Source organism: Lissotriton helveticus, chromosome 1_1, assembly GCF_964261635.1.
Source record: "Lissotriton helveticus chromosome 1_1, aLisHel1.1, whole genome shotgun sequence".
In the NCBI taxonomy this organism is placed as follows: Eukaryota; Metazoa; Chordata; class Amphibia; order Caudata; family Salamandridae; genus Lissotriton; species Lissotriton helveticus.
In genome coordinates this window covers 2,089,297,934-2,089,442,112 of record NC_136057.1, presented here as the reverse complement: position 1 = coordinate 2,089,442,112, position 144,179 = coordinate 2,089,297,934, and the positions used below count along the sequence as shown (strand labels likewise).

The 144,179-nt window shown below is 42.9% G+C and overlaps 1 protein-coding gene across 1 annotated transcript; it reads left to right on the top strand.

The window, feature by feature from the left end:
• Positions 1-54,132: 54,132 nt before the first annotated feature.
• LOC144756133 (vitellogenin-A2-like) lies at positions 54,133-119,592 on the top strand. Its single transcript, XM_078645698.1, has 34 exons — positions 54,133-54,257; positions 54,533-54,553; positions 54,681-54,832; positions 56,390-56,641; positions 59,259-59,420; positions 59,509-59,657; positions 62,078-62,228; positions 69,191-69,348; positions 69,436-69,601; positions 70,069-70,194; positions 71,974-72,192; positions 73,871-74,094; positions 74,200-74,297; positions 82,919-83,043; positions 83,344-83,445; positions 85,033-85,152; positions 85,244-85,433; positions 85,566-85,659; positions 90,033-90,218; positions 92,252-92,399; positions 93,208-93,427; positions 93,565-93,737; positions 96,899-97,408; positions 97,788-97,838; positions 98,551-98,658; positions 105,317-105,529; positions 105,649-105,791; positions 106,911-107,049; positions 107,138-107,273; positions 112,815-113,001; positions 116,572-116,660; positions 118,400-118,497; positions 118,591-118,772; positions 119,316-119,592. The coding sequence occupies exons 1-33, from the start codon at positions 54,218-54,220 to the stop codon at positions 118,753-118,755; spliced, it is 5,115 nt and encodes a 1,704-aa protein (XP_078501824.1). The 5' UTR covers positions 54,133-54,217; the 3' UTR covers positions 118,756-118,772; positions 119,316-119,592.
• Positions 119,593-144,179: the final 24,587 nt, after the last annotated feature.

The window sequence follows — 144,179 nt, the reverse complement described above, 5'->3', positions numbered from 1 at the left end:
AGCATTTATTGATTTCTCCACACCGTTCGACCGGGTAGATCGGGGGACGCTGTGGAGGAAATTGATTAGTATGGGGATCCCAGGAAATCTGCTAAAGCTGATAATTGCTCTTCACTCCTCTACATGGACCCAAGTTTTGTTAGGGGGGACTCAAGGCCTTTCAAAGAAAATTTCCACTAATAATGGGTTAAAGCAGGGGTGCCTATTGGCCCCTTTACTCTTCTCAATCTACATAAATGACCTGCCGAGTCGGATAGGGGAGAGTAAAGGGGACCCTCCACAAGTGGGTAACCTAAAAATAAGTTGTTTGCTGTACGCCGATGACGCTATAATAATGGACCTAACCCCAATTGGGCTACAGAGACGACTGTCGGAATTGGTTAGGTACACTAAGGAATACTTTTTGAAAATAAATGTCTCAAAGAGTAAAGTGATGACTTTTAGTTTTAAGGGCTGTAATGTTAGATCAAACTTAAAATGGTTTTTAGGAGATGAAATGATGGAAATAGTAAAATTGTACCCTTATCTAGGAAAAATTTTCACAAATAGGTGTTCTGTTAAAAAACATATGGACCATTGCAAAAGTAAAGCTATTTCACAAGCCTCAGCAATTAATCGCTTGTACTTGCAATGTGGGAAAATACATTTTTCTCACACCATTGCCGTATATAAAATAAAGATTCCCCCAACTTTGAATTACGGCAATGAAACGATAGATGAATGTGAATGGGCAAAGTACGAGAAAGTGGAAGGTAAAATCTGGCGACAATAATGCAATTTGAGTCATGCTGCGTCAATTGCGGCCATTAGGCTCGAATTTGGCCTTCTTTCAACATATGTCTTAACAATGGCAGCTTGTTTAAGATGGGGTAACGCATTGATAAATTCTCAGGAGAACCTATTAAGGTTGGCATTACATTAGGACATTTTTGTTAATATGCTATCAAAAAGTGTAATCTTTAGGAATTATTTAAAGGCTTTAAGCAGTTTTGGTTTAGATTTTGAAGGAGCAGCAGGTTTGGATAAAATGACATTAAAACATATAATTAAAAGAACTATATATGTGATTTCACGGGAAAGAGATTTGAAAATATGCGGCGTGAATGGAAGGTTGGACTGTATTGCTGAGAGCTCTATAGTTAGAAAAAGCCTCAGCCGTACATTCTCTGGAACTTGAATCATGGAGTTCGAAGAGTGATCTTATTATTAAGAATGAACCTGCTGCCTTTGAGGATTGTAACAGGTGCCTGGGAGGGTATCCCCAAAAACGAAAGACACTGTGATTTATGCAATGGCGGCATACAAGACCTTAACCATGTTTTGATTGTGTGCCCAGCACTTCTTTCAATACGCCGCAAATATTTAAGGCATGTTTTTTTACAGTATAAAATCTCAACAGCAGAACAGGCCCATAATTTTCTTCTGCTCTCACCATCTGAACTGATTTGTTTTAAAATGTTTTGCTTTTTTAAAGAATTTTTGAATGTATATTAAAATTTTGCAGACGTAGGTAATCCTTATGCCTTTATAGTACTGTGTGATGCGTTCTCATGCATTAGCACTTTGTTATGCACTTTAGGCACTTTAATTAGTCATTAAATATGAAAATCAATGCTTATTTCTACTGTGTTCATGCACTCCTGTAAGATAGTTAATCAACAAAGTGCATTCCCTTAGAAGCATAGCTCCTGGGTAATTATTTGTGAGAAATGTCCTAGGATAAGGTATTAATGCACTAGCCCTTTTGTATTGCATTAGCACTTTATTTAGCACTTTATAAATATACTTGCTGCTATTCCCATTTCATGATCACCTCCCTAAAAAAAAAAGGAAGTTTTTAATTATTTATGAAAACTGTTATGTGTATATAGGATGGTAATGGTATTTTTATCTTAAATGTTGTAGCCTACCGTAGTGATGAACTTATTGAAGAAAAGAGAATTCGACTACTTGAGAATTATGCAATTAAGGAAAATTTAATATGTAACTCTTTGTGGTTTAGAGGCTGTCCTCTTTCGTCTTCCAGAATGCAGAGTCTATTGAAGATAAGTGATGATGTACTCTTGGGTGTAACCTAGAAAAATTCATGTTGTATTTTTTCCTGTTTTTAACTATTGTGATTTGAAAGAAACTTTGTTTTATTTGTATTTTATGTGGAATTCCTCGGAATTCCAAATCATAATAAAATAATTTGGTACACTGAAATTTGGATATCGCTTTACGCTGACGATGCCCTGTTTTTTATGCCGGATCCATGGGTATCTGGGCCCCGGGTGCTGCAGATTCTGAGGGTTTTCAGGGAGACCTCCGGCCTCTGCGCTAACCCATCTAAATCCAGTTTGTTTCCGATTTGCGGGGTCCAGCGGTCCCAAACTTGGGCCTCGCAGTTGGTGGTTGCTGAGCCAGGCTTCCGGTACCTTGAGGTAGTTATTACACGGTGCTAAACCGAAGCTTGGTCACAGAATATTGAACTGTTACTGCCTACAGTTCGGGATGAGACGACGGTGTGGTCCCAACTCCCTCGCTCGGTATATGGTAGATTGGACACTTTTAAAATTGTGTCTTTGCCTCGGCTGCTCTATAGGCTGCAAAATTACCCCTTTCCAAGTCCCCCGTCCTGGTTTCGTCAAATCAATGCATTACTCAATAGGTTTCTCTGGTGAGGTGGAGCGGTTCAGGTGGCGCTTTTGACCTGTATGCAATCTACCTATTGCGGGGGGATAGCGGCAACATATGTACAGGTGTATTACCAGGCATCGCATCTCCTGGTGATAAATGATGGTGGTACTGCTCACAATCGGACCCAGCTTATGCTGTGGAACAGCTCTTCATGGCCGAAACCGCGTTACTCAACTTTTTGTATAGCTCTTCGTCTCTGACGGAACTCCCCCTGGCATGTAGGATGGCCATTCGGATCTGTAGGCAAGCGGTCCGACAGATGGGATGGTGGGGCAAACTCACGGGTGCGACGCCTCTTTGGCACGGCACACACCTCAGGCCAGTCACGGTTCTGGCGGGTTTCTGCAGGAGGGATGACATTGGGATTTCTGTGTTGGGAGACGTAATGCTGGTGTCCACATTCAAATACTTTCAGCAGCTACAGGCTGATTTTGGCCTCCATAAAACGCCATTTCACAGTTATTTGCAACTCAGACACTCTATGTCCCCTTTGATAAGGGGCCTCACAAGTCTCCTGGAGTTCCACCCGTTGGAGGGCCGGCTGCTCATGGGGGTTCTAGGTGCCCACAAGATCCATCAAATCTATCAAACACTGACCACACACTCCACAACCAGTTTACACCAGACTCGGGCTGCGTTGGAAGCAGATGTGCCCGCATTGACGGATGATGACTGGGCCGAGGCACTGGCTAGCCCCCGGTACTCTGCGGTCTCCACCCACTATCGATTGATCCAGTTGAAATATCTTCACAGGATTTACTTTACACATTTATGCCTTTACAAGATGGGGGCTATTCAGTCCCCTATGCGCCTCCGATGTGATTTAGAGGAGGGATTGTTTCTCCACAGAGTGTTGATCTGTGCGGCACTGCAACATTTTTGGTCGAGCATATAGTCCTGCTTGGGGCTGGTGCTGGCATGGTGCATTCCTGCAGACCCCCGATTGATACTCCTACACAGTACCGAGGACATTGGGGGGAACAGATATAAAAGGCATTTATTGTTTCTATGGCGTGCACCAGCTAAACGCGACATTGCACAACACTGGAAGGCAACACTCCCACCCAATGGATAGGTGCCTGTCCACTGAAGTTGCAGTATTTCAGGCTAGGGGATGTCCACAAAAACATAAAAAGATCTGGGCCAAATGGGCCACTTACCGTGGCATAGACCTGTCACTTCTGGAGTCAGTGGCTACTCGTGACCCAATAGACAGGTTGTTGTGAGCAATTCACCGATAGAGGATAATGGTGTCGTGCAGAGGTAAAGGAGCAAGACTACACTACGTTTGTATAATGTTGTATAAATGATTTATGGTGCATGGGTGGGGCTGTGGGAGGGGGTTTAGGGTCTGCTGTTCTGCAGACTTCATTGGGGATGTTATACTGTGCCTTGCTAGGGTATATTGTATCTTTGCATGCTTCGAGGCTCGCTGGGCTTGCCCATATGGTACCTTGAAAATCAATAACATTTGTTTTTCTTTAAAAAAAATGGAAGAGGGGTGGCAAAATGCTTGGGGGAAGACCTTCCTATGGCTGATAGGTCTAACAAGGATTGTGGGGTATAATAATCTTAAGGGGGTTGCCTAAGAAGGGGTAACAAGATTGCATAAAATAACCAACAGGGTAACCTATACCATGATGAAAAATTCCACTGTATCTTGTATATTATGGATTATTCTCTCATAAGAATCTGGACAGTATAGTTTAGTCATCCATTCATTGAGTGCAGGCACAGTCATGGATTTCCACTGCCGCACCAGGCAGATTTGGCCACTGAGTTTAGGGTGCCGATCAATCGCCTCCAGTTTAGGGGAACATTTAGAAGATCAGAGATGTCATGTAAGAGAGATAATTTCTTGGAGGGTTGGAAGGATATAAGGCTGTTGGTGAACAGCATTTCCAGCTGGAGCTCAATAGGCAGAGATTGGCCATAGGAGTTAAAACAGCAAACCCTTGTAACAGTTGTATCTCCAGCCATTAGAATTAGGATTTAGTCCTGTTGTAACTAAGCATGCTAGAGTCCAATAGCAGTGATGTTGTAGTTTGAAAATTTCAATTGTGACTTCCCCAGCACCTTATCATGTAGCAAGTCTGACCACTCTGTTAATAGTGCTCAGTTAATAGTGCTGTAGCAATTTTTATTCTGTATTCCCTTAAATTAAATTCAAATATTAATCCATATTAAAAAATAACACTTTTTGACACATTTTTTTTTAAAGTTTAATACACGTATTTGCTTAATACTTTATGATAGGAAGACCTCCAACTATTTTGAAGAGTTGATAGTAATAACTTTACACTTGCAAATTCGGCTCCCTATTTCAGGGGTGGAGACTTGCAGTAGAACATTGACACTGGTGAATATTAAAACATAAAAGCCGAAGTATGAGAGTACATTTGTGAATAGGCCCCTTAGGGTCCAACCATTGGCACATGGGTTGCGAGGGATTTTACACGAAAGCAGAAACTATAAAAGTAATAAGTGTTAAAGATTTATAAGTGATATATAGCCCCTCCTCATTAGGTCATGCAGAAGTAGGATTCTTAGACTGTCCTCATATGTAATTCCTACACAATTCTCACATACATTGACAAGGAAGAGTTTCAGTAATGTATTATGACTTGAGGTCTGATTGTGTTCCGATTAATATGATTCCATTGTTAATGTGGAGTTGGAGCTGACCCACTACCAATTTAATGTGAAGGTTGGAGATAGGTCTATAATTGCCTTCCAAAAGACGGAAAAGACAGAGAAGATGGAGATTGATTGTTTTACAATGGTCATTTACAAGTACTAGTTCAAGTAAATGTAAATGTAAATGTGTTGTATTTGTAAAGCGCACAGCTGCCCATGCCACAGGGCGTTCCGGCGCTGCACTCATACCGCTGTGGAACCCTTCCTGGCTTTTCCATGTGAAATGTCCACTCCTGGGCACCCCCAAGGTGAAGCCAGGCATTCAAACGCTGCTGGGGCCGTTGTGGAGATTATCTAACAAAACGAGAATACCAATACCGATATAAATAATTCAAATAAAACAATATCCATCCGACTCCAGAAAAGAAATTCAAGAATGGGAATTGCTACTTAAAAGCGTTTTATTCAGATTTTTCAAAGAATGTATTTCAAAATGTAATACATAGTACAAAAAGGATTTTTTTGATAAATACGTGGGACATTAGAGCATTAACCATACACTCAATTTTTCATACAAAATTTCAAGCATATCACAAACAACCATATCACATTCATACACTCAGGGGGGGAAAAAGAATGATATTGCACAGTTTGTGAACAATTGGGGAAAACCCCAAAACAGGGGGAAAAAACATGAGAAGCAAAAAGCAGAAAGCAACCAAGGTCTACGGGTGGTTTCCAAGAACTATATATTAAATTTTGAAATAAATTCTTTGAAAAATCTGAATAAAACGCTATTAAGTAGCAATTCCCATTCTTGAATTTCTTTTCTGGAGTCGGATGGATATTGTTTTATTTGAATTATTTATATCGGTATTGGTATTCTCGTTTTTTTAGATATTTTCCAGGCTCAGCCTTACCGATTAGAGCCACCCCCTATTTGTTGTGGAGATTAAGCAAGCTATTGCCCAGAGTCACAGAGTGGGACCCATGATTAGACTAGGCACCGAGGCAAGAATTATCAGGTCCAGGGAGATTGAGTCCAAGAGCTGCCAAGGCGGGAATTGAACCCTGGACCCGGGCCAGACTTCTGCATCAGGGTCTGCCGCTCTAACCATTGAGCCACGCTTCTCCAAGTGATGGTTCGGTCATAAATATGGAGGTCACTATTGGCGAACAATACATTGAAGATAAGCATCATTTGAAAATACATACAATTTGAAAATAAGTGCTCACCTCTTTTCTTTTCCCTCTGTCTATCTCTTTAACACATAATTTTCACTCTCTTGAACATGCTTGCTCTCTCAACATTTCATTGGAAAAGGATTTCCTCGAAAGGGTTTTGGTAATTGTTATCTATGAATATGAAACATTTCAACCATAACACAACCAGTGAAGTAAACTTCACCAGTAGTTGCTATGCCAACTTTAGTGACTCCATTGAAGTCCATACTCCCTCCTTGAGCAAGAAATTGGATTGTTAATAGAGAAGGATGAGACCCTCAATCAAGTAATAAACACAATCCTTGTCAGTGTTAACCATAAACATCACTACATAAACCTATGCTGAACGCTCAACCTTAATCCCATCTTTGTGTTCCAATCAAGGCAATGTCTAATTCTTACAATCCCAAAGTTGTGTGTGTGATATATCCTACTAAGTACGCTGCTTAGTCTGGCCTCAGGGGCAATAAAAGCACATACACCACATGATCAGATAGGTTGAATGGTACTTGTGTGAGCCCTGTAGTCAGGTATAATAATGGTTCCTAAATAACCAAGCCTTCATCGATGAACAAATAATGGCCATAAATGATTAACCATACCAACAACAAGAATACCATAATTACATAGACTGTGTGGCACACATTGCCTTGTTTTGCCTCCTATAGTCAGAAATATTAGTAATTCCCAAACCATCAGGCCCAAGTGGGCAATGAAATACTGGTCATAAATTACTAAACAGTTCAAAACTAACTTTATGACCATAGTGGTTATGTCAAAAAGTCGGTTACTTGTAAAATATATACGAAAATCTTATCTGCATAGAGGAAAATGGTAGGGGGATCCACCCACAAGGGTTCCCCTGCATCTCAGCTGAGATTTCCTCCTAGATATAAAAAAAAATAATGTAGGTTAAAAAAACTCTATGTCCTGACATAGAGGTTACATCTATTTGAAACATGCATTTAAGATAAAAATGACTCATCCCTACAATGTACCCTGGGGGTGTGTCCAAGATGGCGGCGAGGTAGGATGCTTCTCGCTACCTCTCCCACCGACCGCGATACACAGCACTGCTTCTCGGCGCTTCAAATCCCCAGAATAGCTGGGAAAAGTAGATCTGCATGGTGAGATCCCTAGAGAGCCAGGGGATTCCGGAGACGGTGTTCTTAGGTGCGATAGACACCAGCAACGGACTGAGGTCTGCGAGGCTGCGCCGCCAGCCCTGGTGACAGCTCTGTGCGGGAGACCCCGATGGACCCTAGAGCAGATCCGTGCACATGCGATTGGGCCGAGGGATGATTGGGCCCGCTAATTAATTGGGAATTTCTTCAACGAAGGCCCCAGCGGTGAGTGCAGCCGGGGGTGGACAGACGCAGCCCTGAAGCCGCCTTGCCCTTGTTGAAGACATAGGCCTGAAAGACCTCCTCGCTGTTTGGATCGTAGGAGTCCCAAACATCCCGGCACAAAGGTGAGCGAATGCGTGCACAGCACCGGGTAGCCACAGGGTCCGGAGGCTGGTGATAAAGGGTCCAAGGGGCGAGTAAGCACTACACTACGGCCCAACTCCAATGCGTGCTACCAGCATGCCATGTACCTGGAAGAAACAAAGCAATGCATCACCCTACATTCATGTACTGTGCAAGGAAGAAATAATGCACGTACCACATTAGAATCAGATACTGTGAGATGAAGAAATAATGCAATGCGCCACGTTACAATCATGTACTCTGCAAGGGAAAAATAACGCAGTGCATAGCACACCAAGCATGTAGTTTGTCAGGCACAAATGAGGTCAGGCGTCATACGACAGTTCGATAGTTCAATTGCAGCAATAATGCAAAGTGTAATACGACAGTTTAGGTGCTCCATAACAGTGCCCCCAATCTAGATCAATGATGACACAAAAGTACTGCTTCCTACTCTGGCCCCAGTACTGCCCCTCCCTGGGCCAGCACGGGTGGAGACCAGGGCTGTAGCAACAGGCTTGTGCAGCTGACTGAAGCGAGAGGCTGAGAGAGTGTCCCTCTGGGCCCACACCCCACCCCACCCCAAGTAGTGATCCGTGTTACCTGGGGGGGGCGTGATCCCACTCTCATCTCCGCCTTCACGACTAGGGCCATGATCCAGAACTCCGTCAATGGGTACGGCGAGCTAGGGCCACAGCTTAGCTCCTCCAGTGCTGCCAATCCGGTCAGCTGCTCTTTTATTCCGAGGGCCCAATGACCTGGCTCCCCTTCCGGCCGTCTCAGTAAACACCGAGACCCCCCCTCAGCACTGTCGAGATTTTAATTCGGTGCACACACTATCCAGGCACTCCTCACCAGCGCCTCAGGTTGCACCTCCACACACACTCTGCGCGTCCGAGACTTGCCTCTTCTCTGGTGCTCATGATGACCCGGCGCTCTTCACCAACGCCTCTGCCTGCACGTTGACGGGCACCCTGGGCGACTAAGTCTCTAATCTTCTCCCAGTGCACACAATGTTCAGGCGCTCTTCACTAATGCCCTGGCTGCACCACAACACGCACTCTGTGTGTACGAGTCTCATTTCTTCACTCGGTGCACACGATGACCAGGCGCACTCTGCACATCCGAGACTCACTTCTTCTTTCGGTGCACACAATGACCAGGCGCTGCTCGCCAATGCCCTGGTCTGCACCTCGACACGCACCCTGCGCGTCTGAGACTCAGCTTACTCCGGCGTGCCCATGATCAAAAGTTACAACTTCTGAGTGTCTCAAGCTGCAAAAGCACACACACACACCGAGTTGCTTGGGACTTCTCCAGAAACTTCTATGTTCCTGTGTTTCCAAACAGGGAGCCAGCTCACTTCGGGCCCTTGGGGTAACAAGATACAGCACAAAACACAGTCTTTTTCAAAGCAGGGAGACCCAGCACCTCCAAGCACAGTACCAACAGCCTTTCCCTTGGTTAGAACAGCAATCTGCAGACCAGCCCCAGGTCACGAAGCAAGAGTTGGTCTTTCCACAGAAGTCTCTTCAGTTGCTCCTTCTGTAGCAGAGGTTCCTCTTGACCACAGAACGGGTCCAAGCCTTTTCAGTCTCAATCCATTTGTGTTTCATTCCCACGTTCAGAGGTTTCAGCTCTCATAGTTATACCCCTTAATGTCTTCGAAGTTTGTTTGTGCTCAGGGGCTCCTGACCCCTCCCTCAATCAGTTCTGGGTGTCTCTCTCCCAGTGTCACCACTCTCCCTTTGATACTGGAGGTCTGGATCCCTAATGACTCAGTAGGATATGGGTCAATTGGTTTATAGCACCAGCCCAGGCCTTTTCACCTTCCGGGCTTCTCCTCCCCCTACTCTCCAGATGTAGAGTAGCCTGGTGCCATCTCAACCCCTCCCTAGGTTAAGACCTCTCCCAGCTCCTCTCACTTTTCGGAACCAGACAGACAATCCACATTTCAACAGAGACACACAGAAATGCTTAAAGCACAAAACTCAGCCACTTTCTAAAAAGAGTGGTTTCTGAACACACAAAGACAAAGCCACCTTCACAGAAAGATTTGTTATGACACTGTGAGTTCATACATACTAAACTTCACCTCTCCATTTTAAACTTACAGGAAACTAGGCTAAAGAACACAACACCCAGCCTCCCCATTCCGACCTATGGGCAGGATGGCCTTTCAGCAGTGAAAAACTAAATGAAGTGTTTTTTACTGTCAGGACATAACACACATCTTAGTAATGGCCTGCCGTTTACCTACACTGCACCCTGCCCAGGTATTACCTGGGGTGCCAATGTGTATGTAAAAGGGAAAGTCAGGCCTGACAAGTGGTTGCACTTGTCAGGACAACATACTAAATTAGCAAACTGTGCCCTGGCCCTACACTGCAGGCATGAGTTCCCTTCTCCGCACGCCCTTGCATTACTAGCCCTGGCACACACAGTACACATCAATAGGGACTTTACTAGTAAGGTAAACATACCAGTCATGGCCAACCAATTACCATTACATTTTACATAGGGAACACTTGTACTTTGACACTGATCAGCAGTGGCAAAGTACCCAAAGCATCTAAATTGGCAACTCTATGTCAGGAAAACGGTCTGGGGGAAAGCAAAAAGTTTAGGGAACTTTAGCCAAAAATGACAAGTCCAACAAGCTTCTACAAATATGCCCCCACCACGGTGGGGGGACACGCTGTGGAGAGACTTGCCCACCCCGTCTCCCCTGATATCCATAACTCAGGCGTCTGTCTGCAGTTGAGCCGAGCAGCCACCAACACGCAAATGGAGCACACGCAGGAGGAGGGCACGGGAGCCATCCTCTAGCCCCCACCTGCAGAATCCCAGGAAAAGCCACTACCTGTGACCATGCGGTGCAGTCGCAGAACTAGGATAGCCATTCTTGGAGTGCCTCCTGGCTCGTGTCCTTAGCAATGTGATGGGACTTCCTCCTCCTGCATGTGGATGTTGCGCTGTCGTTGTAGGCTGCTGGGGAGTGGCTAGACAAATGCCGGGAGTTCTGGTTGCCCAGCAGCACTGTAGCCTCATTATTCTCGAGAGCCCCACGCACAGCAATTCAGAAAAGGGGGTGGTGATGGACAGAGCATCTGAATTAAACAGAACACTCATACCCAGTCAAAAGATCAGGGCTTGATCCATCACCGTTTTTTAGCTCACTACACCATCCCAGTTCAGAACCTGGCTACATGCAAATTAGTCTGTCCCTGGCTCAGTTTGCTTGAATCCTGATGGTGCAGTGAGCAAGAGACTCACATCTGAATCGTTTTGGCCACTATAGGAGTGGCAGGGTATGCTCAGACATGAGTCCCTTGCTCACTGCACCATCAGGATTCAAGCAAGCCGGGCCGAAGATGGCTGCAATGCCAGAAACCGGTCCCCGGAACTTGTTTCCTTTCCAGTAAAGAATTGGCTTGGTAGTTTGGTCTGCCCTGTTCCCATGATGCACTGGGCCAGGGACAGACTAATTTGCATATAGCCAGGTTCTGAATTGGGATGGTGTAGTGAGCTAAAAAACGGTGATGGATCAAGCCCTGATCTTTTGACTGGGTATGAGTGTTCTGTTTAATTCAGATGCTCTGTCCATCACCACCCCCTTTTCTGAACCACGCACAGCAAGGCTCCGCCCCAGGCCAGGCACTCCTAGCATGGCTTCCTATTTTAATGGAGTGTAGTCTCTGCAACGTTTTGGCCCCAGCAAGGCAGCTCCTCACTTAATGCCCGGCCACACTCTGCTTCTGGCCAGAGTCTGCCCCGCACGGTGACAGAGTCTCCTCAAGTTCAGCAAGCACCCAGGGCTTCGTGACCATGGGAGCCTTACCCACAACCAGGCTGCACCTCCTCCTGACTTCTGGCCTCAGCCACAGAGCAAAGTCTCCCCAACTACTCCCTTGAGGGCCTTGCCTCCCTACTGGCTTTGCTACAAGCAGCCATCTGCCCTCAAGGAGATCTTCACACCCCGGGGTGGGGACACAGCCCAGCCTTTCCCGGCAAGTTTAACGATCTCTTTGTGGACTCAAGAGGCCACAATCCATAAAGCGTTCAGCCTGCCTCTCACCTGAGGTCATAACCAGGGAGCAGGCAGTGCTCTTCTCCTGAAACCCACAAGGGCAGAGTTAGGTACAGGCAGGCCAGAGCGCAGGGCCTCCCAGGCAGAAGACAGCAGCTGGGCCCCATGGCAGTGTCTCCTGGCAGTTCAAGTGAGCATCAACAGCCTCAATATTTATACTAGCCACGTCTTTGTTCTCCCCTGGCACAGGGCTTGGGGATCCTTTCAAAACCAGTTCTGGGGGCACTCAATATTTTATGTAAAGTGCACAATAGTCCCCTTTGACATTGCAGGTCCTGCCCCAGACACACAACAGGAGGGCAGAACCAGCACTGTACAAGGCAGGCAAAGACGTATACAGGGTCAGTGGCTACTCCTCCCACTACTCCAAAATGCACATCTGCCTGTTCAGCCTAGCCCTGACTCACCTAGCCCCTCTGGAGCCACCGCACCTCCCAAGTCCCTGTCACTCCAGAAGCAGACATGCAATATACATCAGGCAGGCACAAAGACCCATAGCACACAGAAATGCCAACTTCTAAAAGTGGCATTTCTAAAATAGTGATAATAAATCTGTGACCACCATTATGTAGCATTTATTATTACTATTCCAAACATACCAAACTTGACCACGCTGCTCCTCTCATATCAGGAATTACCACTGAAACACTAATCAGGGAATCCAAAATGCATTCCTATGGTGGAGTGGTGTGGCTCACTGGTTAGAGGCGGCAGACCCGGAAGCAGAGGACGGCCCGGGACCAGGGTTCAATTCCCGACGCGGCAGGGTCGTGGATCAGGGTCAGCGGACTCGATAATTCTCACCTCGGTGCCTACTCTAACCGGGGATCACACTTGGCAACTCTGGGAATTAGCTTGCCTCATCTCCACAACGGCCCCCCACATACGCCGGGGATGCCTGGTTTCACCTTGGAGATACCCAGTAGGGACCATCTCACAGGGAAAGCCAGGACGGGTTCCCCAGCGGTCTATAGCGCAGAGATACTCCTTCGGGAGTCGATTCTAGCGCGTTAGAAACCCACAATTAATTAATTATGAGAGGGCAGTCTCACAGTAGTGAGAAACCGAAATGGCTGTTTGTCACTACCAGGACATGCCACACAGTTAAGGCACATGTCCTACCTTTTACCTACAATGCACCCTGCCCTTAGGGCTTACTAGGGCCTACCTTAGGGGTGACTGATATGTAGTGAAAGAGGAGTCACAGACGTGGCAGTAAACTGCGAGCGCAGGCCGTACAATGGCAGAGGCTGGAGACAGGTTTAAAAGACTACTTTGGTGGGTGGCGCAAGCAGTGCTGCAAGCCCACCAGTAGCCTTTAATTTACTGGCCCTGGGTATATGAGATACCACTTTACTGGGGACTGATAGGTAAATTAAATATGCCAAACAGGTGTAGACCAATCTTACCATGTTTACCAAAGAGAGCACATGAACTTTACACTGGACAGCAGTAATAAAGTGGCCAGAGTCCTAAAACCACCAACACCAGGTCAGAAAAAATACTAGGAGGAAGACAAAAAGTTCAGGGATGACCCTGCAAAAAGGACCAAGTCCAACAGCCCGATTCTGATCTCGCTCTGAAAAGCCCTCCATTTGACTGAGATCCGGAGGGCTTTTTGAGTGAAACGTTCTCCGTGAGTCTGAACGAGCAAGTACTATGCAGCCGTATGCTGACGGACTTGGTTCGCTCTGACTCCCATTGAACTCTAAGGGAGCCTGTGTACAGGCGCGTACACAGGCTCCCATAGCAAAAACTGGTGGGTTGGGAAAATTATACACCCTGTGGCGGGCACCCCATGGTACCCGCCACACTATGCATGCCTGGATCAGGGGACCCATTGGCACACCCCGGTGACAGATTCGGAGGGCCCTGAGTGAAGGGAGGCCTACTATGGCCCCCCTGAAGTATGATTCTGACAGCCGTTTTGTCTCATTGAGACCAAGGTGAAGTGGCTGTCCGAATCGGGCATCGTACTCGCTCCATCAGATTTCCGCTCCATTGCGCGGCACGATTTGGCTATGAACGAACCGTATGGACAGTTTCAGATCTCGTAAACGATTCGGTCAACCCGTATGCGATCTTTGCATGGTACTTGGTCATTAGGACCTGTGTACGATTGGATTGGAACAAAAGGGGGTGGTGATGGACGGAGCATCTGAATCAATCAAACACTCACACCCAGTCAAAAGATCTGGGTTTAATCCATCACCGTTCTTCAGCCCACTCTGCCACCCCAGTTCAGACATGGCTATATGCAAATCAGTCTGACCCTGTGCCTCATGGGAACAGTCCAGCCCGAACTGCCAAGCCATGTCTTCCCTGGACCGGAAACAAGCTTCCGAAGACCGGTTTCTCGCATTCCAGCCGTCTTCAGCCCGGCTTGCTTGAATCAAGTGGCAAAGTGAGCAAGGGACTCACGTCTGAGCATACCCTGCCACACTTATGGTGGCCAAAAGTGGTACAAAAGGGGGTGGTGATGGACGGAGCATCTGAATCAATCAAACACTCACACCCAGTCAAAAGATCTGGGTTAAATCCATCACCGTTCTTTAGCCCACTCTGCCACCCGAGTTCAGACATGGCTATATGCAAATCAGTCTGACCCTGTGCCTCATGGGAACAGTCCAGCCCGAACTGCCAAGCCATTTCTTCCCTGTAGCGGAAACAAGCTTCCGAGGACCGGTTTCTGGCATTCCAGCCGTCTTCAGCCCGGCTTGCTTGAATCAAGTGGCAAAGTGAGCAAGGGACTCACGTCTGAGCATACCCTGCCACACTTATGGTGGCCAAAAGCGAGACAAAAGGAGGTGGTGATGGACGGAGCATCTGAATCAATCAAACACTCACACCCAGTCAAAAGATCTGGGTTTAATCCATCACCGTTCTTTAGCCCACTCTGCCACCCCAGTTCAGACATGGCTATATGCAAATCAGTCTGACCCTCTGCCTCATGGGAACAGTCCAGCCCGAACTGCCAAGCCATGTCTTCCCTGGACCGGAAACAAGCTTCCGAGGACCTGTTTCTGGCATTCCAGCCATCTTCAGCCCGGCTTGCTTGAATCAAGTGGCAAAGTGAGCAAGGGATTCACGTCTGAGCATACCCTGCCACACTTATGGTGGCCAAAAGCTGTACAAAAGGGGGTGGTGATGGACGGAGCATCTGAATCAATCAAACACTCACACCCAGTCAAAAGATCTGGGTTTAATCCATCACCGTTCTTTAGCCCACTCTGCCACCCCAGTTCAGACATGGCTATATGCAAATCAGTCTGACCCTGTGCCTCAAGGGAACAGTCCAGCCCGAACTGCCAAGCCATGTCTTCCCTGGACCGGAAACAAGCTTCGGAGGACCGGTTTCTGGCATTCCAGCCATCTTCAGCCCGGCTTGCTTGAATCAAGTGGTAAAGTGAGCAAGGGATTCACGTCTGAGCATACCCTGCCACCCTTATGGTGGTCAAAAGCAGCACAAAAGGGGGTGGTGATGGACGGAGAATCTGAATCAATCAAACACTCACACCCAGTCAAAAGAACTGGGTTTAATCCATCACCGTTCTTTAGCCCACTCTGCCACCCCAGTCCAGACATGGCTATATGCAAATCAGTCTGACCCTGTGCCTCATGGGAACAGCCCAGCCCGAACTGCCAACCCATGTCTTCCCTGGACCGGAAACAAGCTTCCGAGGACCGGTTTCTGGCATTCCAGCCGTCTTCAGCCCGGCTTGCTTGAATCAAGTGGCAAAGTGAGCAAGGGACTCACGTCTGAGCATACCCTGCCACACTTATGGTGGCCAAAAGCGGTGCAAAAAGGGGTGGTGATGGACGGAGCATCTGAATCAATCAAACACTCACACCCAGTCAAAAGATCTGGGTTTAATCCATCACCGTTCTTTAGCCCACTCTGCCACCCCAGTTCAGACATGGCTATATGCAAATCAGTCTGACCCTGTGCCCCATGGGAACAGTCCAGCCAGAACTGCCAAGCCATGTCTTCCCTGGACCGGAAACAAGCTTCCGAGGACCAGTTTCTGGAATTCCAGCCGTCTTCAGCCCGGCTTGCTTGAATCAAGTGGCAAAGTGAGTAAGGGACTCACGTCTGAGCATACCCTGCCACACTTATGGTGGCCAAAAGTGGTACAAAAGGGGGTGGTGATGGACGGAGCATCTGAATCAATCAAACACTCACACCCAGTCAATAGATCTGGGTTTAATCCATCACTGTTCTTTAGCTCACTCTGCCACCCCAGTTCAGACATGGCTATATGCAAATCAGTCTGACCCTGTGCCTCATGGGAACAGTCCAGCCCGAACTGCCAAGCCATGTCTTCCCTGGACCGGAAAAGCCCACTCTGCCACCCCAGTTCAGACATGGCTATATGCTAATAAGTCTGACCCTGTGCCTCATGGGAACAGTCCAGCCCGAAGTGCCGAGCCATGTCTTCCCTGGACCGGAAACAAGCTTCGAGGACCGGTTTCTGGCATTCCAGCCGTCTTCAGCCCGGCTTGCTTGAATCAAGTGGCAAAGTGAGCAAGGAACTCACGTCTGAGCATACCCTGCCACACTTATGGTGGCCAAAAGTGGTACAAAAGGGGGTGGTGATGGACGATTGGATTGGAAACAAGGGCTACAAACCGGATCTGGGAAAGCCAAATCTGATTCGGTGGTCTTGAGAACGACATAGGAATCGGGCCCTTAGACGGTAACCCAGTGTTAGTCTCCATAGTGAAAAATGACTGTAGGAGATCTTCACTGCGGGGGCATGTAAAACTTAACCGCATGCGTGCGGGCGGAATTCCGCCCGTACGCTGAGATTTACTCATTCCCATGTTTCATGACGAGCTGGGCTCGTCATGAGCGTGCGAGGAGGCTACCTCATGACGAGCCCAGCTCGTCATGAGCGTCGAAGGGGTTAAACACACACGCTCTACTTTCTAACTACACTCCCTGCCCAATGAGCCTTTAGGACCTACCCTAGGTGTGACTTATAAGTATTAAAAAGGAAAGTTCAAAAGATCCGTTATCAAAAATTTCCCGTTTTAGTGAAGCTCTTAAGGAGCCTTGTTCAGCATGTAAAATGTTATACGCCCATGGAATGATACTAGTGATTCCTCTAGCGAATGTACTAGTTACAAAAAACTCAATCTGCAGGGCTTGCACTGGTACAGCTTGAGACATTGTGGTTAATTTTCGAAGAATCTTGCTTTCTTTGAGTTGTATTGGATGCCATTGACTTATAGGAATATGCTCAAGAGCGTATGAAAGAACTGGAGGGATCATAATGTTAAAAACCTGTAAAAGGGTTGAAAAGGGCCTATGCCCGGTAGAAGAGTATAATCTTTGAAGCGCCCCAGCATGAACATCAGCTTTGTAAGCCAGGTGCTCGTGATGGGAATGATTTTTTAGGGTTTGAGTAAAAATACAACCTAACTAAGGGCCAGATGTAGGTCGATCGGTAACGGCCGAAAATCTGTATTTTCGGCCGTTACCGAACGGTATTACAGATTTGGCATGTAGGAGCACAATTTTACAGAATCTGTAAATTTACCGATTCGGTAAATTTACCGATTCTGTAAAATACCGAATCGGTATTTTTACAGATTCGGTAAATCTCATATGTAGGTGGGACTCTTCAGAGTCCCAAAGGCCCTACAAATTCGGTATTTTAACACCCAATCCAATTGGGTGTTAAAATACCGAATTCAGGTGTGCATGCACATGTGTGCATGCACACCTAGCCATGTGACAGACAGACATGCCCTTAGGGCATGTCTGTGTGCCACAGGCGCACATGCCTATTTTTGGGGTGCCAGAGGGTGTCAAAGTGACACCCCCTGCACCCTTGCTAAAATCGGTATTTACCGTATTGCCCATTGATTCCTATGGGCTTCACAGCCCATAGGAATCAATAGGAAATACCGATTTGGTATTTCCAGATTCGGTAAATACCGAATCTTAAAGATTCGGTATTTACACATCTGGAAATACCTACATCTCCCCCCTTCATATTTACCACTTCTTAAATACCGAATTGGTAAAATTCAGTATTTAAGAAGTGGTAAATAAGAATTACCTACATCGGGCCCTAGATGTATTATTTCACTATTTCTAACGATCGTACTCCTAAGGTCCAGTTATAGTTTACGTATCTCTTACTTCCTTAAAAAGGAACTATTTTTGTTTTTGTAGTGTTAGGAACCAAAAAAAATTGTTCTGCATATGACTCGAGTGCGTGCAAGTTCCTTTGGAGGCCAGTGGAGTAAGGTCGAGAATAATCACGTCATCGGCATACATCAGAGTATGAATTTTATGTAGTGATATTTTCGGAGGGATATTAGTTATCTGCATAAAACAATCTGGGAGGTCACTAAGGTAGAGGGAAAATAATAGAGGAGCTAAAAGACACCCTTGTCTTAGGCCATTCGATGTTTTAATTGGGGATGTGAGGCCCTTCTCTTTCCCCAATAATACTTGGCACCAAGTTTCAGAGTGGAGTGACACAATTATATGTAATAAGTTATCTGGGATTCCCAATTTTATTTTAACCCCTCAAAGATCTTGTATGGAGATTCAAGTGAAATTCACCTTGAGACAGCTAAGATATTTGTGGTGTACATGAGATAGGTATAGACCTTAAAAAGCTGGCTGTTTAGCAAAAGTGAGCCTTGCTGGTAACTCAGTTCATGTCAGTCTCCAATCTATCAATATCCAGTATAATTAAATGAGGACAAAAACGAAATCCTAGTTGTTGGCCTGCAAACCCAGTTCCCACTAACCTGAAGCCCTCACAGGACCTCCAACTCACTGAAAAAACATTCAAAATCTTAGTATATTCTTTTACAAAATAAACATTTGTACATCACTATGAAGCGCTACGCATCATTCATAACAACTATCATGCCTGCTACTGCTCTGCCTGCAATCCATGCTTTCAGCAGAGGTTATAAAAATAGGGTCAAATTGACTATGATTGGCTCTCAGTCTCATTCCCAACATGATACATGATTATGGGAAGGTTGTGCTAAAATATGGCATTATGCCTAGCCAGCACTTGTGGACGCCCATTGTCTCCCAGTTTAAAATTATAGTCACTCTCAGATGGTCTACACCCAACATAAATCAGTTAGGAGCAAGGCTCCAACTAACCAAAGTGCACACACTCAACTATCCCTATTGTGTAATGTTTCTAGGACAACCTTCTTTACTTTTTTCTCGAAGTAGTTCTCGCTCTTACAGCAAAACAGTGCACTAGAAATTAGGTTGCAGTCTTTAATGGCTGGACTACTGCATTTTTCATTTGGCTTGCCTGCAGCTTGTTTGACCTCACAGTTGCCCCTCTTCCCATCCCCATTCTAAAATCATCGCCAGTCTAGGGTGAAGAATAGAGCTATTTCGTTCGTGCTTTATTGGAAATGCGCTCACCCTTATTTGTTATCCTGGTTAGAAACATTTCGATGTTTCTGCTGCTTCTAATGCCTACTTACTTTTTGTTAACCTAATTTTAGACTAGGGTTGGAAAATTACCAACCAAATAAGTGGCAAGATGACAAAGAGCGATTGCCTACCACTGGCCCTACACTAACTCCACTCTGAGTTATAATATTCTTGTTTATCGGATTATTCACTCTGCGGAAGAGCCATGCAAAGTCACGAAAGAGAGGTTTATCTGGGCATAAATCACACAAATGCGGCAACACTGCATGATACAAACTTTCAAGTGAAAATATGTTTAGCATTCTATGGTTGGCTAACTCACTACAATCGAGACTCTATCTGAATGTTCACGTCTTTATTCTTGTTCACAACACTGATAAACATTTAAACAGGAGTAATGTTACTTTTTTCTCATTGACAATGTTAAAATGGATATCGTAGAATGACATCAGAATCAAGACCACGAGATACAGTCTATTCATATGACAGAATCATATAAAACAGTACGGCCACAGGGAGCAGATGAGAAAAACTGTCTCAAAATTAACAAATAACGCGGCGTGGCCAACAACATGGCCGGCTAAGACGTGCTCCTTGGTAGCTCCTGGCGAGCTGCTCATGATCCGACGTCCAACGACTGCCCTGAAGCCCCGTTTTGGTGACTAAGGGACCGTGAGAGACCCGACACACACTGGGGTCCGAAACTGAAGCCCATCACAGCCGGAAACTGAAGAAATACGGCGGTGACCCCAGATGCTCGATTCAAGATGGCGGCGAGGCCCTGAGCTGCGGAGGTAGGCCCAGAGTGAGGAGGGCAGCCGCACAGGGAAACCAGGAGGTGGTCAGAGTCACCAACCGGAGCCCGGAGCCCAGCAGAACGTAATCTGGGGCGGAGGTGCGGACGGAGTAATGCATCGGCACAGGAACAGGCACATCCGCCGCTACAGGGAGCGTCGGAGACACAGAGGCCTGCAGCACGTCCCGGAGCCCGGCCTCGAGAAGGAACAGAGGGCGCTCCAGGGCCCCAGAGACTGGTAAGAGGGGCGCGCCGCAGCAGGGCCCGCCCGCACTACCAAAGGCCCACATCACCCGGCACCAACTGACCCGAGACCGGGGCAGACAGTCGGGGCCTCTCGCAAAGCCCTGGGGGCACGGCACGGGGACACTAGGCCAGAGGCGGGAAGGCCCAGACTCGGAGCCCATGAAAGGGAGATAGTGTGGCGGAGCACAGCGGCCTGTCCCCCAGCCGATGACAGATTGAGCCGAATCGCCGTAGGCCTGGGGGGAGCCCCATTGCTGGCGGCGGAAGTTGGCGCCAACTCGGACGCTCGATTCAGGATGGAGGCGAGGCCCTGAGCAGCAGAGGTGGGCCCGGAGCGAGCAGGGCGGCCGCGCAAGGGAAACAGGAGGCGGTCGGAATCGCCGACCGGAATCCAGCGCCCAGCAGTATATAACCCGGGGCAGAGGTGCTGACGAGGTAGGGCCTCGGCGCAAGAACATCTGCATACGCCACCATAAAGGGCAACGAAGACACAGAGACCCGGCCCCTGTCACATAGATATGCTTTGCCTATAGGCTGTGTTAAGTTAGCATGAGCTTATTAGGAGTTTAAACGCCATTTGACCTTTCTTCTGCTTCTGCACACAACACATAACTGTTATTGTAGCTTTGAGCCTAGTAGGGTGTTTTGATTCACACATGAATAATATGTTGTTACTCTGATATCAGCTTTGCTTAGTGAGCCGTGTCTGTACAGTGAGTGCTGAAGCCTTCAAGGATATCTCGACACAGTTGTTGTGAGGTCGGATCTTTGCACCTTCCTAGACATAACATACATGCAGCTGCGGCCAAATTCAGGCTTTAGGCGCGTTTTATATTGCTTTGAACAGAGAATACACACACACTTGATGGTGCTTCGCATGCAGAGAGCTGGTGGAAGATGATGTGATCCCTTACCACTAAGATCTGAGGTATGGGCCCCTCCCTTCTAAAACCCAAAGAGACCTTCTTAGATATAATATAATATGCTAGCCAGGGAAGGTGAGAATTAGGTGTTGTTTAACCCTATTCATTTTAGCATTTTAATATGCTTTCCCCTTTTGTATTCTATGGACTAGTAACTATGCTGATTACTTTGTTTCTTATAATATGTTTGCTTGTATTAGCTAAGATACTGCGTTTGAGAACACTGCATTAGTAAATAAACATTTCAAATGTGCACGCGTCCTCTTTTACTCATTGTTCTGGATTGAACTGATTGTATAACGAAAGAGTGTTCATGTGTTCCACGCGACCTGAGGTATTCTAAGTCTATGTTCTGGTTTGTCTAAGCATTGGGAGTTTGTAATGACCAATGAGACACTGTAGCGAGTCTGGTAGGGGATTTTGGGTAATAAGGTGAGTAACACCCTAACTCACTGAGGTTCCAAGTCTCTATGCACAGTTCTGTAGGAGAATGGAATCCCTGCGACATGGCGCCCAACGTTTTGGTGGTCTTATTACATGATACTTGAGTAGTACATCATTCAGTCCTTAACCCCTTCACTATTGTTTCCGGATAACGGTGGTGTCGGACAAACCTACCTATTTTTTAAATATGTCTTTTCAAGCTTGAATCTTTCTAAACGGTTTCCTTGAATTACAACCGAGTTTTGCTACAAAGTTTACTTTGTACCTCTTTCTTTCTGTGTCGTTATGGCCGCGGTGAACATTCCGCAACATAGTCGTATTGCGGTGCACAATCATTTGCAGCATTATAATGTTCCTTTGGATGGCATGGCCGCGATTATGGTGGTGAGTGCAGAGGTAGCTTACCCTTACGAAATCTTTTACTCGTGGGTGACCTTCCCAGTTGCGAACACAAATACTACTGTGTTCGACACATACACTGCCACAGCTGTGCCACAGGAATATACTCCGTATAGGGCACTGGAAGTTCCTATTGATGCTTGGCACTATCGCATTCAGTTTGATGGCCCCCTTCCCCACTCTTTGACAGCTCAGAGGGTAGGTCCTTTGTACATTCCAGGCGCAAATTGGCCTGTTTTGGCTGGATTTACACCTCATCCACAGCACATGGCATGTACCATGGTTGTGTTACGACGACTACATGGAGTCGCAATTAGCGTGATTAGGTTGTTAGTGCAATACATAACCCGTAATCTCCCGGGCGGGGCCCCAGGAGGTGCGGCGCTTCCTGCTGGACAGGGCAGTATGAAGCTCAGTCCCGTGATGGTCAACGCTGTAATGGGCAAGCGCCCCCAGGATAGGGATGATTTTCCTTTCTGGCTTGCCGAAAAGTTTGACCAGCTGGAAGCCGTATTTCCTAACAAAACTCCTGGTGAGAAACACAGGATTCAGACAATTAGCATGCCGAAGGACCTGACCCCTGAAATCGGTGACTGTGAGACCAGGGGTAGAACATTTGCGGCAGTCTATGCGAGGTGTTACGGCACACCGTCTATTACTGTTGTGTTAACGGTCCTTAAGTGTGTTCAGGATGAGCACGGACCTCAGGCTGCTGTTGAATTGGGTATGCACCTTTGTGGCTCCTTTGATGTAGTTTACGATCTCATACTTGCTAATGTCAAGGGGGATGCAGTGAACTTTCAGGTAGCCAATACGTTGCAGGCGATACCCGAGGTCGAGAAACCCCGACAGTTAGCACGGATTATTGTGGCGGCTTATAAAACCATGGGCTGCAATAGTAGGGGTCTCAAGCCTTTTTCTACAAAAGAGAAAAAACAACCCCAAGGGCAAAAGTCAGAAACTGAAGAACAGCCCAAGACCAAAAAACTAAATTGGCCGAAAAAACAAAAACAGGGTAAGCAACAACAACAGAGACAGGAGTCTCGTCCTGCGTACCATTGCCTGCGCCCACAGAACGTGTTTATGACTTGCGAGATCGCACGACGATAAAATCACCTGATTGTTTTCAGGTTTCTGATCAACGCTCTCCTCGTTCTTTTCAGGAGTCATCGGCCTCAACGACCGCTGGTGGAGGAGGCGGCAGAGGTCGGGGTGGCCAGCAAGGACGAGACCAGCCCCGCCCGAAAGACAGTAAAGGCAAGCAGGACGATTCTACACCGAAAAGACCCCAGTTTCAGAAAAACAAAGTTGCAGCTTTAACAGCGAGATATGCCACAGATAGTGAGAACGCAGCTTCGGAATCAGACATGGGCTCTGACCTTGCTGGACAGTGCGGCGGAGATCACCATAGTACGAGAGGCGCTCCGTCCACTACTGAAGGTGAAAGCGACTGACCGTTATGTTGTTGTGGAAACAGCTGACACTGGAGTTGCTCCCCCTGACAGACTTTATGAAATAGTCCTGTTCATTGAAGGTGACATACAGCGTACCATAAAAGGCGTATTTTGGGAAAATCTTACAACTACCTATGACATTTTGTTAGCGGAGGCTGACTGGCCCCCGCCTTTTTTTTCTCGCAGCTCCGAGAGGGGAGGAGGTAATCCTCCCTAGTTTCGCGCACACGGTCTCAAAGGAGCATGCGCTGAATTCTGCAGAAGAGTGGGCTAGAGCCCTTGCGCCGGCTCTGTACCGTACACACTGTGGTTGGGATAAATTTTCCCCACACCACGAAATTCCTTTGCGGTCACCGCCACAGCCTCCAAAGTCAAAGTCAAAAAGTTTATTATGTTTTGGCTCTCAATGAGGGCCACATAAAAATAAACACATAATTATACATTAATTACGAATAAATCACAAAACAAAACATGAAGAAAACATTACTTATCTACTGGTCAAGCGATCATCAAACATCTCCCTGTACATCATTAATAAATATCTAAAAACCCTTTAAAAAAGTTAAAAATTCTGGAACAGAACATTTCATTTGGAGGACAGTAAAGTGCACGGGAAAACATTTTTACATTTAAAATTCCTAGTTGTAGACAAATTGGTTTTAACCATTTATAGCGCAGTAGGCGCAATGCGGGACAAATAAACAAAACATGATTACGATCCTGTACAGCATTATTACAGAGATGACATATTGGCGATACCCCATACCATTTTGCTAAAAGGAGATTTAACGGAAGCAAGTCATGTCTTAAAAGGTACCATAACCTACGGACTTTATGAGGAATATTCCAAATAAGGTATTGTTGGGCCAGCTTTGGGATATATGTTTTTACCAGTGATTCCCTTTCTTTTTGTCTAGGTTGGGCAAGTATATCCAATTTATAACAGAGTTCCCAAGATGCACATTTTAATTTAGACTTTAGCTCAGAAGGTGAGAGTAGGAATAGAGTACTTTCATCTAGTTCTAACAAAAATACTGCTTTTCTAAAGTTTTTTACTAACAAAGAGAACTCGTTAAGATTGCCCAAGAGTTCCTTTTTAATGGCTTCACGTAAGGAACCCGGTTTACCTCTGGCCAGACAGGCTACCCATCTTACGAGGGCTACCAACCCCTGTACCCAACAACTTCGGAGTCCGAATTCCAGCCTGCATGAAGATGCAGAGCATGCTGTATTAAGGGAAGAGATTTTTCTTAATACCCTTCCTTCCGTCTTTTGCAGAAATCCCCATTGTTTCAACTCCACTAATTCAATTCCATATAGTAGAGTTGCAGGAATTTTTGCTCTAAATACATCCAGAAAAAGTGAGAAATGTCTCTTCCCTGTAGCATTGTACAAGGAACATAACCCCATGCCATGGGCCAACGCTTTGCGTGAATTGTATTCAATATGGGGATTCTCACTAAGGTTTGCTGAGATTATTTTCCCTAAGAAGGTGTAGGTTTTAACTACCTCTAGTTTTTGACCACCTATAGCCCAACTAAAACTTCCAGACCTACATTTTTTCTTACCAAAAATGCACATGATTTTGCTTTTCGATATATTGATTTTCATGTAGTGTGCTTCAGCAAATTGATTCAATGCATGTAGACGATTAGATAAGCCCTTCGGGGTTAAATCTAAAACAAGTATGTCATCCGCATACATTAGGACCGATATGGATGACCCTCCAATTATCGGGGCTAGTCCCTCACAAGCTGCAATGGAAGATGGTAGGTATGCCGTATATAGAGAAAACAATATGGGGGCCAGTATACACCCTTGTTTTAATCCATTCTGAGAAGGGATAGATTGGGATAGACCCCTTTCTCCGCCTTGCAGCACCTTGCACCACGTGTTCGAGTGAAGAGACCTAACTAAATCGAGTAAATACACTGGCATACCCAATACAGCCAGCTTTCTCCACAGCGTTGGACGGTCCACCTTGTCAAACGCTGTGGAGAAATCTATAAAAGCTGCGTATATGCCACCACCTCGAACACGTACATACTTGTCCACAATCACCTGTAATAATGTCAAGTTATCTAAAGTTCCATGCTCTTTGCGAAATCCCGTTTGTTCCATGGGTAAAATACCATTTAATTCTGCCCATTCTGTTATTAAGATTAAAAGACATTTAGCGGAAATTTTTCCTATTGAGTCCAATAGAGCTATTAGACGATAGTTAATAGGCTTATCCCGGTCACCCTTTTTAAATATGGGGATTAATATACTTCCCCTCCAAGAGTCGGGGACTGTTCTTGAAATAAAGCATGCTTGAAACACTGGGAGAAGAATCTTACTCCAGGTGGTGACGTCTTGTTTAATTATTGACATGGGCAGTTCGTCTGGACCCATTGCTCCGGAAGAGCGCATACTCTTTATCACGGTAGCTATGGATTTCTCGGTAGAGAGTTCTATTTTTTGCTCTCTATTTGGGGCTGGATCCCATTTATCCCCCACTGTACCGTTGGGTGCATATAAACTAGTTACAAATAGTATCCAGACATCTTCCTCAATAGAGATTGGGATGGGGGTTGTTATTGATCCACATCCTTTCCCTATTATGGACCAGAAATCTCTAGATTTGTTAAATTCCGAAGCCTCTCTTAGCCTAATCCAGAGAGAATCTTCTTTTTCTCTTTTTAACTTAGATCTCAATCTGACCCTCCTTCTTTTTAATAAAGCTAGTTTACACTCATTTTCCCTAGATCTATTAAGGTACTGTTGCCTCACGAGTTTATTTATCTCCTTATTTAAAATTAGTAATATGCTAGGAGAGAAGTGTAACTTTTTGGAATTTCCAGTTTTCTTAGCTATCTTGGTGAGTTTCTTTATAAGATTTTCAAGATGTAGAAATTCCATACCTTGCCATTCATTTAGTTCTAGTGAGGTTTGGGCAAGAATTTTTTGTACATCCTTCATACAGATAGATTCCCAGAAACATCTTCCAGATTTACAATTAATTGAAATTCCTCTGTTCACCAAGGACCAAGAATTAGTTTCTGGAGGAATTATTGAGACAGTTATACTAATCATTTTATGGTCACTCAAAGAGGAGTGAGAGATCACCATATCTCGGATAAAAGAGGACGTATCGTAGTCCGTGATTGCATAATCCAAAATAGATTCACCCCTAAATGATCCATGTGTGAAATTAGCGGGAGTGTCAGAGGGCATCCTACCGTTTAAGATAAGCCCCTCTAAGTGACTAAGTTCCTCAAGCAGTATCTTTCCTCTTTTATTGGTTTTTATTTTAGTAGGAAAGAGTGCTTGAGGTATATTATATGCTTCTTCCTTAGATTTGTTTCTAAACATGTCTAGACTTAAGTTAGACACTTTGCTATTTAAGTCACCCACGAGTAAAATATAGGGGGGGTGATTGAGCGCTAATAATTTTTTAACATAAGAAAACATTCGCTTTAGAACAGTATTAAAAATATCTTCAGGTGGGATATATGCATTTAAAATTATAAATGAAGACCGTCTGCCCACTGACTCTAGATTATTAATAGTTATTGATTGGAAAAGATTACTAGTGTCCGTGTAATGGGAGAATTGCCATTGTAAAGAATTAGATAACAAACAGGCAATTCCACCTTTTGCATGGCCTTTTTTAGAAGGAGTAGCGGGGGCCTCCAGGGCAAAATAATCTTTCCCTCCATATAGGAGATTTTTACACCATGTTTCCTGAATACATAGCACATCTGCGTTTAAAGAAAGTAAGAAATCAAGTTTCTCTGGGCAGTTATGCAGGCCTGCCGCATTCCAAGAGACAATTTTTAAATGACTGTTAAAGATGTTGAAATAGTCGTGGGTTGTTCGATGTATTATTAGATAGAATTCCTGGTAACCAGTTCCACATCTGATTGTCTTCTATTAGAGGAGTATCAAGGTTGTCAGGTAGAGGGAGTACCTGAGAAACCATTCGTTTCCCTCTAGAGACCCAGATTTTTAGTTCTTTATTACAAGTAGATGGGTCATCCTGCCTAGAACCCAACTTTATAATTCTTTCTCTAGAGGGAATACACTGTCCATTATTAACACTGGGTAACACATCAATCCCTCTACATTGAAAAACTTCCGCTTGTTGGAATACAAGATTAGCAATTATTTTAGAGTAAAATTTTACCCTTGTTCGTTGCCCATTTACAGATCTTATCGGTGAAACCAAATCAATATCATTTAACAAAATTAGTTTTAAGCTTTCTATTTCTTTAAAGCAGTTGAGCAACCAAGATCTGTTCAATTTTAGGTCTAAGTCAAATAAGGGAAGAAAATCCAATGTCAAAGTATCCACACATGTGATAGGTGTTTTCACTGGCTGAATAATTGAACTCCCAGCTACATCAGGGTGGGGTCGAAAAGTAGGTGCAGATGGATTAAGTACCTTTGTTACTATAGGCATGTTTCTTATATCTTCGACAACTGATGCTAGGGGTTCTAGTACATTTACCACAGAGCATGGACCTACCCCAGTCACAGTACCTTCAGCAGGAGTACCTTCCAATATATTATTGGTGATACAGCCCACTACCTCTTTGGCCGGAGTATCCAATAATGAACTATCTGCACTTTCTATAGCATCAGGCACTTCAGATATTATCTGTTTTTGGAAGATAATTTGCCTCTGTCTTTTCTTTTTGTATTTGCGAAGCAACTTCCTATTTTTCCCTTTAGATTTTACTTTTGCTGTTTTATTAGTCGTCAAAGTTCCTTCAGGTTCTTTTTTTTCCTGGATAAAGATGGGAAAAAGTTCATTTCCGGCCGTTTGTAATACCTCTACCAAACTTTCTTCCTTCACGGAAGGTTCTAATTCTTTCCTCTGTTTTGAGGAAGATAGGGTAGGGGACTCGGAGGGCTCATGAATATCAACCTTTATAGTCATCCCCAACGGTGCATTTTTATCCAGAGAATTAATGTTATCTACGACTTTTTGGACAACAGATTCAGTAGGAGGGATAATCACATTCTCTGTATTTTTGGCCAGCAGTGCCTTCAATATCTCGGTAACAGATGGCAAAATGCAGTCGGAGCTCACTGCAAATTTACCAAGTAGAAGTAGTATAGAAGACAGTATTTGTTCAAGTGCTATCAGAGACTCAGAGATCGGTTTTTCATTTTTTGGATAGCCGGATGGAGTAAAAGAGCAGATCCCCGATAGATTAAGTTGTGGAGATTTCAAATCACTTTGCATTGAAAGGATGTCATTAGATTTGATGGAAGGGGTGCTACTGTATAGCAGCAGTCCTGATGGCGTTGCTCCATTAGGAGTTTTACTGTGCTCAGGCTGAGTCAAAATTCTCTTGTCCATATAGCGACCACAAAGTTCAAGATCGATACTGGACGAAATAGATACTTCTCCTAAATCTTCATCCGCATTTTCTATTCCCTTAGGCGTATTTTCATGAAGTACTTTCGAGTTTGTTAAGATGGTGTCAGAGTCGACTCCTTTTGATGTATATGCTGGGAGGATTACATCGTCAGACTGAGTCAGAAGAGGCTTATTTGTTTCCATCGTTGGATCAGAAATAAGTTCTTTCACCACATTGGATTGCAGTTGCGGTTGTGTTATTATTTCAACATCAGTTGTTATAGGGACTTCTATGAGTTTATTCACGTTTTTTTCCCAAATTTGCACCAACTGCATCTGACCTTTCAGTTGTACGCTATTTTCATATTTGTTTCTCAGGGGATTGGATCTTGTTTTTATACATGACCTCCCCCCTAGGACTCTCCCAGAGCGTAGTTTCTTTGCAGTCATGATGTCTGAAGAAAATCTAGCCCTACAGCAGGTTTATGAATCCAGAATATGGACAAACAGTCAGTAAAATATGATTCCACAGGGAGAGGAGGTAAACGCTCGTACAGGCGAATGGCGTATTTCCTCGCAGAGTACCAATCTGCGTATTTTATACCAACGTACCAAAGTATACAAAACAAAAACAAAAGACAAGTAAAAAATACCGGGGTCCGGCCCCGCCTACCTCGGCCACTGAGGGCCACAGAAGGCCCGCCCCTTGCCCGGGCTTCGCCCCGGGCGTCCCGCGTTGCGGTCAAACCCCCGCTTTGTAGCGCCGCCTGGCGCTGGCTGGTGACGCGCTCCAATGCGCGGTAGCAGTGCCCCCTGGGAAAGCGAGTTCCTTCTACCTGCGTCGCTGGTAAAGTTTGCGGTACGGCAGGGAGGACCCAACAGGGGAGACCAGGCGGGCACACAAGTCGGCTCTGGTCACAGGCGAGTCTCCAGTTCACCCGTGATATCTCTCGCGCTCACTTCTGTGATCAGCAAAACACCGCCACAGCCTCAACCGCAATATCCCATTAGACGTGAAGCTAAGGCTTCCGTTGCGGAAATCCTTGAACAATTGGAATATCAAGGTGTGATTGAACGTGTCTGTCACCAATGAATAACCCTCTTTTTACTGTGACCAAGCCTGACGGATCATATCATTTGGTATTGGATTACAGGCATTTAAACTCGCATTGCCATACCTGTGCAGTACAGAATACTCACGGATCTGCCTTAGTGGATAGTCTTGTGCGTATGCGGTTTAAGACCACGCTTGACATTTCCAACGGTTTTTATGCCCACCATTTGGAGGGTCTAAGTTCCCAATGGACCAGTTTTACATGCGGCGGCGTCCAGAAACAATTCAGGCATTTACCGATGGGCTATAAAAATAGTCCTGGGGTATTTGCTGCCAGCATAGTCTCTCTGTTAGAGAGAATCGACCATGATGCATGCTCGTATGTGTATGACATTTATCTCACAGACGACGAACTTTGGGAGCATCTGTGCCGAGTTGACCGCATAATTTGTAGCTTTGCGGACTTCGGTTACAAATTCAACTTTGCAAAGTTGCACATTGCAGAGTATACAGTGTTGTTCCTGGGCTATGAGCTCAACAATGAAGGTCGAGGATTAGCTCCTCACTTCTTGGAGAAATGCGCACAACTGCGCGGTCCGACAACTCTGAAAAAATTACAGTCTTAGCTGGGATTTTTAAATTTTGGAAGGACATACATTCCGGAATATGTCCAGCGTATCAAGCCTTTGTATGCTTTGATGCAACCTACTTTCACCAAATCGTGCTGGCTGCCTGAGCACTCAGCTATACTGCAATCTTTGCAGGCTGATCTGCTCGCTTCTAAATACTTACTGAATCGCGATAACCACACCAACCTGGTGATAAGAATCGTCCCTGGGGCGGTGGGCTTCACTTACCTTACTTTTAACGAAGGAGACACAGTACCTATTGCCTACAAGTCACACTTGTACACTTTGACTGAAATGCAATTTTCCACTGTGGAGAAAGTTTTAACGGCTGTCCATATGGCGATTCTTACGGAACGTGCGCTGTCACAGGGAAAACGCATGTTGGTTGTTACCCCGTGTCCTGCTTTGGAGGCAGTCACGGAAGCCAGTGTACCTAATTCTAAAGCTTTGCACCCTCGGTGGATACAATGGGCTGCTTCATTGACATCTCCGGAGGTCACATTCATTTTTGATGCCTCCTTATGGTCGCAGGAGTTTTTGCAGTCTGAATTTGTTCATCCTGCGCTTTTGGCTATGCGGCCTTTGGAGGATTTCCCTTGTATCATATACACTGATGGTTAGGCGCAGGTTGCGCATTGTTCTAAACACGCCTACGTTTCCGCATGCGCCATTGTGGTATGTGCCATGGTGAACGATGAGTTTAAGTCCAGAGTTGTGCATAGGCAGACTCTTGGGGACTGCACCGCACAATTGGCAGAGCGTCGTGCTTTGATGCTTGCATTGGAGTACGCTGATCCTAGTATGGCGATTCTTATTGTAAGTGATTCTTACTACTGTGTCCAGTCTTACAATGAGAACTTGTTCTTTTGGATTCAGAATGATTTCTGTGATTCCAAGGGTAGCACAATAAAACATAAAATGATCTGGGTCCGAGTGGCTGAGCTTAAAGAGCGGTTGCCACTCATGTTTGTAATTCTACTCTTGGTCATCAGCGCTTTGGAGTCCACGCTCTTAGCAACTCACTTGCTGATGAGGCAACGAAATCAGCGGTATCAACATATTTAGTTGCAGCTGTTACACGGTCCAAAAGTAAGTTTGATGATGATATCTTGGCGGCTGTTTCTGCCACTGAGAAGGGAGGTAAATATCCTAAGGGATTCCCTTCAAAGTACTCTTACCACTTAAGTCCCGATAAGGTTCCTTATGTGAAAATACCTGACGTTGAGATTGATTCCCAACATGGATCGTAGAAATACATTGATCACAGCGGCTCATGAAGGTGTTGCGTCTGTGCATGCAGGCGTTTCTGCCACTGTGTCTCAATTACAACAGTGTTTTTGGTGGCGGGGACTGTAGAAACAGACGCGTGATTATGTCCTTCAATGTGACATTTGCCAGCAGATTAAACCTTCAACTGCTGCGCGTCCGCCCCAAACACAGTTGTTCATATCTATTAAACCACTAGGTTGTGTTTACTTAGATCACTGCGGTCCTTTTTCTTCTGATACTGCATATAAGTACGTCTTAGTAGCAGTTGATTCATGCACACGCTTTGGCGCTGATTCACGGACTGTCATAAGGGATTTGCGTGTCTTTGTAGGGATTTTTGCCTGTGGTACCTTCCATTCGGATCAGGGTCCTGCTTTCGTTTCTAAGGCGTATAAAGATGCCATGGCATCATTGGGGGTCCAAGTCAAGTTTTCGTCTCCATACAGGCCTGAGGGCAACAGTGTAGTGGTACGAATGAACCGTGACTTAAAGCAATCATTGACAGCTCGAGTTATAGGCACTGGCAGGAATTGGCTGGCCCATCTCAATGGCATGCAGTGTGCTCTTAATAATCTCCCTAGAAGGTCTCTGGGTGGGCGGTCCCCATACGAAATGCTCTTTGGTATCCACATGTATTTACCGGACCTTGACGGTCTAGACTCGGTGGCTGATGCTACCTCCTTTGACGTAGATAAACATTGCAATGTTTTACAGACCCTACAAAAGACAAGAGACAGTCTTGCGAAGGAACATTTGCCCTCCACTTCGGATGATGCGTTGCAGATCCCAGTAGTTGGCTGGCTACCCCAAGTTGGAGAATTGGTTCGGGAGAAGATCGAGAACAAGAAAGAATTTGGTCCCTCTTACCGTGCTCCAGTTCCTGTGCTTGGTGTGAAGGGCAAAAGAACAGTCATTTTACCACCACTTCCAGGTCATAAGGAAAACAGGTATATCTCCTTTGACAATGTCAAGATACACAGAGTGGCCGATTCTTCTTAGTATTACACCGGCAGTCTCATTTCCTTTGATTGTGGAAATTCTGTTTTGGCCACAGCTTCTAGTCCTGAGCCGGAGGTGGCCATCGAGATGCCTACAATTTCCAGTCCTTTTTTGAGTACATTGCCTGGTACTCACCTTGATGAAATTGTCTACACTTACCCAACTGACTTATTAATGCCTGATTTGCAAACCCGTTTGGCCACAGAATCCAGATTTTCATTTGACACTGTCTCCCACACATCAAGAAAGCCCTCACGGATTGCAGTATATACAAGTTTATTTAAAAAACATTTTTTGATTTCGCCTTGGACATATGTTTGTCTGGTGCTTTTTTCAATTTACCTTTTTATGTCAATTGGTTTTGTGTTTTATTTTTTCCGATTCGTCAACGGACACTATGTCGAAGAGAGAACATGCATTCGACATCTCAATGGAACATTGGCACCCCTTTCCTCGTCACATTCTGCCCACAGACTGAAGAGAGATTTGGCATTTGTTAACATCACTGCTTGGCCTGTCCTAGATGGGATTATATGGGATGCTGTTAAATTTCAAATCCATGGCCCCACTGAAGTCATTAATGTCCCTAATGTGCTTAGAGTTAACATGGGGGATGTAGTTAAACAAAACATACGTTCTGATGATTGGGATGTTCAGGCCGTAGAGGCATTGTTTTCTGATTTGAAATATTATGCTGCCTTTGATGCTGAAGATTTGTATTTAGAATCTGCTAATTATGGTGATTTATTTTGTTTCCAACATTTTGGGAACCACTAACTACATAAAACTAATTCCAGAAGGAGTGCTGTCAATTAGACACAGTGGGAGCATTGCCCAGCTCCTTTGCAAGTCAGTTTGAATACCTTTTTGAAAAAGTACACTTATTTTACCGACTTTGATCAGTCCAATCCCGCTTAATTTTATTTTAAAATGACAGAAAAGTCCATGTCCAAAGTTAGACTTACTGATACTAAGTTATTGTACTCGAAGTCCTTTCTAGACCAGCTAGTTATTGGAGGCTACGAGTTATGGAAGGAAACAGTTGACCGTAAATCAGTTTGGGGTTCTAAAAGTTGGCAGGTACAAGGCACTGAGGCTTTGCACCGTGCATGTCTCATCCCGAATCATATGTTGTTTTTGATTTCTACCATTTAACAACATGCTTTGGATTAGCTACTTCTAAAAAATTAAATACTCCTTCCTTCCCTGATTTAGACGAATATTCAGGTTGGAGTAATATTTCAAAATTTTCGGTTAGAGAGTTGCAAACTCTATTGCAAAATTCGTCCTTTAACATATCCAGTTTGAATCCCAAGGGTTGGTTGATGTGGCACAGAAGTGCAGATTCGTGCCAACATCGTTTTCTGGGTTAAGCTGATTGTTTTACACAAGACAGGGCCGATCCCGGTTTTGAGAATGACCATTCTGTCACCACTTATTCAGTAGGCAAATTATGTCAGAATTGGCTCAGACATTCTACCATCTATCTAGGCTGACTGACGATGTTGATTTAAATGATTTCATAAAAGGTCCGACTAGTGGTAGATCAAAGAGATGGATATATGCGGTTTATAATGAAATCTGGAAAACATCACAGATTGAGGCGGCTACCCGCCTTAGAGCTATTGATCAAGCTAAGTTAGAGAAGGTGCTTGCAGTTGTAGATAATAGCATTAACACGCTTTCTTCACGCATTTACACATTGGATAATATTGTGTCATCTGTTGTTGACATTGTGCAAGATGAAGTGTCTGCATTATACCATGGTGTTGTGATCCAACAGATTACACTAACCTGTTAGCCGGGTACAGCGGGAGCGATGACAGAAGCTGATTCTCCCTATCCCTATGCAATGGCACACCCTGCGTGTATATCACAAACACCACAGAGAGTAACACTACCAGGGAAGGGGAAAAAAGGGACAAAAGAAACAATAAAGTGCAGCTTTTCCAAAATAAAGTAGCAGATAACTTCGGATATCTGTGCGATGTATAAACTCTCTGATCTCTGGTGGTAGACCAGTTTATATAGCCGCAAGAATCCCTAAGAACTCATTCAAAAACAGTAAAAATAAAGCATAAAAGGAAAGAAAAAAGATCCCAAAGGTAGCAAGTCACTCAAAATACTATGAGTGCAGTTCTATTAGATCCTTTTGCAGTTTATACATGTACTCCTTAGTTACTTAGCACTAGGCGAGACAACAGTTCAAACCATGTGGCAAGAATCTTCTGTTACTTCACAAAAAAGGATTCAATGGCCAGCAAGAGATAATTTCCATAGTCACACTCTTTAGGAACGCGATAAAAGTGCAAGGTTCAAATCCAAAGAAAATATAATCCAGTCCTATAAACAGGTTTATAACCAAATAGTGATTTCCCTAAAGCAAGATATTAAAAATTGTTCGTATCCAGATTCATGAGTCTGTAGAGCGTCCGCTCTTCTTCTGGAATAAACGCGTCTGACAAACGCGAATAAAATTAAAACAAATACGCCTTACCGCGAGGCTGTTCAAATGCGAGCGTACTAGTTGGCTGTCTTCCAGCTGCTGGCGACGCCCGCCTCAGATCCCAGCGCGTTCAGTTTGCGATCGAGGCAGGGCGTGTGCTGAACACAAGGCTGACTGGAATCAAACAGTTCCTTTAGGCATAGAACAAAAGCCACGAAAATAACGGAATTCCTCCCAGATATCCAAGGCGCTTTCCTAAGCTGCAAACACACAGCTTACTCCTAGGGTCAGGTGACAAGCACCGGACTGCACCCAAGGTGCGGTGTGACACATGGTCAAAATCAATTGCGTTCCATTATGCAGTTTGCGTGGACCCTGCAGACGCTTAAGACCGGAAAAGTGCCTTAGAATTACATGAATGTCTCCTCTCTCTTTGCCCCGTTTAATTTAACTGACAAGCAGCGTTTGCTTTCAATGAGAGATGCATCTTTTTCCATGTTACACATTGAACGATTGGAGTCTTTACCATTCTCTTTGGCAGAGGCCACTGCTGCAACGTGGGTATCCACGGATAAAATAACTTTACCGTTTGCTCTTTTTAAATTTACAAATTGTATGAAATATTTTGCCATTGGTAGATACGAGCCTCTTGGTAGCTCCTACCTTCTTGAAGCCTGGTTGCTTCCTTTTACATACAGATGCCTTAGGGAAGGAAAGGAAGTTTATCTCAAAAGTGAAGAGTGCACGGAAATACCAGATCACTCATTATTGTGTAGACATATTCAATTACACGGCTCTTGCAATTAAGAACAGCCAACTTTTAGCCTGTGTTTTGAAAGGTACCCCGTTCCCGCAATCGTCCCCACGTTCACATTACTGGCAAACGGCAGTTATTTACTTTTAAGTAATTAGGAATGCTGTGGGTTAATAAAAGGCATTGCTTATGTGGTTACAGTCAGTGAACGGGTAGTTTGCTGTAAAAATGTTTTGTATCCACCCCCGCATGGGAACTTGGATGTTTCCATCTGGCCGAGAATTCCGACCATGAAGGCAGAGTTCAATGGAATGAGTAGAATAAGAGCCCTATTGTCACAAAAAGAAGTTGCCCTGACTTCAGCTCGTGAAACATTTGTCCTTCATGTAGCTAACACCCGCACAGAGGTGCAAGCTTTATTAAATACTGACCTACTGTTACATTTCAGAGAACTGATTCATACAATCTTTAACGCATCCTCCACATTGGGGCTGTCGCAATTTTTTGAAAGTAGTTAGCAGTGGTCTTGTGACTTTATTTGAAAAGATATTTGGAGTCATTCCTGCTTTCTTCCATTCAATCTTTTCCAGCCTGATTGGTGGATTTCCCGTTTTACTGGCGCTGGCTGCAGGCGTTCTGGTGCTCTTTTGTTTTATTAAAAATGGATGCACATCCTGTGTTCCAAGACGAGCTGTCACGGCTGGCACTGTTTCGCAACAGAATGCTTGAGTACTATGGCACGTTACTGCTAGCCACCTTAAGCGCAGCATATGGATTATCGTTTCGATTTTCCTATTTTACAGGTGTCCAGCCTGTCTTTCATTGCCTGAGCTGCGATTTCGACTGGGCCCTGGATTTGTGTCTCTGCAATATGGTGTCTCCTGACGTGGATTTTAATCATCTCATGAGTCCCTTAGTTGCTTAAGAGTTGCTTTGTTCTGACGGAGGGATTATGGCCTTGGCAGCGATGCATGGAGTACTGGGTCGTTGGAATATATTCGCAGCGGCGCAAGATTTCTTGGCACACAGCTTCATTGAAAACCCACCGAGTTGTCCTCTGATGGTGCTAGAAGGTCCGGTAATTGAAGAGCATGAATGTTCTTTCCCGCTATTGAATTGGATGTCTGAATTATTTTGGGATGATAACAGTGACTTCCTTATGGAAGCTGTTGCTGCTTATTTTGCATATTCAGTCCTAGGCTGAGACCAATCGAGGCCTTTGTTGACATTAAACTTTTTTCGTTATATTTTTTTTGAAATTATGCATAACTTTTCATGTCCCAGACCTATTGACTTTGATCAAAATGAACGCTAAATTGTCATGATGGTGTCAGTCAGTCAGTCAAAACAAGCTTTATTCGATTACATTTAAAATCATAAAAGCAACAAGGCAGCATACATTTAAAATTAATTACAATGTATCAAGTTCAGGGAGTTAAAAGACATTCCGGGTCAGAATCTGTAACAATGTCCAATATACATAGATATAAAAACAATTCACACCAATATGGTTCATACGTAGTATAAAAAGATTGAATATAGTTAAAAAACAAGTAGCAGCAAATACAAGATAGTGAGATTACCCTTCCAGTTGCCTCGGGGATAGCATCCTGGTCCTCTTGCGCATAGCTGCGACCAGGAAGCTAGCAACCCCGAGGATTGTCCTGGTACTACCTAATAACTGTAGGTAAAGTAGAGCAGGGCGTACCTGGACAAAACCTGCATCTCTTAAGATGGGTGCCAAGAACCTCATTCTACTCTCTTTGTAGTGACTACAAAACATGACAAAATGCATGAGGGTCTGCTCAGAAAAATTATCGCAGCTACATGGGGCAGACTCATCAGAAACGCCCCACACAGGAAAATCACCCAGGGAGTATTGGATTATATTGAACCTAAATCTAATGAGCGGATTACGATGAAATGGTCTGCTCACAATTTTTAGATAAGGTTCAATTTGGGGCATTGTCAGGAGGAGGAAGTTGGCTCTAGCTCTGGGTTTAGTTAGTCCTTTCTCCTCCCTTGTTTGGGTTGCCCTCCTCATAAAATTTTCTTTAATCCATTTCAGGTCTTCCCTCAGTATAGTGTTTGGGTGACTAAAAAGGTCAGGCCTGCCAAGTTTGCCCAACTCCCCCTTTACGTATTCCAGCCACGGAATCTTTGAGGCATTATCCAAGGACATACAATCCCTAAGAATAGTGTGGTTTAGTGTGATGTCCTTGTTCAGCCATGTTTTGGTCCAACATATTAGGGGCGCTAATTGGAGCAGGTCAGTAATATATCCCAATCCTAACTCAGTGTGTATTTATAGGACTGGTGTAGATTGTGGAACACCCAATAAGGACCTAAGAAAGTGATTTTCTACTATTTGGCGTTTACCACAGTGAGAGTAACCCCACAGTGGGGCTTCATAGGAGGCTATAGATAAGCATTTGGTTTTGTAAACCTTCAATAATGCCTCCATCGGTCGGGACCCAAGACGCTTAGCGAAACTCAAAAGTGCGGAAGTGGATCTAGTAACAGCTAGAGATTTCGCATCCACCTGTGGGGACCATAAGCCCTTCTCTTCAAATATCACACCCAGGTAGGTAAACACTTGTACCCTCGAAATCCCCTCTTCACAGCAGCTAAAGGATTTCAACTTTTTTGGCCTGGGTCGCCTCCCTGCCAGCATAATATGTGATTTTTTGTTGTTGACTAGGAGGTCTAACGAAGTCATGAAGAGGCCGAATGCATCGAGAAGCCTCTGTAGCCCCACCCCTGTGCGTGCTAAAAGCAACGCATCGTCTGCGTAGAGGAGTACGGGTACTGCGGACCCCCCCACATAGGGGATGTCAGGTGTGGACCCCTCCAAGGCTTTATCTAGGGAATTAATGTAAAGGGTGAAAAGAAGTGGGGCTAAAATACAGCCCTGCCTCACACCTCTTCTAGAACTAAAGGGTCTGGTGGTGCTGCCTTCACGATTAGTTCTAATGGTTGCTGATAGATCTGCATGAAGTGCGGCCAGAAAGTCTACCAGAGGGGGGTCAATCCCAATGCCAGCCAGTATGGCCCATACCTTGGCCCTATTGACCAAGTCAAAGGCCGAGGAGAGGTCCATAAAGGCCAAATATAAATGGCCCTCCTTTGCCATAGTGTATTTACTGACCAGCATGTGGAGGTTCAAACACTGCTCTATTGTACCTCGTTTCTCTCTGAAACCATATTGTAGGTCAGAGAGCACCCCCTTCTCCTTAATAGTATTGCCTAGTCTATGTAAGATGACTCTGCCAAGAATCTTTACGGCAAAATCGATTAGCGAGATCGGCCTGTAACAGGCCGGATCAGATCTGGAGCCCTTCTTAAATATAGGGATAATGGTTGAGGTGGGCCAGGTTTTTGGAAATCCCTCATTAACAGTTGAATTAAAAACATTGGTAAGGATTTTGGCCCAAAGTGATGACTGGGCACTGTATAGATCTGCAGGGACACCGTCTGGTCCTGGGGCCTTATGTTTAGTCATTTCGTCGATTGCCCTAATGACCTCAAATTCCGAAAAGGACAGAGGAGATGCTTCAGTGAAAGGCTGTTGGGGACGGAGTGTAACTGGCCCATCTTCGCTATTATATATTTTACTGAAGTGGTTCACCCAGGCATCCTCGGGTATCACACAATCCAAAACAGTGTTATTTGTGGTGGCAAAATAAGGGTGATTTAAAATCATCCAGAATTGTGAACTGTCTCTCAGTACACTAACCGATGTTAAGTTGTCCCAGGCCTCACTTTTTATTGTTTTTTTACGTGTCTCGGTAGCCTGCCTATATTCTTTTCTGAGCCGGCCCACCAACTCCCTATCTCTTGGCTGCTGTTTAAGAGCCTGCAGGAGAACATTGTGTTTTTTAGAACACTCCCGGTCAAACCATCTGGGGCTAGATGAGTCCGCTCGTATCTTTGTGGTCGTCAGGTCATGGCTGATTTGTGTGCATATAGAGGTGAAAGAACTAATAATAGCAGTGCCTTCAGATGTACTGTCTGTGCAAATTGTAATATCAGCTTGTCTGTTATGTATAAGGTTGTCCATAAAGCTATCAGGGACGACCTTAGACCGTTTTAATCTGCGGCCCTGCTCCCTAGTGACGAGGGTATCACCACGGCTCCCCAGACGCTCAACCTGGGTGACAATGCTGCTACCCATGTCCAGGGTCAAGACTATAGGATTATGGTTACTGAAGGGGGAAGTACACAGTGGTGGTCATGATGGTGAGATTTTGTTTTTTGGGTGACGAAAAATATTTTTTTTTCTCACTTCCTCAAATTTGAACTAACTTTAATTCTTGAACTTTGCATTTAAAAAATGAGCCCCTTATCTTATCTTATCTTATCTTTTCTTATCCGTGCTCGGATCATGGGGGGGGGGTACATATAGATATGCTTTGCCTATATGCTGTATTAAGTTAGCATGAGCTTATTAGGAGCTTAAACGCCATTTTACCTTACTGCTGCCTCTGCACACGACACATAATTGTTATTGTAGCTTTGAGCCTAGTAGAGTGTTTTGATTCACACACGAATAACATGTTGTTACTCTGATATCAGCTTTGCTTAGTGAGCCGTGTCTGTACAGTGAGTGCTGAAGCCTTCAAGGATATCTCGACACAGTTGTTGTGAGGTCTGATCTTCACACCTTCCTAGACATATCATACCTGCAGCTGCGGTCAAATTCAGGCTTTAGGCGTGTTTTATATTGCAATGCACAGAGCATACACAGACACTAGATGGTGCTTTGCATGCAGAGAGCTGGTGGAAGATGATGTGATCCCTTACCACTAAGATCTGAGGTATGGGCCCGCCCTGCTAAGACCCAAAGAGACCTTCTTAGATATAATATAATATGCTAGCTAGGGAGGGTGAGAATTAGGTGTTGTTTAACCCTATTCATTTTAGCATTTTAATATGCTTTCACCTTTTGCATTCTATGGACTAGTAACTATGCTGATTACTTTGTTTCTTATAATATGTTTGCTTGTATTAGCTAAGATACTGCATTTGAGAACACTGCATTAGTAAATAAACATTTCAAATGTGCACGCGTCCTCCTTTACTCCTTGTTCTGGATTGAACTAATTGTATAACGAAAGAGTGTTCATGTGTTCCACGTTACCTGAGGTATTCTAAGTCCATGTTCCGGTTTGTCTAAGCATTTGGAGTTTGTAATGACCAATGAGACACTGTAGCTAGTCTGGTAGGGGATTGTGGGTACTAAGGTGAGTTTTGGCACACCCTAACTCACTAAGGTTCCAAGTCTCTATGCACAGTTCTGTAGGAGAACGGAATCCCTGCGACAGAGGGCGCTTCGGGGACCCTGGAGACTGGTAAGAGGGGCGCGCCGTAGCTGAAGCCCGCACGCACTGATAAAGGCCCACAGCGCCCGGCACTACCGCAGCGAGAGCGTGGACGGTCGAGCCTCCTCAAGTGCCCCGGGGGCACAGCACAGAGAAACAGGTCAGAGGCTGAGAGGCCCGGAGTCGGAGCCCGCTGAAATGAGATAGAGCGGCGGAGTGCAGCGGCCTGCGCCTCGGCCCCTGCCTGATCGAACATCATCGTCGAAGGCCTGGGGGGGGCCCCATTGCTGATGTCTATCATCTTCCCCTGCCCCGCACCCCCCCCCCACCGGCTCCCAGATCCTGCGGTGGGCCTGTGGCTACCTGGCGGGGTGGGGCTACGTCCGGGGCCGGACAGGAGATCGCGGCGCTCATCCCCGGCCACGTGGCGATTCCGGACAGAGTGCAGACCGGTGGAGAGGCCCACATTAGAGAGGGAAAGGGGGCAAGTTTGTGTGGCGTTTGCCCGAAGAGCAAGAGAGAGAACTGCCCACCCCCCTCCACCCACAGAAGAGGAGGTGCAGTGCGAGTAGGGAGACCGTCAACATGTGTGGGCTCTCAGAGAAGTCCGATATAGGGAAAAAAGAAACAATCACCAGGACCCATAGGCAGGGGACCCTGGACCGATACGCCGCGACCCAGCCCCAGGCGGAGGCAGCACCCTCCGGCTCCCGCTCGGACACAGAGCTCCTGATGGGGGCGATCCAAGCATCCAGGGCAGACATACAGGAGTCCCATGCAGCATTGGAGGTTAAGATTGGAGAGGTGGGCTCGGAAGTAACACTACTAAGACAGGACTTCTGTAATTTGACGGAATGGGTGACCACAGCGGAGACACGAATAGGCGAGGCCGAGGACACACTCACTACCCTTCAGAAAGACATAGCAGACCTCCAGGCCTCTCAACGCCAATTACTATGGAAGGTGAACGATGCCGAAAATAAGGCTCGACGCAACAACCTTCGCTTTGTGGGCTTTAGGGAAGGCATCGAACGGACGGACATGGTGTCCTTCCTCCACACCTGGTTGAGGAAGACCTTCCCCAAGACACAGTTCTCTAATTGCTTTGTGATCGAACGCGCACACAGGGCGCTGTTGGTAAAGCCCCCGGAGGGAGCGAGGCCAAGGCCGGTCATTGCACGCTTCCTTAATTTTGCAGACCAAGATCTGATATTGCGGGAGGCCAGAAAGCTGGGGATGATCCGACTAGAGAACACACATATAATGATATTTCCAGACAACATCCAGGAGGTGCAAAAACAAAGGCGCTCCTTTGACCTGGTGAAAGCAAAATTGAGAGACCTGGAGACTGTCACCCTGGCACCTGCAGAACCCAGCCATATTGAAGGGTCTTAGAGCTGATGTCAAAGTCAACATAGCCGAAAACGAGGGTTCGGTCTCGTCCAAAGTGATCTTCTGGGAGGCCTTTAAGGCGGTCATTAGAGACAGGGCCCAGAATAGGTTGGTGGAGGAGACCCGGAAGGTCCAAGGGGACCTTGAGACACTGGAAGCCCGAATATTGGAGCTGGAAAGGGAATATCAGAGTTGTAAAGACACGGGGACCCTTCGTAGACTGATGGATACCCAATATCTGTATAGAGACCTTGTAACGGGAGAGGCTAAAACACAGGCGATGGCGACACTACATTGCTTGTACAACGTGGGGGACAAATCAGGAAAACTGCTGGCATGGCTGAGTAGGAAGGAGAGAGATGCTCGGTGGATAGAACGGGTTCGAGACACCCAAGGGAACCTAACGGGGTCAGACGTTCTAATTGCAGAGGCTTTTGCTATGCACTATCAATTGTTTTATGAGGCGAGAGACCTAGGAACGCAGGAAGATGCCCTGAAATATATGGTTATAATAAATGGGTCAACCCACTAGTACTGGGACTTTTTCTTGATGCGACTGCATGGTAAATTGAATATCCGTACTCTGTTCATTCAACCAGAGATGAAACAAATTCAAGGTTTCTTCAGAGCCAGTCCAAATCATCAAGACGTCGTCTATGTATCGACGCCACATCTGTAATTGTGCCTGGTGTGGGTTGTTTTGATTCAGGATAAATTTCTGCTCAAAATCTGCCATATATATAATGGCCAGATCCGGCGCAAATGCTGCCCCCATTGCCACTCCCTTGGATTGTACATAGAATTTGCCCTGAAACATGAAGAAATTCTTTCTCATTGCGATGGTTAGCAATTGGATAATAAACTTATCATGACATGTTTTGAATTGTATTATTGCGAAAAGATATGGTAATTAATTTACAAGGAAGGATGTATATTAAATAACATTCCTTGAAGTCTATGTTTAAGAGGTTAATTTTTGCTGATTTGTTTGTCTTATGCTGTTCCATCTGGGACCCCTTCTCATATACCACTGAAATATATGGAGCATCTTGAGCTCCCGGTGCTGGCCACCACAGACCTCGATGACCTAGAGGCTCCCATCACGCTGGATGAAGTTAAGAAGGCCCTAGCTAAACTGTGTGCGGGGAAGTCCCCTTGCCCGAATGGGTTCCCGGCAGAGTTCTTTAAGCGAACGGCAGACCTTCTGGCTCGCCACCTACTGGGACTTTTTGAGGGGGCGATACAGGAAGGGGAACTTCCTCCCGATCTCCGCATGGCCACGATCATCCCAATATTTAAGGAAGGCAAACCACCAGATGAATGCTCGTCCTATCGCCCTATCTCCCTGTAGTGAAGTGAAATTATTGGCGACGGTGCTAGCGCTCAGATTGCGGAGGGTAATCCCGGAATTAGTCCATCTGGATCAAACTGGGTTCCTCCCGGGTATGGCCACTAGATTCAACCTCAAACAGACTCACAATTGGCTACAGGAGGTAGTCAAGAGAAGAGACCCTCACTGGTTCCTTTGGCTCAACACTGAAAAAGCGTTCGATGCGGTCCATTGGCCCTTTTTGGAAGGAGTCCTGGTGCGGCTCAGCTTTGGTCCAAAATTCCAGCAGTGGGTACAGCTACTATATACAGACCCTAGAGCCAAGGTTAAGGTGAACGGGATTGTATCCTGGGACTTCCCAGTGAGGTGGGGAACAAGGCAGGGATACCCCCTGTCCCCTTTGCTTTTCACGCTGACGATAGAGGTACTTGCAGCGGCGGTCCGGCAACATACGGACATTAGAGGTTTTCAGCTAGGGCCACTAGATGCCACGGAGGAGAAAATATCCCTCTATGCTGACGATGTCATCTTATACATAACACACCCAGAAACGATGATACCGGTGCTCTTCTCAGAGCTGGTAAGGTACGAAGCCCATGCAGGATATAGGATCAACTGCCATAAGTCAGTCCTATATGATCCCAGGGGACAGGAGCAATGGACGAACCTCCCAGAAAGGTTACAGACGACTGCTGAGGGCTTTACATACCTGGGAGTGTTTGTGACGCTCTATAGGGGCCGCTCGTACGACAAGAATGTCAGACGAATAATACATAATTTTATAGAGGATTCGAACAGATGGCTGCTTCTAACTCTCACGCTCCTAGGCCGTGCGGCCATGTTTAAAATGATGACGCTGCCCAAGCTCCTATATGCGCTCCGAAATGAATATTACCCTCTCCCCCGAAGGGTGTTAACGGAAACAAATTCGGAAGCCCGCACCTTTCTTTGGCTAGGCAAGCAACCAAGGGTAGCACTGACGACCCTGCAGAGATAACAATACAGTGAGGGGATCTCACTCCCTAGCATCGAGGCTTATTACTGGGCAGAACACTTGGTAGTCATCAACGACTGGTTCCACGCCCCAACCATACACCCCATGTATGCACTAGAGAGATCCTCTACGGGCACCCGCCCGTACAACTATTATTTATAAGGGGGCAAAGGGAGGGGGAGACTGCTGCCTGCCACTAGACTTACATTGATGATTTGGAACCGAGCAACTAAGAACATAGGCTGGGAGAAGAGACCCATCAGACAAACGCCCTTGTGGCAATGCACTTGGCTGCAAGAATTGAATAAACTGAAGGGGTTCAAGAAGTGGGATGACATAGGGATCCCGACGCTTGGAGATGTGACCGCAAAGGGGAAACTGAAGTCATTTCCAGCTTTGCGGGCGGACTTCGGCCTGCTCAGCACGCAATACTTTAAGTACGCACAACTAAGACATGCTTGGCGGGCGGAGGAGATCCCGGAGGGCACACTCCCCGAATATGCACCTTTGGAGGGTCGCCTTCTACAAGAACAAATACTGGAGAGAGAGGTTTTGCTTACATATAAGACTCTTATGAATAACATGGCAGATGACCTGGGCACCCTTAGAAGTAAATTGGAGAGTGATGTAGGTGAAATGGACACGGTAGACTGGGATACTGTTCTCATGCATCCAAGGGAAGTAGCTATTAAATCCCGGTTGAGGCTAATTCAATGTAACGTACTTCATAGGACCTATTTTGATAGGGTGCACCTCCGCAAAATGGGAAATGTAGGAGATACGAACTGCCTAGGATGCGGTCGAGATGGGGAGACTTCTACCACACAATCTGGTCCTGTCCGATGATTCAGGTCTACTGGGTGGAGATTCAGAGAGAACTGAGAGAGGTATTGGAAACTCCCCTGCCAATGGACCCTAAACTGGTCCTGCTGGGTATGACTAACGATGTAGATCTCGCACGCCCGCTCCTGATCTTCCTGGTCCTGGCCCCGGTGGTAGCGAAGAGGGATGTGGCAGAGAAATGGGGGGTGGCCACAACACCACAGATAGAGGAGTGGCGGCGAGGCCTGGATCTCTATATGGCAGCTGAAAGGGTCACATATAAGGCACGGGGCAGCCCCAAGAAGATTGGCAGAGTCTGGAGCAAATGGAGGAAATACCTTGGCCTTGATGGGGGATTGTGAGTGGAGACACGGGGGAAAGGCGCGTCCACAGACAAGAGGGCACCCAAAGGCAATCTAGTATGGAACTACTGACTTGGGCCCAGACAGTGCTAGTGAAATGGTCCGGGATGGATAATGATGTACTGCTTTTATTGGTGCGGTTGGGTGGGTGGAGGGTTGAAGGGTGGGGTGTGTTGACCTATGATGACATGACTGTAATATTGTTACATGATAAAATGCAAATAAAAATATTTTTTTTTTAAAAATTGACAAATAACAAACTTACTGTCAAGTTACATCGTTTAATTGATGTGCACCTAAAGGTAAGTGGCCTGTTTCAAATGTAATCCAATGTGAGTTTCCAGGTCCACTTTAAGGTACTTCTTGAACAGAGCATCATGACAACTTTCAGATTGTTAATCAAGTCAAGTCAAGTCAAGTCAAAACCACTTGAAATGATTAATTAAAATCATAAAAGGTACATAGTCAATTTACAACACACAATTCATGGTAGAATTAAAATATTACAAATATTAAAAGTGCAAAGTATTGAAATTCATAAAATACAGTTTAAAAAAGATGGGGATCATACATTCATGTTTAGGCGACTTAGTTTTTTCAACCTACCAGCAGCTACAAAGTTACTCGCAATATTAAAAATGTTCCAGGGGTTGTCCAGCAATTGTAAATACAGTAGAGCAGGCTTAGCCTGTAGAAACCCCTTCCCCTTTAATAATGTTATTATAAATTTGGCTCTGATTTCACAGTAGTATTCACAAAAAAAGCATAAAGTGCATTGTAGCTTGTGTTGAACTACTGTCACAGCTACAGGGTGTGCTATCCTCAGGGTTACACCATCCTTCAAAGGATCCCAGAAAAAATTGAATCAGGTTAAAGCGAAATTTAGTTAGCAACCAGCGATGGTATGGCCTAGTTACTAACTTTAGGTAGGGCTCAATGGATGGTGAAGTAATCAGTAAAAAATGAGCCCTAACAAGAGTTTTTTTTAATTCCTCTCCCTCCCGATCCAGGGACCTTTGGGACAGGAATTGCACTTTAACCCAGTTGATTTCCCCTCTCTAGATACCCTCAGGATTTTCAAAAATATCTACGCGCCCGAGTTTCGTAAACATTGTTTTCATATAAAAGAGCCACTGTATGGCCTTCCCCTTTTCTAACCTGACACAATCTTTTATAATCCGTCGATTTAACATCAGTTCCGGGTTAAGCCAAGTTTAAGCCAGTTGATAAGAGGGGCCAAGCCTATCTGATCAGATAAAAACCCCATCCCCAATTCCTGGTGGGTAGCGAACGTAGGTGATGATTGGGGAATCGATAGGAGAGAGCGGAGGAATTTGTTTTCCACCTTTTGTATCTCTTCCACAATTTTTATATCCCCAAATGGCTGCACCATACAATGCTGCAGCCTGGCATTTCGCTTTATAAATAGAGAGGATCGCTTCACATGGCCTTCCCCCTAGCCAATGGGCAAAATTTAAGACAGCTGAAGTTGATCTTCCCAATACAGTTTTTTTTGCTGAGAACTGGGGAGCCCAGGAGCAACGGTCATCTAACAGGACCCCTAAATATGCAAAAGCCCTAACCTTTGTAACTTCCACCCCCTTGCAATAGAAAGGCCTTACTTTGTTTTTGCACAACCCCATGGACATGGTATGAGATTTCCCACTATTTACTACCAGGTCCACAGAGTCCATAAACTCCCTAAAGGCATTTAATAGTCTCTGAAGACCTATGGGGGTGCGGGCTAATAGGACCGCATCGTCCGCGTATTGGAGAACCGGGATGGTACTGTCCCCGATACGCTGGACGTCGAGGGTAGCAGGGTTCAGGGATTTAACTATGGCATTAATGTACACAGTAAAAAGTACAGGGGCCAATATACATCCTTGTCATACCCCTCTACCAGATTTAAAATGCCTCAAACAAGTACCAGCATGAGACAGCCTGACTGATGCCAACAAATCTCGGTGTAGGTCTGCTAAAAAATAGACCAGACCGGGATCAACCCCTATATTAAGTAAAAGCGTCCACAGCTTTGATCTGTTAACCAGATCAAACGCTGTGGATAAATCCATAAAGGCCAAGTACAAAGACCCCCTGGATACCACTGTATATTTATTGATTAACAGGTATAGATTTTGGCACTGATCTATCGTACTTCTGCCAGGCCTAAAACCGTATTGGAAATCGGTTAAAATACTATTGTCAGTCACCCACTCAGAAATCTTTGTCAATATAACCTTGCCCAAAATTTTGACGGAGGAGTCTATTAAGAAATGGTCCTGTAACATCTTGGGTCCCCTCTCTGCCCTTTTTTAAATACAAGTATAATAATAGAAAGGGCCCATGAGGCAGGAAACCCTGAAGTAACCGAAGAATTAAAAACATTTGTTAGAATGTTTCGCCCATAATTTAGAATTACTCTTATAAAGGTCCATAGGGACTCCATCCGGGCCAGGGGCCTTATTGCTCGCAGACTCAATTGTCGCAAGCTCCACCTCCTCCTCCTCAAACACTAATCTAGGGGTGGTTGGGCTGCTGGTAGGGGTTACAAATGGCTCAAATGTCACATTACTTGCATAAATATTTTTGAAATGAGACAGCTACTCCTCCTCAGGGATATTCATTTCCAATAAACCATTCTCATCCCCTGTAAATAAGGGACTGTTTACAATCGCCCAAAACTTAGCGCTGTCCTTAAGGACTTCTTTTGTCATTCAATTTTCCCATGCCTCTGTTTTATTTTAATTTTTGCGAATTTGTAAAGTTTGCTTATATTGTTTTCTGAGGCTAGCTATCAAAGTGTTGTCCCTAGGTTTAATTTTCAGCAATTTCATCAGTTTTTGGTGAGCCCTTGAGCAATTTGAGTCAAACCATCTTTTCGCTGGGTACGATATTGGACTAGTAGTGACAGTTAGATCCTGGGCGATCTGCTTACAAATTATTTCAAATGCCGGTATAATTTCCCCATCCCCATTTTAACATTCAATACATTTTCGAATTTCAGTGTTAACCTTTGCATTCAGGCTGTCAAGGAAGTGATCTGGGACTATTTTTGCCCATTTTAGCCTCTTCCCTCGCTCTTGAGTTTCGATATGACTAGGACCTTTACTATTTACCGTGATATCTGCGAATGCTGAACCATTGTCTAGCAATAATATCACCGGGTTATGGTCACTGAACGGGGAATATGTAGCATTATAAACAATACATGCCCTAGTAGAGCAGGGGATAGGAATATAAAATCAATAATCGTCTCTCTTTCTGGGACCTTAAATGTTGCTACCCTCTCTTTAGTGTCCACAAAATTTGGTTCGTAGAGGTCAGCCGAAGTCAAGAGTTCTTCCAGGGCCTCCCCCTTGTGTGTGTGTGTGTTCAAAGTGAGGCAATGGTGCGTGGACCGGCCTCTGGTTTGTCTTAATACTACAGTCAGCATTACATAAAAATAATATAGACAAAAGTGGTTTGCTGTGATTTATATAGATCTAAAAATCTTGACGCAAAGCGGAGATGTTCGTTACAATACTTACATTCCTCCGCATTAAAAAGGTGATTAACAAGGTTTTTGTGCTATTCACATTAGTGATTTCTACTATTAGACAATTTGGGGTGGCAACATCTAATATTTTTACCACTCCCTTCAGTCTTACTGAGACAAGGAGCATCAAACCCCCCTTAGCTCTCCCTGCTGGTGTTGGGTGGGCTGGCTGAAAGTAAGATTTAAAACCGTCCACCCAGAAATCATTTTCCTTATCCCAGGTTTCCTGGAGGGCAACAACCTCAAAGTCTGCTACAAGCTTTAGCCAAATCGTATCGTTCCTTTTGGAACGAAGGCCTGGTATATTTCAGCTCATCAGTCGATGGCATTTAGCACCCACGGGAATAAATTCATGTTCAGGAGAGAGAGGCCGGGAGAGCCCCTGTATGGGAATTAGTCGGTCAATCTCATTTAAATGAGACAAAAGTGAGAACCTATTAGATAGTAACAGAGAATCGTGTCTCGGCGAAACCTGGGGACACAAAGATCTAGAGATATGAGCAGGGTCTGTGTTAATCTTATCCTGGCTAAAGTCCCTAACTGTGCTTTTACGGGTTGGCCAGTCTGACGGTCTTGTGTTTTTGCCTAACCCAGGACCAAACCTAGGGTGTTCCTTGAGCCCTCTTATGGGGGGATAGAAATAGCCCAGGGATAATGCCCTAATTTTACCTTCCTCTCTTTGTAGATCGGAGGCGTCCCACAACAGCCGAGGGGCGTCGTGGGGATTGTTAAAAAAATTACAATAACGCAAATTTCCTTGATTGTGTTCTGGGTACAACCTAGCCAACCCTCTCGTCTATAATATTTCCGGAAATTTCCGAGCCACCAGTGCAATTAAGGTTGCACCATTTCTTAGTTGTGGCTAGAAGAGCTTCTGTAGATTCAATTTCGCCCTCCACTAACGGTGGGAACCTTACTAATACTACCACCAAAGGGGCTGCTTCAGGGGGTAGGTTAATACTTGGTTGGATAACAGTTTTTTCCCTGTGCTGTGGGTTCCTAACTAACCCCTGATTCCTGCAGGAATTTTGTTTTCTTTCCAACTGCACATTTCTGGATTGGCTAAACTGAGGGTCCTCAACCCCTATTTTGCCAATAGTTCCCACTGACGAACTATGTCTGGACTTATCAGCCTGTAAGGGACATTGTGCACCATGACCTCCCCCAAGACCCTCCGCCTTCCCCATGAGAGATTCAGAAGAACATGAAGGGTATCCAGTAGTTAGTACTTGCCCTGTAGAGCAGTTATGCATATTTAAAACTGTATTAATCCACTCGTATTTGTCCAAAAGGTTAGCAACGCAGGTATTCAGGGTATCAATAATGTCCTTAGCAATAATAGATGAGGCCTGCTCAAAACGGGATGTGAAAAGTTCCTCCGTCATGACCCAGACATTAGATTGTGTAATACTTGTTAAAGCCAGGCTCCGAGTCTGTGTGGGATTTTTGGCCGCCATAAGTGTGGCAGGGTATACTCAGACGTGAGTCCCTTGCTCACTTTGCCACTGGATTCAAGCAAGCCGGGCTGAAGACGGCTGGAATGCCAGAAACCGGTCCTCGGAAGCTTGTTTCCGGTCCAGGGAAGACATGGCTTGGCAGTTCGGGCTGGACTGTTCCCATGAGGCACAGGGTCAGACTGATTTGCATATAGCCATGTACTGGGGTGGCAGAGTGGGCTAAAGAACGGTGATGGATCAAACCCAGATCTTTTGACTGGGTGTGAGTGTTTGATTGACTCAGATGCTCCGTCCATCACCACCCCCTTTTGTTATGATGCAAGAGTGTCTGCATCACAGGCAGTGTAAGAAATGAAGGCGGGCACGACATATAGCAGAGGGCGCCCTTAGTCGCACCACGGGCAGGAGCAGCCAAGGTGGAGAGGCGTCCTTCCATGGTGTCGCCACAACGGAGGGTCACGCCCATGACTTCATCGGAGGGCGCCAAGGCCCCGCAAGGCGAGGGATCGGCCTCTTTTCCCTTCACTGAGCACCGGAATCCATCATACCGGATTCGTACAACCACCCTCCCACCCTGGCAAGAAGGAAGAATGTGGCGGAATTTCTTGCAGCAGAAATGGGGGCTAAAACCAATGTGGACCGATTTGCTGGACTTTCCCTTTGGAAGGGGGTTGATTAATGTGGGCACTGGGCAGGTAGGAGGGGGGACTGACCCACTGGTGGTCGAGGACCTTTCTGCCATACCCTGGGATGCCAGAAATGTAACATTTTGGGGGACTCTGCCTGGTGGCAGGTATACCACCGCAGGGATAGACCATGAAGTTACTAATAAAGGTATGCCCTTGGTTGAAGGTGTGGGCGAAGGATAAGGTAAAGGGGGCCTGCTGGCACTTGGCATTAACCTTTCTGAAATGTTCCTTTGTAAAGGAAGGTAGAGATACTGATGTGTTGCTTGCCCAATCGATGAGCTGTTCTTCTACCCTATGTCCTGCTTCTCAAAACAATTATGCATGATCTGGCTGATCTTATGAACGGTGTTTTCATAACAATGTTTACTTAACTATGACGAAGGTTGTCACATCATTTCACAAGGAGTTGTGTCTATGTGATTAAAAGTCTATGCCCTTGGTTAAACCACATTAACGACTATTGTCCATCTCCTTGGGAGTGATGCAGTGGGGCGCATCAAGTTGCACTTGTGAGCGCGCACTATTGGGTTACTGTCCCAGGATAGTGTGAGTTCCATTCAGGTTACAATCCTTGTCAGGGTAAACGACAAAAGTCATTACAGTAACCTGTCAAGCATAACTTAGAGACACTGTGTAAAGTATGTATCCAGCACACAGACAGTAGTAAATTGAAAACACAATAGAAGTAAAATCCCAAAGTCAATTTTGGCTAAGGTTTAAACAGGCATTTCGGCTGAAGCGTACTCAATGTACTGGTTTACCACAGCCCACTGAGAGAATTGCATACATAAAAGAAATAAGTATCGCCTGTTCAGGGCCAGAAATATTGCTGAAGTCAGAATAGAAGAAAAAACAAAACTTTGGGTTCTGATGATGACAGACATTTATTTTACATTCCTTGATCAAAACAGATGGTATTCAACTAATCTCGAAGGCCAATAGCTTGAGTTTGGGTTTTTGCTGGTTACTGATAAGGGTTGTGCTTGCAATCGAAAATCATGCTTAATTATAGCATCATATTGCAAACTATTGCACCCTGCGGGCTCAGATGATGGCTTCCCACTGCATCCTCGTCTTCTAATAGGTGCACTTGATCTGGATTTCAAAATCCACAGTTTTGCTGATTTACAAACATTTCCATGCGATGCACGCTCCACACAAAAATGTATTTGGTTCAAAGTATGGACCTGAAAATGTTTACAATTAGCAAAAATGTGCCAACATTTTAAGTTATTAGGATGGAGTTCATGTAGGCAATGGAAACATAATCCAAGAATGCAGACCCCGGTCACTCTGCACTTATTACCATGGTGTAGTTACATTCTCATTATTATACAAAGACCTCAGGATAATCCAACCTGCTCTTATATTCTGACATCACATTGTACAAAATGACATCACATTTAACATTATTAATACTAATGAAAATACACAGATTGTACCTTCATACAACATGTTCACTAAGTACTATATTAAATGATGAACAAATAAATACCTGATAGATTCGATAAATGCCTTTAATTTGTTACAAAGAAATCATGGAAAGCTTATACTGAAAATGGTTCTGACGGAAACGGCCCCAGTGGATGACAACGTGTGACTTTGCACAACTCTTTGGATTCACATCAGTTCGATAAGATCTCTCGGGTCGAGTCGGAATAACCAGAAAAAAAGGTTATCTAGACCTTTCATAGATGTACAGTGGAAGCTGCCAAACATGTCACAAGTCCTTCCCATTAACAGACCATGAGGTGCTTTTATTTTCATGCATTTTTTCCAAATATGAAAGTATTTACGAAAATACATGGAGCTTATAAAAGTGTAACATTTTTTGAAACCATGCAATAACTAACGCACAACCTTACAATCTATATTTCGATGCCTCAGGATTTGAAACAATGTTAGTCCACTGATAAGGAAATTGACAAGTCAGCAAAAATACCCTGACTGAGTAGCCACGCACTCCCCTTTTCCTGCTATAAAAGCAGCCGTGCCGCTGGTCACATCCATTCACCGCCACCATGAGGGGAATCATCCTAGCCCTTCTGCTCGCCCTTGTGGGTAAGATGGTCCTTCTGCTCCTGTGATTGTGAAGATTTGGAAGTATCTTGTTAATGTATAATTTTTTTTAATGTTTTGTATAGCTCACCCAGATGGCTATTTTAGAGTGTTTGTTGCACAGGAGTAGAAGTGACTGTGGGGCAATCAGCAGAAGTATTTTGTAATTTAAATTATTGTAATTCAATTAAATTCAATGTTATAAAATGATCAGCAACACTGCATGAGTTCTGTTCTAAGTTTTTTCTCATCTGTCCACTTGATATTTCTCCCCACAGGCAGCGAGCAGCTCAACTATGGTATGTATTTTTTAATTATAAGTGTGTTTTTTATCTCATGGTATCTTACTGTGTTGAGTGTGTGGTTTGGTTCTCAAATGCTAGGACACATGTTGGCCTCAGGGCTCATGTCTGTGTCTTCTTCCAGAACCTATCTTCAGTGAAAGTAAGACCTACGTCTTCCAGTACGAGGCCATTATCCTGAATGGATTACCGGAGGCTGGCCTGGCCAGATCTGGAATGAAACTGAACTGCAAGGTGGAGATCAGTGGATTCGCACAGAAGGCCTATCTCCTCAAGGTAGGAATGAATACAATGTGAAGCGCACAGTGATGAGATGCAGCAAGGTGTTCACAAGCGCAAGTCCTCCACTAACCTCAGTCTATTAGACACATGAAAGACTAGTATGTGGATCAGGAAAGGCAGCTACTTCTGTTACTCTGCATTCAATAGCCATAGCATTTTAGAAAAATATGTTTTATTCTGTTCATTTGATACATAGTTTTGTTTCAACTAACTCTTACATAAATGTGCACAACTCAATGACTCCTGTTTGGGCCACTCAGCCTTTCAACATTCTGAAGTCAATAAAATGAGTAAAATTGAGTTGGGTAGGGATAAGCATCTGTTATTCTGCCTCTCAAAGGGAATTGTCAAAAAAGTATACTAACCCTATTCTGAACCATTTCCTAAATATCTCTGAGTACCTAGGCACATACTAGACAGACTATCTGGATAATGAACTATTGAGAGAATTCTAAAATGTTTACATTTTATTCTGTCCATCTTCATTTCAGTCTGTTGTACTTCTTTCCCTACAGTTCTATTTTCATCATTTTCCATCCTATTTCCCTTCTTTTTATTATTATTTCTGTACTTTTTCTGTCTATTCATCCCCTTTTCTGTATTTTCCCATCCACTTTCCTTCCTTCTCTCTATCTTCCTTTATGTCCAACCTTCCTTCTCTCATCCTTCATTGTCTTTTTTCTTTCTTTCTTCATTCATCCTTCTCGTCATCCATCCATACACCCGTGCTTCCATCTCTCCATCCATTTATTCATATCTCAATCTAGCCAAGCAAAAGTCTTTCCTTCCACCAATAACTGTATTTTATGTCTCCATCCATTCATCATTCTCTACATTCATCCTTCTCGCATCCAACCATCATCCATCCTTCTCTCATGACCCTTTTCTCAATTCATCCATTCATTCTCGCATCCATCCATTCATCTATTCACCCTCTCTCCATACAGGTCTCTCCATTCCTCCCTTTCATCATCCTTGCATGCCTTCCACTGCAAGGGTTCATATTTATGTGCTTTTTGGAGACCAGATTCTCCAACCAATGTCAATGGAGCCATAAAAAACATGAATGAATCTATGAATAATGCTTAACCATGTGAAGAGCTAGGGGTGTCTCTTAGCGCTAGAAATTTGGAAAGTAGTAAACAGCTTAACCTATCTTTATTTTTTAACCTATTTTTATAAGCAGGTTTACAATTCAAGTCATGTGGAACGGGGCCCTGTGCCAAGAAAGATGAATCTAAAAAATTCATCAAAATCAGATTTGCAATTGTGATATATTTCTAAAGCAAATGCTAAATTCTATAATGACATATATGAAATGACAGAGACTTGCTTACTTACGACAAACCAATGTGTGGCTGGGTATAGCTGAGTCCTACACCCTGGACCCACAGAATTTCCATGGTGTGATACACAGATACAGGCTCTGTGATTGCAAGTCTTGATAATCAATATTCATCATATGACATTGTAACCAAGACCCAATCCTATCTGATGCCTTTGTCTAAATTAACCTACAGAGATCCTTCATAGAAATGTGTTCTTTTCCAGATCACTTCCCCTGAATTCAAAGAGTACAATGGCATCTGGCCCAAGGATCCATTCACTCGGTCGTCAAAGCTGACCCAGGCTCTCGCTGCTCAACTCAGCAAACCAGTGAAGTTTGAGTACAGCCATGGACGTATCGGAGCCATATATGCCCCAGAAGCTGTGTCTGAAACTGTACTCAACATTTACAGAGGGATCGTGAATATGCTTCAGGTCACCATCAAGAAGACACAAAATGTATACGACTTACAGGAGGTTAGTTTCACTAATTTCAAAATATAGTTATAGAAAAAGGTTGAGCCAATATTAATTCTACTTGACATATGTATATATAAATGGTATACCACAAAACTATGGAATCCGTCCAGGGAAGACAACTTATAGTTTCACCTAGGTTGGCTTCCTCTTAAATACACAAATAGCATTTACTGATCAAAATGAGGAGAGGGGAGGAGTGGTGGGGTCCCCTTTGCTCTGCAGGGAGCAATAATGCACTCCTCATTCTCGATGAGTCTCCAAGTAGTATACTTAAATTACACCTGTGCTCCAAACGTATCAGCTCTGCAACGCTCAGATCTACCAAACACTATTTAAAGAATAATGACTATATGGTCAACAACATATTATTTGGCAGATTTATCAACAATTTCTGTGGGTGCAAAGTCACCATAAGTGATAAAAATCAGTGCAGAGTGTTGATTTGGAACTTAATTTTCAGTGCGCTGGAAAGTTGTCTAAAATTAAACCAAAGTAGTGTCATGAGCTGCTTTGTGTTACTTTGTGTCCCATGTAACCACCCTTGGTGTTTAACACAGATGTAGTCTACTAAACTTTGTAGACAGGGCTTGCTGCCAAATTAATGTGCCTCCTCCAAGCAGATGCATGTTTTTTTCTACAGACTTTTCTTACTATGCTTGTGGGCTGTACTGTGCAGGAGACAGAGTGGAAAAAGTTTAGGCGCAAGTCTAAGTATAATATTTTGTAAGGGAAGAGTACTCTTCCAATACAAAACCTATGCAAGACTCACTCAAACACCTGTGCACTATTGTGCAAATGTGTGTGCATGGCAAAAAGAAGCCAAACTGTGCACCAGCGCTTATGACAAGAGTTGCAGCATCATAACTTAGCAGATATGATCCTATCCTCCTCTGTTCCTCTCACGCAATGCTGCACAGCAACTTTGGTTGTGGCAGAGCACTTCATGAGATATTAGTGAATCTGTCCCTCATTTCTCTTTCACTTTCTCCACACAACAAGGTCCATACATATTAGTACATTCTGTTTCTTTTCTTTAGGATTTAAAAAAATCCAACTATGTACTTAATCCATTCATTATTTTACATACATTTGCTTAGAGGTTTTACAGCATTTAGAAAAATACAAAGACTGAAACCAATATTATTGAAACACCTCAAAACAAGTTGAAAAAATGGTGGTACACTTACAGAACAACAATTGTAAGCCTTTCTGAAGCCATGAGGATTAGCCCACCCATCAATGTATTACAGATGTGGAGATACATTTTGCAGATTGTGCCATACTTGAATCCTGGCTGGATTATGCACATTCAGTTAATCTTGACCTGCCTAGTTATGCATTAAATCATTCCTTCAAAACCAAGCAAACATGTTAGTAAGAGGAATGTATTGGTTCTTTCGCAGTAGCCTACTTTCCATTGCCTTATATTGGCCATTATTTATTGTGTGGATTTCAATTATAGTTTTCAGTACTATGTACCTGCCATAATATAGGCACCCCCGTACTAATTTGTAAAGCATTTCCCCCTACTGGACCAACAGAGTTTGAAGGTCTTCTCTCAAATTGCTCACAGTCATTAGATTCAAAACATGCTCCCTAGATAGATTGTTTCTCTGTCCCCCCCACAACTTTGTGCCCTGCAAGGTAAACTCACCTCTACACTTAGACAATTCACAAAGGCCATAAAACCTTGACTCTTTCAAACATTGTTCAGTTTATAAGGTTATTTCTGCACCCCAGTGACAAGAAAGCAACAGACGCAGACGAGGAAGTACTGAATGACTAAATACCAAAATAATGTAAAAAAAACCTTGCCACAGTGCTCCAGAGTGATGTGCATACACCTACATAGGTAGACTTAGCACAGACATCCATTTGTCCTCTTAATGTGTTCTTAAAGCTGTAGTCTTCATTTAGGTTCATTGAACCAATAGTACTACTGCACCTGATTACAGTGGTGCACAGAAAAGAAATTACATGAGTCGAAACCTTGGATTCAGCTGGCCTGGTTGACCTCGAAATAGGTGGCAACTCTAACTTTGAGAAATGTGTTTCTTATGTTAAGTGTTTGCATGCTCCAAAGGGTACTACTCAAGCGGACTTGGAATGAACTAGTAATTGGTGTTTTAATGGGATCTGACATCAAAGGTAATTGCTTTAAAAGCTAAACTGGGGATTGCATATTTTGGAATCCAAGAATAATCATTGCAGAAACGACGGACTGGGTGTGATACATTTATTTATAACACTCACATGTCTAGAAGCAGCATATTGTCCAGTCTTAACCCCTTCAGTGCTCATGACGAGCTGAGCTCGTCATGACCACACCCGTTTTTATTACAGCCCAGCACTGCAGGAGAATCGCTCCAGCAGCCATGAGGTTAAGAAGCAGTAAAATGACTGATAGAACCTACGGCTAGACTTGAATCAGGAATCTATCTGTATCTGTGTCATAGTCTGCAGATCTGTAGGTTGAATCAATCAATGAATGCTGTATAAAAAGTTAATAATTCATAGAATTAAATATATATCTTCGGAATGTGTTTATATAAGGACAAACCAATATCCAGAATGGAGCCGCAGATTGTTTTACTTTATCTGCTGATTTCCACAGTCTGGAGTCACTGGTGTGTGCCATACACGATATGTGATTCAAGAAGACAAGAGGGCAAACAGCATCATTGTTGTGAAATCCAGGGATCTGAACAACTGCCAGGATAAAGTGGAGAAGAACATTGGCATGGCTTACGTGGAGAAGTGCTCATCTTGTCAAAAGGTTTGACCTTGTCACATATCTCTACTTGAAATCAACACTGAGTCTTAGACCCTCACTACCAATGATAATTGTATGTTTTTTGCAATAGATTGTGAAGAATTTAAGAAGGGCTGCAACATATACTTACAAAATGAAGCCCAAAGAAGATGGTGCACAGATCACTGAAGTGACTGCACGACAAGTGTATCAATTCTCCCCATTCTATGAACTCTATGGTGCAGCTGTAATGGAAGCCAGGTGGGTGCCTTTCACAGAATCACTGGACTACCTGTATTCTACCTTGTGGATCATTGTGCATTATTCAGTATAGTTAAATATCATGTGCTTATAAAGAAGATATCAGCAATTATGATGTCTATAGCAATTTCAGCAATTTCAGCTTTAATTGAAGATTTTCAAACATAAAAACAGTTATCCAGACAAGTAGGCCAAAAGAACCACGTAAATAGCAACAAAAACATGTGAAGGCCAAAAATGAAAGTCCAAAAGTTGAAAAACAAATATATATTGTCCCTTAAGGTTTTGGCTACCACAAAGTAATTTAATATCAACGTCCATGTTTCATCCACTGAAAATTACAGGTACAATTCTCATGGTATGGAAATCGCTCATGTTTAGTTCTGTCTGTACAACTTATCCAACTCTTATGATGTATGCGTAAAGTGTCAGTGGATTTTTGGAACCACAATTACCAGTATCCCACACGTGCTCAGGCAATTCAGTTAACAGCTTATGGAGAGAGATATCCACATTAAGGGACACAATTTTATTCATGAAATCTATCCTTGGTCTGACTGTTTGTCTTATATCTAAACTATATAAAAATGAACAATAAACTGGGAGAGGTGTTCACCCACGTCATTTTCAGCAGCCAAGTTAATTTCAGCAGCCAAGTTATGGAATACACTACCTTTTCCAAACTCAGCAGTGGATAGGCAATAGGCCTTGTAGAAAGACAAAACAAACCAGTACTCTCAGATACACATTGTTTTTTGTTTTTTTTTAAAGAAAGTGAGCTGTATGGAACTCTTTTGAAGTGTGAAACAAAAAGCCAATTGATATCCCTCGCCCTACCACAGGCATTTTGGTGAATTGTCATCCATGGTGCTGTCTACAAACAGACATTAGCTGATTGCTGATTGTTCGTACAGTACTTTCATTTAACTTTTTTCTAGTGCATGTCCCAGTTAACTTCTTTCCCAGTTCTGCAAGCGTATAACTGTAACTGTTTAGTATGATCTGCATCACCTCTTTATGTTAAGCTGCATCAGATAGATTAAATGAGAATGATTTGTTTAGAGGTTCCATGTGTTCACAGGTTCCATTTACAGGACATCTTTCACAAACAAAAGCTGTGCATAAAACTAAGAGAAAACACATCTTCAGATCATTAATCCATTCTAATGAAATGAAGTCATACACCATCATACTTGAAATTTAGACTAAGAACTTGCCCCTACCTATCATTTAAGCAACAAGCAGGGGCTGTGGCAGGGTCCTGTTTTAGTATAAGCAAGGGGCTAAGAAGATTCTTTGACCTCCTTCCATTGGCAGCCAGGAAGACGGTGGCGGTGGCACTCATTACATCTCGCCTGGACTACTGCAACAGCCTATACGCAGGATCAAATAGATCAGTCCTGCATTGGCTGCAGATGGTCCATAATGACACCGCCCATCTTGTCCTGAGATGGCCAAGGAAGTCATCTGCCTCAGCAGCACTCAGGACCTTGCACTGGTTACCTATCCACAAACGGGTGCTGTTTAAAATCTTAGTTATCACCTTCAGGGCTTACCACCAGCAAGGACCCAAATACTTTCTAAATCGGTTTCAGAGATATGTGCCGTCTCGGAACCTTAGGTCATCAAACTTGAACTTGCTGTTGATTCCTAAATTCAGGCTATCCACCAAGGGAGGAAAATCTCTTGGTGTACTGGGCTCTAGGGCCTGGAATAAGCTTCCGCTCCAATTGCGCCAAATCCCTCTGGAGAACCCTTTCAGAAAGTCCCTGAAGACCTGGGTTTTTAATCTTTCAGATAAAGCATGTATAGCTCTGATATAAGTATAATGTTAGAGGCAATAGCAGACTGATGCTTGACTAGTCTTCCGGCCTATTCCACTCTAGGTGACGGGTTTTCAGCGCCAAGATGCTCCTTGGAGTTAAAGCTGCGCTTTATAAGAATTAAATTACATTACATTACATCTACCATGCAAATGATGAGGGGATCAAGACTAATGCCACCATTAAGCAGAGTCAGTGGAGATTATTCTTTACATTGCAGAACAGGAGTATCTGACCCCACAAAAAGAGTAATTCAGAAGCAGGAGGAACTGCACTTCTGCCCCCTTGGCCTTAATCCAATTATATCAGTAGAGAAACACTATATTTTCAGTAAAATGTTAATTTTCCTATTTAAATATGTGCGTAGACAAAGCTAAGAACAGTGCAAGGATTTTCAGTACTCCAAGAAAAATTGCGTTTTTGCTTTCTGGAAAGATTCACAATCAATGAAAAAGGGACATTTTCTGATCTCTCATGTTAATGTGGCACCACGCATTGCTGGTGCATTGGTCCTCTGTCTAACTCACTTTATGCAAGCTCCAGCCCTTGACAAGGCAAATTGGAAGTTTTTACATTTTCTCTTCACCTTTCTTTCAGACAAGTGCTCACTTTTGTGGAAACCAAAAGCAATCGAGTGAGTGCTCCTGAGACTGAGCTCCAAAACCGGGGTGGTCTTCAGTACCAGTTTGCTTCTGAAATGTTCCAGATGCCGATTCAGTTACTGAAGATAAGGAGTCCTGAGACACAAGTAGGTAACTCAGTGTAAACATTCGATTGTCACATACATTTATTTTAATGTTAATAAAAATATTTTGGAGCCTATTATTAAACATATTTTCAACAGTAAACATATGTTTAAGGGCAAAAATACCACATTTACAATTACCTTGAATACACAAAGTGATTCTTGGCATGAATGCATTCATTACTTTGGATTTCTCCTCCACTATTGTGGAGACATCTGCAGTGGTAAATTCCAGACAAGGGACTGGAAATGTCTTTTCCAAGGTGTGGTTTCCCATTGAAATTTGGAATAAGTACAAACTTAAACTTAACCATTTGTGGTCATTCCTAAGATTAGATTCAATCTCTTCCTGCCCTGGAAATGGTCAGAGTTTTACTCCAACAAAGGGCTGGATCGATTCCCATTCCAGGATTGGAAGCAACTCCCCTTTCAGCATTGGAATGGTAAAGGACAATACACCCCAGATGTACTAGGGATGTAAAGAAAGAACTTTCTCTAAAAGGAAAAATATTTTCCCTAAAGAGAAAGGTTTTGCACAGCAGGCTCCATTCCTTGTTTGTAGAGTGTTATTCTATGTTGATCTCCATGCGGGAAATAGAAGTACCTGGGACATGTCACATGACATTACCAGTAGTATGTTGAGAAACCTTTACCTGGCACAGCTTTCCAGGAATACTTATATATAAATAGGAAAGTATGCTCAGGTAGAGGTGTAAATATCTGTCTGTACTTTTATATTTTTTGTCCGAAATTGTCTCCTTTGATTGTAGTGGGTAGCTAGTTTTAGTTATTTATTCTAGCCTCGCTTAATAAAATGATATATAATATTTATAACATTCAGTTTTGCAATTTCACAGAAATGTAAAAAACGTAAGTTACTATTATCTAACACATAAGTATGTTTAAACTTCTTACAAGGAGATCACAATTATGTTGAGTAGTCCATGCCTATTTTACTGAGACATCTTTCCGCCACATTCAGTCCATCTCTCTACCCCAAACACAATGAGAACAGAAATTATCACATCGTCAGATCTTTAATTGTTTTGCCGATTTAGTAAACACAGCTGTTTTTCCACATTTGATACTATCTTCTTACAGTGTTTGGAAAAGCTTTAATAACTCAGAGGTATATAAACATCTAGAAATTTCCAAGAATCTCTTTTCGAAATACAGTTGGAAGCACAAAGCACTTCAACAAGAGCTTTAACAAATTATTGGCTGAGGTATTTGTTTGGATAATACAAAGCTGACTCTTTTGAAATGTCTCCAAAATCCAGGTCAATTTGTAGCCCACTTTCCTGTCCTCTGGAAAATATATAGCCATTATAGCCACTGAATCTAACACTTCATCAACCAGTTCACAAAACAAAGTAAAGCTCAAAACCTCTTGTAAGTTTCCAGAAACAAATTTTGCTCTACAACTTTAAATCAACTCAAGTGTAATACGTCCATAGATGCTCATCCTTAAAAGAAACCCCAGGTTTACTGAATCCACAAACATAGTGCACAGATTGGTCCAACAGCCTGTTCCCTCCGTTCAGTAGTTTGCCTCCCTCATTCTACATAAGAATCATGGGAAAGAGAAAACTGAAAGCAGAAGTTGTCTCTGAGCAGCGCACAGGAAAACAAACCCAAAAAGTAAACAAAATGTATAGTTGTTACTAACACAAAGAACAAAACAATGGAAAATAACTTTCTACCTTACTAGCACCTTATAATTTAATACCATTACGCGCTACAAAAATTACAAACACATATGTCATTACATAATCTTTGAAGCTTGAAGGTTTACTTCTATAATATGAGCTATTAGTATCAGCCACAAATCTGGCAATAGTAATATTATTGCAAGAACTGTTTCTAGCACAGTACTTTTGTGAATCTGACTGAGGTGCTGGAATTCAAGATGTTATGTTATGTTATGTTATGTTGGCTTGTATAGCGCATGGCTACCCCAGCAACGGGGCGTCCCAGCGCTTGCAGACATGCCTGAGTGCAAGGCAACCTAGCCCATAGAAGTGACGTGTAGCGCCTTTAGGATACCCTAGATGGCGAGGAACAATATTATCCACCTAGTGAACCACAATCAGACCAACACCTTGCCAAACATTTTAGTTATCTTTATTGTTTCTCTTTGGTTCCATGTAGCTTGATCGTCCCTTAGGTGTCCAACCAGGTCTTTTTTACAAACACCAACTCCTCTACACTCCCTTCCATGTCACATAGTCTATGTTTGAGATCAAATCCCCTCCTATAGTTTCTTTGGTGATAGCCCACCATGCATGAGCAATAACTCCCTCCTTTGCACATCACTCTTACATTTCAACTACAATTGGTTGAGTTTCAATCCTGTGAACCTGCCTTTAAGAAATTGTTGGAAGATTTGCAATAAGCCCACGGTTTGACTCACAGTACATCTTTGAATGGTACCATCATCTCTAATGCACACCCCCTAATCAAACAATTCATACTTTCTACAAGACAACTTGCTTGAGGAGAATACAAAGCAGTGCGATACAGTGTGATGGCAAGATCATCTCACAATTCTTGCATCTCTCAAGACTGGACATCATTAGCTGCTATTGTGGTCTTTGATATTTCCTCACATACAAACACACTTTTTAAATATGAAAGCACACTCCTGGTGGTTATCAAACTCACACAACAAGCAGTGCCCCATTTTAAAGCATAGTCTGTTAATACCAAAATAAATCTTTCTCTAAGTGGCAACAACTCAAATTTACCAATTATGTCCAACCCCAGTTTGTTTCAGAGTTCACCTGGAACCTCCAACGGGACAGTTCTCACATACCTAGATTTGTCAATACTTGCACATTACAGACAGTCTCTGACAACTAACTCAGTTTGTCTGTCCAGATGTGGCCACCAATACTTCTCTCTGACACTGACTTTAGTTTTCCCAAATGCTTCTTATAAGCAAAATTTATGATTGGTCTCCACAGTGCAACTGGGAGAATTAACGATTTCCTCTGGTACAGTTCGACGTCCAATATGTTCAATTCCTCCCTCACAATCAAGAAGGCTTTGGCCTCCTCAGACATTAATGTAATTTTGGGCCATCCTGTGACCACAAAGAGCAACACTTTATTTTTCACATCATCATGTGCTGCGGCTAATTTCCATTATGACTTATTAACAGAAAATAACATGACCTACATCTCAGGCAAATCAGTATCAGACAAAACTGATCTGTTGACAGGGAACCTGTAAAGACAGTCAGCTGGAACATTCATTGCTCTTAGAATATACGCCACTTTAAAATTGAATTCCACCATAATTCCACCTATCATTTGATACATGGACTGCTGTTGTCAATATTCCTGCATACTAACGATTGGACCAAAGGTCTCCGATAATTCTCGATTAACACTCCAAACCCCACAGAAAAAAAAACTTAAAGTGATGTTCAGTCCACATGCAAGCTTGATCACCGAATATCACTCTTCATCTACATTGAGTGATCTCAAGGCAAATGCAACCACTCTTGCTTCACCGTATACCACTTGAGACAACACTGCACCCAGAACTTTTAAGCTAGTGTAAGTGGTCAGAATACTTTTTTCATTACATAAAAATTCCCCAACGTAGGCATATTAGCAATCTCATTCTTTATACTTGCATAAGCTTCTTCACAATCCTTAATACATTAAAAACTCTGTGCGAGCCAAAAACACAGAAGCCAACCTTTCTGAAGCTTGTATTTCTTCAATTATCCCCATTTGCAACAACCTGTTTAATTCCTCCTGCAACAGTTACAACATGAGTTTGGGTACCCTTCTTACTTTGTGCACAACAGGCCTAGCAATTTTAAAGATGCTCCTATGCTGAATTTCTTTTAGCAACACAAGCAAATCCTTGAACTCTTTAACAAAATCTCAACAATCCCTGTATAATCACCAATGGTGGCAACCAAAAGTACTTGATCTGGAGAATTAGGATTAAGGGAATCCCTAAATCTCTTTGGTGACAGTACCTAGGCAAATTGTCACCATGTTTGGATACATAAACAGTACCTACAGTCTCCCTTCCCTTCAATTTAAAATCCATCACCTGATAACCAATAAAATTAATCTCTTCAACCACCATATACTTATGGGTTTATGTCTAGTGGTAACTGAGATATATTTTCACATCCAAAAATGTTCTTCCAAATCGTATAGCCCACCAGATTAAACGGCAAACCAGAATCTGCCAAAAACACTAGTTTTTCTCCACCCATCTCCACCTGACATGGTAATGCACCCCACTCCATCAATCTTTCCACCCATTTGTTTAACTCCCTTCATAAAAGGTGTTATCTGAAGAACAGCACTTTGGTTAATCTCAGGCCCATTAGTTATATACTTTGTTGTTTTTACATATACAAAGTAAATTATCCTCTTTTTCCACAATGTCTGTATGTGAGACTCAAAGCATAAGAATTGGGACTATTGAAGAGGTGATTGGGACTGCCAAATTTAAAGCATTTACATTTAGACTCCTTCCCCATATTAGGATGAGCTTTGAAATACTCAGTTTCCTCTGCATAGTTGACTTGTTATTGTCAAGATTATCTCTGTCCCAGTCCGAGCTATTAAACCTGTCAAGAGTGTGATTATTGTGCTAAACATTTCCTTGATCTAACTATAAGTATGGTCATCCCTTTCACAATGTCCACAGTTTTTTTAAGAGAGGGATTTCTACCCAACAGTTTTCTTTGGACTCTGATTTCGTTGGTTCATCGCACCAATTGAGTTCTGATCAGAGAATCCGTTACATCTACAAGCTCACACATTCTGGTAAAGCTTTTCAGAGATACCACAAAGTTTATAAACATGTCACACTTGGGTTAAGCCCTTGTGAAATATTCCTCTCATTCCATGACTACATTTATGTTCGAATCACATCCTTGTTGCCAAAAATATAATTCCAAGGATGCATAACTTTAAAAGAAACTCAGTTTATTAAATCAACTCACACATTACACTGCTGGGTATGAAAGTCTCCCCCCTCACTTCAGTTGTTCATAACCCACATTCTACATAAGCATCATGGGAAAGAGAATACAGAAAACAGAACTCTAAGATTACCGCACAGTGTCAACACCCAGTTTCCATTTAAAAGTGGTATTTAGGAGCATCTCCTAGTTATACATCAATTGTAAATTTGGCTTTATTTGCCTCTTATCATTCCGAACGTGTGTGATCCTATTATAAGTTAGAAAGACCTTTACACTCTTTAAGCTTCAGATGATCAAAGACTGTGTTGCAATGCATTGATCAGAAGGAAAACCGATCAATTGAACCACAGGATGCTCCTTAGCATCCAGGCAAGCATAGTGTTTTTTTCTGTGGTCAGATTAACGTGACCAAAGCCTCCACAGCACTTGGGTGCCTTAATTTGTGGAACAATTACAGATAGATGTGAAAAAGCCAGCTCCCACTCAACTTTATATATTAAAGTTTTGTGGACCACTAATCAGGGTATATGTGTGCAACACAGGAGAACAAACATATTAATAGACTTTGGACAGTAAGAGGTTTCATCTTCCTTTGAAGATCTAATTACCACTATTTCCACTTGACAAACACAAGTTTCCGTTGCTTCTCAGTTATGAAGCACATTTATGGCACTCCCTAAAGCACTGTGGAAGCCAGTGGAACCACGCAGTCTTCAGCAAAAAAGTTCAACAAATTTCTCTTACTTTTTATCAATTGAAAAAAAGTATATCTAACATTACCTGATGTCATAGAAGCCGTTGATTTCCTAGGGTTTAACAATCTGCACATTCTTTGATATTGCTGTTTTGCAATAAAGTTATTCTGAGATATGCGTCCCCTATAATTTCCGCATTGCAAGTATCTGTAGCCCTTTAGAGGTCGCTAATTGAAACCTCTACAGCGGTTACGTGAGAAGAAAGAAAGTAACAAATGTTACTGCCCATCTCTAAATCATCCCTCTACACGAGTATGAACATATCATGTCATGTTTCAAAACTGAAAACGTCCACTTTTTATTGACTTCTCATAAAAAGGAAAAACAAATACATGTAAATCAAGAAACGTCCATAATTTTTTTTTATAAATAATAGTTATAAAATGAAAGCAGGTTATCACTGTTAAGATCAGATGCACGATTTTTGCAACACATTAAAGTATTCCATAAGTTATATGATTTCAATATTCCCACTAAACCAACAGCAAGAATACAAAATGCACATAGTGTTTTCTACACGCAATTTTGGCTGAACAAAGATTCACAAATTAAAATCTATGGAATTATAACAGACAAAATATTGTTTTCGCCTCTCCTGCTAATAATTTTTACAAAGTTTAACAAATAGAACTTCATTGGTCATCCAAATTTAGTCATCCAAATTTAGAATCACAAACATACACTAAACTTTCATTATGTTTGCAACCTGCTCTAAAAGGTTTACAAATGTTCCTGAAAATGTTAATTAGCCCACATACTTTGACTAGTGAACATTTGATCTGCCCCATGTAAGGCTTTTCTTCAAAAGGGTTTCAATAAAGAATTGTTGCTGTACTATGAGTTCAATCTTTCACATGTAGGTATGAACAAATGGGGAAATTGGCAAACATTTAAAACTATCATCAAATGCTCGATGTTTTGTCTTTTTCTGGTTGGTTTTATGTAATAAATGTTATGTGTTGCATATGTTCCTGGATGTCTCAAGAATCTTTCCGTAATACATTCTACTGAACTGGAAATTACCCAACTTTAAAGATACAGGGTGAAATGGCTTTAGAGAGCTAATCTAAGGGAGTGGGCAGAAATAATTAGCTATAGAAACCTAAACCTTCCAAATTAAGAATCAATTCCCTGCGTCTTGGTTCCTGAAAGTTTGCTTGTATAGTATGTTTCATGTTCTATTTCTGAGTTATTGATTGTAAACAAATTTTATTATTTCTACTTAAGTGTTTTACATTTTGTGATAGGTTGCAGAAACCCTGCAGCACTTAGTGCAGAATAACCAACAGCAGGTACATGCTGATGCTCCAGCCAGATTCCTACAGCTCACCCAGATTCTACGTGCTGCAAGCTATGAGAGCATCCAGGCCATATGGAAGCAGTTTGCAGACCGACCTCAGTACAGGTGATTTGTTTTCAGGATGTTACACGAATGACTTGTGTCAATTGGATTGTATCTGTGTAACTCATGGCATTGGTATGTTACCTGCAGGCGCTGGCTTCTGAACACCATCCCAGCAGTGGGAACCATTGATGCACTGAAGGTTATCAAGCAGAAGATCCACAACCAGGAGCTGAGCCCCTGGGAGGCAGCGCAGGCTGCCACTCTAGCTGTCCAGTTTGCCAAAGCAGACCACCAGACCTTACAAGTAGCTCAAGTAAGAGTAGCACTCTGCATAGGTATTTTTTTCAATGAGAATTCCCAAAATACTGCAATTTCTAATTATAACAATAAGCCCTAGCTGCATGCTACCATGGTCACTTTCAATTCCACACTCTTCTGTTTTATGCTACTTTGCACAACAAAAATATTTTTTGTATTTTAGTTCTGTTGTGCTACCCTCTCAATTCTATGACACACCCATTTCACATTGGTCTCACCAATATTATCTTGGTTGCATAGACTTTACCATATATATCAACAAGTAACCCAAAATGTCATTTATTTTGAGTTCATTATTTTAACATCATTTACAAAATGGTTGCTTTGCGGACTGGCAAAATATATACAATACAACTCACTGAGGTATTTATGAAAATGTAGTAAATATTTCAAGAACATGAGTGGTGAATAAAAAAACATACTCTCTATGCCAATGTTTGACCTCTGTCCGTGACCTTGCAGGATTTAGTGAAAGTGGCAGAACATCAGAAATCCTCTATCATCTATAAGGCTGCGATCCTGGCTTATGGGTCAATGGTGAACAAGTATTGCGGTGCACACTCCTCTTGTCCGGAGGAAGCCCTATCCGTGAGTAGCATTTTTAACACTGAGAAGGGATATTATATTGCATGGAATGTATTTAGTTTATTAACACAATCAGTGTGCTTTTGCTTCTGATTAATGCTTGTGTGTTTAATTATGTGGACACAGTATTTGTGACAATTGTGCTTCCATTATTACTATAATTACAATCAGGTATGATCTGCCTGTAAGTGCCCATGTGCTACATTTACTTATATCTGTATAAGTGCTATTGATAAAAGAAGGGAACATTACATTTTGACAATAGTGCCCAGGTTAAGATACCTAAAATGAATGCACACTAGGAAAATGCCTTCTGTGTGCATTCACCATATACACTAGGCACACCTTCAGTCAGTATATCCCACAGATTAAGTGTGTTCTCTTAATTGATAATATAAAGTAAATGTGTTTGAAGGACAATTTCATTTCATGTACAGCAGTACTGACAATGAGTAGGTGTGGGTGGCCCTCGTAAGAGCTATTACCTTGAACACTGGATTTGAACCAAATTCTCATTTAGAGGCTGGTCAGCCTCCTCCACCAGGTTTAGGGAGTACCAAAGGAAGCATAGGAAAGGTAGATGATGGTTTGCTTTCTCGCTGTTCTTCTCTTGCCACTCTCGGGCCTCCATGGAACCAATGTAGATGGGTGAATTTCAGGTGATGCTCTTGTTTTTCAAGCCTCCATGATGCACGATAGCCAGTGTCAGACGACTCTTCTTCATGCTGACAGTGGATTAGAGTTACTGTCATCAGTGCACCAGCATTACAATCTCCTACAACCTGTGTCCGGGAAGGGGAAGAAAGAAAGGTTAAGAGTGTCTTTGGGAGAGGTGGCAGGGAGCTGGGTATTTTTGTCACAGAAAGTTTCAAAAGAACACAGAAAGGTGCTCAGTGAGCTAATGGCTTACTTATGGCTACTGTCAATGCTATGGAGGTTGCAAGATGAAGCCCACAAAGGCAAACTCAGTCCTATATCTTCAAAAGTTAAGTTAAGCAATAGCATTAGGTGATAGTGAACCATTTATCTCCAGGGCTTATGGATGCTTGCAAGAAGTGCTAAATAAAAAACAAGTTATTGTTGTAGAATGCAGCAATGAAGAAACAGAGAAATGGAAAGGCGATGAGTCAGGCAGGACACCATTTTCTTTATACATGTGGAGAGTGAAGGAGGACATGGTGATATCGCTGTGATGCTCTCCCATAGAGCCTGTACAGCTCATCCAAGACATCAGTTTAGAGGGTTAGAGTCCATCGGGTGGCGATGAATAAAGCTGTCACAAAAATGAAGTTTGTTATCAATGATTTCAGTGAGTTTCCTATTTTTTTATGTTACTCTGTATATTTGTCTGATAAACAACTGAATTGTTGACAGCTATCCTCTTCCATTATCTCTGTAAAATTGCTCCCATCAAAACAGTGAGCAAGGTGGGAGTGACACTTTGATCTAACAACTCAGTCTCTGTTGCTACAACTAAGCACCAAACAAAGCACATTCTCTACTGTGCAACATGTCCATAATCTGCTCTCTATTAAGCTTATCACAAATATTCCTTCTCATTCATGGTCTAGTCTTATCTATATTACTGCACTACCCATTCATTCTCATCAGCGCTCCACTGAAGACCTTTTCTAAACTATAAGTGATCCCTAGTGGAGTTGTAAGAATACTTTTGATGGAAAAACATGAGCACATCTCACCATACAGACACAAATCAAAGAGAAAGGAGGAAAAACATGAGATTATGCTAGTGAAAGACTGTCAAAACTCTGTTTTTTGCAGCCCCTGCATGACCTGGCAGCTGAAGCAGCCAACAATGCCCATGAAGAGGACATGGCGCTGGCTCTGAAAGCCATGGGTAATGCAGGACAGCCAGCCAGTATCAAGCGCATCCAGAAGTTCCTTCCAGGATTCTCCTCCAGTGCTTCCCAGCTCCCAGTGAGGATCCAGACTGATGCAGTGATGTCCCTGAGGAACATTGCCAAGGAGGATCCAAAGAGGGTAAGAGAGACGCAGGCAAACTCACCAAATAACCATCCTAAAGTGTATTTATGAAAAAACAAATAAACCTGCAAAATGGGTATACACCTATGTGTGGGAACTGTTTTGCTATATTTTGAAATTGACAAACATTCTGGGAAGAACACTTCGAAAGCTGTCTCGGGACTTACAAAACATACAAAAGGCAATGCACGTGAGTGTGTGTGCCCAACGTTCATCTACGATTGTAAAACATTTCTGGAATGCACCTGTTTATCCTTATCTGCCTTTTAAAAAAGTCTTCCACATAGGGTAGGTATTTTGAGAAGGTCACTAATAAACACTAATCCCCTTTTCCTTTATAAACAAACTTTTCTTGTGTGAAGCCTCCTCTTTCAAATTATCACCTCAAGAGATTGTGGTATCCTAAGCAATTTCCATACACCTATGGCTAGCTTATGCCAGTTAAGGTATGGTTGTGCTAAAAAGTGTGCTAAAGGCATTGAAAATATATGTGCATGGTCACAGTTAGAGCTTGGTTAGTGTTAATCTCACACTGCTATGTACAAACAACATGCCCGCAACTCTATTGTAATGGCTTTCAGTAATACTCAATAATGCACAGAAACGTCATGACTTCTCCATACAGAGATTACACCTGCATGTGTGGAAACAGCATTGTGAATCCACTGTAAGCAACGCATACAGCGATTCTGTACTTATTCTGATTAGCTTTGCGAACAAGACCAATATAATAAGCTAGACATCAAGACAATGTTGAATAGTAACTTAAATACATATTTTAAGACATGTTTTCTAAACTTCATAGCTACCATTTAATAGGTTGAAGCACATCAAACAATCTAAATAAGGACTCTTTTCAAATCATTGCTCTACTTGAGACTATTTAAAGGGAGCAATAATACTCTAGCATGGCCGTCCATGGTACATCTTGGAAACTGAGAGACAGATTCATAAAGATTGGTGTATGAGTAGGTGTGACTTGCTGTTATAATACTCCTGAGTTGCTCACAAATCTGAAGAGTAGGCCAGGAGTGCTCTTGTTCTACACCTGGCAGCTTTTCCCTGTAATTTTGGAGTAAGTGCTAGCATCATGTTTGTGGATGGAGCCCACAATGTGTAGCCGAGTGCTTAGGACTTTGGGCAAACTATAGAAGTTTGACATGCAAGTTCAAATCACAATTTGTCTGAGTTTATGCAGTACAATGAGAATGCAAGGCTTGGTAATTTAGATGCAGTTTATTGAACGGCATAGGGCCAAGGTTGCAAAGGTTTTGCTATGAATGAGTATGACTTATTTGTGCATTACTCCTGCCTTATTCTTGAATTTCAGTGGTCACTATTGACTAATAAAATAGTATGTTGCAGCAACATCTTCATGGATCTGGCTAGTGGTTAATCCAGATATTGGAGACTTACTGTTTGCTGCACATCAGCAACATCAAATATTACTGCACTTCCTGAGTAGTGACCTGAACTTTAGACAGTAGTAGAAATAACTAGGTATGCAGATACTACTTTAGTAACTACATACAGTACAGCATCTTCTGGGTATTAAGCTTGATATCAATGCAAATACATAACCATATGCATAGGTACATTTCCAGTACCTGATACTACTGGTTTAACTAGCAGAGTTCATACAGTACAATAGAGATATGTTTTTTTCTCTCTATAGGTTCAGGAGATTCTGCTCCAGATCTTCATGGACCGTCAGGTTCGTACTGAAGTCCGGATGATGGCTGCCATGGTTCTGTTAGAAACCAAGCCTGGTCTCGCCTTATTGACAACCATCGCCAACATAGCATCCAAGGAGAGCAAAGTGAACCTGCAACTCGCGAGTTTCGTCTATTCACAACTGAAGGCTTTGTCCAGAAACCGAGTCCCATCGCTCCATCAAGTGTAAGTGTCAAAGTACAAGGTTCTAATTGAACGTAGACTTATAATAAAATGTAATCATACTTGTAACAAGATCTCAATGATGACAGGTAACATTATTTCCTTCAGGGCTGCTGCTTCCAGTGTTGCTGTAAAGATATTAAACCCGGCGCTCGACAGAATGAGCTATCGATACAGCAAAGCGTTACACATGGGTTCCTTCCAACGTAAGTCCTTAAAGGGTACTTCAGATCATTTTGAGGTGTTTTGGTTGCTTTCCAAAGCTGCGATATTTTTTCAAGTAGTACCATTAATAAAACATTTTATCAGTGGAGTGCAAAACTACACCAACAATTTATGTATAATATGCATCTTAGGAAAGACACATTACCCCTGATTGTCACAACATTCTTTCTGCTAGCTTTCAGAAGGCTATCATATGTTTACAGATAGAAGTCGTCCTACAATTATGGATGAGCGCCAAACCTTCACTCCTTGCTTGATACAACAACAACACAGCATTACAGTTTTTCTGCCTTCATAAGCATAGCCAACAAGCTCCATTCCAATAGGATCTGGATATCAGAGTGATTGTAAATAAGGAAGATCCATCGAGTCACATTATTGACTCAGAGTGGTCTGGGATGTTCATGAAATTTTCATCCAAATTTTGGCTCCGTAAATAAAGTGACATGCAATTTTATGTTAAAAAGCCACATGAAGCAGAGCATCAACCCCTTTTATATCCATGAAGACTTACAAAGTGTTGTGTAATTTGTTAATATGGCATTTGATATACTGGATGACTACATTAAAGACAGAATTATAGTGTGAATATGGTCATGCTTATTCCACAGCTGTGATCAAGGTACCATCTCTGATTTTATAGGGCTCCAACACAGTGCTAACATTATGTTTTGATACATTTTAGGACCGGACAAATCACCAATATTATGGTATGTTACATTAATTAGCAGAGGATGTTTAGTGGAATAACTTATAATAGAGTCAAGCTGGAGTTTAGCCACTTTCCCAAACATCATCACACAACTATACTAACACTATGGGCTAGGGTTGAATCACAAAAGTGGGGCACACCAAGTGCAAAGCTTTGTACAGGGATTTATGTTTGCTGCACAATGTCTGCTTTGCATTAGAAAGTTGCCTAATTTAACACATGGTTGTACACTACTATGCACTACACTGCACTGCTTTGATTCTAGGGACGTTCTATGGGTGGCACATGGAAGTTTCCTTGCATGCACAGAGGGTTTTATATAAAAAGCCCTGTTAACTGAAAAGGGTAGACAGCGATTTCTGCCAAAATGGTATTCTTACTTGACGTAGGCAGAAGGTTTGAGAAAAGTTTTCTTTTCTGAAAGCTGTGCAGATTTTGTGTGGTTGCTGCACATTTCAGCACACATATATAGTGGGAAAATTATTAACGTATGTCCAAGTTTTTTGAGATGTTGCAGGTCCCCTTTCAGTATAAAACCTATGTGCGACATCATGCACATATTCCTGCACTATGGTGCAAGGGTTTGTGCATTCGTTCATTGTAGCCAAAAGTATGCCAGCAACAGTGAAGAGAAAAGCAGTGCCATATCTTAATAGATATGGTGGTGTTTTCTTCTCTCCTTTTGAAACAACGCAGCCTAGAAACTTTGCTGTACTGTGTTGTATTAAAATGAAGTAAATTGACTTTGAAGGTGCTGTGTTTGAAGCTCCACAATAGAAAGGGTAGACAAAAAGTACAAAGAGCACTCCATAGTGTAAGTCCATATTTAATCTGAATTTTGAGAATAAAGTGACCATTTCTCCCTTTTTCACTCTCATCATCACTGTGAAGAAAAATGATGACCGTCAGGAGGTCTCCCTGGAGGCCCCAGCCCAAAAAATAATGTCTCATGATAATTCTTCACCCTCTTTAAGTGTACGAGGGTTTCTGTGCTACCACTCATGAGGCAAGAACAAAATGTGATGACAATACCAGTCCCTGCTATATTTAAGTCTATTGTTTGACAGGACTCACCCAAAGCCTTTGGTGCTGAAAATTTGAAGTTTAGGAATGATAGTGAAAAACAAGTCCATCATCTTGGTTGTAAATCCTCTTCCACTGGTTTGGCTGTAATGCCATTCAGCAGATTCAACAGAAATATTTACCAGCCTTTTTTTATATTACTGTTTCATCACCTTCATGAAATAACAGCACCTATCGGTTATCAACATAGACATTTTTCCAGAAGCCTGCTTGAAAAAATGGTAGAATATTTTTTCTTCAACAAGATAACACACTAATGGCACCTTTTAGGTAAATCAGGGGGAAATAATTATTCAAAAAGATAACGAATAATTCCTCACACCCTTTGTGTGTAAGGGGGTTCTCTGCTACCACTCAAGAAACAGGAAGAATCACTCTTTGTATTTATGAGTTACAGCATGTGATGAGGCTACCAGCCCCCACAGTATGTATGTTTAAACACAACCAAAGTCTATGGTGCTGGCAATTTAACCCCTTCCATGCTGGTGACGAACCCCAGCCGTCACGCTCCACGGTGCTCGTCCGCTGATGACGGCTGGGGTTCGTCACGGCCCGGCCCTGTTCGTGCGGCTGCCGCACACGGGGGGAATCGCGGCCGCACGGAATTGGTTAATGTACAGGAAAAACATCCAAAATGTTTACAAAAGTTTGGTTGGATTGTCAGTCTGCAGATTCAGCAAAACCTTTTACAGACAGAAAAGAACTGCCTTATAATCTGTCAAACAGGTGGCTTGTATATTCTATCTAGTATGAGGCTACCTCTTGAAATGGTAAATAAACCAGCACTATATTATTGCAGATAAAATCTGGAATTTACCAAATAATTAGGGTCTCATTTAGAGCCTTGAATACAGATCACCAACTCTCAGATCAAGGGCATCATTCACAAAGTTCAGTCAATCAATCAGTATTTGTATAGCCCAGCACTGTCACCCCTAGAGGTATCTAAGCACTGAGGATGCTGTGTCTCAGTCAAAAAGCCAGGTCTTGAGTCTCTTTCTGAAGTCTGCCAGGGAAGGTGCTGTTTAGAGGAGGGGTTGAAATTAAGTCCAGGTCCTGGTGGCTATGTAGGAGAAGGAGCATCTCTCACTACTGTTGCGATGGATGCAGGGGGTGTGATATAGGGCATGTGAGGAGAAGCGCAGGTGTCTGGAGGGTTGATGGAATTTCAGTCGATGGTTGATTTAGGATGGACCTTGGTAATGGAGGGCTTTGTAGGCTTGCCTGAGGATCTTGAACTGATACCTCTTCTGGAAGGGGAGCTACTGGAGGTTTCTGAGGTGGGTAATGATGTGTGAAAGTTTGGGTAGGTCAAGTATGAGTCTGTAAGGAAAACATACACTTTTATCTAATTTAACAATTTTTGGGGTATTCACAAACAAAGTTTAATTTTATTAACAGTAATTTTACAACTGCCGAGACTCAACACTCATGGCAGGGACACTGCACATAGAAATATAGGCCTGTCCTATCTTTTTATGTGAAGGCTTGTCTGCCTCGACTGCAGAGTTTCAGCAGTCATAAAATTACTATTAGTAAAATTAATCTCATAGTTTTTGAATACTAAACAAATTGTAAACTTGGACAAAAGTGTAATTTTACCTTTGTGAATTAGGCCCCAAGACATGATAATGACTGAATAATGCAAGCTGAATGTATCTCTGTCCACTGTAATGCTGAATTTGTTGCCTATGGAAGCTCAAAAATGGGGCTGCTTTGCATGTGGCTTACCTTTCACATGGTGGTCTAGATGTATCAATATTTGATGTAGCAGATGCAGGAAGACAACCTGCTGCGCTTTTCTGGGTCAAATGGGAAGAGCAGGAAAGTGCCATATGTACCAAAATAAAGCACATCTCTGCTCCCTTTCTGCAATGGCGCACTGTGTGCTGCCAAGGACCAATGCAGGCCCCCTTGTGCCATGGTGCTAGGCTGCTTGTGTCTTTGCAGGAAGGGAGACTTTCTTGCACAAAAACAATCCTGAGAGTTGTTTTACTCTTTCTAATTACATAGCATTTCGATGCATTCCTAGGTTTACCTGTCTTGGTAAATCTAAGAATATGCCAAAATAAATGGATGGTTGCAAGGAAACACAAAGTTACACTTATATAATGCATTCCCAGCACAGAAACTTGCACTTCCTTGCATAATTTTATTTTCCAAACAATGGGGTCCATTAGGATGGTGGACAGATCGCCATCGCCATGCAGGCGGTGGCGATCCGTCCGCCATCCCTGCCCGTCCGCCACCTTTCTTCTCCCCGCCATATACGATGGCGGGGAGGACCATGGCGGAGGGGAAGACTGTCGGGCGCTTTTCCGTCGCGGTCGGCTTGCGACCGAGGCGGAAAAGGCCTGATATGGTGGCAGTGTCTATCAGGCACCGCCAGCCATATTAGGATGGCCTGTGAAGAATGCCTTTCCAAAGGCATACGGTCTTTGCTTTGGGGGCCCGTTGCGGGCCCCCAGGGTGAAGGGAGGGTGGGGGTGCACATGGGGGGTACCTATGGTACCCCCCAGCATTTCAATGTACACCATGACAGGCACCGCGTGGTGCCTGACATGTTGTGCATTGAAATGCACAACGTGCATTTTTTGCATTGCGGCAGCCGGTGCTTCAAGCACCGTCCGCCGCAATGTAAAAAATGCAGGATGCACCCGCCACTGTGGAGGATGCATCCTAATTGCATCCTAATTGGGGGCACGGTTCCTCCGCCCTTGTGGCGGATGGTACAGGCCCCCTACAGGATGGTGGACGGACTTTGTCCGTCTGCCATCCTAATGGACCCCATAGTGTGGCCACGCAAGATAGTCTTGCGTGGTTTGCTAAATCTGACTTAAGGATTGTGTTGCCCTTGTGTCATGACGCAAGGGCAATGCAATACTTTGATAAATCAGGTCCTTTGTTTTTATGCCCATACATTGTCCTCTTTTTTAATGGCGAGGTTGCCATACACATACACCTTACACTATCTCTATGATATGCTCTGCCTCTCAAACCTATGACAGCCAAGAAAAGAGAATAGGCAGCAACCGTTCTCCCTTGAACAAAAATAGTCCCCTTTAATGAATGATCAACCTTTGTTCATCAGAGTCACTGATGGTTGCCTTTCCTTCACTACAAAACCCCACCTGTCCCCCATTGACCTAATCTGGATATAAGGATTTTGGGCATTTCATGCTTTCTGTTAAAGATGTTGACTTACTTATAAGGAATAGCTGAGATTCCTGGACCCTGGCCCTATTGCATACCAATAACAGTTATCAAATCAGATCCGAAAATGTGGGGCTATGTCTTGGTGCTACTTTTTAATCAAACCACTTAAAATGGTCATGTTCTAGCAAATTGGAAAGGCTCTTAACCTCAACCGATATATAAGTAAGGCCCAGGATCAGAATCTAGCAGTTATCGGTGTATTGCTTTGGTAAATGCTGATGGTAATTTCTCTGCCAAGCACCTCCATTTATTTCCTTTTGCTTGGGCTAAGGCAGATGATTGTATTCTGGTCAATCAAACTGGCTTTAGATCTAAGTGTTCCACCACCTCCTATTTATGTGTTTTAACTACTATAATTCATTGTGCACTAAAATTAAAAAGAACTCATTTATTTGTCTGTTTTGTGGACATTTCTTCTGCTGTTGATAAGGTTTAAAGACAGGTAATGGAAAATGTTATTTTAGTGGATAAAAGATGGTGCTCTTTTGCATTTAATAATTGATCTCCATACGGACACCTAGATCCAAGTGAAGCCAACGAGAGCCCAAGGTCTGACAACAAACATTAAAACTAATAATAGGTTCAAACAAGGCTGCACATTGTCACCTTTGATACTTGCACTTTATATTTCTGACCTAACCTCAATACTTAATCAGTTCAGCGGGGAACCTCCAAAATTTGGCAATAAGAAAATTCCACATGTTATTTATGCTGACAATCTTGTTTATATCCCAACAACCCAAATTGGCCTCCTAAACCAGGTAAAAGGAGTAGGAGCGTGCAGCACCAAACATGGTTTGCTAATTATTATTATGCAAACTAAAATAATGTAATGTGGTAAACCTAAGTCAAGATTCACCTGACTAAGTTAAGATTCACCTAGCAACTGGATAAGGAAATAGAACAGGTTAGGGAATATACAAATTTAGGATGGACTATGACAATAAACTTGCATGGCCATCACAATTGAAAGAGATCTGGAATAGGCATACATCCAGTAGCAGCTCCTCCGCTAAGACAGAGGAGCGTCACCCCACTGAACAAAAGTAAGAACAAAATGATAATACCTACTGTTAGTATCATTTTATTTTTCCTATAGCTATCCATGGCTCCCGGCAAGGCAGGGCTGGCAGAGCAGGGAGAGGAGTGGTTTACACGACCGCTTGGCTGGCCCTCTTGGGCCGGCCAAACAGTTCAAGCGCACTTCGCATGTTCCGACCAGTCTGCATTACACAGCCTGGTGAGGAACATACAAAGCCTCCCTGTCCCCGTCTGAGTTCCGATTCCCTGCACTCAGACCAATCACAACGCTGCATTCCAGAGACTGGGAGCTGGGTGCTTTCTGCTGCTGGCCGGGAGTCTGCACGAAGATGAAGGAGGATGCAGCAATGGAGCGGTCAGCCGGCCGGTGGGCAGGGCATTCCAGGTTAAATTTTTCATTGCTCTGTCCTTCGGCCCCCATCCTCTCCCTGCTCTATACCGCCCGGGACTCATAGCAATAGGTACTGCTTAAATCTACTGTTATAGCAATTGCACACTCTGCACATTTATTTGGGGGGAATGCTATGGAGCCAACGTTAACAATGCTAACAGCAAAATGTAGCCATTCATTACATGTGTGGCAAAAGATTTAATAAACAGACCATGGGGGCTTTAAATATTGCTTTTATTCTAATTTTACAAAATATTTTTTACTTAAGGACTTCAACCACACATGCTATGATCTGATTGGAATGTGTTCTTTACGCAGCTTACTATATTAAACAACATAAACTTAGATCATTATTAATGTGACTGTCAAAATTTATATTTGCACAATCTAAATGGATTGATCATAGAAGATCTGAAATGATACCCAGGAAACCAACTGATTGCAATGGTTTTGGAGTTACAATCTCTACCTCGAAATCAACTGCTTACCACAATAAAAATCTTAGCTGCAGTTCCTAAAATGACCTGTATACTAATAATCAAAAAGAAGATGTAAGTGGTGTTATATGAAAGTGACATACTTGCTTTGACAACATTATACATTCACAAATTTCATCAACAAGAGGCAACCGTACTTAGATTCCAACTGAAATACATGGTCAAAAAAAGCCATTACGTTTCAGGCTTTTTCATATTCTGTTATTGCAATTTGAGGGATCATGGAACAAGATCAGGGCTAACAATAGACAATGCTGCTTGTGTAATTTATTTCCCACAGATTCTTTACCTTTGCCCCTCAGTATTGAGCTTGAAAAATTAATTTCTGAATCAACTCTTCTACAAGAAAAGACGCTACAAGGTTTTGTTTTCTTGGGAGATCCAATCAATCCATTGGGTGTTTAGCTACATTTTTTTCATTGGTAGAGCTGAGTCTGTAAGCCCAGTTCAAATAACTTGTTTTAGGGGTTTTATACATAACATTATGAACATGGATTTTAATTGTGATTGATGAATGATTGATATTCATTTTTATGTAATTGGAATTAAGAGGTTGTTTTTATTATGAAAGATATTGTATTGATTTTTATATACATTATGTAATAAAATCATATCTTCCTAAATGTAATTGGAATTATGAGGTTGTTTTTAATATTTAAGATATTGTATTGATTTGTATATACATTATGCAATAAAGTCATATCATCCTAAAAAAAGCAAATAACAGAATGCTGATATAGTGTGCTTAGCTTGAAGAGCCAATAAGTCAAATCATGGCAGATGATTCTTAAACTAAAAAATATCATACAGTGATTAAGATGATAATGAAACTGCCTGACTTGAAATGTAAAAAGAAGGAAAGAATTACCACGAGCATCTTTCAACTTCAATGGTATTATTTTAGCAGATTTTTTATATCAGAGTTCAGTCCTTCTTACCTTTTCTGTTACATACTCATCACAGTTCATAAGCTGCAACATTGAAACTGCACTCTTGGCTACATTATCTAATGGAGGCACAAACGAGAGCAACTCATTTCATGTAAGCACCCAACATGATTTTGGGAGCACAAGAAACATCTAGACAGTGACATGCAGTTTTTAATAGGAGTTTACCCAGACTCATAACAGTCGCTTGATTCTAATGGGATTCATTCAACAGAATGAAGCATTTTATAGTGGACAGTGGTCTGACCATGGATATAACCTTGTTTCTAATTGTAATACTTCCTTGACTATTGACATGCACATACTTTGTAAATTTGATGTGCGACTAACATGGTCTTGGACACATTCCTGATACAACAATATGGCTGATCAGCACATAAGGATAACATGGCTTTCACCAGACTCATATAAGCAATAATCAAGAATACACACAAATGCAAGCCTGACCTAGAAATTTCCTCACTTTGCACAACAGAACATATAAATTCACTCACTAAACGTTCTCTCGTATTCCTTTATTTATGGCATGTTCAACACCATTTTCCATAACGGTGCAACATTGCATCTATAATTGCAAGTGTATTAGAAACTTAGAATTGTAGGCTTTGTCTTGAGATGTCATGAGCATGTAGGAGTACCATAACAAAGCGCCAGGAAGATCAACCATCTATGTAACTTTTTTCAACAAAACACATTTTTATTTCTTTGTTTATAGATGCACTAATGGCTGGAGCAACTTCAGATGTCTTTATCATGAACAGCGCTAACACAATGTTCCCCGTGTTACTGCTGGCCAAAACCCGAGGGTACATCACTGGTGCAGAGGCTGATATTCTAGAGGTAAATACTATTAGGATGTCATAGTCAAAGACCACTCTTCTAGACCAGTAACAAACAAATGGATACATTGCAGTAGTTTGAACTGAGGTGGAGGAAGATACAGTAAATCATGTATCAAGAAACGCAGTGGAGCATTGCAAACCAAAATACAACTTACAAGATCACACCTCCTCTCCTGTGCATGATACTGTGCGGACATAATTATTTGAAGATATAGTTTAAAAAATCAGTGATCAAAAATGTTACTGATTCGCTGGATCAACGTCAGACCAAGACTCATATTTAAGTATTTGTCACTAGATTGCTGTCAGAGCAGAAGGCCTGGAACAAACTCTCAAGAAACAGAATATCCCATTTGCAGAATATCCAATGCGCAAAAAAATACTTCAGATTGCTAAAACGGTAAGGTAATTCCTTTACATTTTTTTAATTGATTGTTTACGCAATGCATTTTATTGCAGGGGTTCCGTAATGACCATTGCATTTCCCTAATCGAAACTTACTTCTATTGAATTTCTAATACACTGTCTCTAATTTTACCATTTAAAACTGTCACTGGACCTCCGAACACGAGGCTCCCTAGGATTTTTTTGCTAATGTTTTCAAAGTGACTTTTTGAAATCCACTGATTTATGGTTGATGAGGTGTACATCCACCATCAGCCTGAAAGCCGTCAGTAGAACCACAGCTACTATGTCATTGTATGTTGATGTTGATTCTGCATGCAATAATGCCTCGTCTGGTGCAATTTGCTGCATCTGCAGGGAACCAGCTGATTTTAAAATCCTGTAAATCTTTGTGTCTTTGTCTCACAGAGCAATCAATTAGTATTTTACAATTTCCAATGAACGTAAAATGTTCCTCAAAGGCAATAGCAAATCCATTTTTAATAGTCTGATTTGTGTTATTTGAAATTCCAACTTATGTCGTCTGAAATTTGTGCCTTCCAGAGTTACATAGACTGGCTAATTTCTCTGTTCCTTGTTACAATGTGATTAAATTATTTATGTGTAATTACAGAGAAAGTGCTCCAATTGCGGTGATAGTTAAACGGGTGGTATCCATTTACTCAAAGGAGGTGCAACAGTCCTCTGGCAGTAGTGGAGAGGTTACCGCTCGCTACTAAAAATAGAGCAGTTGCACAGTGCACAGGGACAATTAGAGAACCACTTTGTATTAAGCACTCCTCAATGACGGATATCATATGAGTCCACATATGTACTCTAGTCTGAATTCTTGTGGGATTCCATTTGAATATTGGCAAAACCCATGTGCAAAAGCACTAAATTGGTGCCCACATGCTCATTTTGTTAGCAAGCTTGTAATGGAGGGGTTAGTTAAAGCAATCAGAAGATATCCCCACAGTAGTATAATGTACCATTAATCTTCTAATATAGCATTATAACCCGCTTTAAGGCCCAAGCCAAAGGCGAGGGACTTTAACAAAGGGGCAGCACTTTAATAGCCGGTACAGCCCAGCTACGAAGGTCTATAAGGCTATTTGAACATTCTGCCACTAGAGGGCAGAATGTTCCAACCAATAAAACAAAGGCCTCTCAGAGTTCGAGGGGTTTAAATTCCCTCGGGCTCCGAGAGGCCTTTGAAAACAACATTGGAATTTTGCTTTGCAGGCCGTTACTGGCCCGTAAAAGCAGGGAGAACTCCATTGCCTGCAATGGAGCTCCCAACATTGCAATGTCCTAATAAGTGATAGATTATACAGGTGGTTAGTGCACTTTACAAAATGTATGTGGTGGCACTGCATTCTCTCTCACTACCGTTCGCTCCCTCTCTTTCTCTGTCACTTCTAGCTCTCACAACAAGGGATCCTCAAAACCCCATTGACAGAGCACCATTTGATGTTGCCATTTTCTATTAGTGACAACACTGAAGCTTTTTCCTATCACTTAGGGAACTTAGTTCAACAAAGAACTTTGATTTTATGAAGCTGTTGCCTAACTCTAACAACTTGTGTCCTCTGTTTTCCAGTTGCTGGGCTTTAAGGCGCTTCCTGCAGATTCCCCACTAATTTCAGCTTACATCAAGCTGTTTGGTCAGGAGATGGCTTTTGTTGACATTGACAAGGAATTTATTCAGACCGCCATTACGGTAACCACTGCTCTATTTCATAATATTATTGTTCTCTTCAGCAGCAGTACTTCACATTCAATGATCCTCTGGTTCATTTATTTTACCACAGGCGCTCAAAGAACCAGCAGCAAGGCACAGTATGGTGAAAACAGTTATCAACAAACTTCTTAATGGTGTTACTCGGCAATATGCCCAACCGATTATGGCTGCTGAGGTTCGACAGATTGTTCCCACCTGTGTTGGTCTACCCATGGAATTAAGCATATATTCAGCTGCTGTGGCAACCGCTGCCGTCAACAGTATGTTTCTTTCCTATTATTCAACAGATGTTAATATTCTTGAAGGATGACCAGAACAAAAACACATGTTGAGCAGAGAATTATATGAAGATTCCATATAATCTTTTTGCCATTTTTGTACTTCTTTTGCAGCTGATGTGAAGGTTTCTCCTTCTCCATCTTCGGATTTCAGCCTTGCGCAGCTTCTGGAGTCTAATATCCAAGTTCACGCAGATGTTTCTCCAAGGTAAGATTAAAATGCACAATAAATAATCCAGTTAAATAGAGCAGTCAATTGAGTGAGAAACTAGCACTATTAACACCCAAGATTAATGTTTCTGAAAATTATGGAGCTGGATGTTAGATAAAGTGAATTAACCCAGAGATTTGTGGTAAGTACTTAAAGGGTTAGACATAACATTTAGGGCCTCATTTACGAGTTTCTGGTGCAGGGGAGCACAAAAAGTCATTTTGCTGTGCTGGCCTCTGTCAAAACAGCTCATCATGTCCATTCACTCAGCATCGCCACACAATTCTGTACCTACCGCCAATGCAGGCACCCTTGCACTGTGGTTGGCACACCCGTCAGCCCAAAAACAATACATGGAGGCATTTACCTCGTTCTATATGTGCTGCAGAATTCAGCATGCAAGGAAAGAGAAAAAAAGTTTTGAAATAAAAAAATGTCTCCCCATTTTGCCTGGGTGGCTTTGCGTTGCCTCATAGGTATGATTGAGAGGCCTGCACCAGTAAAGCGTCACAAAAAGTGATTCTCCAGTGGTGCAGGTATCTTGTTAATGGCCTCCCTCGTCTTTAGGAAAGTTAGGGATAAGAAAATATTGCAATTATTATCAGATGCCTTAGCTGAGTGTGAGTCCCTTAGAAGTCAGTGGGTGGATGAGACTTCTCTCCAGCCAGTAATAAGTATTGCACTTGAGTTATCAAATAAGTATAGATATCAGTGACTAGCCCAGCACTATCTCTTCCAGCAATAATAATACCCTATAGTGACATTCAATGTAGAAAGATTATGATAAATAGGGAATCTCAATAGTATTCAATAAAAAGGTCAATTTGATAAATTCACAGACCCAGGGTTCCCAAATCTTCATTGTTCTTTTATTCAAGATGTTAAGTATTTCTAATTCCAACAGTGTATTTAAGTATCACGTAACACAGACAAAATCACTGCCAACCCCTTTTTCGAGGAGACCTGCCTCCTCAGAGCTTCTCAACAATATCTATTGCCAACTTTCAGTAATATCATTGATGAGTAACATTCTTTGTTTAATCTAAGTAATGTCAATACTATGCACCCATATTACGATTTCACATGTTTGCAGCTGTTTGAATTAGATAGCAAAAATCTCATTTCCAAATGTCTTCCAATACTATTCAGTTTTTGTATGACTGCCTGTAAATTTTGCATCTTCACTTAACTAGAGCCATAACTAAGAGGAACTGAGGAAGCTGATCTATAGGAAACTCGTGTTGGCTGACATTTTTAAGTTATATCGCACTTGAATAAACTGTTGTGATAAGAAATTCTTGAAATCTTGAATTAAAGAACAAAGATCATTTTAAATCTGTGAGTTTGTCTTCTATTTGAGTGATCGCCCAAACCTGAAAAAAAACGTGTTAGTTAGGCAGTGGGAGAGGAATGTGTGATGTTACAACGCGATCATTTAAATTGCGGTACGTTACATCACGGTTATCAAAACGCAAGTTGTTACAGCGACTTGCGCTTGAGGCGCTGGACCTAGGAATAGTATGATTTACTATTCCAACTCAAGTGTGTGTTACTGTAGGGAAGGTGTTGGAATAGTAACTCATACTATTCCTTGTAGAGCGCCATCCAGCGCAAGTCGTTGAAATGACTTGCGTTGTAATGACCGCGATGTAAATGTATCGTGGAGTAACGACCGCGTTGTAAAGGTGCTAAGGGATATTTACAAGCACAGGTAAAGTCACCCTGCATGACTTAACCTGTGCTTGTAAATATTGCCCCTGTTCAATCAACACATTGTGTGTTAAGGGTGGGACATTGGTGTTGCTATGGGTGTTCCCACGCAACACCCATGTCTACTGATGCACTTCCAGATTTACGAGAAATCATAATCCTGGAAATGAGTCAGTTTGCTGCACCACCATAGGGGTGACGTAGCCGAGCGAAACGAGGAGAAATATTTTTCCTCTTTCAATGCATTCTACAGCACGCATTGAAAGAGGAAAATGCCTGCAGTGATTGCTTTTGTGCAGGAAGGAGCCCCATCCTTCACAAAAGCAATCTCCCCATGGCTCAGACATCATTGCACCATGGTGCAAGGGTGCCTGCGCTGGCGCATGGCAGCTGTTTGTGCGCCAGCGCATGGGGGAGCACAGGAATGCGACATATGATTGTAGATATGTAGCATTCCTGTGATCTGAAAGTTCCGCAGCGTGGCGCAGCCAAAGGACTTGCGGTGCCACGCTGCGGCACTTTCTTGTAAATCTGCTCCCTAGTGTCTTTCACATTCCCCTTTCTGATTGACAGAGCAGATAATTTCACAGCCTATGCAACACCTGTAACATAGTCCTAACTATGGGGCCTATTGGGATGGCGGACGGACCTGCGTCTGTCCGTCACCCCAGAGGAGGAGGGACCGTACGCATGGGCAGCGGCGGTCCCTCCGTGCCAATTAGGATGTGACCGCCACCCTGGCGGTCACATCCTGTATTCTTAACACTGTGGCGGGTGCTGCTTGAAGCAGCACACGCCGCAATGTTACAAAATACATGTTTACCTTTGCATGCACGAATCTGCAGGCACCGCATGGTGCCTGCCCCTTCGTGCACGCAAAGGCAGGGGGGTACCATTGGTACCCCCCATGTGCATCCCCCACCCCCCTTCACCCCTGGGGGCCCGCAACGGGCCCCTGAAGACAACACCGTATGCCTTTCCACAGCGGAAATTCCGCCATGGAAAGGCATATGACCGCAGCTATCCTAATATGGCTGGCGGTGTCTGATAGACACCGCCAGCCATGTTAGTGCTTTTTCCAGTCCGCAACGGATAATCCGCATCCTCCGGGCCGGTTGTGGATTCTGCCGGCCCGGAGGAAGCGGATTATCCACAATCATAATCGGCCCCTATATTTTTAAGCAAATATTGCAAGTCACATGTAACATTGTAAACAAAATTGCATTAAGGGCTGGTGGCTGTATGTAGATAAAGTCTTCCTCAGTGACTTGCAATATGAATTGAATGTACACGTGTGATCATGGTATCCAATATATATCAACAGGAATACATTAAAACTTGGTAGTGCTGATCTGAGTTACAGTAGATATAAATCTGTAACATGACCCAAAATCCTGGAGTGAATGTTGATCACAAATGATGAGCAGGAATTCTAGCAAAGGAGATGGCAGCACTGCAAGCAATGGTGAAAAGGAGGAATTTGATGACCGGTGATGTGAACTTGTACATCAAAGTTTGGCCTGGCTGCTTTGGAACTGATGTTTCCTGAGTTCTTTGAAAAATACATTCAGTAAGGTGCGAATTTCAGTGGAATGTCAGTATAGAACCTTGGAGCATAATTGTAGGATCCTTGTTGTGAAGTGCTTTTCTTTTTAAAGTTCTTGGTTCCACTTGATTAGGGACCTTTTGACACCAGGTAATGTGCTTACTGTGTGCTTGACATCCTTACTGTCAATTACAAGGTTATTTTCTTTGATTTTGCAACATTCTAAAACCATGATTTATTAAAGTTGCACATTTCACGTTACTTGACATTTTGTTATAAAGTTGTTTCAAAGTGTCTAATTACTTTAGATACTTATAATTGATGATTGTAATTGAGGCCAAGTGTTTTAGATAATTGTCCAACTTTTTGTGATGAACCCAAGGTTCCATACTTGCATTGTCTCAGTAGCTTGCATGCGCTCTATTTTAGAGGAAAAGTTCAAATGCCTACAAAAACAATTATGTATTTGCAGAACATCATAATGTACAAACACATCTAGAGTCTTTAAGATGTTTACAGACTTATGGGTGGCTTATAACACAGAATGGTGGTAACTGCTCTCATACAATGTGTGAGGTTTGTTAAGGGTAGCACAGGTAAGGCTCTGGATCAGTCATGACAAAGGACAGATAAAGAGCAGTTGGTAAATTAATGTAAAATTTTACACTATGTATAAATTAGGATTTGTTTTTCATCTCCATTGCAGTACCTTACCCATACACTTTTGACATTATCTTGCCGTTCAATCCTAAGAAGCAGGTTTGAAAGCCAACATAATATTTCTAAATATTGGGGTCCCCGGTCTACCCTCCTGCATGTCCCATAATCATGTTGCTGTTCGCTTATATCAGAGGTGAAATGCCTTTTTGCGCTAATATCATAAATAAATGCACATTGGCTCTCTTTTGCCTGGCTTTCCCTTTCAATCTCTAGTGTAACCCATAATGTCCCAACAAAACAGAAGTTACATGGTCTCCCGGTGCATGGTAGGTGAGAGTTTCCTAGTGTGTTCATACACATCAGCAAAACCACTTTCAGCTGCGCTCAGTGTCTTTTCCAACATTTTTGTGAGTCATTGATAATATATGGTATGCTTTTTTAATTTCTCACTCAGTATCTTCAAGCACACTGTGGCAACTATGGGAATCAACACCCACCTCATCCAGGCAGGAATAGAGTTTCATGCCAAGGTCCGTGCAAATGCGCCAATGAAATTCACAGCCAAGATTGACATGAAAGCCATGAACATCAAGGTTGAGACAACACCATGCCAACAAGAGAATGAACTCTTAGTTACAAGGTATTACATGTGTTTGGTTTCTTTCTGATATCTATTGTGCTTTTTTTAAAGCACACACTTTGATTCTGTTTTCTTTACAACTATAAATTCAGCAGTAATTTTGAACATTGACAGGATTTTAACATTCACAAACTTGTGAATTTATGTGTCATCTTTGATATTGCAAAAGGTTATAAGAACTCTAAATATTATTATAATTATCTCACAAGTTTAGAAAGATCTGAATTGTTCAAAAACTCTCTATAAGGAAGACTTTGAAGGTTTTACAACACGATCTTGCACTCATGAATGGTGCCCACATGAGCACATGGACTAAAATGTAGTTATAATACTCAGTGCACTGAGGGTAGAATCTTCTAAATTAAACAATGCGAAGCTGAAGAAAATGCACTGGAAAGTTGGGGGCAAACGATCTATGCCAGCCACTGTTTGCTCTCTGCTACTCTGCTACTCTGTTGTGTTTAGTGCAGCTACTAACATTCCAATGTTTAAATGGTATTTATAAACCGAAAAAAGGCACAAGTCACTGAACACACAGCAAACATCAGTGTTTAAACGGCACCAGGTGATATACTTTACCCTATGATGAGAATAGAAGCAGTCCATTAATCAGGCTTAAGAGCTGTGAAGCCAGGAATAAAAGCGTGCATTTGTCGCAAATTCACAAAAAGCTTTATTTGCTACCAGACAAGGTGTTGATAAAGTTAAATACAGGGATCTAGAAGCATATAATGATTTAAGCAATCTGCTGAATATCTGAACCTGTGATTCTAAGGCTGCCTGGCCTTTACTCTCTGGTAAGATTTGTCTACATGCTATCACAGATCCTGAAACTTCCTCTCTAGGGTTAACTGCTGCACTGAGCAGGTTCCTACATTTTGGAATTGGAGCATTTTTTTGTTGAAACAGCAAACTCAAGCAGATCTCTTTCATTTCACAAAGACACCTGGCAGTGTTTCTTTGGCACTTTCAGTCTTGCTGTCCAGTGGCATAACAATTCTCCCTGCAACTCGCACAGTGCGGGGAATCCCTGAGGTCCAGGGAGGACCGCTCCAGCACTATGCACAGGCAGTGTGCCTCTGGCCTGGGGGCTCCTGACTGGGTCCGGAGCGTGGTGTGTCCCTTCATGAACTTTGCAGTGGGGCCCCCTCAAGATTCATTACGCCACTATTGCTGTCATTGTGTGATGCTGTAAGTGTTTGGACATATTTGGTGTATATCAAACATAAAGAGAGTTCAGGCTTTCCAAACTACCCTTTATTGTCAATTCAGTTCACAAGATATGTGTTATATATGTACTAGTGCAATTCAGTTGAAAAATAATTTGATTAGCCATGATTGTCTTGTGATATATTTTGGAACTAGAAATGCACTAAAAAAGTCATCAAGTTAAAGTTAATTTTAGTTTTGGTTATACTGGATCATCCCATAGAGAACACCAGGTGGACATGTAAAATGTACAGGTAAATTTGGGCATTCGATATCTGTACATGTATATCTATGGAAGAGTCCATGAAAGTAAAGAAAGGTCAATTAGAACCAGGGTCGAACTGGCTGATAGGGCAATCTGGCAGTCCGATGAGGGCATGTTTTACAGACTAGTTTCTGGCATGGCTTTTTGGTTGATTGTGGACCTGTTTTGTTGTTTGGCGGGCCACTTTTTACTGGTGCGTTCTCTAATATGACCCCACAAACATTGGTTGCAGCAGTCACAAATGCATGCAGTCTCCTCTACCTTGCAAAACAGCTAAATGGGTTATCTTTACACGTTGAGCTGCTTCTTTACCTATCTGTTTAGCTAATGGGAACCACTTTCATTTTGGCTTAGGGCCCTATTTTCTGCACAGCTTGACTCGGATCAGAGCATCTGCCATATCAACTTCTTTTTTGGCACAGTTCTCCTTTATGCTGGAAACGTACACTTGCATTACATCATGTATACATTAAATGAGTATTGAAGGCCTTACCTAATTGTTCTTGCTTATCCCCAATCCATTTGACAGAATCACAGTATTTCATCTTTGTGTCCCTAGAGCACAGGTGTTTGCTGTCACAAGGAATGTCGAAGACCAGGATGCAGCAAAGAAGACCCCATTATTGACACAAGGAGCTGTGCAAAGCATTCTTAAGAAGCATTTTGAGACAACTGCAAAGTCCTCCGGAGAAGCTGCGAGCATGATGGTAATATTACTTTATTATTTCAATGAATAGTGTTCCTTTTTTCAAAAGTGAGTAAAGATGTACTAATGTGATTCAAGGGTGCTCAATATAAATGAAAATCTTTGGCGGTCGATTAGAATAAGTGAGAATATAAAGGCAAATTCAGCACCTTACATATTTTTGTTCTGCCTGATATATTATTAAGAGCATAGGATTTATTTGAAGCGGGTATTTAATCTGGAAAGTAAACAAATGTGCAGTACGACTTGCATCTGATTTTTACATCTAAAACACATAAGAGTTTGCATTGTTCATTTTTTGGTGTAATTGTGATATTTATGTGTACCTATGTATCTCAAAAGAAACCTATTTTACTTCTACTTCTATTGGGAGATTTTGTGGTTTAAATTTGCACTTAGAAATGTTGCCGCCCTGTTTATGATTAATTGCAAAGCATTTCAGACATGTTAGACGTATATCGATTCACTGGTAAGTTTCACTTGATTTCAGATCAGGATTTGAATTCTATATAAAACCATGCCATGTGTTGATATGAGAATTGGTCACCGCACTGCAGAAGAGCTATTGATTTCTTAATATCTCCAAAATAAGTTCTGATTCCAGTGGAGTGTGACCTAACTACTTAGGCAGACGGACAGACACAGAGAGCCATAGAGAAACATTTAGGAGCAGGTAGCTGGAAAGACAAACAGACAAACAGATTAATAAACATGTTACCTAATGTATAAAATGATGCACAAACGGAACAAGATAAACACTGTAAGAACTAACACATGTAAGAAATATGTCCTTTGTATTTTTAAATCAGGAAGTGTCATCAGAACTTTTGTCTAAGAAGTACGCCTACTCTTCAGAAGATCGCCACTCTGCTGTCAGTAGTCCAAATGCCCATCAAGTCTGTGCAAAGGCCAAAACCTTTGGTTTCCAAGTCTGCCTTGAGTACAAATCACAAAATGCTGCCTTCCTCAGAAATTCACCTCTGTACAAATTAGTTGGAGAGAATGAAGCCAAGATCATCATAAAACCAGGTAGACATACTACTCCAAAGTAATCAATATTTGTTGAGTAGTTTGTAACTATTTAGTTACAGAATGGTGAACATAAATATTATTTGAAGATTATGAAACATTGCACAAACTAATCTAATGACTGATGTTGTTGGCAGCTCATACAGATGCAGCCATAGAAAAGCTGCTGCTGGAAATCCAGGCAGGACCAAAATCAGCTTCTAAAATAATCACCATGGCAACAGTGGGAGAGAATGAGGAAGAAGAACATGAAGACTCTGTGGTTCAAATGAAGCTGAAGAAAATTCTGGGAATTGATGAGGAATATACGGTAACTAATAACTATTCTAAACCATTCCCTAAAGCAATGTTTTTGTTGAAAATATCAACTGCCTATCTTATAAAAATAAATTCACAATGATTGTTTTGAAAAATATCTTGCATCCTTGTCCAGAGTACATAGTGCAAAATAAGGTGTTACATACCAAAGACCTTTTTGTATGTGTAGTAGTGCATTGATCCAGTGTAAACAGTATAAATATTTTTAGATTAAACTTTCAAATCACTACTTATTTATACCTCTAACTGCACTGGGGTCCTTACAGCTATACAGATATCAGCATTACTCTCACTGCAGAGGCAGATGGTCCTCAAATGGATCTTTCTCCAGCAATATGAGGGGTGGGATTTACGATGTCAAAAACATACGTTAGCCACCCAATGAGGACCATTAATTGGTGACCAACTCACAAATTTGAAATGAGGTCAAATGCACTACTCTAAGGACCATACTGTAAAAATAAAGTATTGCAATGGGAAGACTTAATCTCTTAAAGATGTTAAGTCCAACTAGAATGATACACACTAGAAGCTCTGATATTGGGACCCAGAACAGAAGAAGCAGCAGTTGATATTATAAAAAGATTTGTTGATTCTCCCTACAACACATTTAGATCAAAAGAGTAAGATAACTCAGTTTCAAATAAAGAACATTAGGACACAATATTATACTCAGGCAATTTTTAATAGTTTAGTTATTGTATTAAGCTTGTATGATAGAGGCACGCAAGGCTCCGCCACACATGCCTTTACCACACAGCCCAAATCACATATGCAACTTATCCATGCATCACCTTACTATAAATGCCCTTATCATGCAATTTCATGAATGGCAAGGATGTATGTGCTACTAATTTTGCCACTACTCTGACTCCTACTCAAAGCCCTAAATTACAAACCCTACCTGCCCCCCACCCTAAGGCCTAAATTACAAGCTCCCTGCCCTAAGCCCTAAATTACAACCCCCCTACCTGCCCCACTGCCCTGAGCCCTAAATTACCAACCCCTTACCTGCTCCCCTGCGCTGAGCCCTACAAATACCCCATTCCTTAAGTACTTCCCAAAAACCCAGCCCTTAAAGTTACCCCAAATCCTAACCTGAGGAACTGAGCCATACGAACTTACCCCCTCCTTAAAAGTACTCTTATCCCATCCCTGAGCCTAAAAACTTGCCACCGCCCCATCGGTAAAGACACGATCCGAGCCTTAATACTTGCCCTCTCCTTAAAAGTACCCTGAACCCAAAAAACATACCACTGACACCCTGATAACGACTCCCAGCCCCAACCCTAAAACCTGTTACCTCCTTAAAAGTACCCTGACCCCCTCCCCCCCTCTCTCTCCCTCCCTGAGTCCTAAAAAAATTGCCACCACCGCGTCCTCTGATAGTGACCCCCACGAGCCTGCCATAAAAACTTGCCACCGACCCCCTGCAATCCCCATATCAGGCCACAGCTCCACTTACCTGTACGTGACCATGTCCACTTGCCATTCAATGCTCCTGTTCATAGTCCTCACCCATACCGAATACTAGATGCATTTGCCTTAATCACGCTTATGCGGCAAATGTGCTGTTCAGGCAAACATTGTTACACTTGCAGTCTACCGGAATGCGTGGCTCTTGCCACATAGTTCTGGATGTTTCCCTTGTATTAATGTTCCAAAATCTATACAGATAAGCAATTTCTGAAGCATTTCAGTCAAGAATTTTAAGGAATGTCGTGAAAGACTACGCATTTAGTCAGGGGTTCAAATCTAAAGAGGATGGTTTAAAACAAACGTCAGATACTAGATTATGGACTTCTACAATTATTAAAGACCAAAGGATAGTTCAGTCCTTTTTAACAGCACCTAAAATGTAAATCAAAAGGGAAATGGAATCAGTTTTAACATCCTGTAAGGACAAGTCCATGAGCATTGGCAAAAAGGAAATTTGAGGCAAAAATCAATTTGTTTGGCAAAGAATGATTCCATGTCTACTGCATAAAGGCATCAGCAAAAAAGTAGAATAAGATAGGAAAAGGTAGGGTGCTGCTCTAAACAGATAAAATCCAAAGCGTGATGAGGTGTGTCCCATAAAAAAGGAATATTATCATTGCATTGTGAGATGGAGGTCCTCGCATTGAGATGAAAAAAAAATATATTTTGCACCTCCTTTGGGGTTTCTTCTTATACAGTCCTTATGACACCTTAATGATGTGGTGTCACTCCACTAGTCCGTTAATCGTATTGTTTGTTTAGATATGTAGTCACCCAATACACTTAGCTACTCCTTTATTCTATCCCAAGCACTCATTGTGAAGGACTTAGCTTTCCAGGCCTGACCTTTGTATGTAAAATGAAATATGCTTAGAACAAATAGCCTAACGCTTGCAGAAATGTCAATGAATAATTTTTCTTGCTAAGGGAAAATTGCAGCTCAAAAGGAACATGTTGAAAGCTTAAAAGGCATGCATGAGGGTTAAACGTATTAAACTTAATTGAAATCAAATATAATGCATCAAATCATTATTTCATAATATATTATACATTTTTCACCATTGTGTTATTACATGAAATTGATTAGCCTAAGCAATGGCCTAATGCCACATTTCTAACATCCATATATGTAAATTATTCTTAAAAACCATTTTACTAAAATGATTTCCTACTTTTTGTAATCATTAGGGTCTCTATGATCGAATCTGCAAGTTTCAATTCGTAACTAATTTCATAGTATAGTTGCACCACAATCTACTCATAATACATTTTCAATGACAGGGAATAGAACTGTTAGGCCTCATAACTGGATTCATTAGTTTCCATCAGAACATGAATAGTAAAACATAATTTAATAAATAATCGTGTTATATAAAAATCTATTTATAAGGATTATAACTAGTTAGCTATGTATATTCTCCTTTTCTAACATTTTTACGAACCCTTTTATGGTGCTGTTACTTCATTTGTCGCTATTACTGTCTCTTTTTATTCATATTGAGCAAAGTGTGCATTCAGATTTTTGCTTCTACATTGGTAAAAGTGTAATGTAAAGAGATTTTGAAATATTTGCACTTCAGCATCAAAAAACAAATATAGAGATGTTCAAACTATCACAATGCTATTCGGCATTGCTAAAAAGATTATGCATTTATATGATTATTTAATCTTTAGGTCAGAAATAAACATTTCAAGAAGCCACATCGAAAAATTGCTGAGGTTGCAAAGGCCAAAAAACTGCTAAGTTCATCTAGTTCATCCAGTTCTTCCTCCTCATCGTCGTCTTCATCAGCTTCTCGTACCCGGCCTTCTAGTAAGAGAGAGCACCAAACACAGAAGCATTCAAGGAGCCTCTCAAGTAGCAGCGAGCAAAAAGAAGGTAGAAACTCTAGGAGAATTAAGGGTCGTAGCAGTAGCAGCAGTAGTAGCAGCCGCAGCAGTAGCAGCCGCAGCAGTAGCAGTAGCAGCAGTAGCAGCAGTAGTAGCAGCAGGAGTCACAGCAGCAGTAGCAGCAGCAGCAGCAGTAGCAGCAGCAGCAGTAGGAAAAACAGTAACAGACGCCAACATGCTGCTCACCAGGGAAGCCAACAACAGCATCAACAGAATCGCAAGAAACAATGGAGCATTAGCAGCGCAAGCAGTAGCAGCAGCAGCAGCAGTAGTAACGAGTCCCACAGGAAAAAGGTAATATACCAATTCAATTATGATATGAATGATATACTTTTGACAAATCATTTTACAATGCTAACCTTCAATTATCACACTGAAGACCTGCTGCTGTGCTGATGACATATTTAATATCATAGCCTCACTTAAGGGGGATTTATCACCCTGTAAATGTAATGGCGGCTAAAAACCACCTTTGCTGTTCATGTGATGCGGAAGGCTGTGCTTTTAGTTGAACATTCTGGGATGTTGTGGGTGTTGATAACCTTGTAGATGATGCAGTTGGTCTTCAATTTTATGCTTGAAGAATTGATATTTGATTTTTGTGTAGCATCAACTATAGGTATAGTGGAATGACTAGTGTTTTACTGTGTCTGTTCTCATTTTTGTACCACAGACGAACCCTGATATTTATGACCTTCATTTCCACCCAGCAAACAGAAATTACGTAAGTGGTATTCAAAATAAGATTGTAAGTAGGTGCATTCTTTAGTACCTCATTTCAATTTTCACAATTCACCTCTAGAGAGCTAAGGCATAAGCATCCAGTGTCAGATGCCTCCAAAAGAAAAACAGAAGACAGGATTTCCTGTAGGGCTTTCTTTTCTAATGTGTGCATTACTCCCTTTCTCCAAGATTAGCACCAAGGGGCAGCAGTCTAAAAAAGCATGAGACCCTCATTGCCGAAATAATTTATAAAAATTACCAGTGCCTTTTATATTTACCTCTGTTAGCATGTGGCTTAAAAATGCAGGGTGTAGCTACAATTGTAAAAAGCGGTTTATTCCAAGGGTGCAAGCTCTTAGATTTGTTTAGGTGCAGTTTGGACATTCATACATTACCTGCTTTATCCTACTTTCCACAGAACATGATTCTGGTGGGAGGAAGGCTCTCCCATGCTTCTAGAGGGACTGTCTGCCTTCTGCTAAGTTGCTTTTAGCAGGAGAGTATGAAATAAAGCTGATTCATTTTCAACAAATACAGAAACACACTGCCATAGGGCTTACCTCTTATGGCTTAGATATAGCCATGATCTGTAAGTGACAACTATCAAAGTTGCAAAAGTTAAGTTTTGCTTTTGGCAAATAATATCACAGTTAGCATGTATGTAGACTGCACTACAGCCATACATTTTTATAAACCATATTTTTCTTATGTAGAATCCTAAGAAGAGGGATTCAAGACAAAGATCCTCCTCCCAATCCAGCTCTTCAAGGAGCAGCAGCAGCAGTAGCAGCAGTGGCTCCAGTGCCAGAAGATCTCAGAAGGTAACTGCCGTATGCACCATAAAACTAAGGGCCCGATGTATGAAGCAAGTTTTCAGTCATAAAGCTTGCAAGTTACAATATCACTGGGCTAGTGACGGCAACAATGCTGATCTCTGTGTACAAAAGGCACATAGAGAGTCTTTCTGTTGCACAACTAATAATGAATCACAAAAGAAAAGGTAATGTAAATCACCCACTTCTTCGCAATTCTTTATGCAATGTGCAATTGAAGCTACAAAACATTGATCTACTTGTGATTGTTGACAGGGGGTGGTAAGGTATACAATACATGGTTTCTGTCCATGAAATACAGTTTCCATCTGCAGAATGGTAATTGACAACATTTGGACTCAAGGGATCACTGAGTACTCCTCCCAAAACCGGTCACTGAATTAACATTTTCAGAAGAGGGACCCCTATAGCATATATATATATATATCAATAAGGCAGTAGTTAGTACGACTCTCTCTGAACTCCCCAGTTTATAGGAACAACTTAATGATAACTTTGGGAGCTATGGTAGAAAGCAGCACCAAGAGGAATTTTTTTAATACATCTAGTAGCCTCAGTACAGTTTGTGATCCTGAGATAGACTTTATTTTCTTGGTAAATTCTTTCTAGGGAAAGTATGTTAAATGAGCAGTGTATAGGCTATGGAACTCAAACTAATTGATAAGAGGATGCAGCTAGTTATTTGGATTCAAGTAAGTCTCCATCACGTTCTGCGCTCCTGAATGTGATTTGCACATTTTTATTTACATTCTGATTAATGGCTTTAATAGGTAGGAAGAGATAATTTTGGTTTGGCATGTTGGTTGCATCGTAGATGAGTTGCGAGTAGTCTTTTTTGTTTTTTCTTTCAAGGTAGTTGCTTTAGAGTGCTAAAGCTGAAGAGGTATTTTCTCATTCAGGCATCTGATATTCTCCACTCTATTGTGTGAGTTTTAGTTGTAGTAATCTGTAACTTTAAAATGAGGTTAAGCCAGTCACAGTATTGTTGGATTTGTGAGGCTTTAAGAGAAACACTTTATCAAGGGCGTATGGGAGGCATAGGTGGAATTGGTTGACAGCCATTAGAGGGTCCACAGGCCCTATAGAACACAACTATAGTGTTCCATGACATCGTAGATATGTTTGCAAAAGAGGGTGGTGGATAAGGGTACAATGGGCAGGTTGAGGTTGAACTTGATAATGTGATGATCACTCAAAGTGATTTTTGCCTGTAAATGTGAAAAAGTTTTGAGTTCATTATTCCATCAACATTATAACCAGCTGTATATGTCTGTCCAGTAAAAAAAAGGTGGAGGTTTAGAGGTTAAAGTTTGGTGATCATTGATGAGGTATTTGGGAAGTTCAAACTTCAAGATGCATAGCTTGGGAGACAGCGTTTACAACAATGTCAGTACCACATGCTTTGGTAACAACGCGGACATTACATCGTCCGCGTTGTTACTACGCATGGCATTACATTGCAAGTCGTTTCAACGACCTGCACTAGATGGCGTGCAACACCAGGGAATGTGTTGCATTTTAAGTCCAGCACATTCACTGCTGTTGCGCTAACTGGAGTAGAAATAGTAATTCTTAAGTCCAGCGCGCTATCTAGTGCAAGTCGTAGAAACAACTTGCGTTGTAATGCCATGCGTGGCTACCGCGATGTAATATGTGGCATTGTAGCATCACATATTCGCATAGCTTTGAGTGGCCAACTGTGATATTCTAAATGGAATTCAGGAGAATGTTTGGAATTGCAGCGTGTGAGTGGTTCATTGGCAGATAAGCAGGATGAATGTCATGCTAGATGAACAATATACTAATCTACTTTAATTCCAGTTATGTGTAAGCTTTCCATGGCCTGTTAGTAGTGAGATTTTGTACACTAGCGCTAGTCCCACACTTAATTATTTTTGGGCAGTTTGTGCACCTGGTTGGAATGGTAAAGCTTTGGGCAATATAAGTGATGCATCATCTAGTCAAGATTAATCTATCTGTAGGAAAGCAGGATCTGCTGCTTATGGTTACCCCCACTTTCTGCTTGATGTCTCACTGTTTTTGACCCAGGGCATAGGTACCCCAGAGGCCTCCCATGGGCTGAAGCATCTAATATGCAACCCATGAGAGGCTATGCAAAATGGAACTTTATGTCTGCTACTGCAGCCTGTGTAAAATGGTGCTATCAAATACCTTGGAATCATACCTCCACACCAATAACTGGTGTGGGATGTATGATTTCACCCTTCAGAAGCAAGATTCGTGGGGTCACTGGTCTAACCGGTGCCAGCCTTCTCATCCCGAACAGCAAAAAACGGATGCTGCAGTCCAGAGACACATTTCTGCCCTCCTGCTGCTGAGCCAAGCTTGAGCAGAGGAAGGCAACACAATAGGCATCCTGTCACAGGGAGGTGTGACCACCTCCCAGACAGGGTTTAGTGCACTGGGGCTGGGTGGGTGCACTCTGAGAGTGTCTGTAAGTCTGCACTGAAGGCACATTTGGTGTCCCTGTGCATAGTCCAGCTCAAACCAGTTCTGGGAGCCATTGGCTCCTGCTCTGGCATGAAACTGGACAAAGGACATGGGTGTAACCACCCCTCTGTCCTGACCTAGGAGGGTCCCCCAAATCTTTCCAACCCTCTCCCGTGGGTACAAAAGGGCTTACCTGTCTGTAAGACTTTAGATTTTATGTGGACAAGAGTCTACAAGAAGAAACCACTGACCTTCGACCGTCTGGAAACTCTGGACCTCGACCTCAGCTTCGTCCCTCTTTCTGTCCGAAGCTTAGTTCATGCCTTTGCTCCATACAGGCTCCTTGCAGGTCCTGTGGTGTGGTGCACTTAAGACGATTGAGGAATCTCTCTTGGAGTGAAGGAATCACTCCCCTGCATTCGCCGGCACCTAACCGAAACTGACTGGCCTGCTGCTCCTGCGCTCCTGCTGCCTTTTCCGTTGCTGACCATCTTGGGCAGATTCCTCTTGCGAACAACGATCATGATTACTTTCGGACTTTCTTATCTTAACAAAATCCCTAAGCACTTTGCGGCACAGGTCGGCTGCGGCGATCTTGATCCGCAGCCTCCGTTACGATACAGGCTCAGGCTACAAGCACTTCACAGCAGCGTGGACAATAATTTACGCTGCTCGGTCACTGCAGTCACGGGGCACTTTCCAACCAGCACCACAGACCCCAAGGGCAGTCTCAGACTGCAAACGCACATGCACAAAGCGTTGCTGAGACTCAGTTGAGTTTTGGGCCACACAGTCCTGGAGCAATGCTTCATAAGGTCTCAAGCTGCAAAAAGCACAGGCACACAGCGCCGCTGATACACACTTGGAAACTTTGATGCTCCTGAGTTTCCACAACCGGGAGCCAGCTCTCCTCAGGCCCTTGGGGACAAGTTACTTCGGGACACAGCACATGGCAAAGTCCTTTCAAGCAGGGGGACACAGCACACAGCAAAGTCCCTTAGCTCTACTTAGTTAAATCAGCAAACTGCAGGCCAGTCCCAGAACACAAAGCAAGGGTCAGTCCTTCTCTTCAGTCTCTTAAGCTGTTCTTCCTTGGCAGAGGTTCCTCTTGACCATGACATAGTTTCAATCCTTTTCAGTCTTGATCAGTCCAACGTTCAGGGGTTTCAGCTCTGGTAGTTATACCCCTAAATGTCTTTGAAGTCTTTGTGTTCAGGGGGCACTGACCCATGTCCAAACGAGTTCTGGATGTCTCCCTGCCAGTGACACCTTCTTCCTTTGATTATTGGGGGTCTGCTTCCTCAATCACTCAGCAGGAGGTGGAGCAATTCTTTTATGGCAGCAGCCCAGGCCTCTTCACCTCCAGGGGCTACTCCTCCCCCCTACACTCCAGATGCAGGTCAGCCTGTTGCTGTCTCACCTCCTGGGTCAAGATATTCTGCAGATCATATCACATTCAAATCCAGACAGTCAACCCACAATCAAGCAGAGACACACAGAATTGTTAGAACAAAGAAACCAGCCACTTCTAAAAGCGCGGTTTCTAAACACACAATGCAAAAAGAAACCCCCTTAACAAAAAGATGTGTTTTTAAATTAAGAGTTCAGGCACACTAAACATCACCTCTCCATCTTAAGCCTATGGGAAGATAGGATGGAAACATTTCACACAGCCTTCCCCATTCTGTCCTATGGGCAAGATGGCCTTGCAACAGGGAAAAACTAAATGGAGAGTATTTCACTGTCTGGACATGGTACACACCTCAGGACATGTCCTAACCTTCACAGACACTGCACCCTGCCCAGGGGAGGTACCTTGGACCTACCAAAAGGGTGTCTGATGTACATGGAAAGGGACGGGTAAGGACAGGCAAGTGGGTGCACTTATCAGGACAACATGGCAGTTAGCACACTGCGCGCAGGCACTGCAGTGGCAGGCCTGAGTTCTCTCTTTAGGGCTACTTGTGTGGGTGGCACAATTTGTGGTGCAGGCCCACGAGTAGCATTTGCATTACCAGCCCTGGCACACATTGTGCACTTTACTAGGGACTTTACTAGTAAGGCAAACATACCAATTATGGACAACCAATTACCATAACACTTTATAAAGGGAGCACTTGCACTTTAACACTGATCAGAAGTGGCAAAGTGCCTAAAGCATCTAAGTCGGCAACATAATGTCAGAAAAAGGTCTAGTAGGAAGGCAAATGTTTAAGGAACTTTAGCCACAAAGGGCCAAGTCCAACACCGCCGAACACCGATCTCTCAGCACTCAACATCCTTCATGGGACAACTTGCATCCGGCTCCTGGTTGTCCTCGTCGTCTCCTGGTCCCTGTGGCTGCAGAGTCAAGCATCCCTTCTTCGCACCTGAAGAACCCAACATCAGTGGGCATTCGTCTCCCAAGCCCCACATCTCTCTGAAGTGACCCAGACTCTGTCCCCCCTGCTAACACGTTCCTTTCATCCGTAATCCAGGCTTGGATTCCACCGAACCCTTTTCACCTTCACGGCAGCAGTACTTCTTTGCAGCTCTCTATTGAAAACAACAGCAGTTTCCTAAGCCTCTTCAGACCTAAGCACCCGGCTCCTCTGGGATAGGTAACTCTGGTACTTCGGTATCCATGGGTGGGGTGCCTCTTCAAACTCTTAAGTTCCAAGGGGTTCACTCGAAGTCCTCCTAGAAGGGTCCTTACACTTTAAAAGTGTAACCGCGACTTCCCCATCGAATTGTATGGAGCCCGCCGCTGTGCTCCTACACTGCACCCGGCCTCTGTGGAGTCCCTCAGTTGTAACTATTATACCACTATTTTAGTACATGGTCTAGTCTCCCCCTGGAGCCCACGGTGTATTGAGCTACTTACACCTGGTCTATTGCTCTCGTATTGTGTGCTTTGTGTTCAATCCTCGTGTAGAGGATAGTAGAGAGTGTTATATTTATAAATACATATTTTTATATATAACTACTGTGTGGCTTTCCTTCATTTAGTCATTCAAGAGGTGATATTCTGGTAAGACAAGCTGCTATATATTCCTTCTACATTACGCCTGAAGGCTGCTATCCACAGCTACCACTAGGATAATTTTCTAAATGTTATCTTTGACCTCATACATCATAAGGGTCGTTAGGCTGGTGCAAGGTGCCCACTTTAATTAGTGGACAGCATATACCAGGCCAACTTCTCACACCTTCCTTTCTTAATAACAACCAGTGTAGTTAATATTGTTCTATATAGTATAGTCAGAACACATTATTAGTGTTATGTGCACGTATCAGATGGTGGAGATGTTATGTAGATTTGTAACACACATTACCATTTGGGAGGGAATCATGGGCTGCGCAGTTGAGAGCCACCACTTTACCACTAACCACTTTACTATGGACCTATAGGTAATTTAAATATATTAATAGGGTGAAAACCAATTTTACCATGTTTTACAGAGAGAGAACAATGCTAGCCATAACAAAGTGCACAAAGGCCTAAGGCCTGCAAAATCACATTGCTCTGTGCATAATCTAGATGATGTGTTACTCTTCGTAATGAAATGAAGACAATACATCGGTGTTTTGTACCTAATTGAGCACTGCATTAGTGTTTTGTTAATAATCTAGATGATGTGTTAGAGGTGTGTGGGTAGCACAAATAATGGAAATAATTCGTTTTTCTGAGTCACTTTAGAATATAAATTACTGTTGTTTATGACAAGTAAGAGAATCAATATTGCAGTTTGAAAGAAAGAAGAAGAGGCCTGTCTGTTCTTTACAATAAACTAGAGTGGGTGGTATTGCTTTTCAACATAAACAGGTGATGGGCATCTGGAATAGTTTTTACGAGATCCACAGAAGGTAGTAAAGTTACCAAAATGTGTCCAATGGTTATTTGAAAGACAAAGAGACTGTGTCACATGTCATGGCATGTCTGGAAGTAGGGTATAGGGATTCGTGGGATTTTGCTCATCCTCAAGTATGTGACCGGTTTCATGTGTATTGTAGAGACTAAAAAGCTACTCAAATCGTTTTGCAAGTTCCAACTAGGGAACTCAGAAGGGGTGTACAAGAGACATTTAAAGAAGCCTAAAGGGCTCTACAACCTCTTCTGAAGCATGCAACAGTTCAACATGCCTGAAAAGTACTGATGCAGGGTTTTAGTGCTCCAAGTAAATTGCTGCTTTAAACTTTTGTCATTTGTCTTTAGCCTGCATTTATGGGAGACAACAAACCTCCAGTGCTGGCAGTTACTGCTCAAGCGGTGAGAAATGACAACAAGAAACAAGGATACCAGGTGATCGTGTACGCCGACTACCGCAGCTCCAAGCCCCAGATCCAGGCCTATGCAGTGGAAATCGCTGCCGCCAGTAGGTGGCGCGCTTGTGCAAATGCGGTTGTTGTCAACTCTCATGAGGCACAGGTGAGGTATTCAAAGACAACCAGAAAAAAAACAGAAAACACTGAGAAGGGTAATATCTACTCTGCCTCTGAAAGCTTCAACTCTAATAATAAATGGTGTCTTTTACATCCTGATTTTAGGCCTATGTGAAATGGGGTCAGAATTGCCAAGACTACAAAATTGCAGCAAAGGCTGAAACTGGTCACTTTGGCAGTCAACCGGGCTTGAGGCTGAAGGTTGAGTGGCCAAGAATCCCATCAAAACTGAAATCGGCTGGAAAATGGTAATATTTACTTTTTGTAATTGTAAATTACTTATTGTGCATGTTCAAAAACGAACAGTACTACATATTATGTTGTAGATGCGCTGCATAAAGATAACTTCCCTTGGATGACGTGCACATTTTTTTTAATCGTAAGTCCGCTCCATGTCTCATGAGGCTTAACTAGGGCTGAACATGCTGTGAGCTCTGCGGGTAAAATATGTTGCGTTGAAAGCATAAGCGTATTGCAACAGTGCAAACAAAAAGAAAGTTGTCTTCTCAAAACCAACAAAGCTTAGATTGTGTTCATCCACAAAGTTGCATATTTTTTCTAAACAACACACTCTTGTGCTTACTGATTAGTTCTACAGTTCTCTGTATCCTTTTTCTTTGAGCAATGTTTCCAATTACTTTTCCTTTAAATGAATAGAGAATACCCTTTAACAAAACATATATAGTTGTCTGTTCTATTGCCTCTAGTGGCCTGTTTCCAATATTTAATCAAATTCGTTCAGCAAAATTGGTGCCTTATACCGAAAATTATTTAATCAAGGTCCCTATCAATAAGATGCCCCAATGTCTCACACCACTTTCCTTAGTAATGCTTGCTACAAATCTAGTTATCTCTAGTAGACAATGTCACACCAGGAGCCAAGACATCACTAGACTGAAAACTATGGGTAAAGACCAGAGGGCAATCCTTCACTCCCTTCACATTCAGGATATTGAATCAGAAGACATGCATCTTCACAGAATATTTTCCACTCATCCATTACCTATCCACCGTGACATTACACCACACTCCCTCGCCATTAGATTGGCACCCTCTGTATGCCTATCTATGATCATTCCTAAAATTTACAGGCCTTTGTTCTTCCTATAAATATATAATATATATATATATATATATATACACACACACACACACACACACACACACATACATACATTTCTACATACAAAGCATGAGACAGAAGCAAAGATGGAAACTATCAGCCCTTTTTTTGCCTTCAACAAAGACCTGCATTAACTATGCCAAGTTTATTGTTTATAATGCAGTGCACCCCATGATGAAAATCCTGACACCTCAGCCCATGTACCATGTCTGCATCAGAAACTAATGATTTATTTCACTTACAGGGCTGCACAGTTTGTTCCAGGAGCTGCTCTTATAGCTGGATTCTCTGAAAAGTTACAGAAAAATCCCTCTAAGCAAGCAAAAATCATCCTTTCTCTGAGCTCCCCAAGAACCTTTGATGCAGTTATGCAGATTCCAAGGGTAAATATTGCAACTGCTGATAGTAGCACATTCCTGTCTATGTAGAAAGCTGATCAAATGTAATGCTTTGTTACTGTTTCCTCTGCAGCTCACACTTTATTACAGATCCATTCAGCTCCCTGTTGCGATCCCGGCTGGTCGCCCCATCCAGACCTCCGACATTCAATCGCCCAGCTGGAATACTTTCGCTGAAGCCCCAGAACACCTCCTAGACAAACTGAGAGGTGAATATGACCAGTAGTCATATCAACATGTTCTATTGATCTCGGATGTAAAAATCATATTGGAGTTAGCTTTAGGGTTTATTCACATTAGACAATATCAGATATGTATGCTAAAATCATAAAATACAAACTTTGCAAATTGAAAAATATAGGATCTCTTCTGACATCTGTTGTTGGCACTGGAATATCAATAAATTAAATCAGTGGAAGTCCTAAAAAAAGCAGTGCCTTTTCTAATACAATTCTTTCATTTACTCACATAGAGGTTTTCTAAGTTTCAAATGCGCATAAATAATGCATGACTAGGGTGCCCTTTTTTCAGTGCTTATTTTTTATGAATTACAGTGGGTATTTTTCAGTGTTTTAAAATGTTAGAAAATGTAGAAAGTCAGTGGGTATTCGTGTTTATACATTTCTGAGTCACATTAATTTCTCACTGGTTGTTTTTCAGTGCTTACACAAATTATCACACCGTCATTAATTGTGTCAAATCTCTTCATTCAGACTGTTGGCCTAGGCAGTTCAGTCTCCTTCCTGTCCTGTTTCTACATGTTTCTACATGTTATAGACTTTAATGGAATCAAACCCAAGTGGTCTCACTTCTGGCCATTCACATTGTAGGTCTGAAATGTAATGCCTTTCTCATGTTCAGGCTCCCTCTCCCCTCTCCTAATGTGCTATAAACTGTAATAGTTTGACACGTGTAAAAGCTCATAACTGGCCAGTCCTACTGGTGGGCTAAAATTAAATGTCTTTCATCTGTCGGTCACACCTCTGCTCACTGATATTGACTATAATAGTTTTAGACATGTTTTGTACCACTCATGGCTAATCTTTGTGTAACTTGCTGTAGTCTTTAACACCTTCGCTGCTCTGAACATTCCGCGCTGGTGCAGAACGTTCTATTTCGCGGGTGGGGCCGGAACGTTCAACTGACGTGCGCAGCACTACCGAGGTAGTGCACGCGACGTTCGCTGAACGTGCGCCGCACTTAAGGGGTTAATTGTGCCACTAAAATTTGTATTGTCACTCCTGTCCACTGCCACTGTTGGCTTGGGCACCTATGTCATTTTGATCTTGACCCATCGTTATTCCCAAGGAAAGGGCCTAGAATGATTTCTAAGGTTCCTGTCATTACCATTTTTTAACTTCTCAGTACTTGATTGTCCACTGTTACCCTATCCTGGCGCTAAGCACAATTGTGTTCATAGTTTTGTGGCACCTGTTATCATTGTATGTAGCAAAAGGGCAACACTCCTCATAATTATATTTTGCACATCTCAGTTGACATTTCCAGAAAGCTCAGCCCCAGATATTACCAACTGACCTGAAAAAAAATGCTAATCTCCATGCTTTTTAGTTTTCATTTTTGGCCATTAGTGTTAAATCCTGAAGTGCACAGAATATATCCAAAACCGCTTCTGGAGCTCCGAATCACTTTGCCAGAAAACGACACTGCAGTCTAAAGTTTCATATATCTTCCTTTATTTACTCATTATGGGCTATGACGCGTTTCGGTAAGGGCCCATGATTTGATCGTATATATAAGAGAGTCACACGCATTCAAATGTAGTCACATTTGGCAATTAATTATACCTTCCAGTAGGTTCTGTTAACTTCTCGTAACTTTAAAGGACAAATTAAGCCCTCCAGTGGGCCTGGAGCTCCGAATCACTTTGCCAGAAAACGACAGTGCAGTCTAAAGTTTCACATATCTTCCTTTATTTACTCATTATGGGCTATGACGCGTTTCGGCAAGGGCCCATGATTTGATCGTGTATATATAAGAGAGTCACACGCATTCAAATGTAGTCACATTTGGCAATTAATTTTACCTTCCAGTAGGTTCTGTTAACTTCAGTAACTTTAAAGGACAAATTAAGCCCTCCAGTGCGCCTCGGAATGCAATTTCACTTTCCCAATTCATTGCGCTGCTGGGTCTGCATCGGAAAGGAAAATTCCCCTCCTGCAGCCCCTCATTAGACACAGCAGCGCAATGAATTGGGAAAGTGAAATTGCATTCCGAGGCCCACTGGAGGGCTTAATCTGTCCTTTAAAGTTACTGAAGTTCACAGAACCTACTGGAAGGTATAATTTAATTGCCAAACGTGACTACAAGTACCAGCGTGCAACAGCAAATAAAATCCACTGAGGAAGGCACACCAGAGGCCTATAAATGAAAGAGCACATAGAATACTGTGTTCAAGGAACATTGCTATGAATTCACGGATGCCTTTGAAAAAGAAGCAGGAAAGCTTTGAATCGCGTCAGGCAGGAGGATTTAAAAAGGTCGGAATGAAATTACACTTTCATTTGGAAATAAAGGATGTGAAACCGACCTGCTGTGGAGTGCGTTCTTAATGCAGGGAACACTTTTGGAAATATATATATTATAGACTCGCAAAAATAAAAACTGCTCTAACTTCAAATGCACATGTCATGACAAAGATGAAAAACCATCTTATAGACAAGGTTTGAGTCAGGCTTTCACCTTTAATGATGTTAATAAGAAGGGAGTTTAGCTGCAAGAGAGAAGTTCAAAATAAAAGGAGTGTGTGTGTGTGTGTGGCTGTTTTCTAGCTTGAAACCTTTAATTCATACATTGCCACCCTTATTTATAAGATAAACCTTACTTGAAGACTTCATATGGCTTTCGTGCAAAGCACTTTCACTTTCTGAAAAAAGCTTGTCTGTTTATTTGCACGTTTTTATATAGCGCAAACTCTACCCAAATGTGTCAGAGCGCTGTACAATAGAGCCAGTTACATTAAATAAGGATAGAGTACATGAATTACATAAATATCAGAAACAGATAAACCCACATAAGAATGGTAGTAAGTACATACGTCTACTACCGATACTAGTGGTTAGAGTTACATATATACAAGTTGCAAATTCATTCATGGTTACATTTTAGGGGATTGAAGGGTTGGTCAAATATATATTACATATTTACTCAACATGATCTTCTCACCATTGCTGGGGTTCTTGCTTTCAGCCTGGCCTTCAAGCTGTTGTTGGACTCAGGGGCGGTGTTCTTGGGCCGGGAGGGATCCCTGGGCTGGTGATGGCGGTAGGGGTAGAAGGCTGAGGGCATAGGTGGCTGCGGTAGTCTGCAGGTAGATCTTGGTATGCACTAAGGGAATCAAGACAGGTTGTAGACATCTTGCCCCGAGATGGGCCCAGCTGAGCGGTCAAGCCTTTGAAGGGCTCCAGTCCTCCGCCCGTCTTGACCGCCTCAATCGCTAGATCTTAGCACCCTCTTTTTAATGTTATATGGGCGTTTGTGCACCCAGTGCACTGTGGCAAGCCCTCTGGAGAAGCTCCAGCACCTGACCCCGCCCTCGGCCGGTGTCAATGCTGCTCTCCGCCACCGTGTCCCTCTGAGCTGCAGCTAAAAATCTCACTCCAGGTCTCGAGCCGTACTGCAGGAGCCCCCCCTCCTCTGACTGCGTAAAGAGGCGGAATGTTAGTTCTTCAGTAGACTTCAATTGACTTCAGTAGGATTAAGAGCCTCAATGAATTGCTAGGAATGCATTGCATGAGATCCACCACTCCTCAGACAGGGATACTCATTTACTCCTTCAGATACTCAGTCACACATTGGCAAACATACAGACAACAAAACACAAACTTTCATTGAGATTCACGCGCATGTATGCTCATGCATCAAAATACAGTCACTCACACAGAGCAACCCCTGTGTTTTAACTCTGCTGCCCATAAAAGTCCTCTTTACTCTGAGGCTCTGCCTCTAAGGAGAATGCATGTTTCGATGGTGGCCTAACCTTTACTTAGGACCATGTTGTGTGAATTTGTGCAGACGAGAACAACAGTTAAAGGCAGCAAGGATCAGACTTTTTTGGGATGAGGCATTAGTTTAATGCAGTGACTACAATTACATACTTTGATAAACAGACCACTATGGAGAGGCATGTAAACAATGCCTGCTCTCTAGACATTCGTTTGCCCTGCCCCTCATGTTAAAAACACTCATCTAGAGTTAAAGTTTGAGTGAGGAGAAGAGTTAGAGGGAAGGGGTAAGAGGGCTGGGAGAAAGGTATTAAGAGAGGGAAAGGGGTTTGATTGCAGAGAAACTCCTGGAACTGGATGGTGGGGCTAAGGGCTGTTTATACCAATCACATGTTTTCAGTTTCAATGTGAGGCTGATGTTCATAGTTGAGGCTTCACCCTATTGCTATAATTGCAGATGCAATCTTTGAGTGGATCCTGGAACATCATAAACTGTGGTTTCAAGTTAAAAACAGACACAGACATTTCCGCATGACTCATCAGGTTCAAAACATCATCTTTGAATAGTGCAATGCAAGTCAGTCTACAAAGATGTACATTACAGTTCATGAAAGAATGATACTGTGATGAAAAACACATGCTTGTCTATAAAGAAGAAAATGCACTCGCTTCTAAGGGATCACCAGTGCCAGATGCACTAATGTACCAGTCTCAGATTTTTGCGACCAGTGTGCAATTATGCAAACCGATCTATGCACTATTTTATCTGTTTGCAAAAGTCTGACTCCGATGGAGTGACCATCTGTCCTCTGGACAACTGACTACTCTCCCTGAAAAATTTTCAACTTTCACATTTTGTGACTTGGTTACGATCGAAACTGGAGGCTCGGTATCTTTTCATTGGTTAGCAACTGTAATTACAGTGGTAAACCATTAAAGCATTGCATAATGATTCAGTATTTGAAAGCCACGCCCACAACATGCTTCTTCCTAATAGTACGCCAGTATCCATCCAGAATAGCATAAGGAGTCGGTACAACTTTACCAGATGCTACAACAGGATTCACGCACTGCAAAAATGTTTGAGATTGAAAAGACCACCTTGGAGTGTTTGTGATTAAGAAAATGTTCAAACATCTGGCCCTTTGTCCTCTAGAAGACCAGAATAGTAAACATATACAATTGTAGGTTTTGAAATAAGGCTTTAATTTCTGACAGTTAACCATACTCTTTAGATTTGGATGGCAGTTATGGATAACAATTGCTATCTATGGCTCATTTTTGATTCCCCGGTCAGCACCCTCATTATCCTTTGTATCAAGCATTAGGAAGGCAGTGTCAAGAATAGAAAGAAAAAGGGATGCTAAAGTCCATTCATTTCTCTAAAGCCCATCTGCAGGCCCTTCAGAAGACAATGGAAAGTTGTTAATGGTTTAAGTGTGGTAGAAGGGTGGTGAGATCAGGTCCCAATGGTGAATCATATTGCTTCCAATTTACACGAACTAGGTATATTTCTTGTAATATAACTGCTAGCTTGTATTAGATGTTAGTTCGTATTAGATTCAACTATATTTTTCTACACAGGTTTCTGTTGTTTACATCTGCCCTGAAAAGCGCTCTGATACCCGCAAGGGTCTAGTTCGCGCTATACAAAACCTTCAAAATAAAAATAAATACATTCTCCTAGAGTTTTTGTTAGTCAATGTCTGTGTATTTAGAGTTGCCGTTTTCTTCTTCTTGCGTGAGATCATGATATGCTTAATTGAATTTGAATTGAATATTTCTTAGGTGACTGCACGGTTTCCAAAGATAGAATCACCACATTCAATGACGTTGCATTTAACTACTCGATGGCCAGAAGCTGCTACCATGTCCTGGCCCAAGACTGTAGCCTTGAGCTGAATTTCCTGGTGATGATGAAGAAAGTGGAAGACTCTCCTGACCAGAAAGCCATCAATGTCAAACTGGGCAGCTAGTGAGTTTTTCCAGTTTTACAAGATAAATACTCAAACATGAAAGTGTGTGGTGTATCTTTGGAGGTTTTGTGATGATTGTCTAAGGATAATTGTGATTCTATTGAGAGGAGAGATGAATAGCTAACCTTCTGCCACAACTATTCCAACATCAATATACAGTTTTTACAGTTTGATGACCTCAATGAAATAATATGGTTTCATTTGAGCATTGGATGTAATGAATTTACTTAAAAAATATATGGCAGATCTAATTTGACCTCTTTTGGCACATTGTTCGCCATTTGTTTACTTTAAATTGTTGGGGCGCATGGACACACTCGTTAGTGTAAGCAGCAATGTAGTCACATAAATGCAGCAAACCAACACAGTAATCATAATAATGTCATATCACCATTTACTTTCATAAATGTATAGATGAGTCTTTTTTACTGTGGGCTAAAATTCATCCAGAAAAATTACTGAGCAGAGGTATCTTGTTTATGAAAAAAGTAGCATAAATGAAAATGGTACAAATAAACTTGCAGAAGAACATAGATCAGTCATGGGCAATGCTCAGTGGATAGTTCATTCTCTGCAAAAGTGCACAAGTAATCCTGAATTAGGATCAGCAGATTAAAAGTAAGAATGGCAGAAGCAATGTTCTCTGGACAATACTGTTGGCTGAATAAGGCTGACAGTTTCAAAAGTTTAGCACTGTCATTTAGAATGTAAATACCAGCATGGAGCAGGGGACCTGAAGGTACATGAACTAGAATGTCACCCGGTCTATGTGCAGCAAAATTGCTTTGACCTGTGCCACACATGAAATATTGCTCAAACACAACACCCACAATTAAACACAATTGGCGCATGTGCACCTTCAATGGAAATAACCCAAAGGAGTTAACAATTTGAACTGATTGTGATGGGCCAACTAAGGACCTTTTATATGTCCACACCTTTTGTGGTGCTAATCTGCAAGGCAAAAGTGTCTCCTGATGAGAACGTTATTAATATAAAATATGCATATAATACATGACCCTATTTTGGGCGCAGCTGAGTTTTGTATCTGCTACTATTTTCTGCAGGTCAATGTATTCAAGACCAATGTATTCAAGAAGATTGGATTGGATTGGATTGGATTGGTATTTGTATAGCGCGATAGCTACCCGCAGGCGTCCTAGCGCTAGAGAGAATTACTGTTTCACAGATGTCTATGGCGGGGTCTGGTTTATCTGCTAAAAAGAAGGGTTTTTAATTTTTTTCCGGAAGAGCAGAAGGTTGGGTTCTGATCGAAGGGAGATTGGGAGGGAGTTCCAGAATTTTGCCACATTTATTTTGCCGCAAGATGATTAGCATGCCTCCACTGGAAGCATTTTTTAACATTTAATTTTGTTTTAAGAATGTGTCTTTTAAGCACTGTATTTCTGTTTGTTACAAAAACTATTTCAACAGCATACATTTTTATGTGAACTATGAGAAAGTGCCAAAGTACTGCATTTCATTACCTCAAGAATGATTTGTGTTGGTTAATACTAAATGAAGTGGAGGCATCCAAAAAGGCCACCAAAGAGCAATATTTCCCTTTACCAAACCCGCCATCTTTTAGTGTTGACTGAGATTTTGCCAGCATCGTCTGCACTGATCTGTGGATTTAATTGCATACCTCCTAAAGTTCACTGTCATGTAATAGAGGATATGGGCTGAAAGATTTCTTAAAATACATTGCTGCTTCAGATTGGGGTAGATTGTACTGCAGCCCGGGGAATCAGACATAGGACATCCATCTCACATTTGTAATTATCTAACTCTGAATTTGGCCTTTTTATGAGTACTAACAGCATGACAAAATGTGAACTGAGGAATGTAGCATATGTAAAAATGTAGTAGATAACTGCAACAAACAATAAACATGAAAACACTGAAGACACAGGCAAGATCCACGCCATCACAAGGAAAACTGTTATCATGTTAAGAACAAAAAAACAAGAACAAAAAAACAAGAACACAGACAATGCTTACATGGTGCAAGATGTCCTTTCAAGTCAACCTGTGTACTTCTGTCTATGCTGCCTAACACTGAGTCAGTGAACAGGATTGTTTACCTCAGTGGTGTAGGAGGTAGGTGAAGTCCACATCCTGGGGCACTATTATGCAACTTACCTTTCTGGAACATCAGTCTGGCACATGTTCTTTTATAGGAATGTGCACCAGGCCAAAAGGAAATCCTCGATTAGTGAGTAGTCTGTGCCCAGCAATTCATTGAGAGCCCCTTTTGATTTTGTTGATGCTTCAGAGGTAGCAGCACCTTTATTTTTGCAGAAAGGGTTTGTGTCTCTTTCTAAGTTTCATAGTGCAAGCCCACCTTGCAATCAGAACTAAGGGCCTGATTATGATGGCGTACAGACGTCTGTCCATTCGCCATTGTCCCGGGGTTGGAGGCCGCCCACCTATAAGGCAGCGGTCCCACATATGGAATTACAATGTGGCCGCCAACACGGCGTCCGCAAGTGCCATGTTTTCCATTGCGGCGGGAGCAGAGGGGGCCAACTACGGGCCCCCAAAGTCCATCCGCACCAGACTTTCCATTGTAGATGAACCACCATGGAAAGGCTTGCTGGGAGGCACGTCGTAATCCCATCGGCGGTGCCAGGTAGGAACTGCCACCATTTTTGGGATGGGAAGGCCTCTGCCACACCGGTGGGCTCAAGGAGCCTGTCAGATGCATGGCAGGCCGATTTTCCGCCCGCCGCGGACCTGCCCGTCATTATCATATGACAGTTTGTCGGTGGCAGATTCACCGCTATCGTAATGACCCCCCTCGGGCCTGATTTAGAGTAGGTGAGGGCTTAACTCCCGTAAATCCATGTGGCTTGATCATGCGACTACTCTAAGAATTCTATGAAATTCTGCAGAATTACAAAAGCAGAGTAATTCTGCATACAGTGTTTAAATGCCAACTCACTTCCTAAGTGGATTCCAGGATGCATTTTACACTAAGAAATATAACTGAATGCAATAGAACAAGAATAGCAGCGTGCACAGCTAAATGTGCTTTTGGGGTAGGATTCTCCCCCAACTTAATGCTGCATTTAGCTTCATTTCCATGGGGCAAAATGCACCCTTGCTTCCAAAACAGACGCAAGGATGCATGTAACACTAAGAAATTGTGCTAAATGCAAAACAACACAAAGAGCAGCACTTGCTAAATTAGTTTCTTTGCTAATTCCCCACCCAAAAGTACTCCTTATCAAACAAGAAGGGTAACTGTGTAAATATTGGTAATTTCCTCCCAAAGACAGACACAGAATTACTTATATTATTCTGATTACTCCAGCGTACTTAACAATATGCCCTGGCCATCCCACCTGTCTTATTAAAAGTGCATTATATCCTAAGGCACTTGTAATGAGGCATAAAGGATCTCCTTCATGTTTGTGATGATGCAGCCATCTGCCAAACTTGAATAAGACCCTTAGTGTTGTACCGAATGGCTACAAACTTTTCATAAAGTGAGGGATGATTTTTATTATCTAGACAACAGCTATTTAACAAATATATATATATAATCTGTTCTTTTCCCTCTTCAGTGATATTGACATGTATCCATCTGCTGACTCCCTGAAGCTGACCATAAATGGTATTGAGGTGAATAGCCTGCCATATGAATCTCATTCTGGTACGTAATCAAAGAACCTGCCCTATTGATAAAAACATTGTGTGCTTATATTTAGAAATGGCACTAATAGCTTACGTGTACTATATTCATGTATGATATCAATTCAAATATAAGGGCATAATGCTCACGTACAATTCGTTGATCTCCATTGGCTCTCTGCTTTGTATCATTGCATTCAACTGCCTCCTGGTCACTCTTTCCACTTTCAATATAATTTCTTTTGACCCTGCTCCCTTCTCTACTGTTAGAAATTGGGTTTCTGGTTGGCAGTGATATGCACCATGCCCAGGCAGGAACCTCAACCCTAGTCTGTGTAAGTGAGATACATACCCTAAATTAACCTTTCTGCATCTTCTGGCAGCTTGGCACAGAGCACTCCGGCTTAATTTAAGAGGCAAAGTTTAAAGTATTTGTGTAACACTGCAAACAGTAAAACAGTGAAAACACCACACAACAAAGATAATTAGTGAGAAAAATAAGCTTAATTAATTTAACAAAACAGGATCAAAATGACAAAAATCCAATAAGTATAACTGGAGTAAGGATAACTGGAGTTATGAATATTTAAAGGCTAAATGAAAATGTAGTGCTTAAAAGCATGAAGTGCCAACTTGTGCTATCTGGTCGTACTAGACCGGGTCAAATCCGAAAGTTCAGGTGGACGGCAATGGAGCATGGGTCAAATATCTGGACAAGAATTGGTCCGCTAAAACAAAAAGGAGCATTATAACAAGTGCACTTTGGGCTTTCAAAATCCACAAACAAAATGCTTAATCAACACATTTGCTTGAGTAAATATATCCACTTGACAACTTATTATATACATTTGTTACTCATTTGATTGTTTTACTTTCTCTCTTTGCAAGAAGTGTTAACACATCTGAAAATGTTTATCCCTAAAATTCTAGCATTTTCAAAATTTTGAGCACTGTTTTTTATGGCTAATCTAGGTTTATGTAAAGCAGAGAGATTGAGCCCAAGGTCTATATTTGATTTTGCTCTGATGATGCTAAAATAGCAGCTTTTCCCTGGACAAAGTGGGAATCATATTTCCAAGAAACATCTTAATTTTGTCGAGTTGCATGTCTAGAACCACACCATAACTCAGTTATTAAAATACATTTTTGCCATTTTTGAGTCAGTCCAACTTCAGGTCTTTCAGTGTGTAACTAGGATGATAAGGGGTATGAAAGGACTGTTAATATTTGGAACACCCAGAAAATACATAATCCTTGCAGATCAGTAGACCACCTGCCATTTTGAATCTGTGCTTATTAGCCAACTCATTGAGTTTCAAATTAAGACTACATGGGCAAATTAATATACAATATGAGTCAGTTCTGAACCACGATTATCCCTAAAGACCCAAGCCCTCCTATTTCTTAACATGCAAATTTCCATTACTTATTATATCTAATTCTAGCACTTCTTGGATCTCTGCAACTTGTGCTCCTCAGTACATTATATACTACCTTTTTTTATATAGCGCAAACTTGACCCGAAGGTATAAGGTATCAGACTGCTTTACATGAGCACCAGTTGCATTGCACAAGGACACATTCATTTTTGTTAGGCACGGGGAAATTAAGTGATTTGCCCAGAACCACAGATTGTTGAGCATCATTCCCGAGACTCAAACGCAGTTCCCCAGATTTGAGATGGACCGCCCTAGCCGTTAGGCCACATCCTCTCCCCTGTTCCTTTGAATTTTAAACATAACACACTTCTTTTCATTCCAGAGCCTCAATTGAGGATGGAAAAGGAGGCTGATGGGCTAGTTTTGATCGCACCTGACTTTGGCATTGAGAAGCTTTACTATGACAGAGTCACATGCAAGGTATTCTTGTGCATTCACCTATTGCATTTTTGACCATATTGACAAGATTACATATATTTATATCAGATGTCTCTTTCATGCTTTATCATAAAGGTTACACCAGCTTTGTGGATGAAGGGCAAGACTTGTGGCGTTTGTGGCCATCATGATGATGAGCGCGAACAGGAATATCAGATGCCAGATGGATTTGTTGCCAAGGATGAGGAGAGTTTTGTCCAGGCTTGGATTACAGAGGAATCTTGTTCTGTTCGCCAATGAGAAAAGGTCCACAACCAGTAAGTGACAATCATGTGACCATCATTTAAATACCAAGTCTATCCCCTTGAGTGATAGGGGGTCCACCTATCCAATGACACAGGAGCACTTTCTCCACATTTACCTTCCAAGTTTCTTACAAGTCGTTAATGAATATATACCTCAATATTCAAACACAGTTTGTGCTCATTTCTGATAAGCATAATTCCAATACTTATCCAAGTCAAGAAAATGGTACAACAACAGATAGCGATAAAAGATGACGAATGAGAGTTTCCTCAATTTTAGGAAACACAAATATTAGAGCTTTAAATACAGGACAAGTTTGAAATAGATTCAAAGTGTACTGATTGTTAATTAGACATGCATCAGTGTCTCTTGTTTTCCAGTTTGATGAATGATGGTATATAAAATGGTTTCAAACAATTTCAAAAGTTGTCATAGAAAAGCAACAAACACTTTAAATTGTTTTGTCAGAAAAGGTAAGTTGAGATCTTTTACAGTAAACACTGCATGAATTGACCTCTAAGTTCCATATTAGTAATAGTACTCTCTTTGTACAGATTCTTAACTAGATCCTGCTGATGGTCATTTGGAACTAGACGTGGATGAAGTTTCGCTTGACATATCTGAAGAACTGCAGTGTGTGGAATAGAGTAACCGCTCAGAAGATTAGATTTCACCATCTTTCTTCATTAATGTGTCATTGTAGAAACAGAAAACATGTTCTAAATTGGCCTAGAAACCGTTAATTTACCAGTCATCCTTTAAAAATGATCAGTACAAAAATCCCTGTAAATATATCATTTTCAAATAAACAATGCATTCATTCAAAAAGAACCACATGGGCTTCACTTCATTGACAGCAACATTTTTGTAAGAAATATGTATTTTACCTTCTGCACTAAAAAAATCAGATTGATTGAATTCATTTGTGTGTGTTTTTACAAACAAATGAAAAAATATTGGGTACCCTTTCTCGGAAATAATACAGTCAAAAGTATCATTTATCTGCTCCAGAGAAATTACCTATTTTCTAAATACCATGCCTCCTGCCCTATGATACTTGGGGCCTAGCATAGGGGTGACATACAAATATTAAAAAGACTGAGTAGACCTGGGAAAATGTTTAATAATAGAATAAAGCAATCCTTACAGCGAGTAAGGACAATTCCTGGGCACTCTGATATGCACAAGGTGCGTAATTCAAATTATAGGTACTCCAAAAGTAGATGTAATCATAGTAGTTTTTTAATTCACTTCAAATAACTGTTATCCATAATGGTGATAAAGTTCACCAAATGTTAAATAAGCCAGGTCGCAATGGCAGTTTAAAACTGCATTGCAGCTGCACTAACAGGCCTGAGACATACTTTTAAAAGGCTACTTTAGTGGGTGGCATGATGAGTGCTGCTGCCCACTAGTAGCATTTTACTTACAGACCCTGGGTACATGAAGAATAATATATGCTCGGGACTTACAAGCCTACAAAAACAGGTTCAGAAAAGGAAGGCTGAGAAATGAGAAAAATCGGCGGTGACCCCGCAGAGAGAGCTAGGTCAAGTAGAGATACTAAGAAATTAATATTTCTTTGTTAAAAACTGCACTATGTGTTTAAAATGTTTGGAACACATTTTTGTGCTACTTAATGTAATCAATGTTTCTACTATCCATAACTTTTGAAATGTGGGCCACAGGTGTTGCTCCATTCTGAACGATATACATTTGCCACAGTAAAATTTGCCAGCAACATAGCCACTGGTTGTCTGTTTTGTTATGTTATGTTATATGCACTTGTAAAAGCACTGCTGCCCCAGCAAAGTGGCGTCCCGGCGCTGATGGCAGAAAACTACACAGCTTCTAGCAAGGAGACAGCCTACAATGGAGGAAAGAGGAATGTTTTGACAGTTTTACGGAATGTCAAATAGGTGTTTCGGCTGCAGATGGAGGTAGTTAGCGCATTCCAAAGTTTCAAAGCCAAAACACCGAAGGAGCACCCTCCAGAACGGACACTTTTCACCAGAGGGACAACCACTAGATGCTGTCCCATCGAACGATGTTGGCGGGAAGGGATGTAGAATGTATGCAGAAATACCTGGGGATGAGAAGTTCAGGATTTTAAATGTAAGACATAGAGCCTTGAATTCTAAGAGTTTTGCCACAGACAGCCAATGAAGACAACGAATGGCACTAGATGTAGTACATCTTCTCGGGAGGCCAAGAAGAGCTAGAGCCACCGCATTCTGGACCCTTTGCAGTCTGACAATTTCTGACTTGTTAGCCCCCAGATAAAGAGAACTAGCATAGTCCAGTCTTGACAGAATCAAAGCCTCGACGATTACCTGCCTAATAGGGGGATCAAAAACACCTAACAATGGTTTGAGCCACCTCAATATCCCAAAACAGATCCCTGCCACCTTCTTGGTTTGGGTCCGAAAGCTAAGGGCAGTATTGATCCAAACACCTAGGTTTTTTACCACCTGTTTAGGGGCAGGTGCCAACCCCAACGTGGCAGGCCACCAATGCTTATTCCACAGCTCAGAGTCTCTCCCTACTAGCAGAACTTCAGACTTACTGGCGTTAAGCTGGAGACAGTTGGCAGTCATCCACTCTGCGATAGCCTCGAGATCGCTCCGAAACGTACAAGTGTCCCGAGTGATGTCATCGGGGAGTGTGACTACCAACTGAGAATCGTCTGCATACACTACTATCCTGAGCCCTCTTTTCTTAGCCACCATCGCCAGTGGTTGAACATACAAATTGAAGAGGGTAGGGCTCAAAGCTGAGCCCTGCGGCCCCCCTCTGTTTGGTGGCATGAACTTTGGAATCGATTTAAGCTGTGTATATTTGCCATTCTGTGTGAATTATCATGTGCTCGAAATTGTCATTGGTGCTCGGACTCTTGAACATGAGGCTCTCCCTAAGGTTCCAGTTTTGCTCATCTCTGCCATGTTCAAATATTCCTCTGGGTGAGGGCAGGGAAATGGCTTTCTCAGTTCTCAAAATCATGCCCTGGAAAAGTGATTTAAATAAATATAGCGGCCATGTTTTTCTTGCATGGAGTCACCCTCTTTTCTAAGCTCGTTCTTTAGTTTCCATGGCCAAACAAGATTGCACAATGGTAAGGAAATATCTAAAGTGCCTTTTACCGGTGCCTCTAGCCCCACTGCTAAAACGGCAAAATATTCTACATTCCTCCGTTCCCTGCATGGATTTACTTTCCTCTAAAAAGTGTTCTGTAACTATGATAATTCAAAGATCCCTTTATAGCAATCGTCCAAGTGGTATGGTTCCAAAAGCAAAGTAAAAGTAGAAATACAACTCTGAGACATTATATTTCAACAGAAGGCTTTATGGATAATGTTGATGGTTGATAACAAGTTTTACATTATAATGAAGAGTATTAGTTGTTGTTACTATCCCAGTTGACTTGAATTCGGTTGCAAAGGTGGATTATGGGATGTATATTTTATTGGTAATGTCCTCATTTCAGTGATGTTCCTGTGGTAAATTATTACATATTCCTGCTTTTACTGATATGGTAAAACCCTGACAAACAAAGTCAGTAGGCCTGCCTTAATAGTAATACACCATTATCACGTGGTGATGTTGTTTCTAGGGATCTGTGAAGGGGTACTGTGAGTTATGGTTATGGCATGCTGGGTTGGCAGCTGATATGGAAAAACTTTTTTGCTATGTCGTCTTGGAGGAATTCATGTTAAGCAACAAAAGATTGCACACAGTTCCCCTGAAGATGGGTGATGGCGTAGTGCGGTGTGCTGTCTTCCTCTCTCCCTCGTGTGCGAGGCGTTAACGTGCCTTAATACAGCAGGGAAGGGTATCCCTTGTCGGAACTAGGGATGCCTCACACAACAGACTGGTTTTACGGCTGTTGTCATGTCACCAGTTAGTCGTATCGTAACATCATCGGCTCCCTGCTCCAGGAATTCATGTTACACACATACACTACAGGCACAAGAAAGAGCACCCTTCAGGAGACTTCTTTCAGAAACAGACTATATAAACACTGCTATACACAAGTCCACTATTCATTTAAGATACACAACACAGGGCCTCATACTTTTAAAAGGGCCACTGGAGACAATGTGGTATATTATTTTATCGTTTCTGGGATGCACCAGACTCGATATGCACAGGTTGCATGCAGTGATATGTCACCACAATGTCCAGGATTACCCACCTCATTATATCTTTTGGAAACAGCAAGGTTTTACCCCAACCAGCTGCTGCAGTAAATTCTCATTTCCACGAACGCTAGGTTTGTCTGTTATCCATTTAGTTCATAACACAAACTGTTTTTTACTTTACATCATATATCTACATACTCTAACATAAACCCAACCTACGTCTATATATTTCAGGTGCTTGAGCCAGTGCTGATGAGGCCAAGAAAAAGAAATAACAGGGGCTCATTGTGATGGCAGGCTGACATCAGTCGCCCGCCACCATAACGGTGATGGAACCGACAGCCAGACGTGCAGCGGTCTCACCGGACCAATTAGCATGCGCCCGCCATACTGGCAGGCACATCCTGCCCTTTTACCATTGCGGAAGGTGCTGCTGGCTGCAGCACCATCCACAATGGTAAAAGGACATGCACAGCATTTCCCTGCACCACGTGGCAGGCACCACATGGTGCCTGCCACTGGGTGCAGGGAACTGCAGGGGTTACCATGGATACCCCCCAAGTGCACCCCCTCACCCCCCTGGGGGCATGCAACAGGCCCCCAAAGCCAATCCCCGAAAGCCTTTCCATGGTGGCATCACCGCCATGGAAAGGGCTGTAACAACCCACATCGTAATGATTGCTGACCGGTGGAAAAGCAAAAGTCCGCCGCGATACCCACCGCCATCATAATCTGGTGGTGGGAAAAATATGTTTGATGGCGGAAGTACCGCCACTGCAGGGCCGGCTCTTACCACCGCCGGCCCTGCGGTGAGGGTCTTTTTACCATCATAATAACCCCCGCAAGGAGAAATTGGATAGTTCGTTCTGCGCCTTAATGCCCTTTGGGGTTAAGTTTTTGCGCATTATAAGACTCACATTCATTCATTCATTCATTCATTCGTTCGAATGGGTGGGACTCCTGGTCAAGCAACAGCCACAGTCCCCTTCAGGGTGAAACACAAAGGTCACTTGTGTTCAACTATCTGGTAGTCTGGAACAAAAGCAGTCGGGCTTAGCTTATAGGCAATTGGCTAAGTATTTATGCAGCGAAAAACAGTAATAAGTCAAAGCACAACACAAAAAATCCACACACCAATTTAGAAAAATAGACTAAAATGTAATACATTATTTGACACCAAAATGAAATACATTCAGTTGATAGAACCATAGTTATGAATTTTTACATTTTAAATAAAATTCTAGCACCTAATAGATCAAAGCACTAACTGCTGACATCCAGTTGCGCGAGACTGGCTCAATTTAAAAAAACATGGGCCAACGTGATAGAGCATGGGTCGTATACAAGTAGTTTGGGTCTGGTCAGAGATTACCTTCAAATTGAGAAGACATTTAAAAAAAAAGTTACTCAAAGGTAAACGTCAGGGGGCAAGACTGCAGGCAGTGACCGAGAAGTGAGTGTCATCGTCAGAGAGCTGCTGGACAAAGGCGCATCGAAGATTAACTTTTTTGGAACTCAAAAACATCCAGCGAGACAAGGCTGGAGGTTGGAGCTGACAAGAGTACCACAAAGCTGTCTACCCCTTTGGTGAAGGACCACTGATCAGGATGTGATGTGCATAGAAGAACATAGCAGGAGCTGCCACAAAGTCAGGCCGGCCGGTGATGCAGCTTAGACAGATAGACAAGCAGGTTGGTCTTGGTCTTCCCTTGGTTCTCATGGAAGTTTTTTAGCCAAAACTTTTCACGTCAGAAGTGTGGATTTTTTTGCTATCTGGGCACCCTTAACACCACCACCAAGGGTCCAGGAGCTGGAGGGGCAACACTTGGGAGCTTAGCACTCACCCAGCTTGGGTTTTGGTGTGGTTTTAACACGTAGGGAGCCTTTTATGTGTCTGAAGCTGTGAACAGGAGGCTAGCAGACTAGCTCTTGGTGTCACTCTGCTAGTCCTAGGGTCAGGTGATGAAGCAAGCCTCAAGCAGCAGGGATAGCCTCTGAGGGTTTACGGCAGGCCCCGGCAACAAAGCAGTCTTTTCAGTTGCAGCAAATCAGTCTTCTGAATTACACAGTAGACCACAGCAGCAGGCATTCCTCTGAGAGCCCTAGTGCAGCTCCAGAAAGTAAACTGAAGAGTGGGTCTGAGGGCCCTATTTCAATACAAAAAGGATTTCTATGTTATTCCTCTCTAAAAACCGAAGCTGTTTGGAGACGCGAAGTGGCTGGATCTCACTGTTCCCTAGAAAGGGCAGTAGTGGAGATCCATATGTCGGATCATAATGCCCCAACACACCATTTCAGGTGTCATGCTTCATCTACTGGGCTGCTGCTCGTCGGGAGGGGCTCATTGTCGGAGATCTTCTATCCAACTGCCGTATGGTGAAGTGCGGGTGTGGGGCCGTTGTAGTGTTGATGCTGTGATGTGAAAATAAAATAGGAATGGGAGTACCTAGAATTTTAAAGGTAAACAAAGTTTGAGTAAATCAGGGATAACACTTTTACCCTAAGTCTTCTTTAAACCTGCCTGGATCTACCTGTGGGGAGAAAAAGGCATTAAAGAGGAAAAGATTCTGATGTAACAGTTCGTTCACCAATAAACAAGAGAAATCCAACTTGTGATGGGGAGGACGAGTGATCAAATGGATAATGAAGCACTCATTGTTTGTGAAAATACCCCTCACACACCAACAGGCCCCTTGGTGTCATGCTTCATCATCGGGGTCTTCGCACCCCTCTATCGGGATGCGGCGTGCTGCGACCAACGGCTACGCGGGAGCACTACAGGTGTTGGCTATGTGTGGTGTACAGTGTGTGGGTTATGTTTATAAGTGAGTAGGGTGTGCGGTGAAAAAAAGTTAAAAAGTACCTGGCGCTAGAGTGAAAGGAAACATTTTTATTCTGTGCTCTGGCTGGTACTGTTAAAAGAAAGTGCAGGGCGAGGTCAGACCTGTTATATTAATGAACAGGACCTCTGGTGTGCTTTTGTGTCGACATGTTTCGGAGACAAGCTCCTTCTTCAGGACAGGGGCACAAACTCCCTTCCCTACTCACGTCTTCTTTTACATAAAAAGTGTTTTTACATAAAAGTGAAAGTTTAATCGGCTAAGTGTGCCTGCAGCGGTCTGCTAGAGGTACAATGACCTGTAGAAAGACAAAAAGACAAAAATATGTCACCTAATGGTTACCCATGTAGCGGGTAGTTCGTGCAGGTGCAGTCACCTGGAACCTCACCATTTTGCTTCTATTAAGCTTTGAAAGAGAAAGGACTCACAACACACACAACATAAAACACATAGGATACTAGGATTTTACTGTAAGTTTTTTCATACTTCTGAAGCTTGGTTTGTTGGCTTCATGAGCAAAAGGGAACGTCGGGGTGTTGCTTCAATGGCTATCTGCAGTGAAGAATGATGAGGCTTTTACAATTCATTCTGTGACACTTACTTATTTAGATGGTTTCAGGTTCTCGTGGCCTAATGGTGCTCCATCGCTATTGATACTCACAAAATCAGGACGCTCTGGTCACCGTCTTACCCCGCACGCTGCTCCGCTGTTGTGGAGACAGGTAGCGGTGATCGTTATTTATAGCCCATTTAGTTAATTGGGCGGAAGGGAAGAGCGTCCCATGTATTGGTATTCCGCTCTGTGGCCATACAGGGCGTCTGTATGTTTCAGGCGAGGTAGCATAGGATTAGTGTCTGCGAGTGCCGCTGGGCGCTTGTGAGCAAGCGCAACCGCTTTCCACTGATCCAATGTGCATGCTTACTCAGAAGCTTTCTATGCTTCGCGCATGCGCAGCTCGTATGCGCACGTCAAGCTCCGTGGCTACAGTGCGCGTGTGAGATCTATCGAATCCCGATCTACTCTCGGTCCGGACGGAGAGACTAGTATGACGTACTGTTGGCATTACGTTCATGGATGGAGTCCTGGTTTTTGGGATCAAAAAAGCAGAGTCCTAATAAGCAGACTACCACTACTGTTTCTAGTGTGCGTGCTTTGATTAGGATTATGATGGTATGGTTGTGGTCCGAAACTGGACGATCGGTTAGGTTAGTGCATACCTATGTAATGGACCATATGCATGATTTTTAGAGTCTCAGATACTTGGAAAATCGTGGTCCTTTTTTTTATATTCCGCCCACCGGACACCATTGTTTAGAGTGGACAATCATTATTCAAAGGTCTCTTATACTGATAATTGACTCCATGGGACGTCATCATTAAGCCCATGTACATGGGTGCCCAGACGGAACACCCAACGTTGTTCCTTTTGAAAGAGGCCCACATCAGAGGGTAACTGTTCAATGATGGTCCACTTTAGATCGTTTACGCAGTGTTGGGATGTTAAGAAATGAGTGGCCATTTTTGTAGTACTTTTTTTACAACGCACATTGCTCTTATGTTCGTTCATTCGCGTTTTCATGGCTCGTGTGGTCATGCCCACATATTCCAGATTACATGGGCATTTTATAAGATAGATCACGTTTCTTGAATTACAGTTTGTGAACCTCCTTTGTTCCCATGTTGAGCCATTGCTGAAGTTGAGTCTGGTACTTTTCGTGGTGAGATGACAGCTGCTGCAATTCCCGCATGGGAAATGTCCATGGATGCTTATGGTTGGTTGTGTGGATACCATTGTTGTTTTCGGTCGGGTGTGCACCAAAATGTCTTTGAGATTACGCCCCCTACGGTGTGCGAACATCGGTTTTTCCAGGTTTAGTTCGCCGCATGTAAGTATTCTCCAATGTCTGTTAACTAATTTGGACACCTCGTTGGACACTGTGTTGTACGTCGTGATACAGATGGGTCGTTGATTTTCAATAGGATCCTTGATTCGCTCCTCCAATAACGCCTTCGCTGTTATTGTTTTTCGCCCTCTTGAACGCCTTGTTAATAAAATAAGTGTCACAGAATGAATTGTAAAAGCCTCATCATTCTTCACTGCAGATAGCCATTGAAGCAACACCCCGACGTTCCCTTTTGCTCATGAAGCCAACAAACCAAGCTTCAGAAGTATGAAAAAACTTACAGTAAAATCCTAGTATCCTATGTGTTTTATGTTGTGTGTGTTGTGAGTCCTTTCTCTTTCAAAGCTTAATAGAGACTCTAAAAATCATGCATATGGTCCATTACATAGGTATGCACTAACCTAACCGATCGTCCAGTTTCGGACCACAACCATACCATCATAATCCTAATCAAAGCACGCACACTAGAAACAGTAGTGGTAGTCTGCTTATTAGGACTCTGCTTTTTTGATCCCAAAAACCAGGACTCCATCCATGAACGTAATGCCAACAGTACGTCATACTAGTCTCTCCGTCCGGACCGAGAGTAGATCGGGATTCGATAGATCTCACACGCGCACTGTAGCCACGGAGCTTGACGTGCGCATACGAGCTGCGCATGCGCGAAGCATAGACAGCTTCTGAGTAAGCATGCACATTGGATCAGTGGAAAGCGGTTGCGCTTGCTCACAAGCGCCCAGCGGCACTCGCAGACACTAATCCTATGCTACCTCGCCTGAAACATACAGACGCCCTGTATGGCCACAGAGCGGAATACCAATACATGGGACGCTCTTCCCTTCCGCCCAATTAACTAAATGGGCTATAAATAACGATCACCGCTACCTGTCTCCACAACAGCGGAGCAGCGTGCGGGGTAAGACGGTGACCAGAGCGTCCTGATTTTGTGAGTATCAATAGCGATGGAGCACCATTAGGCCACGAGAACCTGAAACCATCTAAATAAGTAAGTGTCACAGAAGGAATTGTAAAAGCCTCATCATTCTTCACTGCAGATAGCCATTGAAGCAACACCCCGACGTTCCCTTTTGCTCATGAAGCCAACAAACCAAGCTTCAGAAGTATGAAAAAACTTACAGTAAAATCCTAGTATCCTATGTGTTTTATGTTGTGTGTGTTGTGAGTCCTTTCTCTTTCAAAGCTTAATAGAAGCAAAATGGTGAGGTTCCAGGTGACTGCACCTGCACGAACTACCCGCTACATGGGTAACCATTAGGTGACATATTTTTGTCTTTTTGTCTTTCTACAGGTCATTGTACCTCTAGCAGACCGCTGTAGGCACACTTAGCCGATTAAACTTTCACTTTTATGTAAAAACACTTTTTATGTAAAAGAAGACGTGAGTAGGGAAGGGAGTTTGTGCCCCTGTCCTGAAGAAGGAGCTTGTCTCCAAAACATGTCGACACAAAAGCACACCAGAGGTCCTGTTCATTAATATAACAGGTCTGACCTCGCCCTGCACTTTCTTTTAACAGTACCAGCCAGAGCACAGAATAAAAAATTTTCCTTTCACTCTAGCGCCAGGTACTTTTTAACTTTTTTTTCACCGCACACCCTACTCACTTATAAACATAACCCACACACTGTACACCACACATAGCCAACACCTGTAGTGCTCCCGCGTAGCCGTTGGTCGCAGCACGCCGCATCCCGATAGAGGGGTGCGAAGACCCCGATGATGAAGCATGACACCAAGGGGCCTGTTGGTGTGTGAGGGGTATTTTCACAAACAATGAGTGCTTCATTATCCATTTGATCACTCGTCCTCCCCATCACAAGTTGGATTTCTCTTGTTTATTTGTACATCATTGGAGCACAAATCCAACGATTGGCTCTACCTCCCCCCTGTGTTTTTGATACAGTTCGTTCACCAACACCAACAATGTTCCAGGGTGACTCCAAAGCATGCTAATTATGTTCTAGTGTGAATGCCCACTGGCGGAAGAAAGGTACCAGCAAGGCTTTAAGTTTAAAGTCAGGTGATGTTCCACAGTGAGCTAAGGTGAATGTTGCCCCTGTGGAAAAACAGTACAGAATACATGAGGTCATTTGATGAAGGACTCACCCACTCTTTGTGGTCCCCAGGCTTTAACAGTGCCCGGTGGAGCCTTACACACGGCTCTGCTCCTTTGTGAGCAAGCTGGTAATTGGGGAAAAAGAGAGGCATATATCTCTATGCAGACATTGCTTGTGACACTGGAATAGATAATCCTTACTTATTTTCACTGAGCTTAAGTGTGAGCATTAAAAATACAAAAACATATACCTAATTCAATAAGTCTACGCAGGCTAATTATGGACAGAACTAGGAGGGTGTGCCTCCTTGTAGGGTATTTTAAGACATTGGTATGTAGAGATAGTGTACAAAACAGTCTACTGTACCATTGTTTGGTTACTGTGGATCATTTTCTAAAGTAACTGCCCTACTGTTACATGCAGTGGTTTGTGACATAATAAGATTAATGTTTTTGCCTTGTTTAATCCTCTGTAGTCTCGAGCGTGTTATGGGTTAGGCCCGTCACGTTTTCAGTGAATCGATGCCCCATTGTGATAAGGATTTGTGGTGCAGTCTAGTATTAATGAAAAAGGAGGTGCGTGCTCGCCCCAAGATCTTTATTAAAAGGAGGGTGTAATACCAGTTGCTAGGTGGTGCGCATTCGGAAACCTGTTCTCGCATAATTTAAACATCTAAAGAACTAGGGTGTGAGTTGTGTTAGCACCATCCTGTGTTCCATCAATCACTGCCCCATTCCGAAATGGACTTGTTGTGCAGTCTATTTCGTGTTGTTAGAGAAACGTATTACGCTCTCTCCCCAAGTGCTCTGCTTTAAGGCGGAGGTAGTGTAGGTTGCTAAGTCATGTGCAGCGCGCTCACGTTGGGAATACTGCCGGTCTCTGTTCAGAGAGCAGGGCTAGATTCAGTTAGATGCCATGCTCCTAAGGGGTGGTCGGCGAGGAGCGTAGAAGTAAAAATAAATAAAAATACAAAAGCGCAAGGTAATGTACCCCTCCCCTAGGGCAATCCTTCTTGGTTGACAACATCCCCCAAAATTACCCAAGAACCTAGCTTGTTGTTAAAAGTGATATTAACTCGATATTAATGCCTGGCGTGTGGCGTGGACAGGTACTGATCGTCACATTTTAAGCGCGCCGTAGGCCGAGTATTAGTCTACAAATATAAGAAGCAAAGGTCTAGCTAGCAAATTGGTTGGGCCATCGAGTCATATTTACTCACGGTTGTAGCTCAGTGTGGGCGTCCTCAGATCTACCCTCCTCATACGGGTACGGGAGATAACATGGAAGCCTGCGAAGTGCTCTTTTCAAGGTGAAACAACTATCATGTGATAGGTCACATGACTCGTCATGTACGTTTCCCGGGCAGCTTGTGTTTAGTTAATGAGGTGCAAAGTTCTGTTACCGTTGCGGCCATTGTTAAAGGGTGGTCTTACACGGTCAATGCGTCCCGAAATCAGGAAGATGGACCTATGTAATTGTGTAAGCTGAGTTATTAACTCAAAGGAAACAGCCTCAATTGGGTACTCGTACATGTCCCGTTCTGGATTAAGTTTAATGAAGTAGATGTTTCCGCTTATCTGTTATTGGTGATTCGGTCATACCTATATTACTGCGCCGGCCAATACTAAGTGATTGAGTAATTATCTCTAATCAAAGCATTGGGAAACACTAGTTCTCGAGTGAGGTACGACAAACTCAGTAGGTGTGCTGAGTTAAGTGCGTCTAGACCTATCGATCAGAGGAATCAGTCTCTCTGGAGTGTATATGGTCCTCTGGATGAAATATATCAAGTTCTCGGTTACTGTGTGTTAGAGAGCACCCCATGGTATATCCCCATTCAAACCAACAAAGTGTGTTCACAGGCGATGTATCCATCTCTGCTCTCGGAAGAACAAGTTCCTTTTTGGGGATATTAGGAGATGCTTCAAGGATCCCCCATTTGAGGGAGTCCGGTGTATGTTTCTTCTCCAGGTAGTGGATGCACATCTTCGTGTTAGCTTTATGGCTGCAGAAATTGCCGTGGTGTTCAGAAATTCGTAGTTTAATGGGTCATGTCGTCATCCCTATATAGTATAGGTTGCAAGGACATATCAGTAGGTATACACAGTTGGCTGTATTACAGTTAGTGTGTGAGCGCATTTCCCATAAAAAGTTGTTGTCCAGTGTGATGTTCTTTTGTACTGAAGTGAATGCGCATGCTGTGCAAGAGCCACATGGATAGTGGCCAATTACTGCTGGCAATTCCCACAGTGTTCCTTGTTCGTTAGTTGCTTTGATTTTGGGTCTGGTGCCCATGAGCATGTCCTTAAGATTTCTGGAGCGCTTGAACACAAAACGTGGCTGATCAAATTGTACTGAACCTGTATTCAGTATGTCTCAATGTTTTTTCAACACTCTTGTCTGTTGGTTAGACATTGGTGTGTATGTTGTCACACAGGTCAAGATTTCTGTTTTGTCTTTGACTCTAGCTTCCAGTAGGCTCTCTCTGTTGTTGTTACGTGCTCTCTTTCTTGCGAGAGTGATGTCTCTCAGAGGGTAATTCCTGTCAGTGAGATTCCCCGCCAAAGATGCCGATTCGCTTTTGTAATCAGTCAGTGAGCTGCAATTTCTCTGTATACGGAGAAATTGTCCAAAGGGCAAGTTCTCTTTCAGTGCCCTTAGGTGGTGGCTGTTGAAGAGCAAAAGACTATTACGGTCCGTGCTCTTTGTACATTTTTGACGTTAGGAGACCTCCTTTCAGTTTGATTGTTAAATCCAAGAATGGTATTTCAGAGGGTGAGGCATGGACCGTGAACTTCAAGTATGGATCAAGGTTGTTGACCCATTCAAAGAAGTTCTCATAGGGCTCGATGTCACCGTGCCAGAAGATGATGATATCACCGATGAATCTTTTCCATAACCGGATGTTGTCGGATTCAGAACATCATGAATGTGGCGTGCCTCAAAAGATGCAATGTAAAGGCAGGCCACACTGGGCGCAAAGGTACTACCAATGGATGTACCCTGGGTTTGATGGTACAGTTGACCTTTGAACTCAAAAAAGTTATCCGTTAGAGTCAGAGTGGCACACTCAAGTATGAAGCTCGGAGGTGTGGGTGATGATCAATTGGTTCTCCTAAGATCTTCCTCAATCACCTCTAGGGTTGCCCTTTGTGGAATATTTGTGTAACGGGCTTCCACATCTAGAGTGATGAGGAAGTCTATCTCGTCAGTTCTTGGAAACTGTGCGAGTAAGCGTAAGACATCGGTGGTGTCCTTTTGATAGGATGGTATTGTTTTGACAGAGGTTGTAAAAAATGGTCACAAAACTGTGAAAGTGGCTCCAACACTGAGTTGATGCCTGAAACAATAGGTATTCCTGGCACCGGAGTCACCCCTTTGTGGATTTTGGGTAAATTGTAGAAGTAGGAGGTTTTCGGATCTTTCTTAATGAGGAAGGAAGCTTCCTTTTGCTCAGCCAACCTTGCCCTTCTGCAGAGTCATCCAAGCCAGTGATTGTTTTCAATAGTCTTTCTGTTGGGTTCTTATTGATTGGTGTGTCATACTTGCGGTTACTCAATTGTCTTAGGCACTCACTCTCGTAGTCTGAGGTTGCCATGATCACAGTGGCTCCGCCTTTATCGGCTTGTTTGATGGTAATTGTTGGATCATTGGCTAGTGATCCCACTGCCAATGCCTCTTCTTTACAGAGGTTGGAAAAGAATCAGGGGGTGTTCATTGATTGGATATCTTTGAGCACCGCTTGTTCATATGTGAGAACTTCATAAGGGATCATACCATTATGTGGCATGAAAGAGGATAAGTTGTGTAGTCCGGAGTCATCATCTTCTTGGTGTTCTTTACCATTGAATAACGCTTTCAACCGCACCTTGCGGAAGAATTGATGGATTTCACAGGCCTGTCTGAAATGGTCTACCTTGGGAGTGGGCACAAAGCCCAACCCCTTTTGGAGGACCTCCTCTTCCACACTATTCAGGACTCTTGGTGAGAGGTTAACCACTAGATTTTTTATTTGTGTTGGTTGTGTGGCTCCTTGTCTCGTAGACCCTCTGTTGTGGTTCCTCCCACTGCACTCGTTTGTCTGGCTGATTCCCTCTTCTTCGCCTTTGCCCCCTGCCCCAACCTCTGCCTAAAAAAGGCTGGCTCATGCCTGGGGTTCCAAACTTTGGGGGGCCTGTGGGGAACATGGGATATTGCCAGCATTACGGCCCTGGGTACTGGGGTGGTGGGTAGTTGTTAAAGTTCTATCTGTACCCCCGTTCTCTCTGTTGGCAGGGATTCCAGTTTTCAGTGCTTGAATCGCTGCTGCTGGCAGAGCCTCTCCTAGTCGAGTTTCAGCTATTATCTGATTGGTAGCCTGTACTTGATGGTACAAAGTCTGCTTTGAGATAAGGGTATGCTTTTTCTTTATCAAAGCGCTTGATGTCCTTTTGTAGCTTGGCAAGTTTTTTGTTTCTTCAAGTATTCTTGATGCTCTGCAAGCTCATTATTGATTTCAGTTAGCTTGGTTTTGAAGCTCGGGCCTGGGTAGGTGTTTTTAAGGGTACTTTCAGCTATTTGTATCCGGACCAACAACTCATCCGCTAGTCTCTTGGCTGTGTTGATGATTAATATCAACAAATATCTGGTACATTTCCGGGAGATCTGTGACCACTCAATTTTAAATTCTCCGTCTTCCCAGAAGATCCTTGGAAAGTTTTTTACTATGAGCCCGTTAGGTGCAATTTTGGCTCTAAAAGATTCTGTCATAAGTGCACCGTGTAAGGTGACTTTGACCCATTCTCTCTTGAGGGCCGTTAATGACTGCCACTCCTCAGATTGACTGCCTGTGGCGCTATCGATCTCGGTCGAGAGAATTGGCGGGGTCCTCAATATTTCTTCTGCCTGTTATCACCGTAACTCAAGCCTAGTCCCTCCATGTTGGCGGAGGTCTAGTTAAAAATGCAGTAAAAGAACCTCAATTGGAGGTTTGCCAAGCTGAAGTCGTGGGTGGAATTGTGATAGGGGGACAGAACCAATCTTTACCCACCAAAGAAAAAGAGTCCCATGGTCAGAAACCGTGCTGGAAATCAAATCAAGGGAAAGGGGCTAGAGGCGCATTTCCCGCTCAAAAAGGAGTGGGGAGGTCCAGCATAGAAGGTGCCTCAACAAGTGCAATACAAAAAGGATTTCTATGTTGTTCCTCTCTAAAAACCGAAGCTGTTTGGAGACGCCAAGTTGCTGGATCTCACTGTTCCCTAGAAAGGGCAGTAGTGGAGATCCATGTGTTGGATCATAATGCCCTCACACACCCTTTCAGGTGTCATGCTTCATCATCTGGGCTGCTCCTTGTTGGGGCGGCGGTGCAATCCCAACAGGCTCCCTAGGAAGGGGCTCTTTGTCGGAGATCTTCTATCCAACTGCCGTATGGTGAAGTGCGGGTGTGGGGCCGTTGTAGTGTAGATGTTGTGTTGTGAAAATAAAATAGTACTGGGAGTACCTAGAACGACCAAACTTTCTTCTGGGGGTCTCCTGTCCTAATTAAAAGCAGTATAACAAGGCGCTGTCATGACTAGTTTACATGCCTTCATACCCTTGTTAAAGTGTGTGGGTCAACATGTTTCTCGCTAATGGTGTATTAACCTATTCCTATTTCTATGCCTCGTACCTTCTTTGAAGTAGGAGAAGTTTCTAGAGGTTTCACTTTAAAGCGCTTGGAATTTCCTGACTCCCCTGCCATTGCTCCATGATGGCTTTATGTACAATGCAGGGGTGACAAGTCTTTTGTGTAACAGCAGAGTACAGCCATCTCAGTTGCAAGTTGGGCTGTGGACCCATTTCAACCCCCCCCCGCCATACTACCAGTTGATGGCCTATCCAGGCAAACCTAACCCCTCTATTGTGTGTCTGTCTGCGAGGAATCAACAAAGTCAAATTGTCAGATGAACCCAGTCATATGACTCAGGACAGGCTGCAGGCTCCAAATGTCAAAGTTCTGAAAAATGCAACTTTCCAAAAGTGCTATTTTAAAAATTATAATTTAAAATCTGAATTTACCATTAAAGATAATTTTAATGACAATTTAATAGGTACCAAACATGAAATACTTATCTGCTCCAATCAAAAGTTAACACTTAATATATGTAATAGGACAACCCAGTTTTATCCTGTGGGACAGGTAGGCCGTACAGTAGTGAAAAATGAATTAGGGGGTCTTTGACACAAGGACATACAAAACGTAAAAAATGTATGTAATGAGTTGCATGGAATAAAAAGGGAGTTTATGTTGCCAGGTCAAACAGGCAGTTTAAAACTTCATTCAGGCTGCAATGGCAGTCCTGGGACATGTTTGAAGGCGCTACTTAAGTGATGCGGCATAATAAGTGCTCCGGACCCACTAGTTTTAGTTACATTACAAGCTCTGGGTATATGATATGCTATTGTACAAGAAATGTATAAGTAAGTTAAATGTGCTACCAAGGTGTAAGCCACTTTTACCATATTTCGGGAGTGGGCACAAGCACTTTAACACTGGTTATAAAGGGTAAGGTGCACAGAGTTCTAAGGCCAACTAAAACAAATTCCATAAAAACATGGAGGGAAAGAGGTAAAAAAAGTTTGGGGGAATATCACAATGCTGACTGGTCTCACATAATATGTAAGGATTGGAATGACTTTATTAAAACAGTTCATGTCTGTTACAAAATACAAGAAAATATAAAATTGGTTATAAAATCAATATTTGTGTGGAAAGTGAGTTATTTCATGACAAAAATATGCATGCAGGAGGAAGAGTCAAACAATTGTTATAGTGCATTGCTAATTAAGCAACAAATAACTCAGCAGTTCCTCGATCCAGTCAAAGTTACAAATTCTTACCCTTGAGATAAATTTTATTTTTGTCGACTTTGCATTTTCCATAGTCTCAGGGCTGACAGGGAAAACCCCATGCTATGTGCCAAGTTGAATTATATCCTTATGGATGTCGGGGAATAACCTCAAAGAAGGAAATAATGCATAAACACATACATATTTTAAACACAGGATTAAGAAAAAACTCATCTTCACAATGTTATGCTTGTCAGATTGAAGGTGGTCATTACCCACACGTTTTATCTTTATTCCTCCTATTTTTGCTGATCTTGTTTCTGTTGCCCTTAGGACCAGTTCTAAAGTGCTTGTACTCTCCCCCTAAACATGATACAACTGGCCTACACCCAATTGGCACATGTAATGTACTTGTAAGTCCCTAGTAAAGTATACCCAGAGTACCGTGAGCCCGTAAATTAAATATTGATAGTGGACCTGCAGAACTGTTGGTGCCACCCACTTACATAACCTTGTAAAACATGTCGCTATGCAGCCTGTGTCTGCAGTTTTGAACTGCCATTTCGGCCCAGGAAAAATAAACCAGACCCAAACCTTTCTTTTTAATGTATATGTCACCCCTAGGGAAGGTCCCGAACAGTTCAGGAGGAAAGGTGCAGTGTATTTCAAAAGTTAGGCATGTAGTCTTAAGTTTTATATGTCCTGGTAGTCAAAACCTGTTACATTTGTTTTTCACTAGTGCAAGGCATACCTCTCCCACAGAATAAGAGTGGTTTTCCTCATTACATCTAATTCAGTGATAACTTTTAATTGGGAGCAGGTAGGCAAGTCATGTTTAGTATCTAACTAATTGTAATTAAAAGCCCTCTTCAGTGGCAAAGTCTGATTTAAGTCACAAATCTGAACATACCACTGCTTGAAAGTTGGGTTTTCTTGCCCTATCTAGCAGTTGGTCATTGTGTATTGCTCCCAAACAGTGAGACAAAAGGTAGATAGGAGTTGGCAGGATAGATCACTCTGCCTTAAAGAGGGACAGGAGCTGTCACCTATCACACTGGCACATCACAAAGGCCCTGCATGAACACCCTCTGAAACGATTTGTCACTAGTCTTTTGTGTCCCCAGACATGCTGGATCCAGGGAAGGGAGGAAGTAGATGCTTGACACCTCAGAGGGATGGAAACCTCCAGAACCGTCTCCTACTTAAAAGTGAGCAACAGGTATACATATTTAACCCTCAGACCCAACTCCTCAGTATGCCTCTGGACCTGTGGAAGACTCCGAAGGAATCCTGTGCTGCTCTGAAAGAAGGACTGCTACTTTATTGCCCCGCTGTCCTGGCACCTGATTGAAAGGACTGGATCCATATCTACAATCCAGCACAACCAGAGTGAGTCCAAGGACTAGTTGTCTACCCTCCTAACCAGTGCCTCAGGGACAGAAGTCCTGTGGTTCTTCCCCAGTCGTGGACCCTTGAAAGTGGGCCTGCTCAGCTGTGGTCCCAGAAGAACCAACGCCGCAATGCATCACTTCCCTAAACTCCGCATTAGAGCCACAGTATGACGCATCACCTCACACAACTCGAAATCCCTGATGAAAGACTTTGCACTGCTGCCTGCAGCTGCCACAGAACCACAATTGTGCAACACATCCTCAATGCAGGTCATTAAAACACAAGCCCTTCGTCGACGGCATCCTCGATGATGATGCAGGACCATGACTCAGCATCGCAAGCCCCGCATCTTTTTCGGAACCAGCTAGTGAGCAACATATCTTCGATGCAGAACCTCACATCACAAGCCCCTAGCCTGCAGCATCCATAGCGACGACCCAGGAACTAACATAGCAGCCTGTCAGCTTCTCTGAACCAACACTGCAGGATGCATCTCCACACCAGGACCTCACATCACCTTGACTGCGTGACTCATCCTCATTACAGAATTTTGCAAAACTGCGCAACCAGGATTTAAGGAACACTTCTTCAGCAGGCCAAACTTGGTCCCGGTAGCCATCCCACACTTCATTGCAGTCAGCCTGAACTTGTGACTTTGTCTTTGTCCGGCGCAACCAGATATCCATAGTAAGCGGTTTGTGCTTTTTGATGCTATTTTCACTTACATTTTTTAAATTGCTTATCTCGGATTTTATTGGTTTAACTTTTGTTTTTCTGGTCTTAAATAATTTGTTACATTTTGCTCTTTTTTTTAATTGGTGGGAAATTGTTCTTGCATTGAGTTTCATTATTACTATTACTGTGTAAATAATTCTTTACATGTTGCCTCTAAACTAAACCTGACTGCCCTCTGCCAAGCTACCCTAGTGTTGAGCACAGGTTAATTTTGGATTTGGTTGTGACTACACCCTGACAGGTATTGTGGTTGCTGCTTGATTAGGGTTTTACTCCCTCAACCAGCAACCCAATTTCTTACACACACTTTGTGTTGGGGTTTGCAAAATGCCCATTTGAGCATAAGGGCACTATAAATATTTAGCTCAGTAATGTTAGAACTATATTGGGAGCTTCTCAGATGCAAAAAAGCAATTACAATATTGGACAATCCATCCCCATTGAGTGGAAATAGTACACCTACTATACCTACAAAAGTTGACACACTGAAAAAACTTAAGCTAAAGAAATATCAAATCTATACCTACATGCTCAGAACATCCTAAAAATGACCCCTTACCTTGGAATGTTTAAGTTAGAAACATGCCATTTTATTCACTGATGCTAAGGAATATCTGACTGGATTTAGTGGTCGAACTAGCTGTTCGAGTGACTGAATTGTTTTATCAATGTAAACTGTACTGTTGCAGGGGTTCTGCTCCTACACAGACTGTGCACAGAGATTTGGGTCCTCAGTGAATTAGGGTGTGCCAACACTCACATTAGTACCCAAAATCCCCTACCAGACTAGCATCAGTGTCACATTGGCTCTTCCAAAATACCAATGATTAGACAACCCAGAACATGTGACTTAGGTTACCTCAGGCAATGTGGAAAACATGAACACTCTTTCGTTATACTCTCACAACAGTCCAAAACAGGGAGTAAAAGTAGACACATGAAAGTTTATGTTTGTTTATGTTTATGTTTGTGCTATTTTTAGAGCGCGCAAATACCCGGGGGTGTCTCGGCGCTTGAATACAGAACCTACGCTGAGGAGATAAGTTATGCTGGGAAGAGCCATGTTTTTAATTTTTTCCTGAAACTGAGGAGTGTCAGGGCAGTTTTGATGTGGAGGGGCAGTGTGTTCCAAAGTTTGGATGATGAGATAGTGAAACACCTGTCACCCCAGTTGACCTTCTTTGTTCGAGGGATTTTTAGCAGATGTTCAGAGGAAGAGCGGAGTGTTCTTGAGTACTCGAGCGGGCAGAACGCTGCTCTAAGGAACTGTGGACCCACGTTGTTAACTGCTTTGTAGGTGATACACAGGGCCTTGAATACTGTTCGGCTCCTGATTGGTAGCCAGTGAAGCTGGCGGATGTGAGAAGAAATGGGAGTGAATTTGGGGACGTTTAAAAGGACTCTGGCCGCAGCATTCTGGACTAGTTGGAGTTGGTTAATGATTTTTTTCTGAGCATTCAAGAGAAGGGCATTACAGTAGTCAGTTTTGGAGAAGACCAAGGTACTAACCAGGGTTCTGCCGGCTGATGATGGAAGATAGGGGAGCAGTTTTTTTATTCTTTTTAGGATGTAAAAGGATGAAGAGACCACTGAATTGACATGGTGATGAAATGTCAATTTTTCATTAAAAATGACTCCCAGGTTGCGGACCTTGGTAACCGGTTGCGGGGGTTCTCCTAACTCTGATGGCCACCAGTGAGGGGACCAGATGGGGTCCAGCTTCCTGAATGTCATCACCTCTGTTTTGTCAGAGTTTAGTTTGAGACAATTAGATGACATCCAGGAGCTGATAGCCCTCATTGCAGTTTGGAAGTTTGCTGCCACTGATGTACCGTTACTATGTACAGAAAGCACAAGTTGGGTATCATCAGCGTAGGTTGTCAGGGCAATTCCGTGAGATTTGATTACTCTCGCTAAGTCCGAAACATAAATGTTGAATAGTGTCGGACTTAGCGAGGAGCCCTGTGGGACGCCACAAGGAAGGGTGAAAGTCTGGGAAGTGAAGTGGGCCATTTTGACTGTTTGGGGGCGGTCAGCTAGGAAGGATGCGAGGAGGTCTTTCACTTTGTTTTTGACTCCTAAGGCTGAGACACGGTCGATCAAGATGGCGTGATCGACCGTGTCGAAAGCCGCAGAAAGATCCAGTAGTATCAATACTGCGGCTCCTCCATTGTCCCGGGTCATTCTGATTTCATCTGCTGCTTTTAGAAGCGCGGTCTCGGTACCATGACCCTGTCTGAAACCGAATTGGGTCTCATCCAGTAAGTTATTTTTGTCAATGAAGTTGGATAGTTGCATGTTCATCGCTTTTTCAAAAATCTTTGCTGGAAAGGGGAGACAAGCGATGGGCCGATAACTGGCAGGGAGTAGGGGGTCGAGAGTGGTTTTTTTTATGAGCGGCTTGATGATGGCCTCCTTCCAGACTGAGGGGTAAATGCCCGTTGTGAACATGGTGTTGCAGATGGACGTCAAGACCGGGGAGATGGCTTCAGGGATCTGGTTGAGAATGGCAGGGGGACAAGGATCTAAAGGTGATCCTGATTTTGTGCCCAAGATGAGTCGATGGACTTGTTCCTCCGTAACAGCTTCGAAAAACGGGAGGCAGGGTGTGTTATTGTTGGAAGGAAGATTGGACGAGGTAGCAGAGGGGACAAGGGTGAAGGCTGAGAAAATGTCTGTGACTTTCTCTTCAAAGAAGTGTGCGAGAGAGTCGCAAAGGGATTGAGTTCCGTTGAAGCAAGGGGAAGGTGGGTTGGAAAGGTGAGTGACTACCTGAAACAATTCTTTAGATTAGTTTTTTGCCTGGGTAATTTGAGAGGTGTAGTAGGATGATTTTTCAGTAACAATGAGATCTTTGTATATCGAGAGAGCAGTTTTGTAGTTAATTTTTTCCGATTCGTTGTAGTGGTGGCGCCAGCGTCTTTCATGGTTTCTACACTGTTGCCGCTGTAGTCGAAGGGATTCTGTGAACCAGGGGGTTGAAGGGGAAAGTCTGTTTGCAGCCCACATGGGTCTAGAAAAACGCGGAAATGGGCTGAAGTCAACCTGCTGTCTTTGACCAAGGCTCATTTGGCACCTCCCCAGGCCTCTGAGTCGGACTGTAACCTGGACCGAGAATACTCTGATCTAACGAGATGTATGACTCGAGCGATCGATCAGATAGCGCCAGTGAGAACACAGCAAATAAAGGGATCAGGGAAAGCTCCCTGGTTTACGCCACTCTTAAGGGAAACCAAAACAAAGCTAAGGAGACTAGAAAGGTTGTGGAGGAAATCTAAGCAGGACGTAGATAGGAATATCTATAAGGCCTCCCTCCACCAATACAAAAAACTTATGATCCAAGCTAAAGCGGACTACCTTGAGTTGCGCCTAAGCAAGGCCACTAACATCCAGAAAGAAACCTTTAAAGTATTGGCCGAGCTGAGTAAAAAGCCGGACAATGCTAAGGCCCCTTTTGACTGCAACACCTTCCAGACCTACTTCCTGGAGAAGGTGAAGATCATTGTCCAAGAGATGGAGAGTGTGGCGGCAACAGGGACTGCGACCAGCCTAACATCTAAAAATGCGAATGACTGCTCCTTTGATGTGTTTCCAGAGATGGATGCACTAATTTTGGAACAACTGATGGGCAAAATTAAATCTGGCTCCCCAGCTGATCCGTGTCCACCTGAGATCTTTCGCATCGCGCGTCCCTTATTAGAGGAGTATATCATCTCTCTCCTCAATAGATCGCTAGGCATGGGATATCTGCCGAATGAACTTAAGGAGGCGCGGGTGAGACCTCTATTGAAAAAACTAGGGACGGATCCTGCTGTGTTAAAAAACTACAGACCCATCTCCCAGCTTCCCTTTCTCTCAAAAATCCTTGAGCAGCACGTTCTTCAGTCCCTGTCCTGCTATCTGGAATCTCACCACCTACTCCATGATAGACAGGCAGGGTTTCGAGCCCACCACAGCACCGAGCTAGTGATGCTCTCGGTGCTGGATGATCTAAGAGGTCGAGCTGACTGTAAGAATGCGAGCGCCCTGATACTATTAGACCTATCAGCGGCGTTCGACACTGTCAGCCATGCTTTGCTCTTGGATAGATTGAAGAACTCTGGGATTAAGGGCCTGGCTTTTCAGTGGTTGGAATCCTTCCTTATAGGAAGGACCCAAAAGATACAACTGGGGGATGAAACATCAGAGGTGGGGTTCTTGGAGTGTGGGGTACCGCAGGGGTCTGCCCTGTCCCCGCTTCTATTTAACCTATACCTGCAACCACTGATTGCTTCGCTAGCTGCGATGAACTGTAAAGTTTTTAACTACGCTGATGACACGCAGCTACTGCTAAGTATAAATGACACCACGGAGGCACAACTCCAATCCCAGAACATCCTGAGGTTCACGGTGCAATGGATGACGGATAACCTTTTAAAAGTCAATCCTGACAAAACTGAGATCTTGGTTGTCCCATCCACTTCTTCACCTTGGAGTGACCTTTACTGGCCTATGGAGTTGGGCCCTGCCCCAAAACCAAGCCTGGCTGTGAAAAGCTTAGGGATTAAACTGGATGCCGACCTGTCGATGGCTGCTCAGATCGCATCGGTGGTAGGCAGCTGTATTAATATCATTCGGCAACTGCGGAAGCTATCCCCTATCCTTTCAGAGTCCATGATGCGATCAATAGTGGCTGCCACCATCATCTCCAGAATCGATTACGGAAATGCTCTCTATCTTGGCTTACCGAAAACCCTCACCAACAGGCTCCAGGTTTTGATGAATGATGCTGCCCGTTTGATCTTTAGACTTCCCAGGAGGTCTAGAGCCACTCCCCTACTACAAAGCCTACATTGGCTTCCAATTAAAGAGAGAGTGGAATTTAAGAGTTTGTGTACAGCTCATAAGGCAATTTACGGTAAGGCTCCAGCCTATATCAAGGAGCGCCTACAGCTGTACTGTCCGACGAGATCACTTCGGTCCTCGGACTCGCAGCTGCTGACCTGCTCTCGCTATAGGCTAGCAACGAAGGGAGGGAGAGCTTTCTCAGTACTGGTTCCCCAGTTGTGGAACAGTCTGCCTGGAGGGCTGCGCGAGGAAGGAAACCTCCTAAGATTCCGAAAGAGCTTAAAAACGCTATTGTTTAGGAGAAGCCTGAGCATAGCATAACCGGAATGCTGCTCTTTGCTCTGACTTTGTTATGTTGTTGTCCTGTACCATCTTTTCCTGGCGCTTAGAGACCTGCAGGTGATTAGGCGCGGTATAAAATTAAAATAACAATAACAATAACAATAACAATAGTGCGATGGAGAGTTTTCGGAGGAGCTAGGGTGTGACAGGCCTTGTTTAGGCTGTGAAGGTAGTTGACCGAAGCTAGAGAGGGGTCCTGCTCAGTGATAGTGATACTGTCGAGCAGTAAAGCAGAGAGGTGAAGAGGGTCAATATTTTTCCAATTTCTGATGGTGATAGGAGAATGGGAAGAAGGGTGGGAAGGTAAGGTTGTCAGTTTTAGGGAACAATGGACTGCTGAATGGTCCGTCCATAT

Bases quoted from the DNA above. Each gene is read 5' to 3' on its own strand.
- LOC144756133 (XM_078645698.1), top strand. From the start codon at position 54,218: ATGAGGGGAATCATCCTAGCCCTTCTGCTCGCCCTTGTGG. The intron at 69,349-69,435 runs GTGATTTGTTTT...TGTTACCTGCAG, and splicing joins GCAGACCGACCTCAGTACAG to GCGCTGGCTTCTGAACACCA. The intron at 85,660-90,032 runs GTAAGATTAAAA...TTTCTCACTCAG, and splicing joins CACGCAGATGTTTCTCCAAG to TATCTTCAAGCACACTGTGG.